This window comes from Heterodontus francisci, chromosome 35 (genome assembly GCF_036365525.1).
Source record: "Heterodontus francisci isolate sHetFra1 chromosome 35, sHetFra1.hap1, whole genome shotgun sequence".
Taxonomy (NCBI): domain Eukaryota; kingdom Metazoa; phylum Chordata; class Chondrichthyes; order Heterodontiformes; family Heterodontidae; genus Heterodontus; species Heterodontus francisci.
The window spans coordinates 42,836,598-42,980,776 of NC_090405.1; the positions used below are offsets into that span (position 1 = coordinate 42,836,598).

The 144,179-nt window shown below is 43.7% G+C and overlaps 1 protein-coding gene across 1 annotated transcript; it reads right to left on the minus strand.

The window, feature by feature from the left end:
* Nucleotides 1-29,367: 29,367 nt before the first annotated feature.
* Nucleotides 29,368-100,889, minus strand: loxl1 (lysyl oxidase-like 1). Its single transcript, XM_068015433.1, has 7 exons — nt 99,375-100,889; nt 70,158-70,266; nt 65,763-65,900; nt 51,501-51,657; nt 45,698-45,793; nt 45,495-45,610; nt 29,368-34,410 (listed from the first exon to the last, which is right to left on the minus strand). The coding sequence occupies exons 1-7, from the start codon at nt 100,600-100,602 to the stop codon at nt 34,404-34,406; spliced, it is 1,851 nt and encodes a 616-aa protein (XP_067871534.1). The 5' UTR covers nt 100,603-100,889; the 3' UTR covers nt 29,368-34,403.
* Nucleotides 100,890-144,179: the final 43,290 nt, after the last annotated feature.

Genomic DNA, 144,179 nt, shown 5'->3' on the forward strand with positions numbered 1-144,179 from the left:
TAGTACCACTCTCCTGCTCCTTCCCCATGAAGACTTTGTCTTCTCACCACAGCTGCTACCATATAATGAGTTCTTTATGTGCCTGATGTAACATAAATGAGATGCGTGGAGTCCAGTTAGTTGAAGATCTCAATCTGGTTTATTAACAGCTGAGCTATTCTGTACAGTACAGAGCAAACTGTTTACAGAACCTTCCTCCAGGTGTTACAGTTGCAGAGTGACACTGGCTTCCAGTCACATGACTATGACAACTTAGCTCATTAGCATACTAAGATCTAAAATGGATATCACTCTTAAAGGCAATCATGCAACACCCCATAGCTCTGCTAATATTTTTTCCCCCCTGTATATCCAATTTCCTTTTGAAAATTATTATTGAATCCGCTTCCACCGCTCTTTCAGGCATCATTAACAACTCGCTGCATAAAAAAAAAAATTCTCCTTATCTCCCATCTGGCTCTTTTGCCAATTAACTTGTGGAGAGCCAAACAGGAGTCTTGCTGTAGGCATTTACCCTTTGTCACTCTGTTCAATGCAAATGTTTGAACCAAAGAATGGCTACAACACAGAAGCAGGCCATTCGGACCGTCGTGTTCGTGCCAGCTGTCTTGTGAGTGCAACACAGCTAGTCCCACTCCTCTGACTTTTCCCCACAGCCCTGCAAATCATTTCTGTTTAATTATCCAATTCCCTTTTGAATCCCTCGATTGAACCTGCCTCCACCACACTCTCAGGCAGTACATTCCAGACCCTAACCATGTCGCCTCTGGTTCAATCAACCAATCACCTTAAATCGACGTCGTCTGGTTCTCGACCCTTCCACCAATGGGAACAGTTTGGCCTACGCCTGCTCCTAATTCGTACGTTCGTATGTACTCTGTCCAGACCCCTCATGATTTTGAACACCTCTACCAAATCTCCTCTCAACCTTCTCTTCTCAAAGGAAAACAACCCCAGCTTCTACGATCTCTCCTTTTCCCCAGAACCATTCTCGTACATCTTTTCTGCACCCTCTCCGATGTCTTCACATCCTTCCTAAAGCATGGTGCCTGACATGTATGTTCAATATTGGTTCATATCCCCCATGCAGCTACCCAAAACATAACCTGCTCTTTTGGCCTGTGCGAAATTTACAGAAACAGGTTTGATTAATTGAAATTGCTGATGGCTCTGTAAAAATATAATTTCCCCACTAAAAAGCTGGTTAGGTGGGGTGAGTGGTGTGAGCACCACCTAGTGGAAATAAGGTTCTTACTCCGTGACTTACGCTTTACATGAATATGCTTAAATCCTATCTGTTAAAGACAGTCTCCAAAGGGAATTCTCCTACCTCGAAACAAAAGACATCCTGATAATTCAGCAATTTTGTTTTCATCAATTTTCTATTTACCATATCTGCACGTGTGAAGTAACTGTGAGAATTCGCGCAGAGAAACTCTTGTATTTTCTTTAAAAACAATAAAGTTTGCATCGACAATATATTTGGAAGGTGTACTGTTAGCATCTCACTGATCTTTCTGATTATGAGTATAATTTACCAACAAATCTGAATAAGTACTTGAGTGTGCTAGCATTGATCGTGCAGTGTTGTGTTTTTCCATCTTCTGAATTTGACAGGAAAATCTAGTCAACACTCCATGTATCCCACATTAATTACTGCAATTGAAGGTTAATTGGTAGACCTATATTAAGCTACAGTAGGATATGGTACTGGACTAGAGGTTAATGTTGTCATGACAGACAAGATGTTGTGTGGACAGTAGTCATTAAGCCCACTGACATAGCAAACTGATATTCATAAATGCAAATAGGGAATGGTAGCAGTGTGGTGCGAGAAGAAGGCTGAAAGATGAATGCAAAATTCACAATGAACTCTGGAATGCAACACAAAGCACAACAAAGACAGACTTCAGTATAAAGTAAAGCTTGCATTTCTATGACATCAGCCTATCTTCGGAACTTACATACTCCTGCGACATCATCACTTCCTTTGCGGTGACCTTTGAATAATACCCTACACGTATGAATGCTTAAAGAATTCTCACGCAATTTCTCCATTTGCTATCCCAAGGCATTGGCCGCCATTAACATGGCAGCTAAAGTATTAGATAAAAGGGAATGTTTGTGTAATAATATAGCACATTGCCGTTTACACTCAGGCTTTTCTTTATTTGATGGATAGTGGGATTTTAAAACTCCAGCTTGTGCAAAAATCATTCTAATTGCACAAAATAAAATCCATTTTCTGCCAAGACTCCCCATTAATCCTGGAGTCGGTCCCACAAAATGTCCACACTTCAGGTTATTTTCAAAATCATAAATGATTGCTTTCAGGGAAACTGCGAGTACCAGTTTTAACTCCTTGTACACTTGTAGAAAATAAATCACAAAGCTACTTTGTTTTTGCAAATGACAAAGTTTTAAGAGAGACCAGTGCACAAGAAATCAATGATTTTCCTGAATGAGTGATAATTCTGTTAGTGATGCTTGTTTAAAAGTATTCGACTTTCTATTTGTGTTTCAATCAGATAAAGTAATATCATTTATAACATTCTGATTGATCAATTGTCACAGTGATGACCTCTAAAATTCACACATAACCAAACTCACTTTATTAAACTTCCTCTCAGTTTATGCTGCAGCCAATTTGTGCTGAGCAACATCACACACACAGCAATGAGATGAGTGACCAGCCAATCTGTTTTGGTGATGCTGGTTGATGGATCAATGTTGTCCAGGACATTAGGAGAACTCACTGCTCTTCAGAAAGAAAATTAGATTTTTAAAGTAGCATTTCAGATTAACCTGTTTCATACTATTGTTATGAAAATGCTTCTGTTTTTGTTAAATATATGTTTTGAGGAATTCAAAGTCAAACTGAAAAAATGTTGGATGAGTTTTTTTCCCCCAAGAGGGTCATCAGGAGGACACTGAAAGGACATGTTTGACAACAACATTTACTGGTTGTCACATAACTCAATGGCAGCTTCACATGGAGGGATACACAGGGGTCTAACTCTGCATTCTGAAAGGGAGGGGGTCTGGGATTACTGGAGGGAAAGCTGTGCTGGCATGAAGGGAGGTTCCGTGTACCAGCCTTCCGTTAACAGTGTACACTCTGTGATTGTTTGAGGGGGCAATGGCACACTAAGCACCCTGTGTGTGGGGAGGGTGCCAGAAAGGGCAGCTGCATTGAGGTTTTATGGATGGTGGGGGCAATCAATTCAGCTGGTAGGATCTTGATGTGGTCATACTGTGCCACTCTGAGTGTTGGCCAAGATGGGCAATGCCATGGCACGCTTCATTGTAGTTCCAGGAAAGCAGCTGACGTACCCGTCAACACCAATCCCTGCCCTGTTAGGAACCTTCGAATACATGAAGGGTTCAACTTTATTGATCACATGGAAATAGCTCTGGCTCATCCTACATTGTGTGATCCTCTGCACATGAGGATCCGTATGCGCCAGAGGCAATATCAACAGGCAGGTGTCATCCACGTAGGGGCCCCTGGTCATGAACAGCAGCCCCCAAGGGGAGCTCACCATTACGGTTGCCGTGCATCTACAGGCCCACAGGACATGCCATCAGCTGTCAAAGCACCAGTGTCAGAGGAGATTGCGCATATAGGGAGGGTGGTGACACGTCTCCATGCCCTGCTCAAGGATGACCTGCAGCCCATAGGCTCCGGTGGACATCCCATGCCTTTGTTCCTCATAGTGGCAGCGGTTCTCAAGCCTGATGCCTCTGCAGCCTTTCAGGAGCCCACCAGAGACCTTTGTGGGGGTCACACAGTCAGCAGTGCACCGCTGCATCAGGGAAGTCACCAATGCCCTGCACCCGAGGGCCAGTGAGGATGTCCACTTCAGGACGGACTCTCACAACCAGGCCCAGAGGGCCATTGGTTCTGGCACCATTGCCAGAGAACCATAGGTTGTAATGTTCATAGATTGCAGTCGTGGCCATCAGGCCTCCCGCCAAGCTACCACCCGCAGACATCACCATTGAAGGAACCCTCTCAATCTAGGTAAAGCAGGTATGTGATCACCAGAGATGCTTGCTGCGAATGTGTGACCGTTTCTCAGGTAGCTGCCATGACACCTGGGTCTTGCGCCAGTCCCGGCTGCCACCGCTGTTCACTGAACTGGCTCAGATGGAGGGGTGGCTTCTTGGAGATAAGGGCTATCCTTTACAGACATGGCTCCCGACACCAGTGAGAGATCCCATCACTGCTGCAGAGGAGAGATACAACGCCCGCCACTGAGCTACATGAGCCACCATTGAGCAGGAGATCGGCATGCTGAAAGAGCACCTCCAATGCCTGTATGGATAGGGTGATGCCCTGTACTGCGGGCTGAAAAGGCCAGCTCCTTTCTTTGCTGCTCTGCACAACTACGCACCCAATAGACCTGGCATGATGAGGAGAGACATCAACAAGATTCCTCCTCACACTATGAGGAAGCTGAGGACCTACAGTATGAAAGACACATGGGAGGGCAGATGGCATCCAGGCTCTGCATGCAGGGCGAGCAGTGAACTAGGGATGTATGGAAATGGCTTGACAAAGGCTGTCTGCTCCTTAGGAAACGACATGAGCTCTGCAAGCCACACATCACCCTCGCTCACCAGCTGTGCACCAGTCCACATCTGCAGCATCCCTGTGTAAACCATTAGAGGCAGCGTCTGACTGAGCCAATGTCCATGTCACTGCATCCATGGAGATGCTCATGAGTAATGGTGGCATGGCAATGATGTTATTGCATATGTTGGCTCTTCTGAAGGGCCAACGGTACAAAGGGATGTGACATTGGCGCTACATGCTGGCACACATCATTCGCATAGAGAAAAGGACACACATGTTGGTGAGGAACATTTAGTGAAAGACGTATTTACATTGCTGTGACACCCGTGCATTCCCGTTTGTGCCAGTGTGTTCTCTGTAAACCTATGTAAAACCTTTTATGGCCTATTTAAGTCTCACGACCTGGAATGTGCAAATTTAAGATTATTCACCCAGGTGTGGCACACCTACAAGAAGGAATGATACACTTGAGTGGGAGAGGAGGATCGCAAATTCACAGGACACTGGGACACAACAGGGTAAGTATGTGGCAGCAAAGCGGAAAGTGCTGGGGTCACTCAGCAGGTCAGGCAGCATCTGTGGAGAGAGAAGCAGAGTTAACTTGCTGTGAACTTGGACAAGTTAACTCTGCTTCTCTCTCCACAGATGCTGCCTGACCTGCTGAGTGACCCCAGCACTTTCCGCTTTGCTGCCTGATTGACAGCAGCCCCACTCTTCAGCAGTCAGTTAAGTATTTCTTTGACAGCCGTCAGGAAGCAGGTGCTGGGGCGCTTAAAATAGGGCCACAGCACCTTCTGCACAACTGTCAAAGGGTTCCTCACTGCGCCGAATGTCCCGCCTCTCCCTATGTAATATGGGGGGGGAGGTTCGGCGCAGTGATGCTAATGAGCCCCGGCGCGTAATATCGCGGGGGCCCTGCGACGTCAGCTAAATGTGGGTGCCACACTGTTCAAAGGGCACCACTGCAGATGACGGTGCCCAATAAAATTCAGCCCCTTGTTACTTTTGGGCAAAGCAGTGCTCTTTACATCGCCTCCTGTTCCTCCTATGGCAGTAAACAGTAAGGAAAGGCATAATCCATAATGTTTTAAACTGTAGGAGAAAGATAAAGGGGAAAAAGCTCACACTAGTAAACAGTAACTTCAGGGCTGATACCACGATGATATTGTCTCCATGCAGAGAATGATCACTATTTAGAATGGTGGGGTCAAAAAACCCTGGATTTATTTAAGAAGAAACGAGATGCAGCAATGATGGGTGTGTAGGGGCCTGGATGGGTGAACAAAGATGCATTGAATCTTCTTTCTCAACCATAGGTATTTAATGGTCTTGTGAATTCTAGGCTTTGATGAAAAGGCAGTGCCCTAAACAAACATGCCCCCCCCCCCCCCTCCAGATCTCCACTACTTCCGTTTCAACATTTTAACATATGCCAGCATATCAACAGCACTACAACTTGCTAGAGTTAAAAAATATAAAATATTAGCAGAATATGTGAATATTCCTTCATCAATTTATGTTTTCCCCTCCCACACATCCTTAAACAGGAACACAGATCGATAGGGGACAGTCATCTAAACAGGTTGACAATCTGGAAATCATTGCCAGAATTTTACAGCTCCGCCCCCTCCGCGTAAAATTAAGAGGGAGGCGGGGGCTGTTCTGAATGCCTTCACACCCCAGCTGCAATTTTACGCCGGGTGCTGACGACGGTGGGAAATGGCCCACCCACCCCTGGCCAATCAAGGCCACTTAAGTGCCCCCTCCCTCCGCCGCGGATATTTTACCAATTGCGGGTGGGCAGCAAAGACCCCCAAGAACACCGCCTGGTAAAACCTGGTGGCCTTCTTGCGGGCTGGGGAGTGTGCCCTCCTGATCGGGCACCGTGTGCCCCACAGAAGGCTGCCCCTGAAGCCCCACATGCTCCCACCACACAACACTGCCACCCACCCCCACCAACCAACCACCCCTTGCCTCGCTGAGGCTCAGCCGATTGTCCCCAGTGAGGCACCAAAAACCTACTGTTGGTCCAGGGCTGTCCTTCCTCTATCTTCCGATGGCTGGGTGTAGTCCCAGCAGTGGCAGAGCTCCCAGTGGTGCTGCCGGGACTAAGAGCTGCCGACCCTCTGATTGGCTGGCAGCTCCATTAGGTGGGACTTCCTGCCTCAAGGAGGTGATAGTCCTGCCCAAATCCAATTAAGGGCCTGGGGAGTAAAAAAACCCAGCCTGGCTCCCCAGGCCAGGCAAAGGCAGGCCTGCCACCAACTTGTCGGCCCGTGGGCACGGTATCCCGCCCAATGTAAAATTCCAGCCCATGAATGGCAATATTAGATTAGAACTAAGAATAAATGTTTTGGTCGAGCAGTTTCTTTTTTTAAAAAAAGCATCTTCCTTCAGTTTATCATTTATTCACAGCTATTTTCTGAAGATTTATTATCTCCAAACATAACGGCTACTTCATCTTTAGTTCGAAGAAGTGCCACTAACAAGAATGCAGCGATGGTTTTAATTCCTCAGTAACAATCTGACAACAGAGAAAGCATCTTAAAGCACCTCTCATCAAAGCCATTAGTTCATCTGTATTCACAGCCTCAATGACTTGTGATGAAGCCAGGCATCAGATTACTATCATTTAAAAATGCTTTGATGAAGAAGGAGGCGCATGACTGAATAAGGGCCTCAAAGATACAGATTAATATCTTCATATTTCCTCTTGGCTTTTTTCTTCTGAGCTCTGCTGTTGACGGCTCACCATTATAAAGTCAGCTTCCCCTAGCTGACACAAAGCAGTCTCAAGCAGCAAGCTTGTCTTAATACTTTTAAACCGGCAATTATAAGCTGACTTCAAACAGATCTCATTCCAGAACATTATCCATCTTATTGCAAATCACAATATCCATCATACCCTCCATTAAATGGATATCAAATGTGTTTGTGTTGTGAAAGAGAAGTTTTGTAGGGAGCACAGATACTGATATAGACCAAATTGGACCAAATGGCCGGTTGGTGTGTGGTAAGCGCCATTGCATAGCAAAGGTCGCCTTTACCCGATAAAACATTTTCTATTATCCATTTCAAGACTCAATACCTCACCGCATCAGCAGTATTTTGTTCCACACAAAATGCACTAGACGGCAATAATGCTGAAGAGCAGAACCAACTTAAAGAATGATCCACTTACTATTAAGTTGCAAAGCAATTGGATTATTGGGCTGTTAGTTATCTATGGCAGCTAAGATTAAGTTCCCGCATCACCAATTCTTTTTAATATAAGTAGTTTGTTATTACTTCTGCAGTTGGCTGGATTGTGGTTTTAAGTTTGAGTGCCACATTCGTGCAAGAAAGTGTTTCTTAAAAGGTCCGTCTCCCTTCAGGCCACTGCCGCACTCTTCTACTGATAGATGAGGTGCATGACCTGGGGAGCAGAAAAGGTGTATCTTTATGCAAAGAGAAAAAGTAGCCATTTGTACACATTATATAAAGATACTTTCAATTCACTTAATTCTCTCCTTCCTATTCATTTTCCAATATGCATCCTCGAGAAAAATTGGTACAAGCCTACATCACTTCAAACATAAAGTAAATAAAAGCATATAAAAAGGTGTATTAGTGTAGCCATTGTGAACGAATCTGTACTTTCCGACTATGTGAAATGGAAAAAAACTACTGAACTAGTACAATTTTAAAGGGGGTGCAGGAGCAGAGGGCTCTGGGGGGCTTAGCTCATCTACTGCTGAAAAACACATCCATGCCTTCATTACCTCTAGACTTGACTATTCCATTACGCTCCTGGCCAGCGTTCCACATTCTACTCTCCACAAATTTGAGGTCATCCAAAACTCTGCTGCCCATGTCTTTACTCACACTAAGTCCCATTCACCTATCACCCCTGTGCCCGCTGACCTAAATTGGCTCCTGGTCAAGCAACACCTCAATTATAAAATTCTCAACCCTGTTTACATGTCCCTCCATGGCCTCACCCCTCCCTACATCTGTAACCTCCTCCAGCCTCACAACCCTCCGAGATATCTGTGCTTCTCCAATTCTGGCCCGTTGAACAACCCCGATTAATTGCTTCACTACTGGCGGCCGTGCCTTCAGCTGCCTCGGCCCTAAGCTCTTGTATACCTCTTCACCTCTTTATCTCTCTTTCTGCCTTTAGGACACTCCTTAAAATCTACCTCTTTGACCAGGCTTTTGACCATCTCCCCTAATATTGCCCTATTTGGCTTGGTATCAAATTTTGCTTTAAAACGCGCCTTGGGATGTTTTATTACATTAAAGGCGCTCTACAAATAAAGGTTGTTGTTGTTTACATACCCAAATCTTTGAAAGTGGCAGGACAAAATGAGAAAGGCATTAAAAAAGCATACAAATTCTTGACTTTATTAATAGAGTCATAAAGTATTGTCACAAGAGTGACACAAGCAAGCGAAACCTTTATAGAATCACTGGTGCAGCCTCCACTGGAGTATTGCGTGCAAATCTGGGCACCACACTTCAGGAAGGGTGCCAAGGCTGAGGGAAGGGTGCAGAGGAGATTTACTAGAATGAGAAACTTCAGTTAAATAGAAAGGCTAAAGAAGCTGGGCTTGTTCCCTTTGGAGCAGAAAAGGTTAAGAGAGAGTTAAAAAAGGTGCTCAATATTGTGAGGGATTTTGACAGAATAGAGAGCTTGAAACTGTTTCCACTGGCAGGAAGGTTGGTAACTGAAGGATACAGATTTAAGATAATTGTCAAAAGAACTGGGTGGTGGGAGACAGTTGTAGAGATGAGGAGAAATATTTTTACACAGCAAGTTATGATGATTGAGAATGCTCTGCCTCAAAGGGTGGTAGGGGTAGATTCAACAGTAACTTTCAAAAGTGAATGCCCCTATTCAAACTTTGAGCTTAAAAAGGTGCAGGATAGCTAGCTTTGATACTTTTCAGAGCGTCTTGACTGTTAGCTTTCAGTAATAGCAGGATGTCACTGTAATAGTTTCCCTATATTTTACCACTTTATAGAACACTAATGCTCTGTTGCACAGGAGTCAGTTAATAAAGAGAAAAGGAAGACTGCAATTATATAGCACCTTTCATGACCTCAGGACGTCCCAAAGCGCTTTACAGCCTATTAAGTACTTTATTTTTAAAGTGCAGTCATTGTTGTAATGTAGGGAGCGCGTCAGCCAATTTGCACACAGCAAGGTTCCTCAAGCAGCAATGTCATAATGACCAAAAATCTGTTTTCGTGACAGGCAGTTGAAGGATAAATATTGGCCAAGAACTCCCCTGCTCTTCTTCTAAATAGTCCCATGGGCTCTTTTACATCTCATGTGAGAGATGGCACCTCCAACAGTGCAGCACTGCACTGGAGAGTCAGCCTCGGTTCTATCCTTAAACCACACTCCTCATGCAGTTAACATATATGTATTTTTGTGAGCACTGGGTGGTGGTGCCACTGCAGCTGGTTGAAATTGGAACAAAGACAGATATCTCACAAACTTAGCCTTGGTGCTTCCAGAGAACAGAGAAAACAAACTGTGCTAGAGTAGTAGCAGAGTCCAGTCATCTTTTATCCTTTGTGCTCGATGTTGGAGCTGTCTATTTATGGTAGGACCAGGGCTGAACAAGTCTTCGTATAGTCATAAACAGCTCTTTCTTATAAGCATACACAATATATCGTGATAAAACATTTTAAAAATTCAATATGTAAAAACGTCACATTTAGTGAAAGAATCTTGTTGCACAGCATAGGTTCTGACTGATAGTTCATTCACATTAGTTGAAAGATATTCTTTTATACCAAGGGCACACAGTAAACCAGAAATGTTTTGATATACTGTTACCAAAAAAAAGAGCTTGTGCGTCATATCTGGTTTACGATCATGTATAATCACAAACTCCTTTTAAATATTCCTGGAGGCCTATAAACGAGCACTATTAACCGAAACTCTCAATGGTGTGGCCAGTGTTGTGGGCAGGGCCTACTTCAGGCACACTGTGCTTTAAACTAGTGCAAAACAATTGTGGAAACTTGCTTTGTGCTGATCGCAATTTGCACTTAACATTGAGCAATCCTTTGCCTGGGTTAGGCCAATTTCAGGTGAAATGCGTCAAAAGAAAGCATAACTAAGCAAAAACTCCCCCATTTTTTAAATCTTTCTTCCTTCATCTTTGGAATCAGTTGACTTAATGTTGTCACTAAGATCTACAATACCTCAAATCAAAAGTATTCCGCCAAACTTTGCTTCTCCTGAAGTGAGCGATGTCTGTATAGTGTCCACTTGAACTGTGAAAAAAACCTGAAATATTCCACTCAAAATGTGGCTTGCAGCTGAAAAGAACTATATGACATTATAGGTTTTTTCATCAACCATATTAACTAGGGTCAGAGGTAAGTAAGGCCTCAACACTCAAGTCTAGCAAGGCTGCATGCCAGAATAAGTGCTTCACCTTACCTTAAATTTATCTTCTGTGATAATCATTTCTTTGTATACTAGCTCTCAGTTTCATCTAAAAACTAACTGCTAATGGCTAAATGGAAGGTTTTGTTCAAGTCTGTAGCTTTTATAAGGAAACTGCTGGGATGTGCTGATACCATAAACATTTCTAAGACAGAACCAGGGACACCTGTGTCATCTGTTTACCAACTCTCCTACCAGTGGAAAGTTCATCCCCGTCTATTCTATCAAAACCCCTCATAATTTTGAACACCCCTATTGAGTCCTGTATTCATCTCTGCTCTGAGGAGAACAACCCCAACTCTCCCCATAAATGTAGTCCCTCATTCCTGGTATCACTCTATTAAATCTCCTCTGCTCCCTCTCCAAGGCCTTCAATCTTCATGGATAGCAATCCAAAGGTAATCAGCAGTGATGTAAAGGCCAAAATACAAGCTCAGTGGTGAGATGACTGTAATAAAACACTTAAAGGAAATGTGTTCTTCCATAATGTGACAATCCTAAATGTTACCAAGGGATCATATCTACACACTTACTGGTGCCTGCCAGTCTCCTGTGGGTTAAAACTGCCTTATCAGTAACATCACAAATTTGGAGACCTGCTTGTTGCCTTCTTAATAGCAATCAGAATATTTTTGGACTGGAATTTTGGATCACGGAAGAACTCTGTACAAATGCTTGTTCATCGACTAACTCTTGACTATTTCAAAGGACAAATTACAGCATTAAAGGAAAATTAAGATAGACTAGTAGGAGATGAAATTCTCTCTCTGATTAGGAAAATACAGCAACTGAAATGAATAACTCTCTTTAATGAATTTTTAATCAGCCACATTTTCTTAAAGGGGAACAGTCTTCACAGAAAAAACCTGGCCATTTTATGCTTGGTGAGGGAAAGAGTCATTAGGTCCCTGGCTTCCTTTTTTTATTTACTTTTTTATTTTATTTTATTTAGAGATACAGCACTGAAACAGGCCCTTCGGCCCACCGAGCCTGTGCCGACCAACAACCACCCATTTATACTAATCCTACATTAACCCCATATTCTCTATCACATCACCACCATTCTCCTACCACCTACCTACACTAGGGACAATTTACAATGGCCAATTTACCTATCAACCTGCAAGTCTTTGGAGGTGGGAGGAAACCAGAGCACCCGGCGGAAACCCACGCAGACACAGGGAGAACTTGCAAACTCCACACAGGCAGTACCCAGAACTGAACCCGAGTCGCTGGAGCTGTGAGGCTGCGGTGCTAACCACTGCGCCACTGTATACTGATACTGATATACTTTGCAAAAGAAATGACATGCTTCATTACAACTTACATTATGTTTGCCAAACACAAAAGACACGGTATGCCTTTAAATTGGATACCGACTGTTAAATGACCAGAATTTGAAATAATTAACAGTTCAGTGGCACCAGTAAATCACTAGCATTAACCATGATTCCTTCAAAGTTTTCACATCTAATTGTAAGACAACCATCAACCCATCATTAACCTACCTGGAATGTGGAGTTCCAAATTCAGCTCCAGCATTTCAAATAAAGGCAGTGGCTACAGGGACATGTGCATCCACGATAAAAACTGAAATAGTGCATTATTCATTTATCACAATAAAAATACTTGCAATAGTAAAAAGTTATACAGAACATTCCCCTACAATTCAGACAAACATTGAAGAGGAAATTTCAGCTGCGAGCAGATCCCCATTCTGTACAGCACATTTATGCCTTCACAACAATGGACACTCTGCCAATAACTTTCAGGGGGTGAAATTCAACTTCAGAAGACACCTATATCAGGCAGTACTGTACCTGCTGCTAGTTATTCAGTTCATTTGGACCCTCAACATCGGGATCCGTGATGGCCGGTCTGAAGATGGCCCCGGATGAGGTGTGCCACAGACCCCGACACCAGCAGGGCCCGGCCAGATCATCCCAGCAGCAGCGGGCACCATGGTGGACCACCCCATCAACTCCCTCCCCTCCACTCAGCGATGGGAGCACAATCACCATATGCAAATAAAATAAATTAATGGATTTGCATGTATGCCGTTAATCTTGATGTCCCACTGCGATCTTCGGCCCAGCGGCCGTCACCCTCGCGCCTTCGGATCCCCATCCAGGGAAACGAGGCGCAACACTGGTGGGGAGGGGGAAGGAGGTAAGTTTCTCAGTGCGGGAGGGGTCACATTAACGTCGTGGGTGTAGGTGATGGTGGGAAGGGTTGGAGTTCACAGTTTGTGCAGTTTGGGAGGGGAAGTTCAGATGGTAAAGGTAAGTATTTTCTTGGGGGGCGGGGGGGGTGGTGAAGGGCAAATAATTAATTTAATTGTTACGGGGGGGGGGCGGTGGAAGAGGGGCAAAAGAAATGTATTTATTTATTTTTATTCACTTCACCTTTAAATGTTTAAATATGCCGGTAGGGCTGACAGCCTGTTAAGAATGGCTTCAGGCAGCTGACGCCATTGCCGGGGATGGACAACCCGCCCCCCCTCCGCGTGATCGGGGGGGGGGGTCAGTTTAAATTATTCCGCGCTTAGAATCAGAGTGGCACTTTGGCATGAGGCCTGCATGGGCAGGCTGCCATTTTTTTCGCCCGCTGCCAAAATCGGCAGCAGAGTTATAAAATTCAGTTCAATGGAACTGAATATCGACTGGACATGTAACTGGAGATCGTCTTACATCAAGCCCAAGTCAAATTTCACCCCCTTAGTGTTCAGTGCATTGGATCCCAGGGAATTGGAAGGTATCCGGGAAAGCTTCCCAGTACAAGTGGGCAGAGGCAACAGAGCACAAGTGCAAGAAGTATTGCCCCCTCATACATCAGCCATACCAGCAAAAGTTTAATGACTTCAGAAGGATAGATAAGGTAAGCTTCCTAATTGCATATGTCTTATTTTGCTTAGTCATGCAGTTGCCCCTGCACTCATACCCCTTTCTGCGCTCCCCCACAATTACTTGCACTCTTCTCCAATCGCTGCAACACACTTTGCTGCACCTTCGTCTGCTCCTACTGTAGAAATCTGCACCTGCTACTGTCCTCAATAATACTTTCTTCACCCCCTCAAAATTCTGACTCTTTTTGATCCAATCAGAAGTTTGCCAATAAAGAGGAACTAAGTGTCCCTTTGGAAAGGGGCACCATTGATACACTGTAACAAAACCTAAAAACACGAAAACAAACTTAGCCAATCAAATTAAGGTGACAATGTTGAGGGGGGGTGCGGGGATAATGGTGCACTCCAGTCCCCCCCACCCACTGGTGCCCACTAGCTGCAGAAGGCTTCAAGAGTACCGGCGAACACTGTGTCTTCCCTCTCCAGGGACAGCCAGGTGCGGACGTAGCCATAGCAGAGAGGCAGGCCATCGAGCTAAATGACTCCCTCAACTGCCCACTGCCTGGACTTGTTGATGGCCATCTTGGCCAGGCCCAGGAGCAGACCCACAAGGAATTCTTCTGAACTTCTCGCTCCCCTCTGCACTGAGTGGCCAAAGATCAGGAGTTTGGGACTGAAGTACAGCCAGAAATTGAGGAGCAGCCCCCTCAGCTAATGAAGAAGGGCTACAACCTCACACATCCTATGTAGATGTGAAACACGGACTCCTCCAGGCCATAGAAATTACAGCTCCCTCACATTCTGCAATCTTTCAAATGCCACCAATACTATTCTCCCTTATACACATGCCCGCAGAACCTAACGCTGCTCTGACACTGACATACTCCTGTCTTTCTTGCAAGTCAAGTTCTTGGAGCAGGAAGCTACAGAATGAAGGCCAGTGCTCAATCCATGTTCTTTCCCCACTTGAAGAGCAGGTAATGGGCATCACAGACAGGATGTGTGGCAGGAGAGTGACGTCTAACGAGACTGAAGGAGAAGATAGTTTAGTTTAGTTTAGTTTAGAGATACAGCACTGAAACAGGCCCTTCAGCCCACCGAGTCTGTGCCGACCATCAACCACCCATTTATACTAATCCTACACTAATCCCATATTCCTACCACATCCCCACCTGTCCCTATATTTCCCTACCACCTACCTATACTAGGGGCAATTTATAATGGCCAATTAACCTACCAACCTGCAAGTCTTTTGGCATGTGGGAGGAAACCGGAGCACCCGGAGAAAACCCACGCAGACACAGGGAGAACTTGCAAACTCCACACAGGCAGTTCGCAGAATTGAACCCGGGTCACTGGAGCTGTGAGGCTGCGGTGCTAACCACTGCGCCACTGTGCCGCCCAGTGAAACATTTTAATTCTCGTCATTGACACCCATTTTGACAAAAAGCTTAGAAATTACCCAAAACAAATGAAAATGAAAACCTTGTTTTTTCTGTTGTTTTCTGCCTCATTAAGTGAACATATTTTCTGTCCAACATATGACACATTTGTTAACCGTTGTCTGGTACAAAAAATTCATTTGCCTAAGAGCTTGTCCAACAGCATTTATTACTTCTCTAATGATCGCAACACCTGTCTTCTGTTAAATGATATTGAACACAAACCAACAGTTAACTGAGAACCATGAGCAATATGCTACACAGTAAAACAACTTCAGAAAGAACTGAGTCTAAACAATAACCGATTGATCATCTTATGTCTATGCATATCCTTGAGGTGTTGACTATGTCACAGTGATAGCTCTCTTGCTTTGAAGTTAGAAGGCTGTGGGTTTAAGTCCCACTCCAGACACTTGAGCCCATAATCTAGCTAATCTAGCTTGATGCTCCAGTGCAGTACTGAGGGAGCTCTACTCTGGTGCTCATACTGTCTTTCAGCTGAGATGTTAAACTGAGGCCCCGTCTTTCCTCTCAGGTATAAAAGATTTCATGGCACTTTTTGTAGAAGACCAGGGGTGGTGACTCTGGTGTCTTGGCCAATACTTACCCTCAATCAACATCAATTAATCATGTTATCACTTTGCTGTTTGTGGGAACTGGCTGTGCACAAACTGGCTGCTGAGTACTGCAGAGATATTCACATTGCTCATCTAACTTTTACCTTCACTGTTTGCCAAATTGGAGAACATTTTGTTATTCACTTACAAATAATAATACTAATAGATGAGAATAAGGACAGAATGTATGGCTTTATAAAGGAGGACAGAAATTGAGATGGACCATCTTTGTCAAACCATTATTTGTCTCTGACTGCGCTGTACCATAAGACTGTACTTGGGTTTGACTTCCTGTGTACAATACCACAGGAGTTCGCCTAGAATTATGATAACCCTTTAATGATTAAAGCTCGTCTAAAATTGCAAATTGCTAATTTGTTAATTGAAAATTAGTGTATAGAAGACAAATCCCCTTGTACCTTCTGTTCACATCTATATGCATAAAGGTTTTGAGGTATGTCTGTTATACACTAATTTTCAATCATCACACAACAATACAAACATATGAACATACGAATTAGGAGCAGGAGTAGTCCATTTGGCCCCTCGAGCCTGCTCCGGAATTTAATACGGTTATGGCTGATCTGAATGTGGCCTCAACTCCACTTTCCTGCCTGCCTCCCTTGCCTATCAAGAATCTGTCTAACTCTGCTTTGAATATATTCAATGACTCAACCTCTATTGCTCTCTGACAAAGTGAATTCCACGGACTAATGACCCTCTGAGAGAAAAAATTTCTCCTCAACTTCGTCTTAAGTGGGAGACCCATTATTTTTAAACTGTGTCTCCTAGTTCTAGTCGCGCCCATAAGTTGAAAAATCGGGCTGGATTTTACCTTAGGTGGACAGGAATTCGCACTTTACAGATCCCCGGGCTTTAATTGTCCCGAGGCAGGACTTCCACCAGCTTGAGGGATGAAGTCCCGGCTCATTGAGCTGCCGGCCAATCAGTGGGCCGGCAGCTCTTAGTCCCAGCAGTGCCACTGGGAGTGGTGGCCATTGCTGGGACTGCAGCCCAGCCGAAAAGAGCCATGAGTGAAGGTAAGTTGGGCATGCCTCACCAGGGAGATCGGTCCTTCCTTGGTGAGGCTGGAGTGGTCATTTGGGGGGAGAGGGGGTATCTTGGGTCCCGGGGGTGGGTTGGGAGGCGGGAGCAGCCCTTAATCAGGCACCCTATGCCCGACTGCCATGGCACCCCGCCCCGTCCCTAGCACGCCCGCTTGCCACGAGTAAAATACCCGTGGAGGTGGGCGAAGGCTCTTAAGTGACTGTTAAGGGCCTTCATTGGCCTGGGGCGGGCAGGCCGTTTTTCGCCGCCACTGCCCTGCATAAAGTGGCGGCAGAGGAGGGTGTGGGTTGGAAGAGCTCCCGGAGCCTCCCGCTCCATTTTACGCCACCCCCGCCACAATCCCGTTCTTTGGGATGGCGTAAAATTCAGCCCCTTATGTCCTCTTGTCAACTTACCTTCCTACCTATCTTTGTGTCATCTGCAAATTTAGCAACCATACATTCGGTCCTTTCATCCAAGTCATTGATGTAGATTGTAAATAGTTAAGGCCCCGGCACTGATCCCTGTGGCACTCCACTAGTCACATCCTGCCAATCCGAAAACGACCCATTTATCCCTACTCTGCTTCCTGTTAGCTAACCAATCCTCTATCCTTGCGAATGAACTCTTATTTTGTGTAGTAGCCTTTGATGTAGCAGAGGCGCAAGGGGAGAGCCAACTGTGCAACAGCCCCAACAAACAAATTTCTCTGCAGCACCTGTGGAAGAGCCTGTCACTCCAGAATTGGCCTTTATAGCCACTCCAGGCGCTGCTTCACAAACCACTGACCACCTCCAGGCGCGTATCCATTGTCTCTCGAGATAAGGAGGCCCAAAAAGAAAGCCTTTGATGTAGCACCTTATCAAATGCCTTTTGGAAATCCAAGTACACCACATCGTTAGGTTTATCCACATTGCTTGTTACTTCCTCAAAGAACTCTAATAAATTAGTCAAACACAATTTCCCTTTCACAAAATCATGTTGACTCTGCCTGATTGCAATATGATTTTCTAAATGTCCTGCTGTAAACTTTGTTCATAATGGACTCTAGCATTTTCCCTATGACAGATGTTAGGCTAACTTGCCTATAGTTTCCTGCTTTCTGTCACCCTCCTTTCTTGAATAGAGGTGTTACATTAGCTATTTTCTAATCCTCTGGGACCTTTTCAGAATCTAGAGAATTTTGGAAGATCACAACTAATGCATCTACTCTCTCTGCAGCCACTTTTAAGACTTGTCAGCCTTTAACTCAATAGTTTTCCCAGTATCTCTTCCCTGGTGATTATGATTGTTTTAAGTTCTTCCCTCCATTTTACATCTTGTTTTTCAAGTAGCTTTGGGATTTTTTTGTGTCTTTTACAGTGAAGACCGATACAAAATACCTTTTCAACCCTTCCACTATTTCCTTGTTACCCATTGTTAATTCCCCAGACTCAGTCTCTAGAGGACTAATGCTCACTTGTGATACTCTTTTTCTTTTTAAATACTTGTAGAAACTCCTACTACCTGTTTTTTTCATATTTCTAGCTTTCTCTCCTACTCTAATTTCTACCTTTTTTTAGTCACTTTTTTGCTGGTTTTTAAAATTTGTCCAATCTTCTGATCTACCACTAATCTTCACAGAATTGTACGCTTTTCTTTCAATTTGATGCTATCATTAATTTCCTTAGTTAACCACAGATGGTGCATCCTTCTCCTAGAGTCTTTCCTTCTCGCTGGAATATATCTTTGCTCCTTAAATGTCTGCCACGGCTTATCTACTGTCCTATCTTTTAACCTAATTTCCCAGTTTACTTTGGGCAACTCTGACTTCATACCCTTGTAATTGCCTTCATTTAAGTTGAAAACACTAGTCTTAGACCCACACTTCTCCCCTTCAAACCTAATGTGAAATTCTATCATTTTTTGATCCTTTACTGTGAGGTCATTAACTAATCCTGTCTCATTGCATGTTACCAGGTCTAGAATGGTCTGCTCCTTGGTTGGCATAAGGACATACTGCTCTAAGAAATTGTCATGAATACACTCTATGAACTCAGCCTCCAGACTACCTTTGCCAATCTGATCTGTCAAATCTATATGTAGATTAAAATCACCCATGCTTATTGCTGTACCTTTCTTACAAGCCCCATTATTTCTTCCTGTATACTCTGTCCTACAGTGTAGCTACTGTTAGAGGACCTATAAACTACTCCCACCAATGACTTCTTTCCTTTGCTATTTGTTATGAAAGTGCTTCCGTTTTTAATATTTTTGAGGACTTGGGTTTAAAAATTGTGGAAATTGATTCATTTGAAAAACTGAAGAGATTCCATAGGTGCTGGGCTTTGTTTTTTTTTTAAAAAAAGGTCACTGGGAAGGACTTGGGACTTAATGTAAAAACAAGCCCTTACTGGAAATCACACGTCTTAAGCTAAGTAAACAGCAGGAGTCTTGGTGACTAGGAGAGTTGTTTACTGAGAAGTGACATGTCAAGATTTATGGTGACCAAGAGTTGGTTTCATTTTTGGATATTGTTTTGGTTCAGCTGGGAGTAAGCCTGCTAAGAGAGAGGCCACCAGTTCATCCTTTGCCACCTCTTTGAGAAACTCTGAGAATCCAGTGTGATAGCTGAAACCCCTGATGCAATGATTCTCCTGAAAAGCCTGCCAGACTAATCTGTGACATCGCCTGAAAAGAACTGCTCCAAAAAGATTCCAGTGACAGCTGTCTACATGTATTGGGACACCAGACAAAAGGGCATTCCATATATTATCTTTTTCTCTTTGAGAATTAACAAGTATTTGGCCAAAGCATTTTTTTGTTGTTGTCTTTTTTGTAAAGAGATCTCTGCAGAGAAAACCTTTTTTTTCTTTAACCTATGTGTGTGTGTGCGTGTGTGCGCGCACGTGTGTGTGTTGGGTTAATTTTGTAGGGAACTTTCATATTTCAACCTGTGTGTTAATAAGCTTTGCATCTTAATTGAATAAGTCTTGTTTTATAATAAATTTATAATTTTGTTGTTTATTAAAGAAACCTGGTTAGTGGATTTTATTATGGAACTAAAATGGATAATCTATATAATTGGCCTTATCGGTAACTGGGTAAAACATTTAAATGTATGTTGTGACTCTGGAGAAGTGGAACTAGAGAAAGACAGTGCACTCCTCCAGCTGCGGTCATAACATATTTCTTATCTCTACCCAAACTGATTCTACATCTTGATCTTTTGAACTAAGGTCATCTCTCACTACTGTACTATGTCACCCTTAATTAATAGAGCTACCCCACCACATTTTCCTGGCTTCCTGTTCTTCTGAAATGTCAAATACTCTTGAATATTCAGGTCCCAGCCACGGTTACCTTGTAACCATGTCTTTGTAATAGCTATCAGGTGATACGTTTCTACTTGTGCTAACAATTTATCTGTTTTGTTATGGATGCTGCATGCATTCAGATATAGAGCCTTTAATTCTGTCCTTTTAGCATTTCTGCAAACTCTGGTCTTATCTGCTGATGCACTGTTAAGTTTGTACACTCTGTCCCTTCATGCCACACTCTGGTTATCATTACCCATGTCACTACTCTGCACTATTGCCTTGTCCTATTCCTTTCCCTTTAATCTACCACATCTCCCCTCACTTGATCCCTCCCCCTCACTATTAAGTTTAAAGCCCTCTCTACTGCCCTAGTTATACAACTTGCCAGAACACTGATCCCAGCATGTTTCATGTGAAGGCTGTCCCAATGGTACAGCTCCCACTTTCTCCAGTACTGAATGAATCAAAACCGATTTCTCCCACACCAGTCTTTGAGCCATGTATTTAACTCTCTACTCTTATTTACCTGACACCAATTTGCTTGTAGCTCAGGTAGTAATCCAGAGATTATTACCTTTGTGGTTCTGCTTTTTAATTTAGCCCCTAGCTGCTCATAATCCCTAACAGAACCTGTCTCCTAGTCCTATCTATATCATTGGTACCCACATGGACCACAACGACTGGATCCTTCCCCTCCCACTGCAAGTTCCTCTTCAACCCCAGAGCAGATGTCCCGAATCCTGGCACCAAGCAGGCAACATATGGACTCTTGCTCTCAGCTACAGAGAACTGTGTCTATCCCCTTGACTATACTGTCCCCTATTACCAGTACATTCCCATTTACTCCCCCCCACTTGAATAGCTTCCTGCACCATGGTGCCATGGTCAGTTTGCTCATCCACACTACAGCCCCCGCTCTCATCCATACAAGCTGCAAGAACCTCGACCCTGTTGGACAATTGCAAGGGCTGAGGCTCCTCCACCTGTACCTTCTCAATGCCCTTACCTGGCTCACTTGCAGTCACAACCTCCCTGTCCCTGACCACGGATCAAATCAGAAGTGTGAACGCCTTCTTGGACAAAGCATTCAGGTAACTTTCCCCCTCCCTGATGCATCGCAGTGTCTGTAGCTCAGCCTCCAGCTCATCAACTCTGAGCTGAAGCTCCTCGAGCTGCAGATGCTACTGTAGATGTGGTTGCCTTGGTTCACACTCCACACACCAGCTCCCACATAATACAGCTGCAACACATCCCCTGCCCTGCCCTGCCATCCTTAATGTATTTTACTTAACAGCACTTCAGGTGCATGTCCAGGTACCTTTTAAATGAGTTGAGGGTTTCTGCCTCCACCACCATTCCTGGCAGTGAATTCCAAACACCCACTACCCTCTGGGTGAACAAGTTTTCCCCCATGTCCTCTCTAATCCTTCCACCAATCACCTTAAATCTGAGCCCCCTTGTAATTGACCTCTCTGCTAGGGGAAACAGGTCCTTCCTGTCTATTCTATCTAGGCCCCTCATAATTTTGTACAATTAACTCACCCCTCAGCCTCCTCTGTTCTAAGGAAAACAACCCTAGCCAACCAATCTTTCCTCATAGCTACAACTTTCAAGCCCTGGCAACATTCTTGTACTTTCCTTTTACTGGTGTTCCTTTAATAATTATAAGGAAGCTAATTCAGTACTTAAACCTTATTTAACATGTTCATTTTTTTTTACATCTTTCGAATATCCACCTCTTTACACACATTCCCTAATGGCAGTATACTCACCAACTCTTTACACACATACCCTAACAGCAGGTACTCACCAACTAATCAACTTTCGGCTTTCCAGTGATGTTATTGTTCACTTTTTTTTCAAACTCAGGGCATGCCAGTCCTCCTACACTGCTCTCTTGGAAGGTTGGTGGGAAAGGCCGTGATCCTCGGGCTTTATTTATCTGCCTCCCGGTTTTTCCTCATGTGTTCTGTGTTCCTCCCGCAGGTCCACTCCTCTCCCAGGAGGTAAAGTGCTTTTATATTGAAACTTTAATGTAAAAGCTTGGCCACATCAGTAGCTTTTAAGGAGGATCTTAAAGGAGGAGAGGTAGAGAAGCAGAGAGGTTTAGGGAGGGAATTCCAGAGCTTAGGACCTAGACAGCTGAAGGCATGGCCACCAATGATGCAGCAAAGGAAAGTGGGGATGTACAAGAGGCCAGAATTGAAGGACATGGTTCCATTGGCATTACCTGCCCCTCATTGCCTCAGCTAATCTCAATTCCTTATGCATAACCTAAACAACAAGTGTCAGCAGCCCTATGAGATCACAGGGGACAAATCACTATCTTGGAGATGCAGATGGAAGGTCTCAGAGATAAATAAGCAATAGCTCCATTTACCTTACTAACACTGAGCGCTCAATCCAATGAAAGTAAGATGAATAGCTAAGTCTAATTGTGACAAGAAAGTAATGGTTTACTTGACAGCGAGTGCATGTATTTGTAAAACTTTTAACATATTACTAGTCAATCACCTGTTGCACACAATCAAGACTAAGTGTAATCTTCAGAAGATGTGTCGTTAGAGGAGAGAAGAGAAGGGATAATTGGACCGGAGCAGTCAGACATATTTCATCTCCATTTTAAAGTATTACAGTGTGTCCTTATTTTTATCTTTCCCTTCCAAATTTATATGCCTACATTTATAATGGAACTTGACTCTATAAACCTGTCACAGTTGAATTATATGCTTCCATTCGGGCTACTGCCACAGCTTCTTCACTGGAGGGTATTGTAATTATGGTGTAATACCTAGTCAGAGTGTTAGCTATCGCTCAGTGGGTAGCATGCTTGCCTGTGAGTCAGAAAGATGTGGGTTCAAATCCTACTCTAGGATGTGTGTGCAACAATGTAAGGTGATACTCCAGTGCAGTACTGAAGGGGCATAGCACCTGTGGAGGTGCTGCCTTCTGGATAAAATGTTAAATTGAGGCCCTGCCTGTCCTCTGAAGTGAATATAAAAGATCCTCTGGCACTATTTTAAAGGAAGAGCAGAGGAGATTGCTCCAGTGTCCTGGCCAATATTTATCCCTCTTTTCAGCATCACAAAGACAGATTATCTGGTCATTATCACATTGCTGTTTGTGGGAGCTTACTGTGCACAAATTGGCTGGTGCATTTCCTGCATTACAACAGTGACTACACTTCAAAAAGTACTTCATTGGCTGTAAAGCGCTTTCAGACATCCAATATTAATGAAAGGCGCTATATAAATGCAAGTCTTTCTTTCTCTTTGAGAACATAAGAATTTTCAATGGAAAAAATGACAGGAATTGTACATAAACATACCATTTTAAATATATGGACATCATTCCCATGTAGAACTTTACAATTCTTCATAACAGGAAAACATTAACTTGAAAGTTTTAACCTGTAATTATCTTTCATTTTACCTTAAGATGATACAGCACTTTAATAATAATTGAAAATCATTTTGTAATTATTTTTTAAATTGTCTTTTTCCATTCAGATATGAAGAACTTATCAAATGGTGCATTTCTGCTCTAATTAATTTGCAAGTCACAGTTTATTCTAACCTGAGGTGCTAAAGTCTAGATCCTTTAGGACCAAAGTAGTTAATTCAACCACTCGTTCTGAGAAACAAAAAAATTACTTGAGCAATATTTATGAGAGGGCTGTGATTGACAGTGACCGATTGCAAGACTATATCACAGCACAAAGCTCAATATTGGCAAGCTGAAGTACTACAATCTTAAGGTAAAGAGCTCCTTTAACTTGGACTCCACTGGATGCCTATCATTTATGCTTTAGGAACAATAAATCAATGAGCTCAATGTTAAACAAGGGACAAGTGGCTCAAGTCCAGTGTTTACTATCACAAATGGTAAAAGGACAGTGACATGACAGGAGTAATTTTCAGGACTTTCCACTCCTGACTGGGACCATCACTTTCCAAGAGGACATATCAGAAATTTTACATAGTATATACAGCACAGAAATAGGCCATTCGGTTCAACCAGTCCATGCTGGTATTTATGCTCCACCTGAGTCTTCCTCCCATCTTTCCTCATCTAAATCTATCATTGTAATCCTCTATTCCCTTCTCCCTCATACACTTGTCTAGCTTTCCCTTAAATGCATCTATACTGTTCACTTCAACCACTCCCTGTGGTAGTGAGTTCTGCATTCTCACCACTCTCTGGGTTAAGAAGTTTCTTCTGAATTCCCTATTGGATTTATTGGTGATGATCTTATAATCATGGCCTCTAGTTATGTTCTTTCCCAAAATGAAAACACTCTCTCAGTATCCACTCTATTACCTCTCAGCCTTTGTTTTTCAAGAGGAAAGAGACCCAACTCTATATATCATTTCAAGTATCGGTCCTTGTAAATCTTCTCTGCACCCGCTCCGGTGCCTCGATTAATTTTTTTATAATATGGCAAACAGAACTGTACACAGTACTCTTAAGTATAGACTAACCAAGGTTCGATACAGGTAGAGTATAAATTCCCTACTTTTCAATTCTATCCCTAAGTCAATGAGGCTTCCTACCCACAAAGAAGTATATATACCAGGGCACACAGGAAGATGGTTTTAAATGTTGGAAACCAATCATCTTAACGACACGGCTTTGCTGCAGGAATTCCTCAGGGCAGTTCACTAGGCCCAACCATCTTCATCAGCTTCATCAATGACCTTCCTTCCATCGTAAGGTCAGAAGTGGTGCTGTTTGCTGATGATTCCACCATATTCAGCGCCATTCACAATACCTCAGATAATGAATGCCAGCTGCAGCAAGATCTGGACAATATCAAGGATTAAGTTGATAAGAGACAAGTTATATCCGTGCTACCAAACATCCAGGCAATGACCATCTCCAACAGGAGAGACCCTAACCACCACCCCTAGCATTTCATAGCATTACCCATCACTGAATTAATTCCCCACTATTAATGTTTGTAGATCACTACTGACCAGAAACTCAACTATATTGGGAGATCTTGTTGGAAGCATCATAGACAAGGTTGATTGAAACTTGGTAACTCTGTACAATACCTTCCATACAAGACTGTGCTGCAACTGGCACAAATTTGGCATGGAAATGAGAGTATATTGTGGACTTGGGACTTCTCTCGCTGTGTGATGAGCTAATGGTGGGGGGGTGGAAATGATCAATTTTTGCCCAAAATGGGTGTGATGTCAGTAGAATGTCCACACTATCTAATCAAAGCCAGTGTCGGGGGCACGGACAGGTCAGAACTGTTTTCAGGTTGTGGCCTCAGCTGCTGAGAACTCAGCAAGTGCTAGTGGGTGCTCACTACATTGGGGGTGGGAACAGACAACTCCGAAGTAATTACCTAAAGGGATGGTGCTCCAAAGAAAAGCGGCCCAATTAACAGCCGGCAACAGCTGTCCTGGTCCTTGCGGGCACATAAATATATCCCCCCATCCCAGGCCTTGGGTATCCAAGGGGCAGAAGAGGTGACCCCCGCACCCCGCCCACCAACCCTGATTTTTTTCAACAGCATCGCTGTACATTTTTCAAACAAGGAATGGACAAAGTGGGGGGGGGGGGGGGGGCAGTTGAAAATCATTGCCAATGTTTCATTTTCTCCACAACCTTGTAAATCATCAGAAAGAGGGTTGTGCTTACCACCAAAATGCTGGAATAGTTGGGGATGCACATGAGCGAACAGTTTGTGAACTTCAAAGCTCTACAACCTAGTCTTAATGTCCGCGGCAGCGAAAAGGTCAGTCTTTCGAGAAAGATTTACAACTTGCCTCTTTGACTCTGGCAACTGAAATCTCCAAAGCTCCATCTGAAAATTGCAGCTGCGTGTTAAATACTCTTGATGATTTGTTGCTCGGATGTGGAATTGGCATTAGTTAACTTGGTTTGCCACTTTCGCTCTCGTCCTAGAGTTGTCTGGTTGTCTGGGTTACGAACATATGAATTAGGAGCAGGAGTAGGCCACTCAGCCCTTCGAGCCTGCTCCGCCATTCAATAAGTTCATGGTTGAAGTGATTACTCCACATTTCCACCTACCCCCGATAATCTTCCCCCCCCACCCCACCCCAGCGCTTGCTTATCAAGAATCTATCTACCTCTGCCTTAAAAATATTCAAAGATTCTGCTTGCACCGCCTCTTGAGGAAGAGAGTTCCAAAGACTCACAACCCTCAGAGAAAAAAATTCTCATCATCTCTGTCTTAAATGGGGAACCCCTTATTTTTAAACAGTGACCCCTAGTTCCAGATTCTCCCACAAGGAGAAACATCCTTTCCACAGCCAGCCTGTCAAGACCCCTCAGGATCTTATACGTTTCAATAAAGTCGCCTCTTACTCTTCCAAATTCCAGCAGATACAAGCCTAGCCTGTCCAATCTTTCCTCGTAAGACAGCCCACCCATTCCAGTTATTAGTCTAGTAAACCTTCTCTGTACTGCCTCCAACACACTGTACAGAGCTGAAAGTCTCCAGTGTTTGACTTCCTAAAGGTTAGCAAGTCATGTAATAGTACTACTGTTAGAAATTCCAAATAAATTTTAGCCTAGATGTTAAAAGTACAGAAGCTTTGAAGCGTTAATCTTTTCAAGAATTGTCAAGTAAATTTATATTAATAATTTATACACATAGTATATGCCAAGACATAATGTTTGTAATATATGTCTTATGTGCTTTCAAAACTTTCAACTGAGAGTCTGAAGTTATTGAGCTCCATTATACCATATGGTGTTATTTGCTGGACATTTAGTTGCACATGGCATTTTAACATATGAAAATTCCACATCCTCCTACTAACTGGAAATCTTCATATGGGAGACAAATGTATGTTAAGGCAAGTTCTGAATGATCCAAATCCAGATTGTAATCTCTACCATCAAGAAGGACAAAAGCAGCAATTTAATGGGCACACCATCAACTCCACTTTCCCCACCAAGGAGCACACTATCCTAACTTGGACATACATCGCTGTTGTCCCTTCATGGTCACTGGATCAAACTCCTGCCATCATTATGGGAGCACTATCAGCACAATAAAGCAGCGTTTCCAAGGACAAGGCCCATTATCATTGTCTCAGGTCATCTAGGGATGGGCAGTAAATATGAACTTGCCATATTGCCCACATCCTGTGTACAAATTTTAAAAACTCCAAAAGCCCAAATCCTGATTAAAATTAGTTTAATTTAGGTCCTTACAGCAACTTGAGATGGATAATGAAATTTATATCCCTTTTTTGAATACAGATTTATTTAATGCTTCACAGTAATATCTAATCTGTACATTTCCTACAAAGATGTGCAGCTTCTCTCTCCTGCTAGTTGGTTTCGCATATCTCCTGTGTCTTGAAGGGCATGAGGGGCTCCCCACCAAGATATGCATAAGGGAACACTCTCGAGCCAACTTTTTCTCTTCCCAGCAAGTAGAAGAATTTCCTTTAGGAATATGCCCATTTTCAGGCAATCCCAGAACTTTGCAGGATGAAGTGGTGGGGTAGTTGGCAGAGTGGCCTATAACAGAGTTTCTGGTCCTAAAACTGGCCACAAACACTTGTTTCCCTCCCGCACCCAGAAGGAGGGAGATGGTAGTCATAGGAAGCGGTTCTAAGTTACAAGATGGCCATTTCTCCCAGCCCTTGCTTTGTACTGTGGATACTGGGCACACTCAGAGCCAGATCAAAATATGGCTTAAGCACAATTAAGGAACTATTGGCCCCATCCATTTCAAAGTCATCCAATGCAGCACCAATTCGCTGTCCTCAGTTGTGATGGACTGCCTGTGGAGAGCAGAGCTACTGCTGGGAGCCAGCTTCGAATATATAATTGACTCCACCGCAGGGGAACGGGTCAGGGTCAGGGTCCGGGTCGGACTAAAGAGCACAAGTCCTGACAGGCCCATTTTTGGCTTTGATGCTGTCCTTAAGGAAAAGTCCCTCTCTCCAATCTCTCTCAATCTTCATGTGGTTAAAATCCACATTTCACATCCATTAATCTTTATTTTGTAGAAAAACCTACTTTACTCTCTTCCATCCTGTGACTATCCTACATGCTGTACTTTTGTCCCATGTCCTTGTTATTAATAACTGTGTAACAAATGGTAATCCCAATGATAACTACGACACTGGATTCCAAAAATATTTTTTTTCGTATTAGATTTATTTTATACTCGGAGTAATAATAATTTGGTCGCGATTTGGTGCTAACCCTTTCTTTTCCCTAAAGCATTTACAACTTGTTGAGTGACCCATTCCTTCTTGGAATGAGAGCATCCTAAAGAATTTCTAACATTTGTTGTCCCAGCAGCCATTCAACAGGATGATGACTTGAGGGAGTAAGAATGTTTTTCTACCTACAAATGACATTCTAGAAATGTTTAAAAGCTCGCACACTGCTGCTGCTTTGATGCAGGTGTTGTCTTTCAGCTAAGGGGTTAAGCCAAGGCCTTTCAACCTGTTGAGGTGGATTGGAAAGATCCCATGGAAGAGTAGGGATTTCTCCAGGGATCCTAACAACCAATATTTATCGCTCAGTCAACACCTCCAATACATTAGATCATCTGGTCATTTATTTCATCGCAGTTTGTGGGGCTTTGCTGTGCACAAATTGGCAGCTGTATATTATTTTTAAATTAATTCTCAGGATGTGGGCATAGCTGGCAAGGCCAGAATTTATTGCCCATCTCTAATTTCCCTTAAGAAGGTCCTGATGGGCCGCCTTCTTCCTTGTAGTTGTTTATTTAAATAAGTAAATTTGCCGTGAAGCGAATTGGCGTCACACAGAGGTCCTGCCCCATGCACAACCTTTAGCCATTATTTTTATTGCACAGATAATATGTCCTCACTATAGTGTAGCACGCAGCATAGAATAGCAGCAACATCTCCATGCGTAGATTAAAAATAAACAACATTGACCTAACAGATACACCCTTGAAACATGCTCTGACTTCTGCTGCGCTATCTGATAGTCCATTACAAGGTATAATATACAAGAGTGTTCCCTTTTTCTAGCTTGTCACTCTAATAAGTGAAAGTGAGCACAAAAACAGAGATCGTCTGGTGGTGGAAAGCACACAATGAAATGACAGGCTGGTTTCAAATCAAAGCTTCCACGGAATTTTCTTTATTTTTTTTTTAATAGTGTAACTATACATCCAGCCCACAGAAGTTCAGCAAAATTAACCATTTGTAACGAAATATTTCTGATATTTATTTGGTCCCTACACACGGTTACCAGGCAGAGCCTTTGAGTGCATTGTCATATATCTCAATTGCTTTGGTTCAGTTAAAAGGCAAATCAGTCAGTAGGGTTAAGTTTGTTGTCAGGTTTTCCAGTTTTCGATTCCTGAGTATTTGGAATAAAAGCACAAATCAATCCCATGCACAAATTGTGTCCAGCCGATTGGTTTGTGCTATTATTCTGGAAAAAACAAATGCTTCAACAGCTCCCTACAAACATTATTTCATTCAGTTACTTTTGGTACACAGTAAATCATTATTTTCCTTTGTCAGTAGTAAAGATTTTCTTTTTACTACAGATGAGAGTTATTTACAGAAACGTACACAATGCTTAAAATATTCAATTGAAAGCAAAAAAAAAAATCTCACAATTCATTGTGCAGGTTTTGATGCCAAGAGCAGGCAAGAACACGAGAGAACTTTACAAAGTAGTTCCTCAAACATTTGCTGCCTGTGGTTAAAATATAATCAGAAGTTAGGGAGGTTGCCCTTAGCTGTTCAACATCCTTAGCCATAAGTACCCCGCTATCCATGAAAAATGACAGAAATGCTTGGACTTTCATAGAGGGAGGGATTAGGGTGACATTAAGACTATCAAAGCTTCATTCACTTTGCCCTTAAGGACCCATGTGAAGCTTTCCATTAAATTGAAATTTAGATATTCGCAAAAGGTTCATTGTGTCCCCATTACATTACTTATAAATCTGTTGCTGGTTTATTCTGAGGCCCGAGATGAGACTTTCCCATCTCCATTGCTATTTAGTGTAGCAACAGACTTGGGGACATTTTCTATCTCTCAATCATATGCTTTTTGGATGAGACATTAAACGAATTTTAAGTCCGCCCTCCCAGGTGGATGTAAAAGATCCCATGCCACGATTGGAAGAAGAGCAGATTATTCTCTCTGGTGTCCTAGACAATATTTATCCATCAATCAACATTACAAAAACAGATAATCATTATCACTTGTTGCCTGGGGTTAAAACATAGTAAGAAGTTCAGGAAGTTGCCCATAGCTGTTCAACATCCTTAGCTTGTGGGATCATGCTATGCTCAAATTGGCTGTTGTATTTTCTACTTTACAAGAGTACGTGACAAAAGTACTTAATTGACTGTAAAGCACTTTGGATTGTCCTGAGGTCATGAAAGGTGCTATATGAATGCAATTCTCTCTCTTTCTACTCTTAATTCAAAGTTGCTTGAAATATTAGATAATTCAGTATTTTTTAAATGCATAAGGAAAACTTCAAATCATCAGGAATACATTGTAGATTAGCAGTCTTTAAAAGTATAATTGTTCTAACCCTAAAGTGGCCTAACTTAGAGCTACATTTTAAAAAAATAATGAGTAGAAAACATGATTGTTCTAAAAATGGTAAAGCAGATTTTAATGCAGACCATGGATTGATATCAAATATTATAAGGTTGACAGGGTATGTTTCATTGAACGGCACCTCAAATCTCTCTGGAGAAATGTAAAGTCATATATTTCCCTATAATGACCTTGTCAGTTCCAGTTCAGTCTCAGAAATCAGCCACCACCACGTTTCTGGAATGATTGACAAAGAACCTTCCCTCGGCAGATTGCTATAAAATTGGCTTAACTTTAAAAAAAAAAATTTGATCACGCCAAAAGTTGGTGTTGGATTAGAACAGGAAACATTGTGCAGCCATATAGAGACAAAAACATATTACATTGTTGATTCAAACTCTGCATGGAGACAATGTTAAAAAGCCTTGGTAGGTTACATGACATTGAGAATGAACTTGAAAGTGTTCATTTGGTAAGTACTTCACTTAATTTTATCCTCTGATCAGAGTGATGGAACTCTTCTTTTAAAAAAAAAAGTCTGGAGAAATTTAGGTGACTGGCCAAGATCAATAATCCAATGAGGAGGAGATTATTCGAAGTTGCTTGAAATTTTAAGCAATCTAGTTCCTTAAATGTAAAAAGCAACTTCATATCATCAGGAATACATTACAGGTTAGTTTAAAAACGTGCTTTCAACTGCCTAGGTTCCAAGTTGTAGATTCCACCACCCCCCCCCCCCCCCGCCTGACTAAACCTCTCCGCCTCTCCCATCTCTCTCCCCTCCTTAAAACCTACCTCTTTGACCAAGCTTTGGTCATCTGCCCCAGTATCTCCTTTGTGTAGTTCGGTGTGAAATTTTTTCTTATAATTTGCTCTCGTGAAGCACCTCAGGACATTTTAATGCGTTAATGGTGCTATGGAGATGCAAGTTGTTGGTGTACAAGATGAAAGTTTCAAGAGTGTTATGTGAGTGCTTTTATTTTTCTTTGCAAAAAGTGCTTTAAGAGCTGATATTTGAATTGTGGACAGAGTGAAGTGTGCACAGACTGCAGGGCACCTGTTTCCAAGCAACTCAACAGGGAAATGACAGGAAGATTTATGACTGCCACATGACTTGATTGTGGGTTTTAGTTTCACTTTGCATTGAGAGACCAGTCGGCTGGACCAGCAGCATGCAGTGACAGCTAGCTGGGATCTTTTATTTTGCAGACCAGAAAAAAGACCTACGCTCTGTAAAGAAGACTTGCATCTCTTGGAAAAAGATATCCTACATTTGAGGTGGGGCTGTGGTCTGCCTGGAGAGAGGAAGAGAAGAGTTGCTACTCTCTGGGGAGGAGGACTACTTTGCAGAAAGCCCCTGCAATTTGAAAGATAACAAATACTTATTGCCTCCAATTTCCAGAAAATCCCTACCTCAGGAGTGATTCCCGTTGCCTCTTGTGTTTTGGGAGATCCTGAAATCTCAAGAAAGCTTCTATTGCTAGACTGCTCCTTCAAAACCCAGGTAGACCTGTTGCTACACTCTTCGCTGAAAGATGTGTGATGCCTACTGCAGACAAATTGCCTTGAATGCCTACCCATCACAGACTGTTCATCAACCTTGCCTGGAGAGACTTAGAGTGGCATCTGCCTATTCTACTCTGGGACACCTCACTGAGCCAGAAATATCCTACCAGATTGTGACAACCAATTACTTTATTATTCCTAAGAAACAGCTGTAAAGGAAATAACCTTGTTCCCCGGTTAACCTTTTTTTAATGTGTGCGCGCATGAGGACTGGGAAGAATAAGGAGTTATAAATCTTTTCATATATAGATTTATCTAATTATTGGTTAAGATTTTATTTATTAATAAATAGTTAATTTTGTTGTTTAAAGAAACCTGGTTTGGTGTGCTTTATTCTGGGGGGGGGTTAAATGAAGTGTTTAATTTGGCTATTTTCCAGTAAGTCGAAAACTTTATTTGATATACTATGACCTGTGGAGTAGTGGGACTGAATTAACAGTGCATTACTCCAACCTTGGTCGTAACAAGAAGTAATGGTCAGGTCACAGCAAACACAAAAGAAAATTTCAGTTCCAGAATTTCTGCATCCAGTGAACGAGTGAGTTACAGTAAGGGACACGGAGATGAATTTTGACTGAAACACTAAGAAGGTCAAGGAGGAAGAATGTACATGTTGGCACATAAGCAACTTACGAGGAACAAGGATAAGGTTCAGAATAACAGTGATTAGACATGAGATCTGTGATTGACATATTGTTTAATTCTCTAAACCCCGACCCCCATCCCCTTTTCTCTTTGACAAATTTTATCTTATTATAATTGCAGTTCTGATGAAGTGGCTACACATGCGAAACATCATGAACTTTCTCTTCTCTCTACAGATTTTCGCTGACTTGATGCAGATTTCCAGCAATTTGGGACTTTTATTTTGGATTTCCAGCAATTGCAGTCCTTTCCCCCTTTTTTTTTGTTCTTCTTTCATTAAAAAGTACAAATAAAAAGAACGGAGAACTGAAATAGAAACTGCAAAAGCTTGAAATATAGAGCAGGTCAGTGAGCATCTGTGAAAAGGTAGGTAAGTGTTCTGAGTGTGGAAACCCCGTGTGCAGAAGGACACTGGACATAGGGAAAGGCCATTCAGCCATTCAAACTTGTTCTGCCATTAAAGGCTAGGAGGTAACAGATGAATCCCATTAACTAAGCATGGTCAATTATTACTATATATTACAGAAATTTGCTTTGTCCACAACAGCAACAGATCAAGGACAAAGGCAGGATCTTATGATGGACGGGTCCCTTATTGAGTACCAGTAATGAAAAGTAGAGACGCATATTGAGTAGAATATGCCTATACTCTCTGGAGTTTAGAAGAATGAGAGGTGATCTCACAAAAGTATATAAATTCTTAAGAGGGTTTGACAGAGTAGATGTGGAGAGGCTGATCCCCCTGGCTGAAGAGTCTCGAAGTAGGAGTCATGACCTCAGGATAAGGGGTCGGCCATTTAGGACTGAGATGAGGAGAGACTTCTTCATTCAGATGGTCATGAGTCTTTCGAATTCTCTGCCACAGAAGGCTGTGGATTTTCAGTCGTTGTGTATATTCAGGACTGACGATAGATTTTCGGACACTAAGGGAATCAAGAGATAAGGCAAGAAAGTGGAGTTGATGTGGAAAGTCAGCCATGATCTTACTGAATGGTGGAGCAGGCTGGAGAGGCTTTATGGCCTACTCCTGCTCCTATTTCTTATGTTCTTAAAAAGTGAAACTGAAGGGATTCTTTTGTTAAACAGACACGCCTAATTCACACCAGAACTGCTAATTATAATAGCACCTTTTTCAGATGCCCACACAACCTCGCTGACAATCTGGAGACTGGTCCATGTATAGGTTTATTTGTAGTTGTTGGCTCACATCCCACAGCTCTCCTTGCATCACTGGTTGATTCTTTGGTTATGACTGAACTCCTGTTAACTCCCAATTACCAAACATCACAGCTGCTGTACGATCAAGTTCCGCACACACCAGACGTTTGCTTAGGATATGCAGTGTTTTGAAATTCAAAACTTGTAGATCATGATCTGTAAAAAAACAAAAAGGGCAAGTCACAAGAAATCTCACAGACTTTAATTGGTCTCAGCTCGAGCACAAGTCAGCACTAACTGAACATTGTTCTTTAAATCCACAGGCAAGACTTATGTATTGCTCAAGAGTGCAAAAAATCCATCTATTTATTTATTTATTTAGAGATACAGCACTGAAACAGGCCCTTTGGCCCACCGAGTCTGTGCCGACCAACCACCCACTTATACTAACCCTACAGTAATCCCATATTCCCTATCACCTCCCTACACTAGGGGCAATTTACAACGGCCAATTTACTTATCACCTGCAAGACTTTGGATGTGGTAGGAAACCGGAGCACCCAGCGAAAACCCACGCAGACACACGGAGATCTTGCAAACTCCGCACAGGCAGTACCCAGAATCGAACCCGGGTCCCTGGAGCTGTGAGGCCGCGGTGCTAACCACTGCGCCACTGTGCCGCCTAGATAAGACGTTTGGCTGTTTCAAATCTCAGAAACATTACAGTACAGGCTAAAAATGGTAATGTAAAAAGATCATTATTGTCAAAATAGCATTGAGGTATTCCCAGTGTGTTAGTGGGTTTAGCCCATGAATAGCTGAGGCATATGGACTATATACTCTGTGCTAGGACTAGCCATGTTGGGAATTATCAGACTTCACATAGATTCAGTTCAGATGTGGAGCTCATGTGGGCTTTCAGCCCACTTCAAAATGCAGAGATTGCTCGTTTAAAAAAAAAAATCATGTTAATGATATTCAGTGATGAACAGTCGCAAATCAGCCTACCTTATTGTAAACGTGGCCCATTCTGAGCTCTCTTGTGTGTTTGTGCTGCATTGAGAAATGTGGCCAGGAAAGTCCTGGGTTTGACTGCAACAGATGCTTTGTTGGAGAGAGAGAGGGACAGAGAGAGAGCTGCAGAACAAGTGAACTCAAGGTTGTTTAGCATATCGACTGGGGTTCCCATTCCGGAGTGCGTACTGTAACCTTCGACAGCACTTCCACCACCTAGAAGGACAAGGTCAGCAGGCACATGGCAACACCACCACCTGAAAGTCCCCTCTAAGCCCCACACCATCCTGACTTGGAACTATATCACTGTTGCTTCACTGTCACTGGATCAAAATCCTGGAACTCCCTTCCTAACAGCACTGTTGGTGTACCTACCCCACATGGACTGCAGCAGTTCAAGAAGGCAGCTCACCAACACCTTCTCAAGGGCAATTAGAGACAGGCAATTATTGTGGACCTTGAAAATCCCATGAATGAATAAAAGAAAATTAAAAAACCTCTGATGGAAGTGACACCAGGATGGAGTTCAGCTGTGGCACCAGATGACATACCAAGCCTGCGTAAGCTCACTGCCAAGGTTCACACACCAATAATAAACATTTGAGTCTAGCCTCACAGAGATGTAGCCAAGACAAAAGTGAACACCCTCAGGAGAGGAGGGGAGATAATTACAGGATGATAATGGGGTCATTTGCAGTCTTGAAGAGGAACTCTCACTAGGAATTTAGAGGCCAGTGTGCTTGGCTCGATACCCACGCAATTATCCATTCATCTCAACAGGAACGCATATCGGGAATTTGGACAGAGAGTTCAATGCACTCTGTGAGCAGTTGGATGGGAAGTCTCAAGTCACCAGCAGGGCCTTACCTGCACTTTAAAAAAAAAATTCTTTCATGGGAATTGAGCATCGCTGGCAAGGCCGGAATTTGTTGCCGAACCCTAATTGTCCTTGTGAAGGTGGCGGTGAGCTGCCTTCTTGAACTGCTGCAGTACATCTGATGTAGATACACACAGTGCTGATAGGAAGGGAGTTCCAGGATTTTGATCCAGTGACAGTAAAGGAACGGCGATATAATTCCAAGTCAGGATGGTCTGTGGCCCGGAGGGGAACTTGCAGGTGGTGGTGTTCCCTGCATTTGCTGCCTTTGTCCATCTAGGTGGTAGAGGTTGTGGGTTTGGAAGGTGCTGTCTAAGGAGCCTTGGTGAGTTGCTGCAGTGCATCTTGTAGATGGTACACACTGCTGCCACTGTGCGTCGGTGGTAAAGGGAGTGAATGTTTAAGGTGGTGGATGGGGTGCCAATCAAGTGGGCTGCTTTGCCCTGGATGGTATCGAGCTTCTTGAGTGCTGTTGGAGCTGCACCCATCCAGGCAAGTGGAGAGTATTCCATCACACTCCTGACTTGCTCCTTGTAGATGGTGGACAGGCTATGGTGAGTTAGGAGGTGCGTTACTCGCTGCAGACTTCCTAGCCTCTGACCTGCTCCTGCTCTTGTATTTATATGGCTGGTCCAGTTAAGTTTCATGTCAACGATAACCTCCCCCCACCCCCCCCCAGGATGTTGATAGTGGGGGATTCAGCGATGGTAATGCCATTGAATGTCAAGGGCAGATGGTTAGATTCTCTCTTGTTGGAGATGGTTATTGCCTGGCACTTGTGTGCACAAGGGACAGACAGGCAGGCATCCACAACCCTAATAGGGTAGTCCTAGCAACGTAGGCAAGAACGTCAAATGCTGCAACATGTAGACATAAGCAGATACTTCACAGGCCTTTCACTAAAACTGCCCACCTACTCTTTCCAGCTTCAGACATGCCTCAGTTGGTAACGTTCTCACCTCCGAGTCAAAAGGTTTTGATTTCAAGTTCCACTCCTGAACACAAAATCAAGGCTAACGCTCCTCAGTACTGCAAGATTAGAGGTGCCGTCTTTCAGATGAGATGTTGAAGCAAAACCTCATCTGCCCTCTCAGTTGGACGTTAAAAGGTCCCATGGAATAATACAAAGAAAAACAGGGGGTGTTCGCCCTGGAGTCCTGACCAACATTTATCCCTCAACCAACAGCTCAAACAGATGATCTGGTCATTTATTCGATTACTCTTTATGGGAGCTTGCTCTGCGCAAATTAGCAGCTGTGCTTCCTACATTACAACAGTGACTACACTTCCCTGATTGTAAAGCGCTTTGGGATGTTTTGAGGTCATAAAAAAAGGCACTATATAAATACAAATCTTTCTTTCTATTATGTCACATGCAACACACAACAATCATTCTGCCAACACTCTCTTGAGGCATTTTGCAAGTCTTTAGTCATTCGGTCTAAATTTGCTAGAATTAATAACACTACACCATCTACTTGACTCAAAATATGGATTAATCAACCAGTCTCAAGTACTGGCACTCATTGTCACCATTTCTGTAGCACATTTCCTCATTTACTCTGTGCTGGGACTCGCGACGTTGGGAGTATTGGACTTCACATAGATTCAGTTCAGAGGTGAAGCTATGCTTTCACCTCACTACAAATTGCAGAGATTGCTCATCGAGAATTCATGTTGATAATATTCAGTGATGCACTGGAGGTGAAATACCTTTCACAATAAGCCTACTTTCTCGTGACTGTGGCCCATTCTGAGCCCTCTTGTGTGTTTGTGCTGCATTGAGAAATGCAGCCCATTCTGACCACATCCCATGCCCCTGTTGGGTAATCCGCACAGGGGCAGACAATCAGAGTGGAGCACATTGTCCTATGTATGAATACAGTACACGTGTATGGTATTTACTCAGGAGAATGCTGCAATACACATCGGGTCTGTCAGCATCCAAAAGAGAAATAACTGATGCATTTTTTTGTTGCAGTCTCTCTCTCACAGCCTTACCAATTGCAGCATCTCCACTCGAGAATGTTTTCTCTATCAGATAGTGAGGACCGCTAAATATTTTCACAATATTCTATTTTTACTTCCACCATTCACTTTTTTTGTAGACAAACAGGAATAGATGGGATAAACGGTGCAGAAATTGGCTAGTCAGCCCAACCAGTGCATGTCACTGATTTTGCTCCACTTGAGCTTTCTCATCTAACTCGATCAGCATAACCTTCTATTCTTCTCTCCCTTAGATACTTATCTAACCTCCCCTTAAATGCATCTATACTACGCCTCAACTACTCCCTGTGGTTGCGAATTCCACATTCTCACCACTCTCCGACTAAAAAAGTTAGTTCTGAATTCCCTATTGGATTTCTTAGTGACTATCTTTTATTGATGGCCTCTGTTTTGCTCTTACCTACAATTGCAAACATACACTTTGTCTACTCTTGCACTTATATAGCACCTTTTACAATATTCGATGTCCCAAAGCACTTTACAGCCACTGATGTATATTTTTTGAAGTGTAGTCACTGCTGTACTGTCAGAAGCAGGATTGCCAATTTGTGCACAAGTAATGATAATGACCAGCTGATCTGTTGAAGTTGTTTGAGGGATAAATATTGACTATGACACTGGGCGAACTCTCTGCTCTTCTTCAAAATAGTGCCGTGAGATCTTTAACATTCACCTAAGAGGGTCCTGTCTTTTTATCTTCTGCACACTGATGTTTGAAGCACCTGGCATAAACACGCACATGGTAATGTGCTCCAAATTGACTGCATGCTCCCCATGATATACTCCACTCTGTAGTCATACTGCATGCACTGAGCCGCCCAGGCATTGACCATGGCCAGGGTTTTGTCTTGGCGATGGGGGTCTCAACCATCAGCGAAAGCGCCAGCGAGAGCCTCCTCTGGGGAAGGCCAGCTGGCTCAAGTGCCAATTAGGCACTTGAGGGGGCAGCAGCGGACCTTTCCTGGGATCAAGGACCCCGGCGACAGAAGTCCCACCTGCTGTGAGCTGCTGGCTAATCAGAGGCCGGCAGCTCTTGAACTGAGCAGCACCACCGTGGAGGCGGTGGCTGCTGCCGGTACAGGAGTCACCCGAGGCCCTGGAACCAGGTCACAGGTAAGTCACAACGGAAGGGGTTTCATGGGCGAAGGGTGGGTAGGGGGGTTGGCAGCAAGAGCAGGGGACTGCTCTCAGTGGGCCTCCCCTTCCCGCTGTTAGGTGCCTTGTTCAGGCACAAGTATCTTTTAACGAGAGACCGCGCCCACCCCTCACCACCCTGGAGCCAGCGAGAAACCCGCACAGGTTTGCTTGGTATGCTCCCCATGCAGCGACAGGGCTCATTCCAGCGGCAGCGGGATGAGGCTCTTAATTGGGCATTAATTGCCCACTTAAGGGCCTCAACTGGGAGTGTGGCAGGAAGGCCATTCACAGGACTTCCCGTGGCGGACTTAATTTGGGTAGAGGCGGGAAAGTGGCGGGGTATCCAACACCCACCCCCCCCACCCCAATTATGCTCTCCCCACCTCCAAACCTGCTTTGGGGGAAGAGCATAAAATTCCCCGCACGTGTGAATCCAAACTGAATCGCTTAACTGGCCAGCAACCTGAATCCTGCTGTGACAGCTGACGATTCTCCAATTCATGTTGGAGTCTGAACTGACAATATACAAATTATAAATTATAAACTTCAATTTAAATATCTGCATATCCTTATAGGTCACACTTTGTCAAAGACGTAGCCTGGTCTGAGTATGCCACCTATAGACACAATAGGCAAGATTTTCCCACCGCGGATGTGAAACAGGAGCTGGGACTGTTTCCTGGTCCTAAATGCCCCTACTCCACGGGAGGGGTTGGGGGGGGGGGGGGGGGGGTTAATAGTCACTCAGTGATTCTCCCTTGAGTGACCAATTAAGGGCCAATCAGAGGCCTTCCAGCTTGAAAGGAGCAGCAGGCTGTGATGGCAGGTAAGTAAGAGAGAGGGTGCTTCAAAATGGAGGCACCCTCTCTCCTACTTTCTCAATGTTTTAATTAAAAAATGGGTCTTGCAGCCAGACCACCACTGGGGGTGGTGGTAGTGGGGGGGGGATCCCCTCTACAGGCAGCCTGTGGCTGCTCATCCACCCAGGCAGGCAGCGAGGGCCTCCAGTCCTGCCTGGAGCACTGCTCCGCCCAGCCCCGATCTGCCGGTGGAAGGCAGCCTTCAGGCCCCTAAATTGGCCCCAGTACCTGCGGGAACTCGGAGGCCGACAGGAAAATACCACCTGCCTCCTTTAATTGGCCTCTTAATGAGCTGTGTTGGCTACCCGGCACGTGCAGGCAGGTCGCCCCTGCTGCCCCCTCCCCATCCCACCTCCAGAAAATGGCCCACGGATGGGATGGAGCCGCGGAACTGGCACACCGGCCGGTGGGGCTATTTTTAGCTCCTGCCCGCCTTTGATCCTGGTCCAGGCATGGCGTAAAAATCCTGCCTAAGGGTTTGACACCAGCAGACCAAAGTGTCATCTCTTATCCTCAACATCAGCAAGCAGGCCCTGGTTCTCTTGAATAGAAAGAGCTTCACACAGTTAACACATTACTAGTTTGGAACTAGCGCGTCTGGAGGAGGATTTTCTGCTCAAAGTAGAGATGTCAATGCTATGTGATGACGCCCTTGCGCTTTGGTCACCCAGTGTCTGTATCGAACACTGCCAGATCAGATTCAGCACAGCAAGCTGGCGTATCAAGCTCCCTTTACTCTACCTCAATAACATGTTACCTTTACTGTATCACTGCAAATTCTTTCCTCTTTCCACACCAGTAATCCTTACCAATTAAGTCGCAAAATTAGGGACATTTTTGTGGCTTCACCCATGCCAACTTGGAAGTCGGTTTCGACGGTCCAAACTCACTTCAGCCATATCACAACTACCAGAGCACATTTTCATCCCTTCAAATTGGCCTTGTTCAAAGCTAGGCCCCAAGAGGTGGAAGGGCAGCAACTAAACCCACTGCACTGCCTGCTGTTGATCAGTAACTATTTTAATTCAAGCTCTCTGCTGTCGGTTCCGATAAATGAGCTGAGCTCCTGCACAATGTCGATCATGCCTTCTGGAATTGTAACTTTGAGGGAACCTTGTGCAATTTGTGCCGCCTTCTACTTACAGTGTATATAAAAAGGTCTCTTTTAAAGCCTAGAGATAAATTACTACAACTAAACTTGTTCAGAATCATAGAAAGTTTACGGCACAGAAAGAGGCCACTTGGCCCATCATGTCTGTGCTGGCCGAAAAACGATCCACCTATTCTAATCCCACCTTCCAGCAATTAGTCCGTAGCCCTGCAGATTACGGCACTTGAGCTGCATATCCAGACTCCTTTTGAATGAGTTGAGGGTTTCTGCCTCAACTACCCTTTCAGGCAGTGAGTTCCAGACCCCCACCACGCTCAGGGTGAAAACGATTGTTCTCATCTCCCCTCTAATCTTTATACCAATCACTTTAAATCTATGCCCTCTAGTCACTGACCTCTCTGCTAAGGTAAATAGGCCCTTCACCTCCACCCTATCCAGGCCCCTCACAATGGTGTACATTTCAATCAGATCTCCCCTCAGCCTTCTCTGTTCCAAGCAGAACAACCCCAGCCTATCCAATCTTTCCTCATAGCTGCATTTTTCCAGTCCTGGCAACATCCTCGTAAATCTCCTCTGTACCCTCTCTAGTGCAATTACATCCTTAATATTAACTCGTGGTTGGTTGGAGAAATTATCTAGTAAGGAACGACCTGATTATTAAAAATGGAAGGAGGGGCAAAAGCCACGATCAGAGCATCTGAAATGTTGTATTTCGAGAGCTGTGTAGTGTAATGGTCCAAAGCTGTTGAGCAGCGAGTGGGCCTGAAGAGAGGAGAAGAGGCCAGAATTGCTGTGAAAAACCAAAGGTTCAGTTGGTAGCAGTCTAGCCTCTGAGACAGAACGTTGCGGGTTCAAGTTTCACTGCCATCTTTCAGATGAAAGGTTAAACTGAAAACCTGTCTGCCCCCTCAAATAGGCATAAAAGATCCCGCGGCACGATTTCGAAGTAGAGCAGGGGCGTTCTCCCCGGTGTCCTGGCCAATATTTATCGCTCAACCAACAGCTAAAAACGGATTATCTGGTCATTATCGCATTGCTGTTTGTGGGAGCTTGCGGTGCGCAAATTGATTGCCGTATTTGCTACATTACAACAGTGACTACAGTTCAAAAGCGCTGCATTGGAAGTAAGGCACTTTGGGACATCCTGAGATGATGAAAGGTGCTATATAAATGCAAGTCTTTATTTCCTTTCTCTATCTCAAACAAAAACAAGAAATGCTGGATTCACTCAGCAGGTCTGGCAGCATCTGTGGAAAGAGAAGTAGAGTTAACGTTTCGGGTCGGTGACCCTTCTATCTCAAACTGCTTCAGAGATGCCCATTATCATTCCAGGCCCACACTACGGGAGGAATTTTATGCCGGCGGGGGAGCGGTCTCAATATCAGTGGGGGGGCGGGGGGAGACAGACGCCGAGATCCCCGCGTTGTCTCTTCCCTGGAAGGCTCGCTGAATTTAGTGCCAATCAGGCACTTAACTGGACAGCGGTGGGCCTTCCATTGGACTTAGGACCTCTTCGCTGGAAGTCCCGGCCTTGCAAAGTTGCCGGCCAATCAGAGGGCCGGCAGCTGCAGCGTCACCATGGAGGCTGTGGCTGCTGCTGTAGCTGCAATGACCAGAGACCGAGGAGCGACGCTGGAACCAGGCCTCGGGTAGGTCAGGGTGGGAGGGGTCTCACAGGGTGGGGGTCATGGGGGAGGGGAGGGGGGTCAGCATCACGGGCATGGGTTGGCCCTCAGCGGGGCCGCCCCTTCCCAATGCCGTGTCCCTTGTTCAGGCACTAAGTGCCTTTGAACGAGGGAAACCCCCCCCCCCCACCACTGTAGCCAGGAAGGAGCCAGCACGGTTTTTCATGCTGTGCTTCCTGTGTGGCGACAGGGCCGCCCGCCGCGTGGGTTAATTGCAGCTGCAGTGGAGAAAGGCCCTTAGTTAGGGTTTAATTACCCACTTAAGGGCCACAATTGGCAGTGGCAGTTGGCACCCTGGACTAAATTTTGGCCGAAGCGAAATAGTAGCAGGGTGCCCGCCCCTGCCACCATACCACCTGGTTTTATGCTATCCTCGCCTCCAAACCCGCCATGGGGGAGAACATAAAATTCCATCCTATGTCTGCTCACTCTTAAAATCTCCTAAGTTTGCCCAGAAAACCACTCATGCCCACAACACCTCCTCAGGGTGACTAGGAAATGGCCAAATAATGCAGCCTTACTGACGTCACCTACGTCCTGAGAACAAATAGAACCATAGAAATGTTACAGCACAGACAGAGACCATTCCGCCCATCATGTTTGTGCCAGCTGAAAAAAGTAGCCGCCCAATCTAATCTCACCTTCCATCGCCTGGTCCATAGCCTTGCAGGCTACAGCACTCTAAATCCTTCTATTAATCACCTTAAATCTGTGCCCCTTGGTAATTGACCTCTCCACTAGGGGAAACAGGTTCTTCCTGTCTACTCTATCTAGGCCTCTCATAATTTTGTACACCTCAATCAAGTCACCCCTCAGCCTCCTCTGTTCTATGGAAAACAACCCTAGCCTGTCCAATCTTTCCTCCTAGCTGCAACTTTCAAACCGTGGCAACATTCTTGCAAATCTCCTCTGTACTCTCTCCAGAGCAATTATGTTCTTCCTGTAATGTGGTGACCAGAATTTTACGCAGTACTCCAGCTGTGGCCGAACCAGCATTTTATACAGTTCCAGCGTTACATCCCTCCTTTTGTATTCTATACCTCGGCTAAAAAAGGAAAGCATTCCATATGCTGCCTTCACCACTTTATCTACCCGTCCTGCCACCTTCAGGGGCCTGTGGACATACACTGGTTGGCCCCATACGATACGCAGGGTGATGAAAAACACCAATTGGGTTTAAGAGGTGGATGTAAAGAGGGAAATGATGGGTAGAATGATCAAGTCAAAAATGTAGCATTTTGGCCATGCAGTGTGAGAGAGATAATAGGAAGCTGACACATATCTCTGTGAATGGAACATATTGTCCATGGAACTTGTGGGTTAACAACATAAAGCAGTGGCTTGATGGAACAGTTTTAACTTTTTCACCCTAACTGCATACACTGGAGAGTAGTGCAACTGCATTTGGGTCCGTGCAGCCACAGTTACCAGCCTTGATGGAGAACAGATTAATAGATAGACAATCAAATTGCTGGTCTTCACAGTGGGCTTGCTAAGGTAAGCAGTAAGACAATGATAGAGAGATCCACTTCTGCGAGTTATAGTCAACTTTACAAGCAGAGTTAATGATCATTCATCACCTCTGGCCATGATCTATTCTCTTTATACTAATGAGTGGGTGGGAAGAGGCGGAGGAGACAATTATATGTTTCATTCACTTCTATTTCGGACTAACAAAGTCACATGTAACCTCCCAGCAAGGAACATCGTCCCAGGCCTCCAGTAATAGCATTCAATGATCAGCCACTTGATGCCGCATAGGGACAACCCATGGCTATGCACCTGATCATTTGGCCTCTTGGTGTAACACTGCTACTCAACAGCACAGCAGATTGTAATCTAGTTGTGTGGAAAGTCATGGGTGTGACTTATCACATTGTGGCACAGCACGGCAGCCATTCAACTAATGTTCGAGCATTTCAAACAGGAATTTTAATTATACTAGTAATGAGGAAATGTGAAACCACGTACTTAAACCACATGTGGATGCAAAAACATATTTCACTAGGAGCTATATACTATGTTAACAACAACTAATACTTATATAGAACCTTTAAACGTAGAAAAGAACCCCCCCCCCCCCACCCCCACCTCCAACCTCCCATCCAAAAGGACTTCACAGAGAAGAAACAGATGCTAAGCAGTAGGGCAAGAGTTGAGGGAAATAATTTTGCTACCATGTCTACAGTTAAGTTTCAAGGAGACCTCCAAAGGTGAGAAGCAGCAAAACAGAAGGGCTTATGACATATGGTCAAAAGCTCAAGGTCGAGGCAGCTGAAGGTTCTGCCACCAACTGTGGAAATAGCAGGAAGGGGTGAACATACAGGAAGCCAGAGTTGGAGTTTAATGTGGCGTGGGTTGGGACACTGGTCTGACGAAGGTAATAGAGGCAGAGGGCTCAGTGGTGGAAGACATCTAAATATGAATGAGGACTTTGAATTGTCTGTGTTGGAGGAGCAGAGCCAATGGAGATTCAAGGGAATGGAGGTGATGGCTTGAGTGTAGGATAGGAAAGGACTTTCAGAGTCTTGGGACAAATGTATAGCATGGAGCTCGGCAGGCTGAAGGCAAGTCATAAATCAAAGCAAAAGACTTGCAATACTTACTGTGTTATTTTACAATTTGTAGCAGAAACATATCGCCCTGTGTAGTGAATGTTGCATCTGATAACGTTGTTTGTGAAATCTGATTCTTGTATCAGATAGTTAGGGTTTACTTGAAGCTATAACACAGAAATACAAGGATAAAAATATGTAGCATTGTAATAGGTCAGTTCTGTGTGCAGCAACAACAGTGATAGTCCCTGTACCTTCAGTATGTATTTCCCAGGTTGGACATCCGTGATATCAATCCACTGGCAATCAATATCTGCATTGTAGGTGTCATAGCAGCCAGGACTCAGACCCTGAAAGAATAAAAAGGGAAGCCATGTTTATAATTATCATTCTATGGTATACTTTACCAAAGGCATTGTTGAAGTTTCAAAATGTGTATGTGTATAGAATAATAAAGCACAGAACGAGGCCATTTGGTCTATCATTCACGTACTGGCTCTTTGAAAAAGCTATCCAATTATCCCAGTCTCCTTCCCCACAGCCCTGCATTTTTTTTCCTTTTTTAGAATATATGCAATTCCCCTTTTTGAAAGTTACTATTGAATCCATTTCCACCACTCTTCCAAGTAGTGCAATCCAGATCATAACACATTTGTTTTTGATACAATGCCCTCATCTCCCCCCAATTATCTTAAATGTGGGTCCTCTGGTTACTGATGCTCCTGCCAATGGAAACAGTTTCTCCTTATTTACTCTCATCAAAACCCCTCCTAATTCTGAACACCTGAATAATGAGGGAGATCAGCAGATAGCCCAGGACAATGGGGCTGATCGCTGTAGATTCATTACCAGAGATTCCCTGCAGGGCACGTTGTCAGTATTGGCCCAGGTTATGACAGCAAGGTGATAAACCCATGTTTACTCCACGGGGGAAAAGGGTATGAAAGGCAAGTGACTGAACCAGAGGCTCAGGTCTTTCATGCAACAATCAGTGTTCAGTCACAGAGCAGCAGAGATCTGAGAGCAGCTTCTCTTTTCTTGACACCTCCTGTGAGAAACGGTATATGACTCTGAGGTTGAGTAAGAAAAACAAGCCAAGTAAGTAAGGGAGGAAACTGTGCAGCACAGTGGATAATAACTTTGCATCCTTGCACCTGAGGCTTGGGTCCAAATATTCACAGATTGACAGTGAAAGTGGCACTGAAATTTGCTGAAATTTCATCCGGTTTTGTGACTCGGAGGTTGGGCTGTTAGCCTCTCATTTTGACAACTGGGCCTACACTAGCAGAGTGCAGTTTACTTTTAGTTCAGTTTCCTACAGGCAAACTGCAGCAATGTAGTTACACTGGGTAGAAGTAGCTTCTAGTTTTCTACATTAACAAAGTTAAAGAGCCTCTAGTGGTCTATAACTAAATTCAGTCCAGAGAAAACATCTGTTGGTCAGTGTTGCTGGATCTACCAGAGACTTGAGCACAAAATTCTAGGCCGACACTTCAGTGCAGTACTGAGGGGGTGCTGCGCTCTCGGAGGTGTTGCCCTTCGGATGAGGCGTTAAATCAAGGCCCTATTTGCTCTCTCAGGTGGGTGTAAAAGAAGCCCCTTGGCAATATTTTGAAGAAGAGCTGGGGAGTACTCCCAAGTGTCCTGGCCAATATTTATTCCCTCAATCAAAATCACTAAAAAACAGATTATCTGGTTATTATCTCACCTCGGTTTGTGGGAGCCTGCTGTGCACAAATTGGCTGCCATGTTTCCTACATTACAACAGTGACTACACTTCAAAAGTGCTTTGGGATGTCTTGATGGTGTGAAAGGCATTATATAAATGCAAGTCTTTCTTTTTACCAAAGAGCCAGCACAGGCACGATGGGCCGAACATCCTCATTCTGTGCGGTTTCCTCTCTCAATATGTTGCCTGGTCCTGTTTGACATGAGTTTGAGCAGAGTGACCATGATTCATAATAGACAAGGGTCCCCAGTACAAAAATGCCTTTAACCTGGTACTAAATGGTAATCGCAGACAGGGAAGCTGTAAGGACAGCTGGTGTGGGAAATGGAAATGTAATTCTAGTGCCGAAACAACCCTTTGAAGATGACACTTTGCTACATTGCTGGCAGAGAGTAGAGGGTGTCTCCCTCTTCAGCTGGCTGTGCTACATCTGACCTGGGAGTGCTTTGTGCTGACGTACTGGCATCTGAAATGGGAATATTTGTTTATAATTTGTTGGAGCTGGTGGAATGAGGAAGAGAGAGAGATATAGAATAGGAAGAAAAGAGTAAAACCAGGAAAGCCATCATTTACCAACTTTGATCAAAGCTCACCAACCAGTCAAGAAAGTAAACGCAAAAGAATTCTTGCGTGCGGGAGCTTTCTATGCTCCTGTAAGTTAAAAGTCGAAGAGTTGAAAAAGTTACTGCTTCTACCACTGAGTTGCAATTAGTAAGGTTGAACTATTTACTAAGGAATCAGAGCTACAAGTTGCACAGTGGCTGAGTTGGGGCAAAGCCATCAACAGCACAAACTGCTCCAGAAATCAAAGCTTGCCAACCAAGAAACTAAAGTAACTGGTCACAGACCTTATAATAAATAAATAAAACATTTAATTCAAAGCTAAGATTTGCTTACAGTCAGTATATAAAATAAGGGAGTTTAAAAAGCTCATAATGGCTGAGCAGCTACTTAAACAGAAGAATGTCCAGACTCGTGCCAATTACTGCATGACTGTACATCGGCAGAAAACGCCCTGAACACACAAGAGACTGAGTTGATAAGTGAAGACTTCTGGCTTGTAACAGTCAAAACTTACTGGGTGTAAAACAGGATGTGGCCAAAGAGCTATTACAAGGCAAAAGAAATCATAACAAGGGCTGCTGTTAAGGTCACTGTTGATTAATTGCTGCAGTTGTACATTGAAAGTCTAGACTCAATTGCAAAAATATTAAAGCAACAAATAAAGCAAAGCTGAGAAGGGTGGATTTAAAGTAAAAAGCAGAGTCACACAAATACAGGCAGCTTGTGCAGATGGAATACAAAGTCATAATTAACAAAAACAATTTTCATTTCTATAGCACCTCTGATAGTAAAATGGTCCAAGGCATTTCACAAGAGCATGATCAGATAAAATTTGATGCTGAGCCACATTGAGATACCAGGACAGGTGGTGAAAAGCTTGGACAAACAGGTAGGTCTTAAGGAGCAACGTAGAGGAAAGAGAGGCAGAATGGTTTAGAGAGGGAGTTCCAGAGTTTCCAGGCCTAGGTAGCTGAAAGCACAGCCACCAATGTTGGAGCAAAGGACATCGTGGATGTACAAGAGGCCAGAGTTGGAGGAATGCAGAGATCTTGGAGGGCTGTAGGGCTAGAGGAGATCAAAATAATGAGGGGCAAAGTCATGGTGGGATTCAAAAGAAAGGTGAGTATTTTAAAACTGAGGTGTTGCTGGAATAAAAACCAATGTAGGTTGACGATCACCAGAATGATGGTTCAGTGGGAATTAATGCACGTTAGGATATGGGCAGCAGAATTTTTGGATGAGCTTGAGTTTAGAGAGGGTAATAGGTGGGAGGCTGGACAGGAGAGCATTGAAATAGACGGGTCTGGAGGTAGCAAGGGCATGGATGAGAGCTGGTCTGAGACGTGGGTAATGTTACGGAGGTGGAAGTAGGTGGTCTCAGTGATGGGGAGGATATGGGGTCAGAAGTTTAGCTTAGGGTCCAATCGGATGCCAAGGCTGTGAACAGGCTCTGCCTCCGACAGCTGCCAAAGAGAGGGATGGAGTCGGTGGCTGGGGAACAGGATTGTTGCAGGGATCAAAGAAAATAGCTTCCAACTTACCAATATTTAATGGGGGGATTTTCTGCTCATCCAGCACTGCAGGTCAGACAAGCAGTGGAGGGGTCAAAAGAAGAGATGGTGAGATAGAGCTGGATGCCATCCGAAAGGGATCAGGAAGAGATAGACATGTTGATGTGGTCCAAAGGTTCCACCAGAAAGAGATTTAGTGACTAGTAGTGACTAGTGCTCAGGACACATGCAACCAATGCCTGTGACCTTAAATGACAAAAGTTTTCTTTTTATTAAGGAAGGAAGGAAGACTTTAGTTTTGTAGACACTGCCAGAGGCTGCTTGTAGCTTGCTTTGAGAAATGAAAGGAACTGAACTCAGTTGAGAGAGAAAGTTATGATTTAGTATCTAAGCTAAAAAGGCTCTCAAGAGACAGAAAAGATGACATCAATTGCCCCAACCTTGAGCTGATTATACTATCGCAGGAAGACAGGACAATTGTGAAGGACTCTCACACTACATAACCAACACAACACTTGGGGACATAACCAGCACATTGCAGAGAGACAGAAATAGCTTGCTGCAGAGAAAGATATTTGGAGCAAAAAGGTCGTTAACCCTTCTACAAGTACAATAGATTTAAATAGAGACATATGATTATCGTACTTATTCTTCCATTGCTGAAAACAGAGACACGTTGTCGAAGCTTTTCGTCTTGCACTCATCAGGACAATCACTAGAATAACCAATGTAAGGGAAAACAACAGCTTATACTGCATGAGAGTGCTGATTGGTTGGCAAGTGAACTCTGGTAGAGGTGTTGCCATGGCAAATGCACCAGTTTACGGGGACTGACAGTTAACTGCCAAGTTTTGTTTAAAATTTAAACCAGGCAGCTTGACTTTGATTGGTCAAGGCATTGCCCTGAGGAATGAACCAGCGAATGGCTGTCACTTATTTTGTTCAGCTGAAACAGGCGCAATGTTTGTACATATTCGTTCTGTCTGCAAAGAACAGGGTCCTGTGTATTAATATATGCAGCTTCCAGTATGCGCAACTGCACCACACTGCGAGCCCTACTGACAATCTTAAATTGGTTGTCAGCGTCATTCTTCGCACACTGTGGATTATTTAGCAAGTGTTGTCCAATCGCGGAATCACATCTAATGTTGGACATTGTGTTTTGAGTTTTGCAAGCATGGGCTGGTTGGGTACAGCCTGTACCTTACCCGTTGCGAACAGTAGAAGGGACAGGTTGTTTGATACGATTCGCCAGTCTTTGTAACGTATGGCCTACATACCTAGCATCACACTGGTATTGAAATTCATATATCACATTACTAATTTGTGTGATAGGCAGAACGTCTTTTTGGCTTGACGCCAGCACTCTCTTCTCATGCAGTATAAGTTGCTCTTTTCCCTTACATTAGTTATTCTTGTGGATTGTCCTGATGAGTGCAAGATGAAAAGCTTCGACAACATGTCTCTATTTTCAGCAATACTCAAGTTCTGTACTACTAAACGACTATTTATTCTTATACTGATATGCAAATTGAAAAGACTACCTACAACGTAATTCTCAAAAACCAATGTAGAACGAAGATGTTAAATTGAACCCAACTAAGTCTGTACTGCTATCATGGTGTAGTGAATTTTGCCATTGCTTGTCTTACAACTATTGCTCCTGTAGTGATTATCACCATGATAATCAGGTTACCTTCACGTGCTGTGTGTCAAGAGATTCAACTCTGTGTCAGGATTCATTTCTCGATAGCTCTGGCATTCCAAGCGTTAACTGGTTCCCAACCAATTTTAAATTACATTTATTTGGGTTGACTTAATGAAGGCCAACTCAAGCCAACTAAATACAGCTTCACACCTTAACCCAAGACATCACATTCAACATTCCAAAATAGAGTCATCACTGTTTTGCAGACTCCAAGATAAGTTAATCAATATTAGAAATATGAACTGTAATTCTTCTTAATTGACCTGAATGGTAAAGCAACATGCCTCGGAATGTGAAAAAAACTGCTGCTATTTTTTAAAGTAATGCCCTGCCTTTCCCCCAGAATACCTTTCCCTAAAGGTACAGTCCAATAACACTCCGCACGATATTATTTCTTTCTACAGCACGTAAGTCAAAGACTATTTCTGACATACACTGAGGCAACACACTCACCATTATACAGCACGTAGGAAAGTGATTAATGTTTAATTGAACGTCCCCAGAGTGAATGAACAAAGTTACTTTGCCTGCATTGCACCTCCTACCTGAGTGTGTGCTGTACAAGCATAACGCTTCAGGTGGCCAAAGTCACACGTAGTGTCCTCCAGACAGAAGCTGGCTTTGTGCCCCTCAGCCACCTTTCTCCCAGTAGCTGCATCCAACAAGTCATAGTGACTGAACTCATCCATGCTGTGATAGTGCCTGGGAAAGCAAGATATGCGCAAATTAATATCTTGATTTAAAAAAAAAAATCATTTCTATTCAGCTGAAATATTATTCAAAATTGTCTGAATTCTGGAGGGTGGGAGGGGGGTTGGGTGCAGGGGTGTGCTGGTGCCACGGTGAGTTGCACTGTCACTTCTGGTACTTTGTTCAACCCCATCCCAGATAATTGAGATGGAAGTCACCTCTGACTGTATATGAAGTGAATCTGAACAGCCTTAACCAGTTCTCAATGGAAATGGGCAGGCAGCACAAAGCTGCCCTTAACTTGGCACTAATGGGCTTAACAAGAGAGCTTATATGTACTGCTGTCCCAAGGAAGAACCTAAAACACATGATTAGAGTGAGGCATCGGGAGGATGTAACTGTGCTACACTTAGCCTGGGAGTGCTTGGTGCTGCCATTAGGTACCAGGAATGGGAAATAACCCGTCATCTTAATGAGTAGAACATTTTAATCTCAAAAAAGCCACAATGATGAAAACTTCTGACTTATTCTAAAGAGCTGAAACTGAAATGCCAGCTTGTTGGTTACCACCTGTGCCAAGGTCACCAATACTAAATGTTGAACACACTCCAATTTACCTCCATTAAATAGGATAGGGAGGACTTAATGAATAACTATTGCTGAATATGGATTCAGCTCATGTTCATTCCAATGCAAGTAATTCTGCTTTCAGATAACTGTTATTGTACTTGTATCAGGAGTTATTTCTAAATGATAGTCCAGTTGACGCAAGTTTAAACATCCACCTGGTACCAGTAAGACCAATAAAATCATTACCATTTATACTGCTGCTCGCTCCACTACTATTGATAACCACACCCCAGCCATATTTTGATTTTGATAGATATGTGATAAACCCGATGAGTTGCAAAATGCATATAGTTTTAGGATACATTAACTTGGAACATTTTGTGCAACAAATAATAGATAAACTTGCCATACTTTACACCCTCAGCAACAACAACTTGCATTGGTGCCTTTAGTATTCTGAGGTGCACTGAGGCACAATCTCACAAAAAATGAGTGCTGAGACAAAGGAGAAGACGTTAGGAGCAACGATCGAAAGTTTGATTCAAGAGCTGGGTTTTGAGAACTGTGTCTTAAAAGAGGAAAGAGAGGGGGACTGGCAAAGGGGTTTAGGGAGGGAAATCTCACGGCCTAGATGGCTGAAGGCATGGCCGCCAATGGTGGAATGAAGGGGGAATGCACAGATGGCTAGCATCAAAGGAAGAGAGAGTTGGGGGTTGGGGGCATTGTATGGCTGGATGAGATCAGAGATAGTGAGGAACCACATCATGAAGGCATTTATATACAAGGAGCAGAATTTTACATTTGAAGTGTTGGGGATCCAAAAAGCCAATAAAGTCCAGCAAGGATCAAGAGTGCCAGATGAGCAAGACTTTGTACAAAATAGGATATAAGCAGCATGCTTTGGATGAGCTGAGGTTTACGGAGGGTGGAGAATGTGATGCTGGCTAGACAGCATTAGAATAGTCGAGATAACAAAGACATGGATGAGGGTTTCAGCAGTAGAAGGTCTGAGGCAGGGACCGAAGCAGGCAATTTTACAAATGTGGAAGAAGGTGTTATTTGTGATGGAGAGGCTATAATTGCAAAAAACTGAGCTCAGCAAGAAATAGGACATCAAGCTTATGAACAATCTAGTTCAGCCTGGGACACTGGCCCTGCAGGGAGGGGAATGGGATGAGTGCCAAGAGCTCGGGTACCAGTCATCACTCAATGGTAGTACTCTTGTTTCTGAGTCAGAACGTTCTGGCGTCAAGCCCCAGGCCAGAAAATTGGGCACATAATTTAAGCTGACACTTCACTCCAGCACAGAGGGGCTGCCTCACTATCAGAGGTGCTGCCTTTCAGATGGGATGTTAAACGGAGGCTGTGTCTGCCCTCTTGGGGTTGCAAAATCCATCCAGGTACAACTTGAAAAAGATGTGGAGTGTTTTGGCCTACATTTATCCCTCAGCCAACATCAGAAAAAAATTTGGTCACTTATCTCATTCGTGTTTATAGGACCTTTCCAATTGTGCCTATTGACTGATGCATCTTAACATTGCAACAGTAATTACACTTCAAAAATACCTCATTAGTTGAAAAGCATTTTAGGACATCCTAAAGTTGAGAAATGCACTATATAAATGCCAGTTCTTTCTTTCTTTATATCACTATTGTTTGTTTAGACAGTAATACAATGTATGGCATTTTCCAATTGGCATCAGATTAGCACTCGGAAAATAGAGGCCATAATTCCTTCTGCAATTGGATTAGAGATATAATACGGGAGTTTTAACCTGGATCGAACTTGAACAAGGTCACTTGTCGCAATGTTCATTTCTGACACAGATGCAATGGAAAATGAAAAGCAGTCTGTCCTCCAGCATTCCTCGCCTTAATAAACACAAACATTTATTATAAATATATATTCTTAAAGAAAGTGTGCACTCCTCCAACCCTGAAAAACAGTGAAAGCTGGCTGCCGATAGTAACATCACAATTCCTGATCCGAATGGAGATCATTAGGTAATGCCTGTCAATCACCCCTGGAAACCACTCTGTAATTGACTGGGATTGAATTTATGCATAGAACTTGTAAAAAGCAAACTATCCTCCACTCACTGTACTCTGCTGGAGAAATAACTGTGCTTTTATTGGGAGATTTTGCTGTAGTTTCAGTCATGAGTTCTGTTCACTGTAGTTTGTGGAGACTGGTTTTTAAAATAGACTGCTGAATAAATAAATGGACTGGTGTAGTGCATTGTTCAAATAGACTGTGTTTGCTGAGTAAATAAAAACAGTGACATAGTGGCAACGTCACTGGACTAGTAATCCAGAGGCCCAGGCTAATGTCTTGAAGACAAGGGTTCAAATTCCACACGGCAGCTGGTGGAATTTAAATTCAATTAATTAACAAACGCAATTAAGCAAAGGCTTGGAATTGAAAGGTATGAAACAATCAATGATTGTCATAAATCATCTACAAGGCACAAGTCAGGAGTATGCCGGAATACTTTCAACTTGCCTGGATGTATGTAGCTCCAACACTCAAGGAGCTCAACACCACCCAGGACAAAGCCACTTCTTGACTGACATCCCATTCACCACCTTCAAAATTCACTCCCTCCACCACCGACGCACAGCGGCAGCAGTGTGTACCATTTACAAGATGCAATGCAGCAACTCACCAAGGCTCCTTTGACAGCACCTTCCAAATCCATGATCTCTACCACCGAGAAGGACAAGGGCAGCAGGATGCATGGGAACACCACCACCTGCTAGTTCCCTTCCAAGCCGCACACTATTCTGACGTGGAACTATATCCTTCACTGTCGCTGGGTCAAAATCCTGGCACTACCTTCCTAACAGCACTATGCGTGTACCTACACCAGAGGTACTGCGGCAGTTCACCACCACCTTCTCAAGAGCAATTAGGGATGGGCAATAAAGGTTGGCCTAGCCAGCGACGCCCATATCCCATGAAAGAATTTAAAAAATCATCTGGTTCACTGATGTCCTTTAGGGAAGGAATCTGCTGTCCTTATCTGGTGTGGCCTACATGTAACTCCAGACCCACAGCAATGTGGCTGACTCTTAACTGCCCTCTAAAATGGCTTAGCAAGCAACTCGGTTGTCAAGGGCAGTTAGGGATGGGCAACAAATGCTGGCCTGCTAGTGACGCCCACATCCCATGAAAGAATCAACATCCTGTTGTGGGTTGACCTCACCTCCAACTCATTGGTTGACGTGGTGGTGTCAATAACACCTTGATAAAAGTTGGGGAATCAAAGAGATGTCTCATTGCATGAAGCTCAAAGTGGTTACTAATGTGAGCGGTAAGTAGAGATGAGAGCAATGACTTAGGCGAGCACAAAGTAGTGCATGATCTGGTCCTCAATACAATGGAAAAAAATTCCAACAAGAGAATACTCAGTGAATACTGATCCTTTTTTTTTTAATGTTTCCTTAAGTTCTTTGAAGATGGAAAGTAATAGCGAATGCCAATGAAAGGAAACCATGTTTCATACACTGGCAGATTCAAAGATGGCTGGCAGCATAGACTGTGGCAAAAAGCGCTCTGTTTGTGTGTCGCATGCCAGAGCAAGCTAGATAATGCATCCTAGCAGGTGATGTCGTTGAGTTTGATCAAAAGACTGCAGCTGCTATATCTAGCCCACTTGGGCACTGGATTATAACAAACACATGGAGGATGCGGATAGAAATGTTTAGTTTGGAAAACAGTATCACTTGGCACACATGTTGAAAGCCTGAGAGGAACTTTTCTTCCACTTCAGTAACATTATGACTCATGACAGAGTTGATCATGCACAAGATGTTTTCCTCAACGAGGCTGATACAGCACCAGTTCCATATGAAGTTGGAAAGAGAAGTAAAGTCTTCCTGCCAACATACTCCACCTCCTAATGATCTCATAATGATCTGCCGAAGGAAGTTAGCAAGCTACATGGTTCTGAGGAGAGCATTTCTGAGTGCCATTCAAAAAAAGAACATTTTTCAGGTAACACAGCCACACATTGCCCAGAGACTGCACATCATGTGACCATTGCTCCTTGCATCGTACGTGCTGTACTCTGGGGAGTGGGACTAATTCTTTCAGAGTCGACACAGGTACAGTGGGTCAAATGGCTTCCTTCTGTGCTGTTTGATTCTGAGTTATGAAGGTGTCAAAAGCTCTTTCCACCATCAAGGGTCCTAAGTATCCAGTCAAACTTTGTAAATACAAGTCCATTTTTAAAGATTAAAAGTACAATCAAAAACAGCTTCTAAAAGATGATTTACTTCGTCAACTCTTGATTGCATTTTGTGTCTGTCATCATTGTTCTCTACTGTAGATTTCTTGCTGCTATTTGCTACTGTTTTGAACGGACTTCCAGAGCAGTTAAAGTAGGTTCGTTTCCATTTTCCCCACTCAGTAATTTTCCCCTCCACTTGCCTCCTCTCTGGAAGTTGTCAACCCCTTGCTGGGGTGTAGTTCCAAGAGTCCTGCTGATCATTTTGTATCTTGTTCAAAGTTCAAGCCTTATCAGGTGATTTTCAACAGATTATTCAGCTACAGGGAGAAAACGATCTGAGCCCAATTCTCCCGTGAAATTCGAACCCAAGCATTTCCAATGGTAAATCAAGAGCACAATCCCCAGCTTACCACCCTCCAGCAGTCAACAAAACTGAATATTGGATGCTGTGTATAACAGGCGGCTGATCTGATACCATACATTTTGCGCCACCGCCCAAGACAAATTTCTATCCCTCCGAGTCCTACCCAACATTTTTCCCTTAAGGTCAGAAGTGGGATGTTCACTGATGATTGCACAATGTTAAGGACCATTCACAACTCTGCTGATACTGAAGCAGTCCGTGCCTGCATGCAGCAAGATCTGGACAATATTCAGGCTTGGGTTAAGACATTTGTGCTACACAAGTGCCAGGCAATGACCATCTCCAACAAGAAAGAATCTATCCATTTACCCTTGATGTTCAACAGCATTACCATCACTGAATCCCACACCATCAACATCCTGGGAGTTGCCACTGACCAGAAACTTAACTGGATCAGCCATATAAACACTGTGGCTGCAAGATCAAGTCAGAGGCTAGGAATTCTGTGTCAAGTAACTCACCTCCTGTCTCCCCAATGCCCTTCCTCCATCTACAAGGGGTAAGTCAGGAGTGTGATGGAATACTCTCCAATTGCTGGATGGGTGCAGCTCCAACAACATTCAAGAAGCTCAACACCATCCAGGACAAAGCAGTCCGCTGGATTGGCACCCCATCTACCACCTTCAACATTCACTCCCTTCGCCACTGACAGAGTGGTAGCAATGTGTACCATCGACAAGATACCAAGCAACTCACCAAGGCTCCTTAGACAGCACCTTCTAAACCTGCTACACCCAGAAGGACAAGAGCAATAAACGCACGGGAACACCACCACCTGCAAATTCCCCTCCAAGCCACACACCATCCTGACTTGGAACAATATCGTCGTTCCTTCACTGTCGCTGGGTCAAAATCCTGTAACTCCCTTCCTAACAGCACTGTGGGTGTACGTATACCTCATGGACTGCAGCGGTTCAAGAAGGTGGCTCACCATCACCTTCCCAAAGGCAATTAGGAATGGGAAATAAATGTTGGCAGAGCAACAACACCCACAAAACATGAACGAATAAAATAAAAGTATACCATCAAAAATTGATTAACTGATCATTTATCTTAGTGTTGTTTGTGGGACCTTACTATATGCAAATTAGCTGACATTTGATAAACAACAGTGACTACACTTCAAAAGAAAGCAAGTCATTGCTGTATAAATGACAATTCTTTCTTCCTTTTATTCACATGTAAGCTTCCCTGCTGCTTGATAACCAAACAGGGCGAAAGTTTTGCTGGTAAACAGTCTCTGAAACAACAAGGAATAGTGCCCACCACAAAGCATCAAAAAGTAGATCTTACATCTTCGTAGAGCTATTAAAATACCATTTTACCACCTATTATGTTAGCTCAGTTTCTCATTTTACCAGATGTAAAATCTTCTCTAGTCTCTAGTAAACAAAATGTGTCCTGATGTGATTGCCATCAATGCATTAGTGATTGTCCCTTAGCCAAAAATATGAATTAAAGTTGAATTATTATAATAACTCATACTGCACCTCATATTGTTCTCACTGCCCAATATGCTGAAATGTACTGATTGTTCCAGGTCCAGAACCTGCTTGAAAATTCCCTATAGGGCTGATGAGATCCTTTTAATAAACAACCTTTGATCTTCTGTTTCAAAATCAGACCACCATGTCCACTATGCTAATCACAATGTCCTCCACTTGAACCCTAGGCAGCAAAAAAAAAATATTGGTCTGGATTTTATGATAGGAATAATGGTAAAGCTATTGGTGCCCCCCATCATTATGGAATAAATCAGGCAGCCACTTCTGGAGTCTGCCTATATGCAGTGAAACACGGAAATGAGGAAGTGGTCATCAGAGTTGTGTTGTTCCTTCATAAGCTTCGCTCTGCATCTCATTGACGGACTTGGCATTAAAATACAAGCAGGCCGAGAAGTTGCGGTACTCCCCCACTAGTTACCCACTAAACGCACCAGAAAAGTTAGGGCTGTTGCATTCAGGTGTAAGTGCATTTTAGTGGCATGATAAGTCTGAATTACTGTGGCCCAGGAAATTTACTTTTACAAATGTAGAGTCTCATTCCTTCAGAATTTAATTATTGTTAGAGATTTTTAAAAATGTAACTTGTTTTACTTTTTCTTTCTGTCTTATTTATCCTGCTCTCTTAATCCCATCCTTCTTTATTCTGCTTTCTCTACATGATTTTACATTGAATCAAATATTCTAATTTATACCTTCATGCTTTATAGCTGTATGTCAGCCGTGGTTCAGTTGGTAGCACTCTCGCCTTTGAATCAAAAGTTCTGGGTTCAAGTCCCACTCCAGAGGCTTGAGCACAAAAATCAAGGCTGATGTTCCCAGTGTAATACTGCGGGAGGTGCCATCTTTCAGATGAGACATTAAATTGAGACCCAGTCTGCCCTCTCAGATGAATGTAAAAGATCCCATAGTGCTGTTGTAAAGAACAGCAAGGGAGTTACCCCAGTGCTCTGGTCAATATTTATCCCTCAATCAACATACAAAAACAGATTGATCATTATCACATTGCTGTACGTGGGAGGTTGCTCTGCACAAATTGTCTGCCGTTCCTACATTACAACAGTGACTCCACTTCAAAACTCTTTGGCTGTAAAGCACTTTGAGATGTCCAATGGTCATGAAAGATGCTATATAAATGCAAATATTCTTTTATTTTTCCTGGATTAGACTGTGCGTGCCTGGATGAGCATTCTTCAATAAGCTTGCCCTGCTCACAAAATGGCACAGATCCTCTGTGGAAGGTGCCGCGGCGAAAAGGATCTGTAGGAGCTGTAAGTTGCCACTCAAAAGCCCATAAAAAGCATGTGGACAGCTGTAAGCATAATGAACAGCAAGCATTATTTCTTCACCACTGACTGCAAAACCAAGGCTGTTGAGAGAGAGAGAGAAACAGCTTTCAGTGAGGGACTAGAGACTGGAGAAGATTTTACATCTGGTAAAAATGAGAAACTGAGCAAACATATAATAAACTCAGCTCAGAATATTTGCTACTATGCTAGAGGTAATTCCTGTGCTTCAGTACTTTGAAAGTACATTTTAAAAAATATTTTCCCCACTGTTTGTTCCAGAGAATAGAAATTGGCTTTTTAGCACTAAAACTAAGTGGAATGCATGCACTCCATCCGGTTTTGAGTTGGAACTACTTTAACAGAGTCCTTTTAAAATCTCTCATAAAAGATAGTTCAGGTGGGGTAATGCCTCACACACCAGCTTTGAATCCCAGCTTCTGCCAGCCAGCACTTGGATCGAATCCAGAGCCCTTCCGCCAGGTTTGGCTGGATGAATGAATGCTTGGTGACGACACTTCAAAAGTGCGCCATTGGCTGTAATGTACTTTAGGTTCTCCTGAGAACCTGTAAGGTGCTACAGAAGATTTTCTTGACATAGGAATGACTATGTAGTCTTTGGGAGAGAGGAAATACCGAAAGAGGCTACAACTTCCATAGCATTTCAGGACACCCCAGTGGCTGCCATGAGATCACAACAGGTGACATCTGGGAAGGCCATTTGCTTGTCAGTCAGCCAGAATTCACTCTATCTCAGGAGGCCAGGAAAGGGAGCAATGTATTACTGTTGCCTAAAGATTGAACAGAAACATTAAAACAAAACACCTAAGTAAACTTTATACCAAAATGACCATTATATTTGATATAAAACTGATATGAACTCATTTTTAAATTCTCAAGACCAGCTCAGCTTCACGAAGAGATACTCACTTGACCGATTCAACTGAGAATTGGCAGGTTAACAGCATTTTTCAGCCCTCGAAGGGATCTGCTCTGCCTGTTTTGTCTAGATTCTGCTTTAATGCATACAGTTCCATCAACAATTATATAAAAAAAAGCAGAGTAACTCAAATTCAGGAATAAGGAGTTGCAGAAAAGTCCTCCGTTGACCCCATGTCACCTCATGTGCACACAATGGGGTAGAAAAATAGGAAATTGGCCATTATAAGCCCCCCCTCCCACCAATGTTCAGCTCCATTTTTATCTTCTTCAATACTACCTGTTTCATGCTGCAGTGCAAAGTGAATTTCTGTCCCATTGTGGATGTTTGTGAACAGTTTCCACTTTTCTTAAATCACCATTTATTTTCAGCCACCCTCTCTGCTGCTGGTCCTCCCACAGTAGCTAGTTTAAGTGAGGGGAAATACTGCACTGGGAAGCAAAGATGGTTGAGCGAGTCATGAATTTCTTTTGAAATTCTAAATTTAGGTTTTAGAAATTTTAAAATCTTAAATCTTGATCCTCCATCCATTTTCTCTTCAAGATAACACACTGGTCGGAGTCTCTAATCAAGGATTAAGCAGGTTTTAGCTCAATTCGGAGCGCGTGGAAGCTCACCCTGGTTAACTTACAAAACAAGCAATGGATTGCTCGGAATTTAAATGCCTATCCACCATCTATTGGAAGGTGAGCAGGGTAAGAAAGCAAGTCACAGGCTGGCGTGACTGCTTGTGTGGATTTATAGAAGGTTCTGTTCCAATAAACCCACTTAAGGAGCTTAGCGAGATGGTCGTACATCCAATCTGGTTCCTGGCGATGCATTCAAATGTGTGGATTTTAAGTGGAAATCCTTAATTTATCATTTGTGTCTGATAACATTTAATTTATAAAAATCACAAAGTCCTAGTTTCAGGGCCTGAAGATTTGCTCTGCATCTTAAATGGAAGCTTACGTATGAATGGGAAATATTACTTGAAGGGACTACTTTCAATTGGAAAAGTACACACCCAAGTGAAGAATAGTAACAAGAATGCTTGGCTTCAAGACCTCCCTGCTAAAGTCAACCACAGATTCCAGTGATAATATAACATATTGCACCACCCTCTTACAAGGCCAGAAGCATTTGTCTCTATTCAGCTAATACAATGTATAATCCAGTTCCCAAAAATTCAACATTTTCAACTATACACAATTCTGTCCGTCTTCTCTTCAGTGGCTCTTTTGTTATTGCTGCCGAGAATTTCTCCCCCCTTGCTTGCAGTTATTTCCTGATGCCTTCTAAACGATTTCTTGCCTCACGCCAACAATGCAAAGTCCAGGAGCCGCTTAGGCCCGTCTCTGAGGCTGACAGTGTACAAGACAAATTTACGTGACCTGCAGCTCTCTAGAGAGAGAGTTGAATAAATTCAGTCTTAAATTGGAAGTCCATAGCATTTGTATTGAGGTCTCTGGAGACTTCACCACTCAGTCCCAAATGATAGTCACGTGAGCCAGCTCTGTACAGTTCAATAGCTCAGGTAATCCTTTCAAGAGATTCAAGAGTTACATGGGTGTCAGTCAAGGTAAGCTCAGTGAAATCCTTTATATAAACAGTTATATCTTTTTTTCTTCCTGCAACAACCAATCTCAAAATATACAGGCAACTACCGAAGGATTTAAAATTGCCGCAGGGGATATATGCATGTTCTGAAACCACACTTATTCAAACTTAACAATGAGGGTTATTTTAACGGAATTGACCAGTTGTAAGCCCCATGGGATCGGGTCTTGCATCCTGCCCAATATTACTTCAGTGAAAATGCGATGGTTAGTTAAAATAATAGCCTACAGGGACCAACATACAGCGAAAATACAAAAACGTTCACAATTTCTGGCATTAGATACATTGGCAAAAAAAAAAGCGCTCTGTTTTCCCATTTTGACGTTTGATTAATTATGTTTGCTGTTCCTACTTCACTCTCTCCATTTCAACGGCTAACAATTCAATTACTGGAACTTCTATTGCCTTTTTGCTGTCATGACATTTCAGCAAAAGGGCAAAGCATTACGGCGGACTTGCACAAACTTGAAGATCATTTATCCACATTGGTACAGTCGGGCCTTTGTAGTCACGAACTTCGGACTTGTTTGTTAGGAATATTTCACATAGTTTGCAAAGCTTGCTGTTGTGCAATTATGGTCGGCCGGCAAATCTCCAGCCAAGAGGAAAAAGCTCATTAACATGATTAAGGGCTTGATGGACAATATTGCTTAGAAAACTGAAAAGAAACAGGGTGTAACATAGAAACATTTACAGCGCAGAGGGAGGCCATTCAGCCCAGCATGCTCGTACCGAAAGAAGAGCTATCCAGCATAATCCCATCTTGCAGCTCTTGGTCCATAGCCAATGTTCCCTCTAATTTCCTTGTGCTCTGTGCAGCCTGTTTATTGTCATGCATGGTGCCTTTAAGATTGCTGCGAAGCAGCTTGCACGTCGATCTTGAAAGGGACTGCTTCTTGCGCACATCCTGTTTGACTCCTGCACGGTGTTCTGGACTGCTGCTCAGCTTAGAGGGAACATTGTCCATAGGTTACGGCACTGCAAGTGCACATCAAAGTATTTTTTAAATGAAGTCGGGGTTTCTGCCTCTACCACCCTTATGGGCAGCGAGTTCCAGACCCCCTCACCCTCGGTGAAAGAATTACTCTTCAACTCCCTTCCAATCCTTCTCCCAATTACTTTAAATCCACCTCTCTGCTTAGGGAAATAAGTCCTTCCTATCCAGTCTATCTCGGCCCCTCAAAATTTTATACACCTCAATTAAATCTCCCATCAATCTCCCGCGAGAAAGGAGGTTTACTCATCTGGACTTCATTAGAATCCTAAGCCCACAAGTGATAGGATATTGTTCAAACCCAATTATTTCCAATGACTTAAGGGAAAGGGCGAGGCGGGGAACTTTTTACAGGTTTCACCCACTCTATAAGCCACAAGATCTTTCAACATAGAGGTTAGCATAGCAAGATCAAGATAAAACAGGTTGGATCAAATCCCACTTAATGTTCACAGTATCACAGATCACTTACTGCATCTGGATGCAATTGAGCTGCTGGCATAATGAACTAGCTGGCCTATCCAGCTTTGACAATTTATAGGCATATCCAAGGTTGGCCTGGGTGTGCCTATGATGTAATCATATCAAACTTTAGTATTCTGGCACTCAGTTGGTTGAAAAATTGGTCTTAGGAGGGCAGGCAAAGGCCAAGTTTCCATATGGGCCTTACTTCCATGATTGCTAATGCGATTCAAGAGGCAGAGGGGACATTTACATAAAATGTTTAGGTTTAAAAAAAGGAATAAATCACCAGTCAGACCTCAGCTGAAAAGACTGCCCGTGGTGTTGGCTTCCTGTCACAGATCTGCCCAATAGCGCACGCAAACGCACGTGTGCACTCACTTAACATTCCCACATTCAACTACCAAAAGCAGTTAATTCATGGAGCATCTTAACGAGATTTACAAAGAGGTCATGGGGTAGCAATGCATCTTGGACAGGAGCACTAAGCGGGCAGTACTGCATTAATCGCTTGTTATAACCCCCGCTCCATACTTAGTTACAGAAACTTCAACAGAATAGAGCACCAAGTCGGCTGTATAATAGGTGGTCGAGCAAACACCACTTGTTTTGTGCTTTCACCCAAGACAAATTTCTACCGCCACCACGTTGTAGATCTAATAGTGGCTCAATCAACACCTCAATTCCTAGAAAGTGAAAAGGAAGAAAGATTTAACAGTCTCTTTGGTACAGCCAAGATTGTACAGTAGGAGGTACAGAATCCTACACAGTGTAAATGCCAATTAGTGCTAGATAGCAGAATATTTTAGCAAACTGAGTGTTTTCACTGGATGATTTTGTTTAGTAAATGTTTAAATAACCAACACTAAATCAAAAGTTAAAGAATTAATGTCATCTAATACGCATTACAGTCAATCTTATAACCTGGTTTTAGTAGTATGCTTGTTGGACAGTAGGGTACTGTGCTATTCAAATATTTACAAAAGGAAAACCAAGATTTGATGTTTTATCCAATTATCAGATGATAATATAAAGATGCAAGTCCATATCTAGACTGTATAGGATGCTGTAGAATCTACTGTAGGCCATTTTATATTAGTTTCTTCTTAAAAATATGTAGCATTTGAAAATTAATAAATTTGTATAAAAGATGATATTTCCATAGGACAAAGCTGATGATTGGCCACACTTCTTTCTTTTGGCACACACAACTCGAGGCTCAAAGCACAATGAATATAAATTATATAAATACAATAAAATATTTGCAACCACCACTAATTCAGTAGAACTGGCCCCAAATTTGACTCCTCTTTCTTAATAAAAAGTTTATGAAGTAGCATAGTAAAGGTTTAATTCATTTTATTAACATTGAGATTTAGACGGTTCTGCTCAATCTGCCTCTCATGCCAAGTCGTCTCTTACTGACAGTTTCTCTGCTCCTTCTATAATTATTTAAGAAGCTACACTGTCTGCACATAGATCAAGAGAAAAGGAAATAGTGTTGATACCAAGCAGAGAAATGTAGATCTTAATACTGACTAGCCATTGACTTCAATTGTAATAATAAAATGGTCAGCTGATTACCTGTCACCCATTTTATACTATCACTCAAAGTCAAGCTCTAACCCAAAATGTGAGTGCTTTGAAAGAAAGACATAGATTCATTACTTGACACCAATCCACTAGATGCAATTTCAAGCACAGCTAGGGTGCAAATGTAACCACCATGTAAATGGAATCTGAAATGGAAACCAATAGATGATGCATCTGAAACAAAGTCGATGACAAAAAAGATCCTCGATATTAATGACTGCTATTTAACTATAAAAGACACATCAATTGCCATTATTTATTCAATTTTACAGTCACTATCTTAACCTTTTCGCTTGACATTTTAAATGAGCTGTAATCTTTCCAACAAAGTTCTCAAGTCATTTTCATTATACAGAAATAATTACTATCGTGTAGGCGTAATTTTATCTTAATTGAATCCCTGGGCCAATAGTGCTTGCATAGGTTTTGTGCAAATGAAAATTCTAATTTGCCCCTTTTCCAAAGGGTTGTTCAACTCCCAACACCCACACACAATGTCATTCCGGCAGACTTACTGGTGACAGCTGTGCCACTCCCAAGAGTGTCGAGGTCTGTTCGGGAGGAAGTCAGCGACCCCCTGGTTCTTTACTCTCTGGGGAAACCGCAGCAGAACCCTGATGTCATAATCTGTGGCTTCAGACGTATAAGCAGAGCTGAAAGAGACAAAAAAAAAAGCTTGGTCTGAGCCTGTGCAGATAGAATACACTGCAGAGCCTGTGAATGAACAGCACGGAGGTAATTCAAAAACTATGCCACAACTGGTTCCGAGCACTCTGTGAGGGACGGAGGGAGGGAGGAGGGGAGAACCCCTATCTTAAACAGACCATACGCATTTTTCACTGTTTACAGTGTTTGGGAAATCTCTAAATACATAGAATTTTCTACATTACAACAGTGGGTACTTCACTGACTGTAGATCTAACTGGGATGTCCCGCAGCCAGTATGCAAGTCTTTTAGATTAATATTTGAATTGGGGTTATCTAGCGCATGTATGATTTTCTATTTTGTTAATGGGCACATTGCATATTCTGAGTGCTCAAGACAGATGTTACTCTGAGAAAATAAACAGGACAGTTTCTTGTCAACACATCTGGAAGACCACACAGCAGGATGTTTTTCATGACAGTGAGACTGGAGATAAATCTCACTGGTCCACTCTGATATTATTTAGAAGGAAAAATAAATGGCTCCCGCTTCTCAAAGAAAAGGGAGGCTGGTTCATGTTTATGGGGCTGTTCTTCCCCCTTTAACACTCCTGCTGCTGTCTCCAGTCATCACACCCCATGGTTCAGACATCAGTGTTGGCTCACTTTTGTAATCAAGTTCTTAGCTGGAGCTGTTTTCACAGCAGGTCCAGGATTCCACTGCCTTGCGTCCAGCGTACCCAGTCAAAAGCTGGAAAAATTCGAACCAAAGACCAAGCTCGCAATGTTAATTGTGACTGAAGTTTAAGCTCATGTGCTCCTCAAACGGATTAAAACTTGAAAAAAAAAGTGTCTTTCCGGATGCTCCACAGCTGATGAATTAAAACAGGAATGCAATCACTGTTGTTTTTTAGTCAAAGGTAGCAGGCAATTTGCACAATGCACGATCCCACAAAACAGCAGATTAGATAACTGACTGGTTAATTTGTAATCTGGTAGTGTTGATTGACGGAGGAATGTGGCCAGAACACTAGGAGAATTCCCTACTCTTCTTTGAATATTGCTGTTGGATCTTTCACGGCCACCTGAACAGACAGATGGGGCTTCAGACACAGCCGGAAGAACTCCCCGACATTCCAGCATTCCCTCAGTACTGCATGGAACTGTCCATCTAGATTATGTGCTCCAGACATGGAGTGAGCCTTAAACTAACTTTCTGACTTAAAAGGGAGACTGCTTCCACTGGGACAAGTCAGTAAGCACGTTACCCCGAAACTGCTGTCCTTTCTTAGCAACATAGGAACAGGAGAAGGTCGTTCATCTCCTCATTCATCTCCTCCAGCCTGTTCTACCATTCAATTAGATCAATGCCCGATCTTAAAAACTTCATCTGCCCGTCTTGGTTCCATATCCCTTATTACCTTTACCTAACAAAAATCTATCAACCTCAGTTTTGAGATTTTCAACTGACACACAGCCTCAACAGCGTTTCGGGGGACAGAGTTCCAGATGTTCACCCCCTTTGCGCGTAGAAGTGCTTCCCAATCTCGCCCAAGGACAGCCTAGTTCCAATTTTAAGGTTATGCCCTATTCTGGACTCGCCCTATCACAGAAAATAGTTTCTCGCTATTTCCCCAATTAAATCCTTTTACAATTTCAAACAGCTTGAGTAGACCACTCTTTTACCTTCCATACAGAAGGGAAACAAGCCACCTTTACGCCACTGGTGTTCATAATTTAATCCTTTCAGCCCTGGGATCATTCTGGCAAACCGGCGCAGGCTTGGAGGGCCGAATGGCCTGTTCCTGTGCTGTACTGTTCTTTATTCTATTCCCTTCAATGCCCAGAACTGAACACAGTACTCCAGATGCATTCTAAGCTTTATACAACGACAGCATAATTTCCACCCCCTTGTATTCTCATCCAATTCTGTGCCCAAAGGAGCATTATCTACATGAAAAATGTTTACCAAACCTTATTGGCCTACAGAGCAAGAGACAGATATCACTCTTATCATAACAAAGCCTTGCAAAAGTGATGCAAGTTATATCATCCTATTGTCTGGTAGCAAACAATTGAGAAGATTTGCTGAAGAGTTTCTCAAAGAGTTGGGCCCCTTTAATAAAATATTCTATCAGTGCAGTTTAGTTAATGAAGAAGTGGTTGAACACAGAATTCAGTAAAAGTCGCATCAATCAGAAAGCAGGCGATTAAAACATGACCTCCCTAATACGCTTTGCTGGAGTGGAGGCTTTCTACAGAAACGCTGAGAGCTGTTGAGAGTTTAATTAATCACCAATGTTACTGTCACCACTGAATTAATTTGATCTCAGAGGTAACCCACATAATAAGTTGTTTGGTTCATTAAGGTTTCCTTGTGAGCTTTACCAGTCTTAAGAAACTGCCTCCTGAGTATAGGCGTCAGCTGTGGCTCAGTGGTTAACACTCCTGTTTCTCAGTCGGTAGATTGTGGGTTCAAGTCCCACTCTAGTGGCTCGAACATCATGCTCCATGCAGTGCTGCAGTGTTGGAGGTGCTGTCTCTCAGATGAGATATCAAGCCTAGACAGTTCTCTCAGATGGACATAAAATATCCAACAGTACTATTTTGAAGAACAGCAGGGGAGTTCTCCCCAGTGTCTTGGCCTTTATTTATCCCTCAACCAGCATCACAAAAACAGATTATCTGCTCATTATCATATTGTCGTTGTGGGAGCTGGCTGTGTGCAAATTGGCACCACGCTTCTTACATTATAACAGTAACTACACTTCAAAATTACTTTGTGGCTGTAAAGCACTTTTGGGGCATAGAGGTTGTAAAGGTGCTATATAAATGCAAGTCTTCCTTGCAATGTAAAAACATCAGTGGCCCAGTATTCAGCAGCAGCTGAGTAACAAACAACTGCACATCCTATGCAAAGCAGCAGAGCGGAAGAGAGTCCTGTTGCTCAGTTCCCAGTCTCAAATCTCATTTACTTTAAACAGTTCTCTCTGATGACAAGACACTGTAAAAAAGCGGCATGTTAATGCGAACAACGTGACTCTGGTGCCATCATTTGCCCCTCAAGAGGGGTATTGTCTGATGCTTCCAATCCTGGGTGACAGCCAGTAGTAAATATAAACACCAGGTAGAAATGAAAGCAGAGAATCTGGTCAGGCAGAATAGACGGCAGTGAACCAGAAGCCTAGGAGAGGAGAAAAAGGTTAACAGTAAGGATGCAGACTGTCCGCTGAAGGTGTTGAAGGCCCTCTTTAATGCAAGTTCTTCCTTTAATTTCTGACCTTCAACTCCCTGCACTCCAGGCAACCTGAAGTAATTGGCAGCCGGGCAAGAGCTGATTATAAAGTGAAATTTCACTCAATTTACACTCCATTTCCAATTGACTTGGAAGTACATTGCCGTTCCTTCATTGACACTGGGTCAAAATCCTGCAACTCTCTACTGAACAACATTGTGGGATTACCATCATCACATGGACTGCAGCAGTTCAAGAACGTGGCTCACCACCTTCTCAAGGCAATGAGGGATGCGCAAAAAAATGCTGGGCTTCCCATATATGAATTTTTTAAAAACACATAGACCAGATTTCCTTTGAATTTCAGGTCTATAATATTCCAAATTTTTGTTTTCTTCCAAACCCAGGGGTCAAGTTTGTCTACATGCCCATTTTCAATTGGCATTCTACTCCTGAAGGAGCCTGCAGGTTAAACAAGGAGGTAGTTGTAATGTCATATGAAGGGAAGCCAAGAAGGAATTGCATTCACACAGACCATTCAGCTCTCAAACGCGAGTATGGGCCATCCACTGAACTGCCAACTTGCCTTTATAGTTAGACCCAGACAGCATGAGGGAAAATTTTAGGGCTTTTTTTTTTCTGCTGTGTTTGGACAGCACTGTTTAATAATATTTTGTTGCACTATTTAAAGGCTTGCCTGAACCAAAGCGGACCTATAAATCGAGTGACATCCCTCTTAATAATCAGTTTTTGGCCTTCTGCCAGTTTGACTGGAGGGCAAGGACCTGCATGCCAGGAATTATAGAAAAACCCCACTCCATTGAAGACTCCAAGAGAGAACCTGTGACTTTAACTGAAAGATCCAAATCCAGGATCTGCGACAAAAGACTGCAATTGAGACTCTCTCTGTCTTAAGTACCTTTGGAAAGATCTTCGCAATTCAGATTCGTGACCACAGAACTCCTAATTTCGAGAAGCAAATTAAAAAACCTGCTCGGTAGATGAAGCAGGTCCAAACGATGGCCCATACCTTGCCAGACACTTCTCTTCCGCTGCACACCGTAGTGAATACAAGTGGGATCTCTGCACGTAAGTAGAGGCTTGGACATAGTACGGGTCTGGCACCAAGTCAGGCAAACCTAAATGAAAAAAGGTGGGTGGGTGGTGGAGGGAGAAAAGAGAAAACTGTCATGATTATCTGAACAGAGAACAAAGTTAACCTCAGGAATCACACACAGCTTTGCACAATTGCAGGCCAAGAGCACAAGTTTTCAACCTGGGGTCTTCAGCCCAAAGGGAACTACAATGAGATCACAATATCTGATTTCTGTCCGTTAACTTACCAACGTGTTATTTCTGTTTTTTTTCCCTATACTAATAAATGTTTTCTCCATATATCAGTGCACAGTTATCCTTTCAGGTAGCTACTATGGGCTTCCTGGAGTCAGGAAATGGAGGTCCTGAAGAATGTGTCAATATTTACACACAGTCCCAGGATTGTGCCAAAATATTAGCGAGGCGAACTCCCTAGGATTGTGCCAACATATGCCAGAGGGGGTGAATCCTCAAGAATGTGCCAATATATACAAAAGGGACCCACAGGAGCGTGCCAAATTATGCAGGGTGTCCCCAGGAATGGGCCAATATTTGCCGGGGGGAGCCAGAATTTGCCAAACTTTACACCGAGGAATCTCCCCCGCCACCAACAGAAAGATTTGAAGACTACTGGCTGAAACAGTGACCTCCTATTGCAAATATTTCCACATTGCTTATTTCTATAACCTGCAAAGAGAAAAACAGTGCTGGTTCTATCAAATGGTGCTGGAAAGCTTTAACTCTAACTACTTCTATTAACTTTCCATCACCTGTACACTTCAATCACCCTCAGCCTGCCATCTGTATTAACAGTTAAAAACCACCTTCTCCTTCCTTCTCTCTTGTCTCATGTCGAGATATCTCATGGGCACCAGTGGTGTCACCCTTGACTTCCGAACATTTTATATCACCCCTGAATTCAAGTCAACCTCATCAGGTCAATGATCCTCATCGGCAGTGGGGGCAGGTGCTGAACGCAAAAGGGAACTGGGCTAAATTTTAAAGATTTGCTTTGATTCAGGTGAGCCTCCTGCTTTAAATATCATCACTTAATTGTCTTGTTCCAGCCATAGTCCCAAAGGACCACAGGCATCTTTCCATTAGAGAGACATTTGGTGATGTATAGCTTGAGGGTCACCACTCCTCAAGCATGGGGCAAGGCGAGGAGGCAGGCATCCATGAACTATCACAGCCGATATGGGGATTGAACCCGCGCTGTTGATATCTTTCTGCATCATACACTAGCCGTCTAGCCAACTAAGCTAACCAACCCCCCACTATCAAATAATATTGGTAGCCCAAATGCAGCCATCACAAAAAGCATCAGCTGCATTGCCTCAGACTGCCGGTTGCTGGGAGCAGCGGTCAAAATAGACTGGTGGCTTTATGGACAAGCACCCATTTGGTCTGTAGACCAGTTGGAGGCTAGTTAGTCAGGGGGAGGCTCTTCCCCATTGAGATGCCAATATAGGTTACATAGCATATGCAGCACAGAAACAGGCCATTCGGCCCAGCAGGTCCATGCCGGTATTTATGCTCCCCACAGGTTCTCTCCCACCCCTCTTTATCTTTCTAATACATCATATCCTCAATTCATTCCATCTTCGCTGCCTCCGGAGAATACTTGGCATCAGGTGGCAGGACCGTATCTCCAACACAGAAGTCCTCGAGGCGGCCAACATCCCCAGCTTATACACACTACTGAGTCAGCGGCGCTGGAGATGGCTTGGCCATGTGAGCCGCATGGAAGATGGCAGGATCCCCAAAGACACATTGTACAGCGAGCTCGCCACTGGTATCAGACCCACCGGCCGTCCATGTCTCCGCTTTAAAGACGTCTGCAAGCGCGACATGAAGTCCTGTGACATTGATCACAAGTCGTGGGAGTCAGTGGCCAGCGTTCGCCAGAGCTGGCGGGCAGTCATAAAGGCGGGGCTAAAGTGTGGCGAGTCGAAGAGACTTAGCAGTTGGCAGGAAAAAAGACAAAAGCGCAAGGGGAGAGCCAACTGTGTAACAGCCCCGACAAACAAATTTTTCTGCAGCACCTGTGGAAGAGCCTGTCACTCTAGAATTGGCCTTTATAGCCACTCCAGGCGCTGCTCCACACACCACTGACCACCTCCAGGCGCTTACCCATTGTCTCTCGAGATAAGGAGGCCAAAGAAGACATCATATCCTTCTAATTCTTTCTCCCTTATGTGTTTATCTAGCTGCCGCTTAAAAGCATCCATGCTATTCACCTCAGCTACTCCTTGTGGTAGTGAGTATCACCACTCTCTGGGTGAAGGTGTTTCTCTTGAATTCTCTATTGGATCTATTGATGACTATCCTGAATTTATAGCCTCTAGTTTTGGTCTCCACCACAAGTGGAACCATCTTTTCTATGTCTAAGATTTGAACTTCGGGCTTTAGCAAAAGATACAGAAACTATCAAAACAAGCTATTTTCAAATTAAGGCCACCATGATTTTTTCTAAATGTTCATTAGTGCTAGGAGCAAACTCTGGTTAACCGCACTAAGTGGTTTTAACCAAGTTTCACGCCCTCATTCTGTTGCGCCCCCTCACTGACTCTCTTCTAACCTATGCTAAGTAATAAGGTCATGGCTCATACTGTTTGGAAGCCAAAAGCTCCTTCCTTTCACATCTTTTAACAAAATATTCTGTCCTTGTTTTTGCCTCCTTCTTGAAGGAGCTGTGGTACTGGTAAATCTCTGGTTCATCATAGGTGAGCAATCATATGTGAAGCTGAACATCAAAACTGGCATCCTATTCAACATGAGGAATATCACAGCATAGCCTTATTGGATCTCTGTAATATATAAGGCTAAAGGGTAATTTGAGGAGATTTTTTAGGATTTTGAAAGGAATTGATAAGAGTCGATAGAGAGAAAATTTTGTCCCTGGTGGAGGAGTTTCAGACATGGGAACAACCTTAAAATCAGGACAGAATTTGGGAAAACGTCTTTATGCAAAGGGTGATAGAAGTACGGTACTCTCTCCCAGAAAAAGCAATTGATGCTCGCTCAGTTAATAACTTGAAATCGGAGGCCAATAGATTTTTGCTAACCTAAGGTAGAAAAGGATATAGCGCCAAGGCAGGTAAAATGGAGCGAAGATACAGATCAGCCATGATCTCATTGAATGGCAGCACAGGTTCGTGGGGCTGAATGGGCTAATACCATTCCTGTGTTGTCCTGTGCTCGGTCGATATCCCCCATTTAGACACTTTGCAGAAGGAATTCTTGAGTAGCCATGCGAAAGGGAACCTTCGGCTGATATTGCCCTCTCACCATCTGTGTGGGGCAAGGACACAGTGGCATTGGTAAACGAGGTGAGGATTTTCAAATCAATGCATCAGGGATGATGGATCCAATCGGTGAGGAGAGGGGCAGCAGGAGCACAGAACTCTATACAGGATGCAGCAGTGAGTTTTTGGACAAGTTGCAGGTTGTGAAAATGGAGCCCAGGGGGAAGAGTGTTGAAGTAGTCAAGCCGGGGTGTGATAAAGGCCTGGATGGCTTTCAACTGCAGCAGAGGTGAAGTAACAGGGCAGAGGCAAGCAGTGACACAGCGGTGGAAATGGATTGTTTTTGATAAAGTGGAAGCTGTGAAGTTCGGGGTTGACAACCCCGGTTGAAGGTTTCCCCCTCCTACTGCTCCACCTACGTGCCCCGGAAATTGGCCGCCACACACAACCATCCTTGCGGACTGACCTTGCCCGTCAACTGGAAAATGAATAGTCTCTCCATTACCGGATTGAATGATCCCTGACTGTTGGCCATTTTTCCACCTATTTCTTAATATTTTACAATTAACAAACAAAAGCGTTCAAAGAAAACCTGCAATTTCTTTTTAAAAAGCTCTTGGTTTCTATCCAAGGATTACTGGAAGCAGTGTCCAGGAGATTAATCTTTAATTCCTGTAAACTTCAGGATAATCCTGGAGGGTTGGTACCCCTAATGGGGTTTGAAGTTCAGCTCAGGGTCAAACAGGGCACCGAGGTTGCACCCTATTGAGTACGCAGGCAGGGGGGGGGGCTGAAGGAGTTGATAGGATTGAAGACTGAAAAGTGACGTTTCCAGCAGGAGTCAGACAGGGTGACTCTGATTTTGCCAGGTCTGAAAGATCCATGATGCGATGTCAGACAAGCAACACAACAATCCAGTTACATCCATGGACTCAAGGATGCTGGTGGAGAGGCAGAGCTGGGCTACATTTTGCTTACAATGAAAAGGGATATTCGAACAAAATTTCCCATCTGTTCAGATCCTACTCTCAATGGTATCATACAGTCAAGGGAGGGAGAAGGGAAAGCCCAAACCAGAGGCTCAGCCACTTACTTAAAGAGGCACAGCAGCACTCACTCATAGAAACATAGAAAATAGGAGCAGGAGTAGGCCATTCGGCCCTTCGTGCCTGCTCCATCATTCATTATGATCATGGCTGATCATCCAACTCAGTAGCCTGTTCCCACTTTTGCCCCATACCCTTTGATCCCTTTAGACCCAAGAGCTATATCTAACTCCTTCTTGAAAACATACAATGTTTTGGCCTCAACTGCTTTCTGTGGTAGCGAATTCCACAGGCTCACCACTCTCTGGGTGAAGAAATTTCTCCTCATCTCAGTCCTGAAAGGTTTACCCCGTATCCTTAGATTATGACCCCTGGTTCTGGACTCCCCCACCATCGGGAACATCCTTTCTGCATCTACCCCGTCAAGTCCTGTCAGAATTTTATAGATTTCTATGAGATCCCCCCCTCACTCTTCTGAACTCCAGCGAATATAATCCTAACCGACTCAATCTCTCCTCATACGTCAGTCCCACCATCCCAGGAATCAGTCTGGTAAACCTTCGCTGCACTCCCTCTATAGCAAGAACATCCTTCTTCAGATAAGGAGAACAAAACTGCGCACAATATTCCAGGTATGGCCTCACCAAGGCCCTGCATAATTGCAGCAAGACATCCCTGCTCCTGTACTCAAATCCTCTCGCTATGAAGGCCAACATACCATTTGCCCTTTTTACCGCCTGTTGCACCTGCATGCTTACCTTCAGTCACATCATAGCTACTAGTGAGAGGCTCCTGGGAGCATGTCATCTCTCAGCCAGAATCTGAAAGGCACCAGAATAACCCTCCATTTATTTAATCCGACCAATCTCAGTCTCAATCACTAATCATCGTTAACTTATTCTACAAATTAGCTATGTTGAATTAGTTCAACTGAAAAGGAAAAAGTCTGCATTTACAGATCAATTTCATCACCCCGCAAACAGCTCGGAACACCTCACATACAATCAGTTGCCTTTAAATTCGTTATGTAGACAAGCTTGGCAGCCATTTTGGACATAGCAAGATCCCACACAGAACAGTCTGGAAATGTTTGCAGGAGAAAAGTAGGCAAGACCAGCGGGAAAAGTCTCTGCTCTTCTTCAAATAATGCCATGAGGTCTTTAGCATTCATCTCAGCCATCATAACGGGATTAGAGGGTGGGGGTTGGTGAGGTTTTGGTTCAACATCTCACCCTGAGGGCAGTAGCTCCCACACTACAGTACTTGCTGAGCACTGCCATGAAGTATCAGCTTAGATTGTGAGCTGAAGTCAGAGTGTGGGGCTCAAGTTCGGATTTAAATGGGAAACTCAGCAAGCCTGGGTTCTCAGAGCAGAGCGGAGCTAGACAGGAATTAGAGACAGACCAAGGGGATAAAAAGCCATTTCTCCAGTCCTTCACTTGTGCTCCCATCTAATGAGCTCAACCCATGTACTTTTTTTTTCAGATTCTGAAATGAATGCCCAGTGCTCATGAAAACAAGAAGTAAACAAGCGTTCATGTTTAAATGTATGAATGGCTTAAATATTTACATATCATTCAAAGTATTTATACTACGAGGAAGAAAGCAAGCAAGAAGGATGTAATCTTTGTCATTTTGTTAATCTTTCAGGGTGCCAGCTGCAAATATTTTCTCCTTAAACAGTTTGACCAGGAAATATATTTAAAAAGGTCTAAACACTTAAGTTAAAAATTTACAAACAGAATTCCTTTACTAACCTGTAGCAATAAAATGTCTTTGCCCAAGTTTACAATGTGGAACAGCACAGTACAATGTAGCACCACGGCCATTGGCATGATGGAAAAATGCACCATTGTGCAGGGCAGTTGCGGTTTTCACTGTGAGTCGAGATCCCTATCTCAGTTGGGCACCAGGAGGAGGGGCGGCGATGGCATTGTGGGAATGTCACTAGACTAGTAATCCAGAGCCCAGGCTAATGCTCCAGGGTCATGGGTTCAAATCTCACCAAGGTAGATGGTGAAATTTGAATTCAATTAATAAAAAAAATCTGGAGTTAGTCTAATGGTGACTCCAGACCCCCAGTAATGTGGTTGACTCTTAAAATGCCCTCTGAAAAGGACTAACAAGCGCAATTAGGGATGGGTAGTAAATGCTGGCCTTGCCAGCAACCACCACATCTCACAAACGGCGGCACAGTGGCGCAGTGGTTAGCACTGCAGCCTCACAGCTACAGGGACCCGGGTTCGATTCTGGGTACTGCCTGTGCAGAGTTTGCAAGTTCTCTCTGTGTCTGCGTGGGTTTCCGCCGGGTGCTCCGGTTTCCTCCCACAGCCAAAGACTTGCAGGTGATAGGTAAATTGGCCATTGTAAATTGCCCCTAGTGTAGGTAGGTGGTAGGGAATATGGAATTAGTGTATGATTAGTATAAATGGGTGGTTGTTGGTCGGCACAGACTCGGTGGGCCGAAGGGGCTGTTTCAGTGCTGTATCTCTAAATAAAATAAACGAACAATTTAAAAAAAAGCAGAGAGTTAAGGTAAGATGTTCTGGTTGATTATACATTTTTTCCAGAGTCCTGGGTCAGCTTTCCTCTCTCCTCCCCTCTCAAAGAGGGCGCAGGGGTGAGTAGATGGTCCTGAGGAGGTGCCACAGGAATACTTTTTCTCCAATTTTCTCTCCTGAGAGCTCAATCACAATACCCACAACTCCACTGGTGCACTATTCACATGCCAGCCTTGACCACGAGTGCCGGCAGGCTGCCCATCTGCAGTAACTGACACTGGGCCCCAACTGGCATCCAAGAATCTGCATCTTCCTGGGCTGCTCTGCAGTGATCGGGAAAGGAGAATTTGGCTCATTTTCTTCCCCTAAGCTAGGGTGAGGTGTCTAATTGTAGTGGTCCCAAACACTGACCTGGTCAGGGAAAGCTAACACAGCAAAGACTTGAGATGGAATTTGGGACCTTTTGGCCTAGATTTTCCCCAATCGGTTGTAAGCCTGAATAGAAATTTTGTCAGTCCTGAGGTTCTGCAGCACATCAAGAGGCCAAGCATCATGTTTTATTTGCTCAAAGTAGCAAGTTCCAGAGCCGAGAAGGATGGTTACAAATAGTCCAGCCTCCTCCTCTGATGAGGTTATAGATTCAAGAAATTGAGGCAGAGGAAGGAAGTTCTCTTCTGCAGAAAGTGTCAGAGGCCACCAGATGAGCAAGGAGTGGTTGGGATAGCAGGAGCACCCGTGTCAACCCCATAAAACCATTCAGGCCAACCACAGTACAACACCCATATAAGGCCTTATATCGATGACTTTATTTTATTATTCATTCATGGGATGCAGGCATCACTGGCAAAGCCAGCAATTACTGCCTATCCCTAATTGCCCGAGAGAAGTTGATAGTGAGTCACCTTCTTGAACCCAACTCAGTGGCTTGCTAGAACATTTCAGAGGGCAGTTAAGAGTCCATCACATCGCTGTGACTCTGGAGTCATATGTAGGCCAGACTGGGTAAGGACCAGCAGATTTCCTTCCCTAAAGGGCATGAGTGAACCAGACGGGTATTTGATGACAATCAGAGATTCATGGTCACCAGTTGATACTAGCTTTTTATTCCAGATTCACTTAGTTAATTGAATCTAAATTCCCCAGCTGCCATGTAGGATTTGAACTCATGCTCATGGATCATTAGTCCAGGCCTTGGGAATGACTAGTCTCAAAACATAACCACGATGCTACCACCTTCCTTCACCTTGCACATTGTTAATGCACCTACCAACTTTGTAAAAAAAAAAGCCCACGTGCTCTTTATACCCCTATCCTTCACCTAAAAAGGTTCTTTTACTCTCATCCTTGCATGGTTCAGTTCAAAAGAATCCTCTCATCTAACATAGCACGTCATCACATTCATTGACTGTTAGGTATTATTGCACATCATCGTAACAATTGGATGTTCTCACTTTCACTTTTCTTGTAGACGAAGACAGTCCATTAAAACAGTGAGAAAACAATTACAGAAGAAGGGCCCCCTAACTTCAGGCCTCTTAATGGTCAGAAAGGAGACCATGGAGGGTGAAGAAGATAGGGAAGGAAAAGGAGAACCACCATTTCAGGGCTCATTACCAATTTCTGTTCTTCTTCTTTTTCCCTTATTTAGTAACTACTAGCAAAAGTTAGCCCTCTACCAAGTCAGGTACACATTAGAACATCAGCATAACCTGTTATCCTCTTCTCTTTCCCTGCACGTGCTCAAAAGTGGCGAGGCAGGCATTTCACAACACAATGCATCACTCAGGTCATACGGCCAATGGTTATGGTAGTGGACAGTAAGCCCGGTCACGAGTTCAAAGCTCACATGGCAAGTTATGACACTGAATCCAATATATCTGGTAACGTCACCGGAAAATGGTTAAAACTGCCAGATTCACTAATGAGAAGAGAAAGTTGAGAGGAGATTTGATTGAGGTTTTGAAAATCACAAGGGGTCTGGACACAGTAGATTGGGAGAAACTGTTCCCACTAGCATGAGGGTCAGGAAGCAGGGGACACTTATTTAAGTTGATTGGCAAATGATCCGAGGAACAACATTTTTATGCAGCGAGTGGTTAGGATCTGGAATGCACTGCCTAAGGGTGTGGTGGAGGCAGATTCAATTGAGGCCTTCAAAAGGGAATTTGATAATCACTTGAAGAGAAAAATTTGAGGAGCTATGGGGAAAAGGAGGGAAAATGGGAATAGCTGAGTTGCTCTTCGAGAGCCAGCATGGACACAAGGGCTGAAGGGCCTCCTTCTGTGTTGTAATTGTTCTATGATTCAATGTTCTTAAGTGAAGGGAATCTGCGTCTGCCTCTCGTTCCACACGTGATTAACCGTTAATTTCTTCAGGGTAACCAGAGATGGAGCAGCAAGTATTGCCTTGACAGCATCACCAAGAACTTACCAGAGTCAAATGTTTGATCCAACTAGTTTCCAGTTTGGGATAATAATTTATCAACAAAACAGTTATAGGTCAATTAAAATTCCTAACTTGCCCTTCAAATCTGCTAGAAAGTGTTGCGAGATTCAACAGAGGAAAGTTGTTCACAGTTTAATCATGAACTTCTCTTTAATTTGAACAAATAGGGTGATTTATAGGATAAACTAAAGGGGATGAATTGGGTGAGTCATGGGTTAAATTTCCATGGGGATTCTCCTCAACTTTGGTGGCAATGCACCAGGAAAATAGTGCAGGTTTTCTGCAGCCATAAGGTATAGTGGATGAATGGGAGAAGTCCTGTGGAAATTTCTCCCCACATCTACAGATGAGTAGGATTAGTTTGAGGTGACACAGAAAGAAAGAAAGCTCGATTTATATTATGCCCTTCATGACCTCGGAATGCCCCCAAGCACTTCACAGCCAATTAAGTACTTTTCAATTGTCGTTACTGTTATGATCGAGGTGGGAGGAGTGCACTGTTACTTTCTAGTTCCACTTCTCCACAGGTCACAACATATATTTAAATGTTTATCCAGTTACCAATACAGTCAATCATAGGCTCTATTTTTATCCCAGAATAAAATACACCAAGCAGGTTTCTTTAATATGCAAAATTACCTGTTTATTACAAAACAAGACATAACCAGTAACGAAGCAAAGCATTAACACAGAGTAAAATATGAAAGTTCCCTTTTATCTTAGCCCCTTACAAACCGGTTAACTGAAAAAAGAGATTTTCTTTTTAGAGCCTGTTACAAAAAAAGACAAAAAAAATACTTTGACCAAATACTTGCTAATTCTTGAAGAAAAAAAAAGTAAGATATGGGAAGATGTCAGTTATCCCTTTTTTGGTTTGACGTCCCAAATACACATAGACGACTGTCACTGGGATCTCTCTCTGGAGCGATTCATTTAGGCGGCGTCAAGGATTTATCCAATAGGCTCTTCCAGGGTCTCAGGAGAAATGCGGCTACAGAGTTTTCAAGCAGGCGTTTCGGGATGAATGTAGCATCAATTTCTCGATTTCATACACTTGTTTCTAAGAACTTCTCAAAGAGATGGAAAAGGCGGAGCTGAGGTGACTGCTCTCTTGGCTTTTTTTTTTAAAACTCCAAATGACTGTTCAAAGCAAAACAAAAAACAAAATCTCAAGAGTCAAGCCTCCTGACCCCAATATATCGTGACCTGTCACTTCTCTGTAAACATCTCTCCCAAGGCAACAAAGCCCCTGCTGGGTATTTATCTGAGGACAGGTGACTAACTCGGCAGTGTGCCCGCATTCAGCGGCCACCACTGAATCCCCGCGATATTATGTGTGGGGGCTCATTAGGATCACTGAGACGAGCTGCACCCCCCCACACCCCACATAATACATGGGAAGAGGCAGGACATCTGGCACAGTGAGGAACCTACTTAAAGTGCCCAAGCACTGCTTCCTGACCGCTATCAAAGAAATACTTACCTTACTGTTGAAGAGTAGGGCTGCTGGCAATCTGGCAGCAAAGCAGGAAGTGCTGGAGAAACTCAGCAGGTCAAGCAGCATCTGTGGAGAGAGAAGCAGAGTTAACTTGACCAAGTTCACAGACCTGAAAGTTAACCCTGCTTCTCTCTCCATAGATGCTGCCTGACCTGCTGAGTTTCCCCAGCATTTTCTGCTTTGCTGACGCCTACTTACCCTGCTGTGTCCCGGTGTCCTGTGAAGTTACGATGTTCTTTTTCCACTCAAGTGTTAAATTGCTTCATGTAGGCACCTTGGTGCATAATCTTAATTTTGCACATTCCAGGAAGCGAGACTTAAATGTACCAAGGCGAATACACAACAGAAATAAAACCATAATTGAAGAATATTTACATACTATGGAGTTCTAGTCATCTGACTGTAAAAAGCCACAGACTAATATGCATTTGGAATCTGTATTCACTTCTCTGCTGCTAGGTGAAAATACATGTAACAGCAATTAAAGGATCTTTGTTAAAAAACAGGAAAATATGTTCATATTCTATAACACTAATAACTATGATCAGCTGCTGCAGAAGCAAAGTGTTCCTGAACATACGTCAATGTGCAACAGATGAAAACCATGACAACAGCATAGATTTCCTCACTAGTCCTACATTGGTTTGCAAACACGTGCAAGACAAACCTTGCAGCCAGATGTTAGGGCAGTTACACGGGGGAGTCACCTTTGCATTTAAAAGGACCAAACCAAAAACCGAGGATGGCAGAGGGGTGCTCCAGGGTGGCTCCACAGTGCAGCAAAGCCTCCCTGCTGACTCTCCTCCAGGCTGTGCAGGCAAGGCGGGAGGTCCTTTTACCCAGCGACAGTAAGAAGAGGCCCCTCCCGCCTGAACAAGGCAGTCTGGCTGGAGAGGGCAGAGGAGGTGAGTAGCTGTGGGGCCATTTGGCATCAAAGAGTCCAATGCCGGAAGGGGATGAATGAGCACTCCCCCAGCCAGCTGGGGCTCCCTAGGCCTCGTGTGCATAGGGCACGAGCGCCAAAGTCATCCACAGTCAAAGGGCAATCAGATCATCAGCCTTCCTCCAGTCAGGCTGCTAGCACAGAGGTTGCACCGAGAAGGGGCACTTGCAAGCGTTTACAGGGAACACAGTGGCACAAATGGGAATGTACGGGTGTCACAGCAATGTAAGTACATCTTTCACTAAATGTGTGCCCTTTTCTCTGTGTGAATGATGTGTGCCATCATGTCGCGCCAATGTCACATCCCTTTGCACCGTTGGCCCTTCAGGAGAGCCAATGTATGCAATATCATTGCCATGCCACCATTACCCGTGAGCGTTGGATGCAGTGACATGGACTTTGCTCAGTCAACTGCTGCCTCTAATGGTTTACACAGGGATGCTGCAGATGTGGACTGGTGCACAGCAGGTGAGCGAGGGTGGTGTGTGGCTTGCAGAGCTCATGTCAGTTCCTATGAAGCAGACAGCCTTTGTCTGATGAGCCACTTCCATACATCCCTCGCTCACTACTAGCCCTGCCAGCAGAACCTGGGTGCCATCTGCCCTCCCATGCGTCTTTCCTGTTGTAGGTCCTCAGTGTCCTTATAGTCCAAGGATGAATCCTGTTGACATCTCTCCAGATCATTCCAGACCTGGCCCCTATTGGGTGCGTAGTTGTGCAGAGCACAGTGAGCAGGAAAGAAAGGAGCTGGCCTTTTTGGCCCGTAGTACAGGGCATCACCTTACCAGGCATTGGAAGCGCTCTTTCAGCATGCCGATCGCCTGCTCAATGGTGGCTCATGTAGCTCAGTGGCGGGCGATTTACCTCCCCTCTGCAGCAGTGGTGGAGTCTCTCACTGGTGTCAGCAGCAATGTCTGCAAGGAATAGCCCTTGTCCCCAAGACACCACCCCTCCATCTGAGCCAGTTTAGTGAACAGCGGTAGCAGTTGGGACTGGCGCAGGACCCAGGTGGCATGGCAGCTGCCTGAGAAGCAGGCATGAAGCATCTCCAGTGATCACATACCAGATTGAGAGGATTCCTTTAATGGTGACGTCTGCAGGTGGTAGCCTGGCGGGAGGCCTGATGGCCACACAAGTGCAGACTATGAACACAGTGGCGCAGTGGTTAGCACTGCAGCCTCACAGCTGCAGGGACCCGGGTTCGATTCTGGGTACTGCCTGTGTGGAGTTTGCAAGTTCTCCCTGTGTCTGCGTGGGTTTTCTCCGGGTGCTCCGGTTTCCTCCCACAAGCCAAAAGACTTGCAGGTTGGTAGGTAAATTGGCCATTATAAATTGTCACTAGTATAGGTAGGTGGTAGGGAAATATAGGGACAGGTGGGGATGTTTGGTAGGAATATGGGATTAGTGTAGGATTAGTATAAATGGGTGGTTGATGGTCGGCACAGACTCGGTGGGCCGAAGGGCCTGTTTCAGTGCTGTATCTCTAATCTAAAAAAATCTAATCTAATCTAATCTCATTAAAACCTATGGTTCTCCAACAAAGGTGCCAAAACTGATGGCCCTCTGGGCCTGGCTGTGGGAGGCCATCCTGAGGCAGACATACTCACTGGCCCTCTGGTGCAGGACATCGGTGACTTCCCTGATGCAGTGGTGCACTACTGACTGTTTGGCCCCACAAAGGTCTCCGGTGGGCCCCTGGAAAGGTGCATCTGCATCAAGCTTGAGAAACGTTGCCACTAGGAGGACTGCCCACCAAAGCACATGGGCTGCAGGTCATCTTTGAACAGGGCACAGTGTCACCACCTTCTCTATATGCACAATCGCCTCTGACACTGGTGCTCTTGACATTCGATGGCATGTCATGTGGGGACTATAGATGCACAGCAACAATAATGGCGAGCTCCCCTTGGGAGCTGCTGCTCACAGCCGGGGGCCTCTACGTGGACCACACCTGCCTGTTAATTTTGCCTCCGGCGCCGATGGATCCTCAGGAGCAGAGGATCACACAATGTAGGATAATCCATATCTATTCCCATGTGATAAATAAAGTTGAACCCTTCATTTATTTGAAGGTTCCTAACAGGGCAGGGATTGGTGTTGATGGGTACATCAGGTGCTTTCATGTGGCGTGGCATTGCCCATCTTGGCCAATACTCAGTGGCACAGCATGACCACATCAAGATCCTACCAGCTGAATCAATTGCTCCCATCATCCAGATAACCTTAACACTCCTACCCTTTCTGGCACCCTCCCCACATATAGGGTGACTAGAGTGCTATTACTCTTTCATAAACACAAACGCAGAGCGTGCACTGTTTATGGAGGGAGGGTACACAGTACCTCCCTTCATGCCAGCAGAGCTTTCCCCCCAGCAATCCCAGACCCCCCTCCCTCCTCTCTTCCAGAATTCAGAGTGAGACCTCTGAATATCTGAACTTACCTTCAGTAGAGAAAACCTCTGCCTCTGATGACCCACCGGCTTTACTGTTCAGGAACGGGACGGCACGTGACAGCCGCCCGTTCAAAATAAAATCTGTAAGTGTGCGTCGAGAGTCGGCGGGCTGCATAATCTGCAGTGGTAAGTACCGTTTTGAATATGGTAATTTGGGTGCTGCCACTGAGTGGCGGGCAGGGGGGGGCCACACCGGGGTCCTTCCTGACGTCGGGAGTCGAGGCAGAATTTTACTGGCCCCCACACCACGACCCATGGCATCGAGAGCCCGGTAAAATTCAGCCCATGATGTTTGCAAACATGACCTCCCAGTGTCCTTTCAATGACCCCAGTGGAAAAAACATCCATGGAATCCTTTTCAGTTTTCCCAAATAAAACACAAGTCCTCAAAATTTAACAAAAAATGGAAGTACTTTCCTAACATTACTCTTGTTGATGCAGGAAACGCAGCAGTCAATTGTTGCACAGCAAGCTCCCATAAACAGCAATGAGATAAATGACCAGATAATCCGTTTTAGTGCTGCTGATTGAGGGATAAAGGATCAGGACACTGGCAGAAAATCCCTAATCTTTAAAATGACACTATGAGTTATTTTACCTCCACCCATGGGCAGACAGGGCCTAGCAGGATGAGAGCCCTACTTCCAGAGGACCAGCTTTATGTCCTGACACAGCTGACAAGCCAGAATGTTTGGAACTCGTATATCTAGATTTTAAAAGGATGTTTTCTGAGCATTAAGCTTTGATGGCAATATTTAATTAGAAGTACAGCACTCAACAACAACTTGCATTTACCTAGCACCTTTTAACATAGTAAAATGTCCTAAAGGTGCTTCTGGAGGTTACTTAGTTTGAACGGACAGGAAATGGTGCGCCCTGCATATCAGCCCTGAATTCCCAAAATGCATTCCCATCATTGAAATTTACCCCATAATCTTTTTTGATTGTAAAATGCGAGACTAGAGATTAAAATAGTAGATCAGACTTTCCGCAAAGGTTAATGTCATGTTGATTAACTCAACTTTTAAAAACAGCTGCAAAAATATCTGATTGAAAATGTAACTGAAGGTTACATGGTTAAGTGCAGACAGATGATTAAATACTCCAGGGACTGCAACAATCCCCATACTTCTACAACTATGTAAATGCCATCTGTGGAAAGCAACCAGCCAGTGTTGAATAATGGAGGTTGGAAGGTTAAATAGATACCCTGGCATATTGCCCAATTACCTTCAGGGATCGGAGAGGAACTTTCCCTCCTAAGATTAGGCAAGTTGGGTAGGTTCACCAAAGGGCAAATTGTGCACAGTCTGTGAAAGGAGGTCGAAGGATAAAAGGCCTTTCCTAGTTTCCTGCTTAAAAGGTTCTTAATACAGTTTTCACACAAAGGGTATGGTGTGGAAATAAAAGTTGACTGCTTCTACTCCTTTGTGATGGTTACTACATAGGTCACTGAAAGTGTAGACCTGCAACAGCTGTACATAGAAATAATTCTCTATGTCAGTACCAAATGTTCAATAGATCTACAGTGAGGTAATGACATAACACTATCCAGACACCTTCAGGCAATGAGCAGTACGGTATGTTTTCCCTAAACATCTCCTTGTCTCCTGCTGAGAAACAGTCCAGAATACCACACTAAACTGCTAAAACAATGTGTTTAATATCATTAAACCAGGATGATTCACTCATTTCTTTTTTCCCCCCCGTCGAGAGCCACTATCTCTTTCCCATTCTGAGTGGTTAAGCTGTGAATGGAGATTGAGACACTGGGTATTGAGGGCCATAGTTTGAGAGCAAGGGAGGCAGCATTCCTGGCTCGCAAAATGATGTCGGAATTGTGGAATCAAGCGTGCCAGCTGCCAAGTCAGCAGGCAACAGCAGTTCTGCCCAACAGGCCAGTTACTCATCGAGAAGAGGGCAACCTTTAGGAGAAGGGGCCCAAATGCCCGCATGCATGTTATTAATAGTGTCTTAGAATTTGGAGAGCCCAGGCAGACACAACATGTGCAGGGTTGCCTGGGGTTAATCTGTGCCGATCATGGGCAAGCAGACACAAATAACATAGCCTGAAGCTTGCAGGATCCAAAATCATTCAGAAAGAATTGAAAAGTGCAGATCAACTTTAAGAGTAAAGGGAAGAGAACTCCTGTGCAACAGGCTTTTTAATGTAGGTGCTGATCCAAGTGCTCAAAATACATTATAGGGATTTGCCCACATTCAAACCCTTTCCAGCGTCATAACGAGCTGAGTATACGACAGACACAGGGTTCAAGGGCCACAGGGCACATTACGGCATGCTACATGTATGGGCACTGAGCATGTTTCAATGCCCTACAAAGGACATAGGCACTGTTCACAATGCAATCTGCACAAAACAAAAATTTGATATCACATCGAGCAAATCCTGTATGTGAATTTGGCCCTGTTTAAATGTTGGCTTCAATGTTGGCACTGAAAGGTGCGTTTTCTCCCCCAGTTCTTTTATGTCCCTGGAAAGCAATAGCTGCTATATTTTAGATATAATATAATTTATATTCTGTGCCTGGCTCACCATTTCAGGGAAAGGAATCCAGAGTAAGGAAAAGGTGTAAAGAGCCATCAGTTTAAATACGGGAACATAGGAAAAGAAGGACGCTATTGAGCCCCAAGACTGGCCTGTTATTGAATGAGATCATGACTGATCTGTGACAGAACTACATATACCCACCTTTCCCAGATACTTTATTAACTTTGGTTCACAAATATCTAGCAATCTCAGATGTAAGATTAATAACTGACCTTGCTTCAACTGACATTTGCGGGAGATAGTTCCAAACTTCCACCACCTTTTGTAGAAGTGTTTCTGCCTTTCACTCCTACAAGGTTTGGTTAAATTTTTAACCTCTGACCCTCTAGTCCTACACTCACCAACCAGCAGAAGTAGTTTCTCTCCATCTACCCTATCAGTTCCCCTTAATATCTTAAAAACATTGATCAAATTGCCCCTTAAACTTCTAAATTCGAGCGAGTAAAATCCAAGTTTGTGTAATCTCCCCTCGTAACTTAACCCTTAGAGTCCAGGTATCATTCTGGTAAATCTACACTGCACTATGATCAGGCCAATATACCTTTTCTAAGGTGTGGTGCTCAGAATGAAACATAATACTCCAAGTGTAATCGAACTAGGGCTTTGTAGAGTGATGGCATAAATTCTATCACATTCTATTTTAGTGCTCTAGATATAAAGGCCAAAATTCCTTTAATCTGTTGATTATTTTCTGTACCTGATAATGGCATTTTAACGATCTATGCGCATGGACCTCAAGTTTCTTTGGACCTCCACTGTTTTGAGCTTTTCACCATTTAGGAAATAATCTGATCTGTCCTTTTTTAGGTCTTAAATAGATGGCCTCACGCTTGCATATGAGATAGGAATATGAAAATTTATAGATGCTACTTTCACATCAGTAAGTGTTAATCTTTTAATTTAAGCAGAACATATAGATGTTCCTTCAGTATCAGTTGTGGCTCAGTTGGTAACACTCTCACCTCTGAGCCAGATGGTTGTGGGTGAGAGTCCCACTCAGCGACCTGAGTGCAAAACCCACCAAGGAAGTGCTGCACTGTCAGAAGTGCCATCTTTCAGGTGAGACATTAAACTGAGGCCCTGGCTGCCCTCTCAGGTAATGAAAAAGATCCTATGGCACTATTCAAAGAAGAGGAGAGGAGTTCGTCACAGTATCCTGACCAATATTAATCTCTCAACCAACATGAGAAGGAGCTTGCCTTTTTGCAAATTGCCTGCCGTGTTTCCTCTATTAAAACAGTGATTACACTTCAAAAGTGCTTCATTGGCTGTAAAGCACTTTGGGATATCCTGAGGTCATGAAAGGAGATATATAAATGCAGGGGTTTTTTTTCCCCTTTTTTTAAGTCAGTTAAGCACACTGGTTAGAACCAGGCTGAAGAAATCTGCAAGATGGAAGTTGCAAGCAGAGGTTAAGTTGCTGAATGCTGCTTTAATGTAAACTTGACTCCCTCCATATAACTCTACTTAATAGTCCTTTCTCATTTAATATTGAAATATTAGACTCCTTAACAAGATAAACAAACTCTTGGTCAACGTCCCATAAACACAAAAAGTATGTCCTCTGATAATTTGTCGAACACAATTGTTCCCTGAATGCCAAGTAAATGAGTGTTGCCCCATTTACTGGTCATGCTGCCCAAAGTATAGTAATATGATATTAACTTGGGGAGGGTTGGAAGAGGACAATCATTTTTTTATAACATATTAAAAATCTTACAACTGCATGCAGTTTCTATATAGGAAACCTTATTTCATGTTGTCACATATTTCACACTTTTACGCCAACATTTGCTATTTAAAAATGTCCATGTCTACATTTGTAATGGAAACTGCCTATGTAAACTTGTCACGTTGTGATTACACCCACTTACCAGTGGTGGTGCTGCAGCACCTCACGTTTACATCATCGAGCTCCTGAGCCTACACTGCAGGGAAACTCCCAAGTGCCAACAAACCCGACTTCTGTGCTTCCCAAATTGCCCTCAGCAGTGTCATATAACTATAATTATTCACATGATCAAAGCGTTACTTAGAAATAAGGACAGAATTATATCTGCACACCTTAGCAGAATTATCCCCTGTCCTTCAATCTCTTTTCAGATTAAGACTATACTTGATATTCACTCACTGGGAAAGACCTTGATATTTTTATTCTTTCATGGGATGTGGGTGTCGCTGGCAATGCCAGCATTTGTTGCCCATCCCTAATTGCCCTTAACAACTGCGGGGCTTGCTAGGCCATTTCAGAGGGCGGTTAAGAGTCAACCACATTGCTATGGGTCTGAAGTCACATGTAGGCCAGACGGTGTATGGATGGCAGATTTCCTTCCCTATAGGACATTAGTGAACCTGACGGGCTTTTACAACAATTGATGACAGTTTCATGACACCATTACTGAGACTAGCTGTCAATTCCAGATTTTTTTTATTAATTAACTGAATTTAAATTTCAGCAGCAGCTGTGGTGGGATTTGAACCCATGTCCCAGGTTTGTGATGAACAGTGTTTTCATTGTTCCAATGAAAGGCATGGAGGAGATCGAGATAAAGTGACTTAGCACTGATCGGAGATTCTGTGCATGGGTGGCATGGAACGTGAAAGAGGGTGATGATGGAAAGTACCAACAGGTGCAGATAAAGGCATGGAGGATGAACATGACTTAACCGAAGCAGGATTTTGACAGTATCTTCATGTGTGACTGCCTGAGGCGCTTATACCAACCATCACAGCTTGACCTGGTGCAGTCATGTTGCAATGTTAATGCCGCTCTAAACGTTTTCTAATAAGTTAAATTGGTCTTCGGAACATAGGCCATTTATCCCCTTGAACCTGTTCCACCGTTCAATGGCATCACGGCTAATTTGTGCCCTATCTCTAGATACCCACCTTGGCCCCAAATCCTTTAACGTCTTTGGATAACAAAAATCTATCACCCTCAGTTTTAAAATTTGCAATTGATCTAGCATCAATTGTCACTTGTGCAAGAGAGTTCTAAACTTCTACCATCCTTTGCATGATGAAGTGTTTCTGAATTTCACTCCTGGAAAGATCTGGCTCTAACTTTCTGACTGACCCCCAAAGTCTGAGACTCCCCAACCAGCAGAAATAGTTTCTCCCAATCTACCATATCTTTTCCTCTTAATATATTGAAAACTTTGACCAAATGGTTTATAAAATCAAAACTAAAAATTGTTTCCTCTGCATTACCAACATCTGGCTGGTTCGCATTTTCAAAATTGGGAGCTGCATTAAATCAGCATTTTTTTTTTTCAAGTCAGTTTGTAAAGCATAGAAATGTAGTTGCTTCTCACATTGGTTTAGCAGTAACAACTCACATTCCTTATTTTGTCTTTAATTGTACAAAGAATATCCCATGCCTCTTCGCAGATCGGAGCCAGGGATGGAGGAGTTAGGAGTGGTGCCTGAATAGCTATGGGTTACAACCATTTATTGTAATTTCAGATCAGTTTATCTTCTTTTTGTTACAATATTTAATTAAAAGTTGAAATATTCAGCCAAGGCTTGCCATTCACTGACAATTTGCTGGGGTAAACAAAACAGCATGCACAATGGAACTTTCCAGCACTGTGGCTCAGTCACAAGATTATATATTAGATCTTTCCATTGTAAGCCACGTGTGGAAAAATCAGTGTTTTTCCTTTCATTCATCTAAATACAGATAAGAATCTACAAGTAATGGGCCAGGATCTCAATATACACCAGTTATTTACTGAAGTATAGAAATGGGGTTTTTGTTTTGCTCAAAAGGTACAATTAATGTCAGTGAGGCCTTTTACTATTAACTCATGCAAGACTAAAGTCTGCCTATGTCCATATAGAATGAGTTTAAAGTGCCGCGTGGCCTAGGTTGGCAGCATGTGACATCTGTATTACATCTGTGCAACCATGTAGAAAGAGTTGGAACTCTGGAGCAGGGAGGAGGAGTGGGAAGAGCGATGGAGATAAAAATTCCTAATGTTCTAAGGTCCTGAGAAATAATGCATCAGTGTAGGAGGCTTTGCAATAAGTCACAATTTTTCCAGAATGAGAACCGCAGAGCAGGGAAAGTACAAGTACAACAGTGAGCTTGGAGCTTAGCAGGAATAAAAGTGGGGCATTCTAACATGAACTGACCTCCTCCTTAGGCTTGGGCTAGTATTAATAAAAGAAAGACTTGGAAGAGAGAGATGGGGGTGGCCAGTCACGGGTGAGAAGGTAATCTATAAGACAACAAAAATAAAATGCGGTAGCTGTCGATTAGAGGTTGCAAGAGGCATGAAAAGGTCTTCAAGATTCGAAACCAACAAAGTTGATGAAGCCATGTACCTATCATCCTCCCCCCCTCCAGAGTGAATGCACCCGTCAGCTATGCAGAATAGAAGACTGGAGAAGCTGGAAGGAAAGCATTGATATTTGATTAAATTTCACTCGAGTATCAGGTTCTACTGCTAGCTCATTAGAAAAACATTAAAGATTTACTGGACATTTTTTACATTTTGAAAACAGACCATAAAAGTGCGGTTTTTTTTACATTCTTTCATGGGATGCGGACGTCACTGGCAAGGCCAGCATTTGTTGCCCAACCCTAATTGCCCTTGACAACCGAGTGGCTTGCTAGGCCATATCAGAGGGCAGTTAAGAACCAATCACATTGCTGTGGATCTGGAGTCACATGTAGGCCAGACCAGGTAAGGATGGCAGATTTCCTTCCCTAGAGGACATTAGTGAACCAGATGGGATTTTATGACAATCAATGATAGTTTCATGAAACTATCATTGAGGCTAGCTTTCAATTCCAGATTTTTTATTAATTAATAAAATTACTCTTACTGTCTGAGGTTCTCTGCTTCTACACACTTCCAGTCTGCAACGTCCTGTCCTCTAAAGTTAATGACTGGAAATCATTTGCTGGTGAAAAGCCCCTGGCCATCATTTTCTGATCTGTTTCCTAGACTTTGCATCTGATTCAACTGAAGAGTGTAGGAACACAAGAAATAGGAGCAGGAGTACGCTTCGCAGCCCCTCGAGCCTGCTCCGCCATTCAATAAAATCATGGCTGATCATCTACCTCAACTCCACTTTCCCACCGCATCCCCTCGATTCCTTCAGTATTCAAAAATCTACTGATCTCAGTTTTGACTGAGCATCCAGAACCCTCTGGGGTAGAGAATTCCAAAGACTCACAACCCTCCGAGTGAAGAAATCGCTGCTCATCTCAATCCTAAATGGTTGACCTCTCATTCTGAGATTGTGACTCCCTTGTTCTAGACTCTCCAGCCAGGGGGAACCAGCCTCTCAGCATCTACCCTGTCAAGCCCTCTAAGAATTATATACATTTCCATGAGACTGAAGGGTAGGAGAGAGCAGCCTTTGTTATATCATCTCCATGCATCAATGACTTTTTTTGGCTGGCCTGTTCGCAGTACAGGGAGACCACTCCCCCTGCCCAGTTTGTATCATTTCCTTTCCATCGATAATCTGCCAGGTTCTTGCCCCATTCATTCCATCAATCTGAAACACTTTTTCAAACTCTTGAAATCCCTCAACATGAAGGTCACAGTTAATGCAAGCCTCAGCCAGTCATGTATCACCCAGTTATCAAACATTAATTCATACTATTAAAAGAATCTCCGATTCCTGAACGAACACCAAACCCTATCTGGTGCGGCAGGAGTCTCATTGTACAAAATTTCAAAAGCACAGGAAATTTCCCAGACATCTGATCCTCCCAAATTGATATGATACCAGGATCAAACAGCAATGGAATGGGAGGAACAGAACTGTGAACTGACGTTAAAGAGATCACTGACAGAAGTAGATACCATAACTGCGAGGATAGGTTTAATCAGGACAATCACTGACTTAGCTCAAATCCTTTACCTTTTGCAACGCACAAATGCTTTGGCTGTGGGTCTGGCCTTCTACCTTTTTTTTGACGCCAAGAAAAGAAAATTATTACCTGTCTTTTTGCAGACCCCCATTAAAAAGGTTTTCCTTTTTGTCGAACTGGCAAAAATGTGCAGGTCTCAAAGTGGACTTTTATCACTAAGTGCTCAGTCATCTACCAGCGGGTGACAGGGTAAGTGAGAGTTGAGATAATATACTGGGCCCTCCAAACATTTAACAGTTCTTTCGGCCCAGATGTTGACCTGCATTAATCGACCACGATCCTTCACCTACATTTTCTCAATTTAAAAATAAACCATTTAAATTGTTCACTTTTTAGATCATTGCAAGAAGAATCACAAATGCTGTAATTCAACAATCATTACTTGACCCAATGAAACCATTCATTTCTTCCTTACAAAGACTTGCATTTATATAGTGCCTTTCATAACCCCCGAACATCCCAAAGCGCTTTATAGCCAATGAAGTACTTTTAAAACATAGTCACTGTTATAATATAGGAAACACGGCAGCCAAATAGCAAGCTCCCACAAACAGCAATGTGATAATGACCAGATAATCTGTTTTTTGTGATGTTGACTGAGAGATAAGTATTGGCCTGGACACCAGGGATAAGTCCACTGCTATTCTTCAAAATAGTGCCATGGGATCTTTTACACTCACCTGAGAGGGCAGACGGGGCCTTGGTTTAATGTCTCATCCAAAAAAATGGCACCTTTGACAGTGTACTTTTGAAAAGAATAAGGTCGAAGCCAAGCTACATTATCATTTTGGACGTGACGCCAATGGGCAGGTTGCAATTGCCACCTAACCCTGATTCTACAACCCTCACTCAGTAGTTAGTGCCAGTGTATGACTCCTGATGCACTTGCTGTGGGAATGCCAGATAACCGCATCTGCTTGCAAGTTCTCCCGAGGTGTAATGGAGGTCAGTACATAGCTTGTCAAATTCAGGCTCCTGATCAGAAGAACCCAAAATGAAATGTCTGGGCTTTACATTTATAACAACTGGCATTGGCTAGATTCTTGGCAGACTTGAGCTTTAATAGATATAAAGGATATTATTTGCTAATGGTTTCTTCATAAATAAACCCAAGAACACAGGAAACAGCACACCCCCTTGCTCTCATCCCCACATCTCTGTCCTGGGATTGCTGCAGTGTTCCAGTGAACATCAGCGCAAGCTCGAGGTACAGCACCTCATTTTCCGATTCGGCACACTACAGCCTACCGGACTGAACAATGAGTTCAATAATTTCACAGCATGACTGGCCCCTTTTTTATTTTTATTTTATTTTGTTCTGTTCTTTTTTTTTTAAACCATGTGCCTGCCTATGCTTGTGCTTTTGGCTCATTATTCCATCAATAACACTCTCTCTGCACTAATGCTTTGTCTTTCACCACTGTCATGAAGACCCCACCTGCCAACAAGGAGGCATACTAATTTTGTCATGAACATTAATTTTAAACTGTTGCTGGAGTGACTAAATGACTTGTTTGAAAAGAGATCACCAGACACTTGGCTGGAGGACATTTGCATACTAACATACAGTGCTTGGAGAGACAAAAGAATTGCTCACTGATTCAATTAACAAAGATTGGGCTGGGCAATGGGGATCCCCATCTTGTCGGGGTAAGAGACAGTACTACACCCCCGCAACCCCCCCCAACTGAGAGCTTTGGTATATACAAACACAGGAGTGGTTAAGCCAGCTGGTCACATGACTAACCGGCTGGTCCAGACTTTTTGAACTCTACACAGGACAGTTTGAATTCAGACTGCAGAGCGCAGCTGAATTTGGAACAAGACAGCCTCTCTCCTGGCTAGCTCTCTCTCGCTTTCTCACCAATCTCTGGACCCAATGAAGTTACTTAAACCTCAAAAGAGAAAAGACTCCTACATGAAACAAGTTGAAGTATGCACTGGGCCCCAACGAACAGCAAAACTTACCGACATCCAAAGACTCCACATTGAACTTAAAGGACCATAAATAACTGCCAGATACAGCCTCAAACTTTTCTCCTTTATTCCTTCTAATTTTTCTGTCTCTATCTGCGTGTGTGTTTGTCACGTATGCATGCTAACGTGGTCATGTTACATATTCGTACTCGCTAACCAAATTAGAGTTTAAGATTAATAAACTTCCACCTTTCTTGTTTAAATCTAAGAAAACCTGTCTGATTTCTTTGCCTTACAATTGGAAATCAGTGAACAAGGATTCACTGAGGTGGAAGCTAAAACACGGTGTTATTAAAATTAAACCCTGTTACAGTTAAACCAGGCAAAGACCGAGGGAGAACCTCTAGACCCCTGTCTCACCTGGTCGTAACACCACACCATTAGCACACTCTCTTTGCCTTTGCCCCTTGACCTCCTTGTCAGTTAATCCCTCTAGCCTTCAGTCCTATCAACATCTTCCCTTTTGTTCTCTTGCCCCCCAACCCCCACTTGACTTGTTTAAAACCTATTACATTTCTAACCATTGCCAGTTCTGATGAAGGGTCACTGACCTGAAACGTTAACTCTGCTTCTCTCTCCACAGATGCTACCAGACCTGCTGAGTATTGCCAGCACTTTAGGTTTTTATTTAACACAGGAACCAATCTATGCCCCATTCTAAATATTGCCTACGCAAAGGGTTATGAAACTGACCTGAAATCGTCAAATTGTAGGAAATATCAAGGATGGCACAATCAGCTATTATAGTGATGTAAACCAGTATATACATGAAATTTTTTTAAAGAATTATGTCCTTCATGCTCCGCTCCTTTCACTGCTGTATGATTAACAGTCAACTGATTCAGAACCTGTGCTCGAAAATGTGGATGTCAGATAAGGATGAAATTAGACTTAAGTACAATGCAGTCCCACAGTGTACTCCCAGCATCTGCCGTTAGCCATGGATCTATCCTCCAGCAGCTCCAGGCAAGGATGCGGGGGGGCGGGGGGAACAATCAGAGGCTCAAAAGGGTGGGGTTTTTTTCCCCCTACACCTACAGATTGGTGAATGGGATACAGCACCTAATGACAATAGAGAACTTAAAGGTAGAAATGAATAGGAGTGCCACTACATCAGAGATTATCTTAGACTTCAGCTTCACCTTTACACCGAAACAATCATCGAAATCAGCGCATCCATCGACAGTTGGGACACCCACACTGGGCAGAGAGAAACAACTTCGCTGAAAGCCCAATGAAACCACTCTCAAGAACTGTGCTATGATGCTATAGAATTCTCAAAACAGATGAAGGCCATTCGGCCCTACTAGTCCATGCTGGTGTTAATGCTCCACACAAGTTTCCTCATCTCACACTATCAGCATATCCTTCTATTCCTTTCTCCCTCATGTGCATATCTGGCTTGCCCTTAAATGCATCTCTGCTATTCATCTTAACTATTGCCAAAGGTAGCTAATTCCATATTCTCACCACCCTCTGCATGAAGAGGTTTCTCCTGAATTACTTATTGGGTTTATTAGTGACGATCCGATGTTGCATTTCAACCAAAAAGCACAGTTAAAACTGTGTCAGACACACGCCTTCCTATTCATTATTTCCCAAATCAGATGTGTGGACCCTGACCACACACTGTAGCTCTTTGTACCTTCATAGATTCCCTCACTGTGTACTGAGCTAACAGAAATTCAGCCAGTACTCTTACTTTGTTTGTTCCTGTTTCACACCATCCAAATTTTTTTTTTAAAGAGACAGAGTCAAGATTTTTTTTAAATGTATGTCAGATGCTCATAATCAGAGCCGGGCCCATTAAATGACAACCACCTGTTTTAAAATGCAGAAGAGCTTGTTGTAATGGTTAGAGTATGGCGACTGAAAAAATGAGCAGCACCCAAAGGCAAACTGAACCGAGTGTGCTCATTTGCATATAAGGGCCCAACATTAAGTGCGCTCTCATCAACTACTCCTCCTCATCCAATTCATGCAGCACTACGGGGACAACCTGAGCGATTCTCATCCTCCCAACTTTATTAACTCCGACCGAATGTGCCAAAATGCCAGGACAGTGTGTTGCAGGAAACTGAAGGCTTCCGTAAAATGGCAGACATTTAGGGGGAAATAGAATTATGCAAGATGATCAATGCACAAGTAGAGAGACCAAATAACAAAATGCCAAAGAGACCAAAAAACTAGAATCCAACATTTCATGAAACAACAGCAACCTTGCTCCAAATAAAGCCAGGGTCATTACTTAACATTCCACTCCAGTATACATTCCATTATCTAGGAGCAAGGCACACACTGGGCGGAAAGCCTCATCCAATGCTTTGAAACTTAGCATGAGACTTGATTGGCTACATATACCATGCAAATGAGGCTTGTAGCACATTTTATAATTATTAACACATATATGAAAGTCAAGAGATAAAAGTTTCTGTTACTTTCAAAATTACTTTTTTTTTTTAAAGAGAGTTAGGATTTTTTTTCCCCCCTCTCAGCTTAATATGCTATCTGAAGTTCAAAAAAGTATAACCCATGTCACAACAAAAACTACACCAGGTATGTAATTAGCAATTTGTCATGTTTGTTCTACTCTCTTGCACACAGTCTCTTTGTTTTGAAAAGGCAATGCAAATTTTACCTGAATAAAGCACTTGAAATATATCCTCTCACTTTTCTTGAAATAATTTTGGAAACCAATGAAATTGATTTTAAGAGAGAGACTTTGAGAAAGGGAGCTATAATCCAACCACTTGGCTCGCCAATGGATCCAGGGAATTACGATTACTGCATATGCTCTGATTGACAGGGTTTGCTTTCAGCTGATGAGAGTCAACACTTTGGTTAAAAATATCAGGCCTGATTTCAACTCTGTACAAGTGGATTTTGAATGAGTTAAAATCTCACCCGATCAAATCCAAGCCTAGAAGCCTTTAAATAAAGACTTAAATGAAGGTATTAAAAGGCATAAAAGCAATTCCATTGATAAATTTAACCATGTTATGTGAAATATGTATTTTTGAAGTATTTTAGCATTTAAGACATTCAAGATTTCTGTGTCATTTTTTGGAAGAAAGCATTCATTGATTTAATTAGTTCATCAACAAACTGGCAATGGATGTTGACAGTGGACATACGAATATACAATGGGAAAAGTTGACATAAAATTGCGACCAAAAAACTTGACACAGGATGTAAAGTTATACAACATACCCACACAGCTTTCAAGGTGTGATTTCAGATGTCACAGTTCCAAGTGTCAAAAGTATATTTTAAAAATTCATGCTGGCTTCTTTTAAACTGGAGCTAAAGATTTAGAAGCAGCTATAAATCTGCCAACACCCTTCACAAAAAACGATTTACCTCTGACTGACCCGAGAGTCCACTTACTCACAAAAAGCAGATTCCAAGACTTTGTAGGTTTAAGCCAGGTTAACCAGAGATTTGTAAAAGTTTAGCACAACTTCCTTGTTTTTGTATTCAGTGCCCCTATGTACAAAGCCAAGTACCCTGTTTGCGTTCTTAACAGACTGAGAAACCTGCCCTGCCACTTTGACAGATTTGTGAATATGCACTTTTCCTTCCCTCTTCTCTTGCACTCCCCTCAAAATAGTATCATTTGGATTATAGTGCATCACCGTGCTTTTTTCCCCCAAAGAGCAGCACTTCACACTTATTACTTAAATTGTAACTGCCATGTGTCTGCCCATTTCACTATTCGCTCTTTGTCCTCCTGATGTCTGCACTATCTTGCTCACTACTAGGTTGCCAAATTTTGTCGCATCCTCAAACTTTGAAATTACGCTCTGTACCCAAGTCCAGGTCATTTATATATATAAGAAAAACAAGGTCATATAAGGTCATTCAACTAAGACTCATTTGTTAAACTGAGGCCCTGCCTGCCCTCTAGCTAGACATAAAAGATTCCACTACACTATTTTGAAAAACAGCAGGGGAGATCATCTCCATGTCCTGATCAATAGTTTACCACAAACAGTATCAAAAACTGATTACCTCAGCATTATCTCATTGCTGTTTGTGGGAGCTTGGTGTGTGCAAATTAGCTGCTGCATTTCCTACAATAAAGCAGTAACCACATTTCAAAAAGTGTAGGATGTCCTGAGGTCATGAAAGTGTTCCAAAAAAATCTAAGTCCTTCTTGCTTTATGAGTGGAAAAAGGAAGTTGATTGCAGTGGGACCAGAATATTGCATCTTCCAATACCTACAACAATGCTCAAAATATGACCATTAATGATGAGAAATAATCTCCAAATATTGGTTTGGTATTAGACTACTGCAAGCCTGAAGACATTAAAGGGGTTTTAATTTTCATCTGCTGATAGGCATTTATTCAGGAAACATGGCACGAAAAATGAACTTCAACGGCTTATAAACTTGTCTCTTTCTAATTAGCGTGTGCGATGGGGGAACTGCACTGAGCAACAAGACAGATGTGACATGCAAACATTTTAAGAATTTCAATCATGCTTGAAGAAAACAATAATTTTGTGTTGGATTCTGTTCCAACAGCAAAACCAAGTATCTGTTTGACAACCTGTTACACATTTTAAAAACAGTACCTCTGCTGGCTTGGTCTGGTCTATATACACTCCCCAGGGCCATACGTGGTGGAGAAACATGGCGTCTTAGTTGTTCAGTCCCACTGTTGGGATCCACTCTCCGAAGTGCATATTGTTCCAAATTTGTGGCAGGAGCATTTGGATCAACGTAGCGGGATGAAGAGTATGGATCTACTGGGACATTGCGGATAAATGGGTAGAACCCAGCACCTGCACCTTCGGAGTTCACTCTTGGGCTTAAATGGCCAGCCTCGGAGGATGGGCCTGGGACTTGAATTGCAGGGTTTCTGTCAGCGCCAGATGGTGAGAGGGGCGATGGATCCTCCCCTGTCGGAGCCACTTGCCCCCTGCTCTCATCGTACAAACTGTGCATGTATCTTCTATCAAGTCCATCAAAAGCGGAAGGCTGCTGGGGGATGTTGTATCGCTCCTGAACGGGAAATTGATTCTGGGGTCTGTAAGGATAGACATTTTCTCCATACTCATCATATCTCGTCCTGGGCTGATAGGGGTAGCCCCTACCTTCCGGAGGCAAGCTTCCAGGCACTCTGCGATAAGGAATGCTTTCATCCAGGGCATCGAAGCCCCTTGGTGAACCATATTCATAGCTGGGGTCATAAGAGTTGGGATAGGATGGCTGAGCAACTGGAAAACGTGGGTAAGATGGTTGCACAAAAGAGGATTCTGAGAAGCTGGTCTGGTGTTGTCTGGACCTGGTGTCTTGCCTTGGAGAGGACGGTAGGTACCGATGAGTGTTGCTGGGATCTCCAAATGTTCCTTGCCTCCAGTTGTCAGGTACTTGTCCAAAACCAAAAGGGTGCCTCGTTTGACCCCTGACCGTCTCGGAGCCAACCCTGACTGGCTGGGATGGAGCCTGGCGGCGGCCAGTGCCCCCAGGGCGAAGCTGTCGGCTGGGGTTCCTGGTGGAGCCTCCCAGCCAGACCCTGGGGTTGCTCTGAGGGGTGGCCTGGCGGGCGGGGAGGTACTCAGAGCCGCTGCTGAGGAGGCTGTAGACTCGCCCGTTGTCCTCCCATTGGATCATCTGCCCCCAGCGCCCCTCTCCCGGCTCCTGGGTGCCCACCAGCTGAAAGCGCAGGGAAACTAACCAGGGAAGTGGGCAGCCCAGCACAGCCTGCAGCAGCAGGAGCCGCCTCGCCCCTTCCATCCCGAGCCGGGCACCAACTTCTCCAGATGCCTTGAAAACTTTCAGATCTTCTTTCCTCCGCATAAAGGCGACACGCTCAGATTTCCTGGCGGCGCTGCTCCCCGACTGCACACAGCTCCACACTGGACATGTTGGGACAAGGTGATGGTGAAGAGAGGCAAGATTCCCAGCCAACTCTTTGCCTCATATGCTCTCAGTGCTGTGCAGTGACACTTAATGCAGCGACTGACCTTCGCGTCGCCCCTTCTCTCCTGCACCCTCTCTGTTCACATCCTCCCCCGCTGCCTCTTCCCGACTCCAGTAACAAACTGCTCCAAGACTGAAGCAACTCGTCCGCCAATGGACTTTTCTTCCAAGGGGATTCCGCCGGATCCCTGCGCCCGACGCGTTTTATCCCAAAGAATATATAAACCTGAATCTCTGATGAGCCCAAACTGGCTCTCAAGTCCCCCCCCCCCCCCCCCCCAGCTCCTGCCAGGCTTAAAGTTAACTTCTCGAATTGAATTTTTCCAGAAGAGTTAAACATTCTCTCCCATATTCATAGAGTTTGCACGAACTTTTTGAGCAGGGGCAATTTTTCGTCATCATTAAATCACAATACTTACCATTTTCCCCACTTAATGTAAAGGAGGTCCAATTAAAATTGCTGTGCAATTGTCATTTCCCAAGGAGCTTGTTCTGTGGTGGTGCATTCAGACTCCAAAACTGTCCTACAGGGGTTTCACTTCAGAGGGGGCATTGCAACAACAGTGTAAATGCGGTCCAGTTTCAGATCTAACACTGGAATCTAACTGAATGTGCTTCCCTGCAAGCCAATTGAATCCATACCAGTCCTTTGGCGACAGTACAAATCACTTTCCATTTGGCACCGATGTCACACGTACAGAGTGGGAATGAACATCCAATTTGGTTTTTAGTTTCTCAGATACCAAGGAGAGGAACCACTTTTAGAAAAGAAAAGCTTCCATTTACATAGCACCTTTTCGCAACGTCAGGACTTCCCAAAGCGCTTCGCAGTCACTGTTGTAATGTGGGAAATGCAGCTGCCAATTTGTGCACAGCAAGATCCCACAAACTGCAATTCTGTTTTACCGACATTGGTTGAGAGATAAATTTCATCAGGATACCGAGAGAACTCCCCGGCTCTTCTTTGATATTGTGCCCTCGGATGTTTTGCACCCACGTGAGAGGGCAAATGGGGCCTCGGTTTAACATCTTGTCCGCAAGACAGCATGTCTGATCATGCATCACTACCTTAGTACTGCACTGAAGCATCAGCCTAGATTTTTGGGCTCTTATCTCTGGAGTGGGACTTCTACCCTCAAGCTTCTGACTCAAGAATGCTACCAACTGAGCCTTGGCTTCTCATTTTGAGGGGAAACTGGCTCTCGGGTGGGATGGGTAATTAGGAGTAATTAGGATTGAGGGCAATCTCACAATCAGCTCCTAAAGCATCCCTGTGTCAATGTAAGTCAGCAGAAACAGAAACATCAGATTTAACCCATAACCTGTGTTATGACCAGTTGAGACAGGGGTCTAGGGGTTCCATCTCAGCCTTTGCCTAGTTTAACCGTAACAGGGTTTAAATTTTAAAAACACGGTGTTTTAGCTCCCCCTCAGTGAATCCTTGTTCACTGCTTTCCAATTGTAAGGCAAAGAAATCAGACAGGTTTTCTTAGATTTAAACAAGAAAGGTGGAAGTTTATTAATCTTAAACTCTAATCCGGTAATGACTTCAAATATGTGACGTGACCACGCTAGCATGCACACACAATAAACACACACGCAGGTAGAGACAGAAAAATTAGAAGGAATAAAGGAGAAAAGTTTGAGGCAATATCTGTTAGTTATTTACTGTCCTTTGAGTTCAATGTGGAGTCTTTGGTTGCCGGTAAGTTTTGCTATTCGTTGGGGCCCAGTGCACGCTTCAACTTGTTTCGATGTAGGAGACTTTTCTCTCTTGAGGTTTACGTATCTTTCTTGTGTCCAGTGGCTTGGGAGAAAGCGAGAGAGAGACAGAGAGACAGCCAGGAGAGAGGCTTCTGTTCTGAAGAAGGATCACTGACCTGGAACATTAACTCTGCTTCTCTCTCCGCAGATGCTGCCAGACCTGCTGAGTATTTCCAGCATTTCTTGTTTCCATTTCAGGAGAGAGGCTTCCTTGTTCCAGCTTCAGTTACAAACTGCCTTCTGTTCCTTTCTGTGTGGCACAATTTCAAAACCAAGTTGGCCAGCAGGTCAGTCATGTGACTAACCGGCTTATCCACTTCTGCGTTTGTGGATTGTATTTCTTAGCATTCCCTGGAATGTGCTTCCTTACACCTTCAATGTCTGGTCATCAAAATCCATTTGGGTTAATTGGAGCAGGGAATAGTCCTTTGTCTCCACAAGCAGCGTCTCTTAGTACGCAAATGTCCTTCCAGCCCAAATGTCTGGTGATCTCTTTAACAAGTCATTTCTTCACTCCAGCAAAAGTTTAAAATTAATGTTCATTTGACAAAATTAATATGCCTCATTCTTGGCAGGTGGGGGTCTGCATGACACCTGCCTAATCTGACATCTATTTGTCAAATAGAAGAGAGGATTAGATTTCCCAACTCAAGAGAGTTGTGAGGTTTCAGAGGAAATCTTGAAGACTTTCACTGTCTAGAGATTACAATTTCCTGAAGTATGGTGCAGGGAAAATAAATGATGGTCAAAAATATCTTACAGAACATTGGGACTCTCAGTTTATGATGCAATCTGAAACTCGCTCATAACCATGTTCTCCCTCACTTGGCGATTAAGGCTGAGAGAACATTTAGGGAGCAAGGGACAGGCAATTAAAAGGGCCAATTCCCAACTCAGAGTTAGTATGATATTTCTCCTGGTCTTTCTTTCCACTTTACTCACTCATTGATAAAAAAAACATACACTGAAGTACATCACCATGTCACTGAAAGGTACATCTGAAGAATCTCATCAAAACAGCACTCTCACCTAGGTTGCTTTTCACTTTCTTTAGGTGTGCTACAGGAGCTCGAGCCAAAACTTAGTGACAATAAGCAAGGCAGCATCTTAAAGCACACTCACTCTAAGCACCAGCTCAGATACATTTGCTCAGTAATATTTTATAAATGCTGTGGAAGAATAATGCACAGAGGGCAAGCAAGAGGGAGTGGGAATCTGGTACCTCGAGGGCTGGCACTTTTCTGTCCTCAATTGATGAGGCCACAGAACATAATCTCAGGCTACCTGTATTCCAGATGAGACATTAAAACAAGGCCCTATCTTCCCTCTCAGATGGACATAAAAGATCACATAGCACTATTTCCAAGAGCAGTGGAGTTCTCCCAAGTGTCCTGTCCAATGTTTATCCCTTAATCAACATCTAAAACATATACCCAGTCATTATCACATTGCTGTTTGTGCTGTGTGCAAATTAACTGCCGTGTTTCCTACAACAGTGGTTGCACTTCAAAAGTACTTCATTGGCTGTAAAGCACTTTGGGACATCCTGACGAAAGGCGCTACAGAAATGCAAGTCTTTAGTTTAAAGGTGATTTAGGCAGCTTTCAAGATTGTGCCAAGCAAACTTGAAGGGATGATGGCTGCACAGTGTTGATGGGTGAAAGTATAAAGCAGCAATGCACCAGGGAACATTTGACAACTCAAGGGACATCTGCAGTACAGCACCCTATGGAAGAGGCCCCAAGGCTGGTTGTAGCATTGCATTTAAGTCCTCACACTCCTGCCATAAAAGCCTTAGGCTCAAATTTGCAACAGAATCTCCTCTGCTTATAGAGAGCAAATTGATCAGAGAGTCACTCATCTTATTGGTACCATCTGTAAAGCTATTTAAAATTATGAATTGAGCTTAAAAATTATTAATTGAGCGAGCATCTAGCTTTTTGTGGGAGAGAATTCCACCCTTCTATCAGCCTTTGTGTGAAGTAATGTTTCCTTACTTCTATCCTGAGTGGCCTGGAACACCATCACCTCTGAGATTTCCTTCAAGCCTCACACCATCCCAAATTATATCAGCCATTCCTTCATCATTGCTGACTCAAAATCCTGGAACTCCCCACCTAACAGGACTGTGCCAGCACTTCCACCACATAGACTGCAGCAGTTCAAGAAAAAGGTTCAACCCCCACATTCTCAAGAGTGACTAAGGATGGACAGTAAGTGCTGGTCTTGCTAGTGATGTCACATCCCGAGAATGTATTCAGAAAATGCAGGACATCATTGTGACACCAACCTGCTTCTGCTATTCTCTTTCAAGTGATGGAGAGCCTTTTTAAGTTGAACCAAGGCACTAAATGCAACAGTGCAACATAGATTATATTTAGATCAAAAACTTTTGACAATTTATAGCAGCACCAGACGAAACATTTTCACTTGCCTAACTATCATTTTCCATCTATATCTATAATGATCCCATTTTCAAATCTTCCACTTAAAACAACTCTTCCAAAAATAAAAAAAACATACCCACTCAACATTGAATTTCACCGCATGAAGCCAACAGTAAAAATTGGCAAACAGAACAGAACACATCTCTGTGTCAGTACATGTGAAAAGCAAACAGAGCCAGAATGTAAACCATAGCTCAGATTTCTCCAAGGTACATGTATTTTCCATTTTCTAGAAGATGTCTAGCAATTGTGTTTTACCATTGGCAGTCTCATCAAGATTCCACAGAGGTAACATTAGCATGGAAAAAAGAGTACTGTTCTGGCAGTAACTAAACTTTGCCAGGTCCAACCCTAATGTGCTCTGCTCTCTTACAGTGGGTTTCTGGAAAGTTAATGTTTTAACTAGAGCAAATTTACAGTCTCCAAAACCAGGCAAATATTGTCCTTCGAAACCAGTCAGGTAGTTTATGCCCAAAATGAGAAGGCAGGTGATGCTTCAGCAAGTGATTCTAGCAAAAGTGAGATCCCCTTTGGTCCCTTCAGTGCATTAGTGCCAAACACAGGTTCAGTGGATTAAGGCATAATTGGGATGGAATGAGATGGCTGTCCATCTTAAAGATCACAAGGGATGAAACAGGGGACCTCCACCAACAGCAGTGCAGCCTTCTCCAAATGCATATCTCTGACAAAATGGGAAAATCATTTGCTCAGTGGCAACTGCACTTGAAGTTTTTTTTCAAAAAGTATCCTCAAGCAGATGCCTACAAGTGAACGGTAGTAAAGGGTTACACAACTACAATTCTTCGCTTGATATGTTTGTGATCGTGGCTGGGAGGCTCTGAGAAGAAATCAAATGTTTCCCCATAGGCTACCCAGTTTTTATTTGCATGCCCATAATGACCATCTCCGGCCTGACAGGTGTTTAGGAATGGACGTGCTGGTCGTCCTCACACCCGATGAACGGTAAACATCACTGACCCTACGAAGGGGAGGTAAATACTCAAAAATAATGTTCAAGAGCAGAAAGTAATTCATATGCTAAAAAAATACAACTGTGGCCAACTGAAGAAAAATTATAGTACCTTGAAAAAACTTTAGAAATTATGGTTGCCACTTGCATAGGTCTCGTTCAACCAGAGCCTCAATGTGTGGGGAACAGAACTGAATGGAGCATTCCAAGTGTGGACGTACCAGAGTCTTTTATATCATAAGTATAGTTCTCTTCCTTTTGTATGAGTCATGATTTATCTAAATCAGCCTTTACCCTATCAATTTCTTCTGAATTAGTAACTCTTTCTGTATTATCCATGCATCTCCGAACAGTTCCATTTAAGACCTCCTCTCAATCATTAATGAAAATTATGAACAACAATGAATCCATTACAGAGCTCTGAGGAACTCCACTCAGGAGCAGGCTTCAATCAGATCCATTCACATTATATCTTTTGTTTAGATGACTTCAACCAATTTTTCTATCCCATGAGTGTCCTATCATCCTATATGATCCAAATTTTCTGATAGCTGTGAGACTTTGTCAAAAGCTTTTTGGAAGTCAGGGTATGTGACATCCATCATTCTGGTCACTCAGTTAAATGGCTTAATCAAATGTATTTATTTAGCACTTTCAATGTGGAAAAAAGCACAAGGCACTTCACAGGGGCGTATGAAAGAAATGAACTTGAGTCAAAGAAGGGCATATTAGGAGGAGTGGCAAAAAAAGCTAAGTTGAAGAGTTGGGTTTTAAGGAGGGTCTTAAAGGATGAGAGAGAGAGATAAAGAGGAAGGGAGGGAATTCCACAGCCTAGCCAGCTGAAGGCACAGCTGACAATTGTCTGGTGAAGGGAAGGGGTTTGCACATAATGTTTTCCAATAGCTTCCCTCCAACCAGAATTTCCAGGGTCTAATTTCGTAAATAATGAGGTAACCTTAGGCACTTTCCATTTCCAATGGGAACCAATGCAGATCTCAAAGATCTATTGCATTTATGATTCAGGATCCCCTGGCAGCTTACTTTGTAAATGAATACCCAGCTTGCAACCAATCCTTACAGACCAGGAGAGTCCTACTTTTGATCACTGCTCTGTGCCAAGCCAGTCGTATTAGGACAGGGAAGATCAGTGACACTTCCTGTCCTCGATTGCTAATTATTGATCACTGCAAGGCAATGTGCTCAAGTAGACACCAAATGAGGATAGAATCAGGGTTAGCCGTGATGCCTCTGCAGTCAAATAGCCTGCCATTCCTCACTATATGGGCTCACACATGAAAAATGGCAGTTGGGAAAGGTATTGGGGAGTAACTAACACTTGTGATAACTACAGCTAGCATGAGGGAATGCCATCAGGAGACAAGGGAGACAAAATCAAACCTCTCCACTTATAAAAGTGTCATTGGTATGGTTGTGCCTGAAGGCACTAGGACCTGCGAGAATCCTTCATACCCTTGTGGGACTCCTGTGTTGACCAGTTGATGCAGTTCTGTCTTTGCCAGGTTTTTTTCCCCCTAATAATGTGGATAATATTTCAGCAAATCACTGATGGCTTTCCCTGATTTAAATTACTGAGAAAGAACTTTTCTTTGCCTTGACCAGCCCTAACTCGTTGTGACTAGTGAGCAAACGCAAAACAGCTGCAGGCACCAGAATGTGCCAGAAGAAAGAGCGTTAATGTCTTAGACAGAGGCTGTCTAAAAATTAGAAACACTTTAAACGTGTCTGCATACGAATTCTATGAATCTTATCCAAATTTAAAAACCTGGAAATAAAAGGAAAAAGTCTGATAATCAGCAAAAGTGATCAGAAAGCATTTGGATTGTTGTGAAAATCCAGCTGGTTCACTAATGCCCTTACCCGGTCAGACCTATATGTGACTCCAAACTCACACCAACGTGGATGACTCTTAACTGCAATCCAAAGTGGCCTGGTAAGCCACTCAGTTGTATCAAATCGCTAGTAAAGGGAGATGACCCACCTCCTCAGGACAACTAAGGATGAACAATAAACGATGGCCACATCCCATAAATTAAATTTAAAATTACATTTGTGTGGTATCCTAGCAGGTATAGTTTTTATTATTTTTTTCTTGGTAAGATGTAGACATTATTTCTCCCCTTCCCGTCTACACCTCTGACCTTATATAATCTCTGGCTGTCAGTATTGGAAAGCAGCCCACTCCCAGGCATCTGTCATTCTCAGCTGCTGGGAGATTTGCAAGCTGGGCAACTGGAATAACGAGAAAAGTTGATCAACTTCGAAAAAGCTGACCACTTAAAAGTAGCCTTAAATGTAAGCTACATTCAAACTGGAGTAGGATGCAAAGTTGTCATAGCTTATGCTCCAGACACGTCAAACATACCAACACTTATGGAAGCTTGTGATAAAGATTCAGGCAAAAACCTTTCCCCTACTTCTTGCAGAGAAATTATGGATTATTATATGTTTATGTTTGTCTCTCTTCTCCCCCTTTCAATTCACAATGGCACTTTTCTCTCCCCTTCTCATGTTGGCACTGTCCTCCCTCTCTGCAGTTCACCCTCTCCTGTTCCCTTTCAGTGACACGCTGGTACTCATCTTCTGCCAATGTTGTTACTCTTCTCTGTCTTGCCGCTTAGTTCATGTTGGCTCTAATTCCCACCTTCTAACTCCCTCTCAATGCAAGATGGTGCCCTTCATCCTCCATCCCCTTCAGAATATCCTAGTACTTTGTTTTGCCTCTTCCAATTCATCCTGACATCATCTGCAGTTCATGACTGGAACTCTGAACAACAACATCCATTTATATAGAAACAAGAAATGCTGGATTCACTCAGCAGGTCTGGCAGCATCTGTGGAAAGAGAAGCAGAGTTAACGTTTCGGGTCAGTGACCCTTCTTCGGAACTGACAAATATTAGAAAAGTCACAGATTATAAACAAGTGAGGTGGGGGTTGGGCAAGAGATAACAAAGGAGAAGGTGCAGATTGGACCAGGCCACATAGCTGACCAAAAGGTCACGGAGCAAAGGCAAACAATATGTTAATGGTGTGTTGAAAGACAAAGCATTAGTACAGATTAGGTGTGAATATACTGAATATTGAACATCAGCAAGTGCAAACCTGAAGAAAAACAACCTGAAAAAAACAGTGGGTAAGCAAACTGAACAAACTAAGATGAAATGAAATAAATGCAAAAAAAGATTGTAAAAAATGTAAAAAGGAATGCAAATAAAAGGAAGAAAAAATAACTAAAAATGACTAAAAATGAAAGTAAAGTGGGGGGCTGTCATGCTCTGAAATTATTGAACTCAATGTTCAGTCCGGCAGGCTGTAGTGTGCCTAATCGGTAGATGAGATGCTGTTCCTCGAGCTTGCGTTACCTCCTCTCTCCTCACTATCCCAGGCCCCAAACACTCCTTTCAGGTGAAGCAGCGATTTACTTGTACTTCTTTCAATGTAGTATACTGTATTCGCTGCTCACAGTGTGGTCTCCTCTACATTGGGGAGACCAAGCGCAGACTGGGTGACCGCTTTGCGGAACATCTCCGCTCAGTCCGCAAGCAGGACCCTGAGCTTCCGGTTGCTTGCCATTTCAACACTCCCCCCTGCTCTCATGCTCACATCTCTGTCCTGGGATTGCTGCAGTGTTCCAGTGAACATCAACGCAAGCTCATCTGGAAGGCTATAGATACTGGAAAGCAATGCAGACAACTTCTAGAAAGCTGTATGATTGACAGCAAGAATGACCAATTACAAAGCATACCTGCTATTTGTAAGTGACACCCCCTCAAATGGGAAATTATCAAGATCTATTTTAGCGCGGTGAAATTAACTTCAGAATGTAAGAACAGAACAATGTTACAGACAAATTAAAGCACAGAAACAGGTCATTCAGCACATATGGCCTGTGCCGGTGTTTATGCTCGACATGAGCCTCTTCTCACCTGACTTCATTTAACCCCATCAGCATAAGCTTTCCCCCTGATGTCCTTACCTTGTTTCCAGTTAAATGGATTTTTATTCTGCATGAAATATCAAAGAGAAGGCAAAGCATGAATCATTCAACATTTTTCGGAGGCAGTTTTCCTGAACATACACAATTTAGGCTGTTTATATTGACAACGCAGGGTTATATAGCACATGCGACAATTGAAACTGAACAATGCCAAATTTCAAAGTGGAATGTTTATATTTTGTAATGAATTCTAGATGTAGAGAGCAGTTGCTTCTATTTATACTGAAAACCTAAAAATATTCTTTTCCCATCTAAATAGATAGCAACTTATAGAAGCAGCATTATTGACTCAGTGTAGGACTCTCCAGGCTGACGCAAGAGGGACAGGATCACTCTGTTGTGAAGGTCTATCTGCTTGGATTGAAGGGTTAATTGTACTAGTATTATTTAACAATGATGGCTGTAGCTCAGTGATACTCTTCATTCTGAGTCAAGAGGTCGTGAGTTCAAGTCCCATGCAAGAGGCTTGAGCCCAAAATCCAGTCTGACTGCTCCTGTGGGAGTGTGGCACTATTAGAGGTGCCACCCTTCAGATGAGCTATCTTGGGTGGATATAAACAATACCATGGCACTATTTTGAACAAAAGCAGTGGAGTTCTCCTCGGTGTCCTGGCCAATATTCATTCCTCAACCAGTAAAACAGATTGTCTGCTCACTATCTCATTGCTGTTTGTGGGACTTTGATGTATGCAAATTGCACTGCTGTGCTTCCTCCAGTGACTGTGCTTCAAAAAAGTACTTCAATGACTGTAAAGACTTTTGCAACATCCTGAGGTGTTAAATAAGTCAGCAGCAAGGAACCCGATGGATAATTAGTGATCCACTAAACTCCAAATCCAATAACTTGGCTAATCCAGACTCCCACTCCATTTTGCTCTGGAAATGAATTCTGGGAAAGGAGGCTATCAAAACGTTTTGACATACTTTGATTAGCATCATGCAGCAATGGCTATGTGGAGTGGACACTCAGGGAAATCATGAAAGTGAAACCAGGGCACTAGAAGTCCCCTTTATGATTCAAGTTTGTATAGTTCAATATCTTATGCACCCTTTAACTATAATTAAGGTATTTAATGAATTTTTTTCAGCAGGAAGGAAAAGACAATGCACAACTCAAGCTGAACTTCCATCCTCTCTCCCTCTGCTATTCTGCTCTCTGACCAGTTGGAGACTTCTTTTATAACTTGTTCATGGGATGTGGGCACCAATGGCAATGCCAGCATTATTGCCCATCCCTCATTGTCCTTGATAAAGTGGTGGCATGCTGCCTTCTTTAACCACTGCAGTCTGTGTGGTGGAAGGTAGGGTGTTCCAGGGTTTTAACCCAACGACGATGAAGGAACAGCGATATATTTCCAAGTCAAGATGGTGTGTGACTTGGAGGGGAACTTGCAGGTGGTGGTGTTCCCATGTGCTTGCTGCCTTTGTTCTTCCAGGCGGTAGAGGTCACTGGTTTGGAAGATGCTGTCGAACTTGACTAAGGGTAGCAACACTATATACAACTGAAACGGTGTTGGAAAGCTCTCTTTCTTTCAGGTGTATCTTGATACAAGGCTGACTAATGCATGTCTCGCAGCTTTATGAGTAATAATTTGCCTGCCAAATGCTTGTGGATGCAATGCAAGTGTTGATTTGGTCCTAGTTTGCAGGGTAGAGTCTGTTGAGACAAGCCTAATGATATTTATTATCAAGGATAATCCCACCATGGCATGCAGGTTGCTGTTCTGATTGATAACCTATTTTCTCTGACTCAACAAACTGCTTTTATTATACCTTCCTTTGCCCAATGCTCCATTCAACCTTAGAGATGGAAAAGACAATTGGGTCCTGTCCAGAAGAGGGAAGCAGAAGAGCCTCAGAAATGCCCCTGGCCTTTACAAAAGGAGACTGTTCTTACCCACTGTACCATTCAGCCTCCTGGCTCCAGATCTTCCGATCAGTTGCATCAGGTGTTATCTGCTGTTGAACTTGCCTTACAACAAATTTAACGTAACACAAAATCTGACTGAACTAAACTGAGTAATTTGGCATAAAGTAGAAGAGGACTGATTTTGCATCGTATGGAGGTCCCATTGTACACCAGATCATCAGATGTTGAGGCACAGAAAAAGGGGCAGAGACCCCTAATACACCCAGTCTAGGCAGTTCTTCTGCAAAACATATTTTCCAAGCTGTATCCTAGAGTGATATCTTCAGTGAAAGAACTGAAGAAGTTTTGAATCCATTGGTTAACTCCTAAAATTAGAATCCATCGAGGAAGTCAGATGATAAAAATTATCTCATCAAAATATCCAAAAGTGCTTCACACAACAGGACAGAATTTTCTGGCACCATAACAGCAAGATTGTCATTATTAGTGTGTAAAAAATCCAGCAATTTGTGGCAAGAAAGAGGTACGTTGTCAGTTGCGAATTGCCACAAATTGCTGGATAATTTACCATTAGCCTCATGAAAACAGCAACTCATTCTCAATCTTCCTCTGTGCTTCGAGCTATTGCAGGATTTCCACAGTAACTAAGAATTAAACTCACCATGGAAAGTTAGGGCTGGTACTTAACAGCGTGAGGACCCTCTAAATGACTAATTTATGTTCCTGCGATGCCACTCAACCTTTCCGGTCAGAAAGGGAACAACTGAAACTATGGAGTCTCTCATTCCTACACATATTAAATTGTTCCTCAAGGATTTTTTAATTTAAAATGTCTTCCTTTTCATTTCTGTCTCTTTTTTTCCCCCCTCTCTCTTATTACAGTCTTTCTTTCTCTCTTTAAATTTCTCTTTCTGAGTCGAATTTTACTCTAATTCACCCTATTTCCTTCTCCATCATTACTTGGTTTCTTTCTCAAACCTTCAATCTCATTGGTTCAGGAGATGGACTGTTTGTCCTCTCAATCACTAAGATCCCAAATGTCCCCTTGGCCCCGTTATCAGCTCACATTTCCAGCAATTTGCAGGGTAACAGATTTTTGAGCTAAAGCATGAGGAAAATAATCCAGATGAGGGGGAATGCTACGAATAATTTTTGAAGTGCAGTTATTGTTTATATGTGTGAAACTGTGTTATATGTTGCATTGAGCTCAATTAGAAGTCAATTGGTGTTCCCATTGGACGTTTCTCTCTACATGAGCAGATGTTTGAGAACCTCCTCCCCATGGGGACAATGCAGATTATCAAGTCCATGACAAATCAACCGGAAATGACAATCTTTCTTTTTCTTGTACTTTGTAAAAGACTATTATAATCTGTTGTTTTCTACGAATATGCTTTTGAACCAATGAGCTGCAAGCATGACCATAGAACCATAGACAAATTATGGCACAGAAGGAGGCCATTCAGCCCATCGTGTCCGTGCAGGCTGAAAAAAACTAGCCGCCCAATCTAATCCCACCTTCCAGCACCTGGTCCATAGCCTTGCAGGTTACAGCTCTTCAAGTGCAGGTCCAGGTTGCTTTTGCATGACATGCCTTTTGCATGACCTTTTGAATGACATGCATTCTGTGGCAATGTCAAGTGTGATAGATGCACTGGATGCAAAACATTGTGTTCAGATTTTGCAGCGTGTCTTCTCGCTTAAAGAGGAACTGTTGCTTTATTGGATATTTGGGTGGATCCTCAGATCCACAATCATAAGGTGAATGGCCAGTTAATTTGTTTTTGGTGGGGGTAGGAAGGTTGGGCATTAGTTTAACACCTCATCCAATGCAGTATGGTGCTCAAAACCACAACTTCATGATGTAAAGGTCAGACTAGATGAGCCCATTTAAATAACCAACAACAACTTGCATTTATATAGTACCTGTAGTGTAATAATTTGCCCCAAGGTGCTTCACCAGAGCATTAGTAAACAAAATTTGACACTGAGCCACATAAGTAGATAGTGGAGCAGTTGACCAAAAGCTTGGTCAAAGAGGTAGGTTTTAAGGAATATCTTTTATGCGGAGAGAAAGGTAGAGAGGTGGAATGGTTTTGGGAGGGTATTCCAGAGCTTAGGGCCTAGACAGCTGATGGCACAGCTTCCAAATCGGAAATGCGCAAGAGGCCAGAATTGAAGGGGCACGGAGATCACAAAGGGTTATAGGGCTGGAGGAAGATTCAGACATAGGGAGGGGCAAGGTCTTGGAGGGATTTGAAACAAAGTGCCAGCACAGGCACATAGGCTGAATGGTCTTCATTTGTGTTGTCAGATTCCATGATCATCATTGCAAGCTTGGTTTAACACTAGCCTGCAGGTGTGGACCTCAGCATGGATTGACTTCTTAAAACCAGTGGCCATGAACTGATGGTTTAAAATATCCTATGTACTGTACTTTAAATATATTTTACATGGACGATAAAAGTCAGTTCTTATCCAGATTTGTTGCTTTACTTTGCAAAGCACATTCCTTCTTGTAATATGGTTACGTGCCAGTGAAAGAATCAATATGGTTCAAACTAATTTTATACAAGGATGAAACCTAGTTCTTACGTGTCAGGATCTGTGTATGTTGTCATGCAGACCCCCACCTACCAAGAATGAGGCATATTAATTTTGCCATATGAACATTCATTTTAAACTGTTGCTGGAGTGAAGAAATGACTTGTTTGAAGATCACCAGACACTTGGCTGGAAGAACATTTGCATACTAAGAGACAGGGCTTGGAGAGACAAAAGAATTGCTCACTGAATCAATTAACAGAGATTGGTCTGGGCAATGGATCCACATCTTGTCGGGGTAAGAGACAGTACTACATTGCCCCCGCCCCCCCGTCACACCGAGAGCTTTGAAAATCAACAAAGGCGGGACTGGTTAATTCAACTGGTCACATGACTGACCGGCTGATCCAGGCTTTTGAATGAGACACAGGACAATTTGAATTCAGAAGGCAGTTTGCAACTGAAGCTAGAACAAGGAAGCCTCTCTCTCTCTCTATCTCTGTCTCTTGCTTTCTCCCAAGCCACCGGACCCACAGAAGATACATAAACCTCAAGAGAGAAGAGACTCCGACATCAAAACAAGTTGAAGCACGCACTGGGCCCCAACAAATTGCAGGACTTACCAGCAACCAAAGCCTTCACATTGAACTTTAAAGGACCTCAATTATAATCCCGATATTGCCTCAAACGTTTCCCCTTTATTCTTTTCTACTTTTTCTGTCTCTATCTGTATTTGTGTTTATCGCGTATGCATGCTAGCGTGGGCGCGTCACATATTTGTAGTTGTTAACTGGATTCGAGTTTAAGATTAATAAACTTCTACCTTTCTTGTTTAAATCTAAGGAAAACTGCCAACGTCTTTGCCTTACAATTGGAGCATTGAGCAAGGATTCACTAAGGGGGAACTAAAAACATGGTGTTTCTAAAATTAAACCCTGTTCCAGTTAAACCAGGCAAAGGCTGAGAGGGAACCGCTAGACCCCTTCTCACCTGGTCTAACATAGTCTATGTAGCTACATCACTAATTTATAGATCAAATTTTTTGACAGCCTCAACACGAAGCTTTTATATATCTTAATTTCAGATATTAGAGCTCATTCTGTAAATCGATGTCTTTGAAATGCTTGTCCGAACGCCAAACAACGCACAATGTGTACAATCACACTGATCACTACAAATGAGCCATTGTATGTGCCATGTGAGTCATAGGGTGGAGTTTTATGCTCCCTCCATGGCGTGTTTAGAGGCAGGGAGAGCATAAAATCAGGTGGATTGGTGCCCGGTGGCGGGGGTGGGGGGGTGCGGGGTGGGTTGTGGTCCTACTACCATCCTGCCTCTGCCAAAATTTAGTCCAGGATGGGAAGGCCTGTGAACGGCCTTCCCACCCTGTCGCCAATCGAGGCCTTTAACTGGGCAATTAAACCCCCATTTAGGGGCCTCTTCCTGCCGCAACCACATTTACCCGTGTGGCGAGTGGTCCTACTGCCGCTGCACGGGAAGCACGGCATGAAAGCCATACATGCTGCTTCCCGGCTCCGGATGGCGGGGAGAGGTACGGGGAAAGGCGCTTAGTGCCTGAATGAGGGACCTGGCATTGGGAATGGGGGGGAGGTGGCTGCTGAGGGCCGCCCCCCTGGCCTTGCTGCTGACCCCTCTCCCCCACCCCCCCCCCCACCCACCACGAGACCCCTCCCGCCCTGACCTACCTGAGGTCTGGGTCTAGCGATGATCCTCAGCCTCCAGGATGGTCATATCCAGCAGCAGCCACCACCTCTGCGGTGGCGCTGCAGCTGCCTGGCAGGGAAAGAAACCATGATCAGTGACCTTTGATCCTGTTCCAGGTGGGTTTTGAGTAAAATGACTGTAACCAATCCTAGAGCTTCAGGCCAGGGAGTGCGTAACACCGTTCGGGTGGTGGTGAAGGATAAGGAAGGAGATGCACCAGTTGACTGTATCTTCTTCATTCAGAAAATCCTCATCGATTGCTGTGGATTCCAAGCTGCGGGCATCTTCTGCCTGCAGGACTTCCCCAGCAATGGATATTTCGAAGTGACGTTCAAGAATGTGGCGGGATGCATCAAGTTCCTGAAGGTGTTCAAGGAGAAAGGGAAACTAGGCACCGCTGTCGATCCTCACAATGGAGCCACTCTTCACACTGCCATCGCAACATGACCGGGTGGTGACCATTCACCTCTACAACCCCCATGTTCCTGTCGTGGATGTACTTTCCTCGCCAGGTACGTCCAGGTGGCCGGCAGCAGCACTGATGTCAAGGACCCATTTGGGATTTGGACCAGCAAGCGGCAGATCAAGGTGACCTTGAAGGTCGATGCCAACGGAGCCATCATCCACCCTCCCTCCAGCTTCGCTATCGGGGGAAGTCAAGGCTTCTCAATCTATGCAAGGCAGCCCAGAGTTTGTCGCACCTGTGGCAAATCTGATCACGTGGCAGCCAACTGCAGCACAGCCGTCTACAGTGATGTCTTAGAGGAGGAACAAGCGGAAAGACACCAACAGCAGAGGACAGCCCAATCCTTGCTGCCTACAAGACCTCCCCGAGGTCACCCCAGCGGAACAAACCCCCCATGAGAAACCAGGAGGGGTTTCTAAGCCCAAAGAATGTGAAACAGCTTGCATACACTATGGGTATGCAGGAACATACCCAACGGCTGGGACTAGCAAGAACAACTGGTGTGGGAAGCAACAACTAGCTTAAAAATGGGTATAAAGATTGCTTCAATTGACGTGTGTAGCATTAAATCCACTATGCGATGTGTTTCAATCTTGGATTACCTCGCCAAGGTCAAAGCCAACCTACTGTTTCTGCAGGAGTGTGGAATGCCACACCTCAGCACCTACAGGCAATGGTTGCGATGGTGGTCCCACAGGCCATCGATCTGATCAGGGGGTAATGATTCCCATTCCTCCGGCCTAGGTATTCTGCTGCGGGGAGGACTCTTCACCATCTTCGAAGTTAAGGAGGTGGTGGGCGGTCGCCTCCTCGTAGCAGATATAATGTACAACAACGCTCTGCTCCGGTTGATCAACGTGTACGCCCCGGTTCAATGCAGCGAGCAGCTGACCGTCTTCCAGCAGCTCCCACTGCTGCTGGTGACGTCCAGGCCGGTCATCCTAGGCAGTGACTTCAACTGCATCATCGATGAAGCTGGACGATCTGGCAGTGACGACAGCAAACTGGACGCTACGTCCAGATTCCTAACGGAAACAGTAAAAGATGCCAAACTGCACGACGTCTTCAGCAAACCTGCAGACGGAGCGCGGCGTAGATACACCTGGTCAAGATCGGACAGGTCTGCCCGTTCCAGGATTGACTTCCTGTTTGTGTCCCGTGCTGTCACGGTCAGATCCACCGACGTCAAGCCGGTGTTCTTCTCCGACCACTGCCTCTTACTGGCCGACTGTCACTTACAGGACAACCAGCGGGTTGGCAGGGGGACATGGATGCTCAATGCTACACTGCTAACCCCAGAGAACATTGAGGAACTCAAAAGGGATTACAAAGGTTAGAGAACCGTGAAACCCCTCTTTGAGTCTCCAGTTCACTGGTGGGAGGCGATTAAGGAGAACATCAAGAGATCTTTATCTTCAAAGGTGTTCAGAGGGCGAGAGAGAGGCAGAGGGAAATGTCCCAACTCCAGAAAAGAATGCAAAATCTGCTCCGGCTGCAGTCGATGGTGGTCGAGGTTAAGGAGGATCTCCATGAGGTGAAGAGCCAGCAGGCCTCGCTCTTTGCCACGGAGGCCTGCCAGATCATCTTCTGGTCCACAGTCCGCTCCGTTGAGCAGGATGAGACGGGCTCGCATTACTTCTTCCAAAAGGTACACAGAGAGAGATCTGTGATCAACAGCCTGAAGGAAGAGGATAGCTCGGTAACGTCTTTGCTGTCCGACATACTAAGGATCAGCAAATCCTTTTGTGCTGGGCTGTACGACGTGAAGCCCACGGACAGCATGGCTTCCCAGTCCTTGCTGTCATCTATCATGGACGTCTTAGGTGACAGCATGAGGGAGAGACTGGACAAACCGCTAACTCTGGACGAGCTGACAAAGGCCGTCAGGTCCTTCGAGACGAGTAAAACTCCCGGAAGCGACGGCTTAACGGTTGAGTTGTATTCGGCTCTGTGGGACTGGGTCAGCCCGGACCTGCTGGAAGTGTACGAGAGTATGCTTCTGGCCGGCAGCATGTCAGAATCCATGAGGAAAGGCATCATCACCCTCATCTACAAGCGGAAGGGGGAGAGGGCGGAAATCAGAAATTGGCGGTCCATCTCACTGCTTAATGTTGACTACAAGATTCTGTCCAAAGCCATCGCCAGTCGGGTCAAGTCTGCTCTGGAGTTGGTGATTCACCCTGATCAGACCTGTACTATACCCGGCAGGAAGATCTCTGATAGTCTCGCGCTACTCAGGGATACGATCGCCTATGTACGGGACAGGAGGGTGGACACCTGCCTCAGCTTGAATCAGGAGAAGGCTTTTGACAGGATATCACACACCTACAGGATGGACGTGCTCTCAAAAATGAGGTTTGGGAAGGGAATCTGCGATTGGATCAAACTGCTCTACACAAATATCAGTAGCACAATCTCAATCAATGGGTGGGAATCAGAAAGTTTCCCGATCCAATCTGGAGTCAGACAGGCCTGTCCTCTCTCCCCAGTCTTGTTTGTTTGCTGTATCAAACCTTTTGCTGAGTCCATTAGGAAGGATGTGGGCATAAGAGGGGTGACAATCCCAGGCCGCGGAGGCACTCAGGTAAAAATCTGCCTATACACAGACGACTTCGCCGTCTTCTGCTCGGATTCGCCGTCCGTTTGCAGACTGATGAGCATCTGCGACCAATTCGAACTGGCCTTGGGAGTCAAAGTCAATCACGGCAAGAGTGAGGCCATGTTCTTTGGGAACTGGGCCAATCAATCCTTTGTTCCCTTCACCGTCAGGTCAGACTACCTGAAGGTGCTGGGGATATGGTTCAGAAGGGCCGGGGTGTGCGCCAAAATCTGGAAGGAGCGAGTAGCCAGGGTACACCATAAACTGAGCATGTGGGAGCAGCGATCTCTCTCCATTGTGGATAAGAACCTGGTCATCAGGTGCGAGGCGCTCACTTTGTTGCTGTATGTGGCGCAGGTCTGGCCCATACCCCACTCCTGCGCCGTGGTGGTCACCGGAGCCATTTTCCGCCTAATCTGGAGATTCAAATTGGACCGGGTCCAGAGGGACACAATGTTCAAACCTCTGGATAAGGGCAGGAAAATTGTATCCAACGTCATCCTCATCCTGATGACCACCTTCATGTGCAGCTGCATCAAGCTGTGCGTAGAACCCCTGTACGCAAACTCCAAGTGTCACTACGTGCTGAGGTTCTATCTGTCCCTGGTGTTGCGAAGGATGTGTCGGGTCACCTTGCCACGGAACGCTCCATCCAGTTGGACCGTGCCGTACCACCTATCCTTCATGGGAAAGTTTCTGCGGGAAAACACCTTTGACTACCAATCCATCGGGCAGTGGTTTGCACGGAATGTCCTCAAGGCCCTATGGAAAAGGAGATGGTGGATCCGCTTGGATGGTTCCGTGAGCAGACTGCCAAAATCATTTGGCTGAATGCCTCATCACCAGAACTTTCAGACAAGCACCAAGACGTAGCTTGGCTGGCGGTGAGATCCTTCCTACACGCCCGGAGTCTCGCCCCCTCCACAAGCTGCCCTCGAGGTGGCTGCGGTGGGGAAGAGACTGTTGCCCACCTCTTTCTGGAATGTGTCTCTGCAAAGCAGGTGTGGAAAGAGATGCAGTGGTTTTTGTCGAGGTTCATCCCAAGCAGCTCTGTAACACAGGAGTCTGTGCTCTACGGGCTGTTCCCAGGGACGCACACCGATATAAACATCAACTGCTGCTGGAGGACCATCAATTCAGTGAAAGACGCTCTTTGGTCTGCCCGAAACTTGCTGGTCTTCCAGCGCAAAGATTTGTCCACGACCGAGTGTTGCAGATTGGTACATTCCAAGATCCAGGACTACGTGCTGAGGGACGCAGTAAAGCTTGGGGCAGCCACAACAAAGGCTCAACAGGGAAAGACCACTGTGTAAGGTCCTCCCACCAAAGTGAACTGAGGGGCTGGAACCATGGAAAACCCCTCGGGCTGTATACACCAAATATGGGTTTGCTGTAAAACGTACATGGCATGTAAAATGGAATGGAAGAGTTGTGAGGCAACTCACTCCTGTATTGAAGAAAATTGGTTTCCTTTGCACTTTTTGGAATGTCAATTTGGTGCTGTTTTGAACTCTTGTAATGTATTTTTTTAACAGATTTTTTATGAATAAAGTATATTTTGGGGAAAAAAAAGCAGCCTGCCTCTGATTGCCTGCAGCTCTTCAAGGGCAGGTCTTCCATCAACATGGTCCTAAATCCGATGGAGGGCCCACCACTGTCCACATAAGTGCCTGGTAGGCACTAAATTCAGCTTGCCTTCCGGAAAAGAGGTGATGCAAGGATCTCCGTGAAGTCGAGACCCCTGCCGCCAACATAAAATTCCCACTTTACAGCATAGAAGGAGGCCATTCAGCCCACCAGGTCCATGTTGTCTCTCCGTGGAGCATCCAGTCAGTCCCACCACCCCCCCACCCCCAAACCCTGCAGGTCTGCAAGTTTATTTCCTTCAACTGGTTATCCAATTTCCTTTTGAAATCTTTGATTGTATTTGCTTCCATAACCCTGATGGCCAGCAAGTTCCAATGACTTTAGAAAATACATATTTCTTTAAAAAAAAAAATGCTTGTTACTTTAAGTTAGTGCTGAAGGATTTTCGTGTACTTCTGGTTCTGCACGGGTTGTCTGTGTGGCGTGCCTGAGAAAGCATTCCTTCCACAACCCCATCAGTCTTCAATCTCTCTTTAGCCAATCTGGCATTCCAGTGACCAGTCAAGCAGGGTTTAATGCCTCCTGGAGTTGGAAGAATGACAGCTTTAACTACGCAATGGAAAATGCACGAACCTAAAGTTTCACAACATTTCTTGTGAAGTGGGGAAAATCAATATTCACTGTTCATCCGATCAGTACAAATTTTTTAAATAAGTATATGACAATCAACAGTGTTGAAAAACTAGCTTAATGAGTGATCCCATCTTACTTAGATGAGAATGGCTGGTCTTGACCATAGCACACCGTAAAATCTCTTGACCGTGTTCAACGGTATGGATGATATATTTGTAAGGCAATCAGAAACATAAGTGCAAAGTTCTCAAAGGATGTTGATTCTTATTTCAGAACTGGCTACAAAACCATGTGTGTATGTATGGTATGTTCATGTGTGTGTGTGCGTGCACCTGTAGTGTGTGCATGTTTGTACATGTGTGTTGTGTTTGTTGCAGGGGGCCACAAGTGGACATTTTTGTGTGAAAACTGCCACAAGTCATTCCCAAAAGAAGGGCATTTATCAGTTTCATTGCTTCAAAATCTAATCTCTGCGCTTAAGCATCCAGGATCTGCTGATTGCACAATTAAATTACAAAAATTAAAGTCGGTTCATTAAGCACAGTCCCAGCAAAATCTTTTACAATTAAAGAATTCTCCCTGGCCGTACATAGTGTTGTACTGTTCCAGAAGTGCCAACATCTGTGCTCAATGTCTTTTTGTTACATAACATGAGCTGATCTCCCTTGATGTTGCTCGTGGATACTCTACAGAATAGCTGTGAGACTTAATTACTAACCCAGCTTGTCCCTTTAAGGCCACTTTGCTCTGGGGAAACTCGTCTAAATAGGTCCTCAGGTGAAGTGGATGTAATTATTGCACTCGGAACTTCATTTTGATGGGCAGCTTTAGAAGCTAATTAGCGTTGGTGTTGGAAATGACTTCAGATTGCAGCTAATCACATAAAGAGAAGCCGAGCTATCTCGTGGCCAGAAATCAACTGCATGAAGCCACTGGTTTGAGTTCTCTTTTTTAATACCTTTTTCAAAATTGTACAGTTGCGATTTGCTGGTGCTTTATACATAGTGTGAAAACTGGTGTGTGTGTGTGAATGTGTCTGCAGAGTGTGCACGTGTGTGTGTTTGTACATGTGTGTATGTTTGTACCTGTACATGTGATTGTGTGCATGCGTATGTGGTGTCTTTGAATGTGTACATGCTTGATTGTGTGTGTGCATATGTGGCCTCTGGTGTGCAGCGTCTGGAGTTTAGCATATGGAGAGTGTCGTCTGGAGTATTTTCCTGGAGTGTGATGTCTGGCGTGTGACTTCAACTAGCTTAATGAGTGATTCCATCTTATTTAGATGAAAATGGCTGGCCTTGACCATAGCAGACCTTAAAATCTCTTGACATATTCAATGATATATTTGTAAGGCAATCAGAAACATTAGTACAAAATTCTCAAAGGATGTGGATTTTTGTTTCAGAACTGGCTACAAAACCATGTGTGTATGCGTGGTATGTTCATGTGTGTGTGCATACGCCTGTGGTGTGCGCATGTTTGTGTGTGTGAACACATATATCTGTGTCTGTTGCGTCTAGTATGTGGCATCTGGTGTGTGAAGTCTGGAGCGCGGTAATTTGAGTGTGGTGTCTGGTGTACAGAATCAGTCCTGCAGTGTCTGGAGAGGCATCTGTCGTGCAGCGTCAGGAGTGTTTTATCTTAGAAATACGTTGCACCAACATTCCGAATCATCAGCTTGTTCCTTTCTCTGTAATCTGTACTTCAGATCTACTCTTTCAGCAGCCCGGGGCAATTAGGAGGCTGCCATTTTATGATTGACAAAACCACATCAGCCTCTGCCGCTGGAAAGATGAAGCAATAAAGCCGGAGAGTTCACCCAGTCTGAATTCAACCGCTCATTTCTAAAATCTCTGCCTCCAAAAGAAATAAAGCCGGGCTTCGGACTTGCACGGAAGAGAAAGAAGATAACGGGATGAAAAGTCAGACACCAACAGAGTTATGGGCAGCACACTGAGAACTGTCCCCAAGAAACATGCAGAGAAAAAGAGGCAGTGAGAGGGACACAGAAAATAATTGCCGAGCAGGAAAGAGGCAAAGAAACAGTTGCAAAAAAAGAAGTCTTACATGGGAGAGTAGTCTTGCAATATGTGCCCCTCAAGGTTGCTACCATCTTCAGTAGATTGTGAATATCTTTGATACGTTAGAATAACTATTACAGGCTTATATTAAAATCTTAATCTTGCATTTTATCTTGACTGTAATAGATTTTCCATTGGTGTGGAAATTTGTTGGAAGTCCATGAAAATTCGTATGGCACATACTCGACTTAACACTACTATTTAGACATGCAGCCACTTCAATGCATTACTGTCTACTGCCTCTTTGTTATTGAGGATAAGACTCCTGCAATATAATTTTTTGTATTTTTTTGAAGAAGTATTTTATCTCAACCATTTAGCTGAGTCTCCATACATCATCCTCACTCCCTGGCCTAGAGGGTTGGTTGCAAAGCTCCTTTAAGGCTCTTAGTAATGGGATCCTGAAACAAACTTCCATGAGTCTGGGGTACTTCTGGAGTTTAATTTGGCACTGTCCCTTAGTGGCATGGCTACGTCTGGACTTCAGTGAGTGGAGAGTGGCAAGTGCAAATCTGACCCCTTTCGTTCCATGTTGTGCATTTAGAGTCTAGCACGTTGCATTGCGACCAATTTCTCTTGAGATAAATCAAATGCAATGTTCAGATCATGATGAAGATTGTGGCCATCATCAAACCTTTCCCCTGGTACAATTTGAACGGTCCAGCTGCAAAATTTACTCTCAACTTTACTTTGGTCTTGATGACATTTGTTTTTTATCCAAAATAGTTCACAAATGGAATTATCTGTTAGCTCTTTGGCAAGATCCACTAATAGTGTTTAACTGCACCAGTATCCTTTCATCATGGAGCAAGAATGAAGTAACATGCCTTCAGGCAAGTCAACTTCACAAATAATTCCTTACTAAATCATTGTTTGATGGACAAGGGCACTGAAACATACGCCAGGCTGCATCTTATCATTAAAGAAATGCTCAAAGCAATTCAAAACGTTCTCTTTTAATGAGTTTTTTTCCCCCAGTGTTTGTCATACACTTAATATAAGCATTCAATTCATGCTCAGCTGTATTTTCTTTGTCACGGAAACCCTGCCACAAATAAAATGAGGTGTAGCAGTTCTGTCTGTTATTGGAACATCGAAATATTAGGAACAGGAGTGAAGAAAGAACTTTCATTTATATAGCACCTTTCACAACCTCAGACATCCCTTTTCGTTGTGCAGCTTTTCCAGGAGCACAGGCATTGCGAGCGAGGAGTGAACAGCTGGGAAGTCAATTTCAACGGGAGTTTCGGTGGAGTGGACACTACTCTTGTAGTGTCTCCCACCCGCCCTCCTCCTCTTACCAAAAAAAAGGACTTTGGTGATAGTGATCACAATTCGGTTAGGTTTACCTTAGCGATGGGCAGGGACAGGCATATACAGCAGGGCAGGAATTATAGCTGGGGGAAAGGAAATTATGATGCGATTAGGCAAGATTTAGGATGCGTAGGATGGGGAAGGAAACTGCAGGGGATGGGCACAATCGAAATGTGGAGCTTATTCAAGGAGCAGCTACTGCGTGTCCTTGATAAGTATGTACCTGTCAGGCAGGGAGGAAGTTGTCGAGCGAGGGAGCCGTGGTTTACTAAAGAAGTTGAAGAGCTTGTCAAGAGGAAGAAGAAGGCTTATGTTAGGATGAGACGTGAAAGCTCAGTTAGGGCGCTTGAGAGTTACAAGCTAGCCAGGAAGGATCTAAAGGGAGAGATAAGAAGAGCAAGGAGAGGACACGAGAAGTCATTGGCGGATAGGATCAAAGAAAACCCTAAGGCTTTCTATAGGTATATCAGGAATAAAAGAATGACTCGAGATAGGTTAGGGTCAATCAAGGATAGTAGTGGGAAGTTGTGTGTGGAATCGGAGGAGATAGGGGAAGTGTTAAATGAATATTTTTCGTCAGTATTTACAGTGGAGAAAGAAAATGTTGTCGAGGAGAATACTGAGATACAGACTACTAGGCTAGATGGGATTGAGGTTCACAAGGAGGAGGTGTTAGCAATTTTGGAAAGTGTGAAAATAGATAAGTCCCCTGGGCCAGATGGGATTTATCCTAGGATTCTCTGGGAAACCAGGGAGGAGATTGCAGAGCCTTTGTCCTTGATTTTTATGTCGTCATTATCGACAGGAATAGTGCCGGAAGACTGGAGGATAGCAAATGTTGTCCCCTTGTTCAAGAAGGGGAGTAGAGACAGCCCTGGTAATTATAGACCTGTGAGCCTTACTTCGGTTGTGGGTAAAATGTTGGAAAAGGTTATAAGAGATAGGATTTATAATCATCTTGAAAAGAATAAGTTCATTAGAGATAGTCAGCACGGTTTTGTGAAGGGTAGGTCGTGCCTCACAAACCTTATTGAGTTTTTTGACAAGGTGACCAAACAGGTGGATGAGGGTAAAGCCGTGGATGTGGTGTATATGGATTTCAGTAAGGCGTTTGGTAGGCTATTGCAGAAAATACGGAAGTATGGGATTGAAGGTGAATTAGTGCTTTGGATCAGAAATTGGCTAGCTGAAAGAAGGCAGAGGGTGGTGGTTGATGGTAAATGTTCATCCTGGAGTATAGTTTCTAGTGGTGTACCGCAAGGATCTGTTTTGGGGCCACTGCTGTTTGTCATTTTTATAAATGACCTGGATGAGGGTGTAGAAGGGTGGGTTAGTAAATTTGCGGATGACACGAAGGTCGGTGGAGTTGTGGATAGTGCCGAAGGATGTTGTAGGTTACAGAGGGACATAGATAGGCTGCAGAGCTGGGCTGAGAGATGGCAAATGGAGTTTAATGCGGAAAAGTGTGAGGTGATTCACTTTGGAAGGAGTAACAGGATTGCAGAATACTGGGCTAATGGGAAGATTCTTGGTAGTGTAGATGAGCAGAGAGATCTTGGTGTCCAGGTACATCAATCCCTGAAAGTTGCCACCCAGGTTAATAGAGCTGTTAAGAAGGCATATGGTGTGTTAGCTTTTATTAGTAGGGGGATCGAGTTTAGGAGCCACGAGGTCATGCTGCAGCTGTACAGAACTCTGGTGCGGCCGCACCTGGAGTATTGCGAGCAGTTCTGGTCACCGCATTATAGGAAGGATGTGGAAGCTTTGGAAAAGGTGCAGAGGAGATTTACTAGGATGTTGCCTGATATGGAGGGAAGGTCTTACGAGGAAAGGCTGAGGGACTTGAGGTTGTTTTCGTTAGAGAGAAGGAGGAGAAGAGGTGACTTAATTGAGACATATAAGATAATCAGAGGGTTGGACAGGGTGCATAGTGAGAGCCTTTTTCCTCGGATGGTGATGGCAAACACGAGGGGACATAGCTTTAAGTTGAGGGGTGATAGATATAGGACAGATGTCAGAGGTAGTTTCTTTACACAGAGAGTAGTAGGGGCGTGGAACGCCCTGCCTGCAACAGTAGTAGACTCGCCAACTTTAAGGGCATTTAAGTGGTCATTGGATAGACATATGGATGAAAATGGAATAGTGTAGGTCAGATGGTTTCACAGGTCGGCGCAACATCGAGGGCTGAAGGGCCTGTACTGCGCTGTAATGTTCTATTCTATTCTAAAGTGCTTCACAGTCAATGAAGTACTTTTGAAATGTAGTCACTGTTGCAATGTAGAAAACACAGCAGCCAATTTGTGCACAGCAAGCTCCCATAAACAGAAAAGTGATTATGACCAGATATTCTATTTTAGTGATGATGGTTGAGGAATAAATATTAGTCAGGACACCTAGAGAACAGTCCTGCTCTGCATGGGATCTTTTATATCCAACTGAGAGCGCAGGCGGGGCCTCGGTTTAAGTTCTCATCTAAAAGATAGTACCTCTGACAGTGCAGCATTCCCTTAGTACTGTGCTGGAATATCAGCTTAGATTATGAGCACAGGTCTCTGGAGTGGGACTTGAACCCACAACCTGTTTCAGAGGAATGAGTGCACCCTCCTACTCATTATATGAATACTAAAATATACATAATTCACATACCCCATGTTAAAATGTACCGTGAGGAACCAAACTCTCCCTGTGCAGTGTTGCCTCTAAATGGCATCCCAAAGCGCTATCAAGTGAGAATTAAGCCTTTGATGTGATGGTTTAAGATGGTAGCAAGCGCCCGCAATGGTAACACCATGAAGTGTGAAGTTCTCCGACAATATACGTGAAGTAATCAGTTAATAAAGCAGACCATTTGTACTAGGCAAACAATCATGTAGGACCTATGAGGAAGGACAGTTGAAATGATTGGCTGGCCACAGGGAGCTTTCATCTCCTATGCAAAAGCAATGCCCTTGTCAGCTGACTCTCTCATGAAAGACAGACCTCTTCCAGAATTAGAATCACTCAACAAAAAGGTGGCAATGTGAAATTATTCCCTGAGTGTGAATTATTTATTTCTATTTATGGTGAATCCATCTTAGTCTGAGATTATCATTTAATTATTTAAAGGTATTTCATTCATTATTTAACTTGGCCAATAAAGAATTTGTCTGAAACTTGTTTTTAACCATTAGGTGCTCTTTCTTGAAAATCGATCTCAGCATAAATTTATGCAGGAATATCTCATAAATAAATTGTTGACTTCTCTGATGACTTGCTTCTTAGATCAAGAAGTCACTTTATGCAAAGGCAAAGCGTGTGTTAATGCTTGTGAAAGACAAAGCATTAGGCCAGAGAGAGTGTTAATAGCAGAATAATGAGCAGCTACATGACTACATCCTGGTCCACTCCTCCATTACCCCTGACACCTCGTCCCCTTCCCATGGCGCCTTCCAATGCAACCTCAGGAGATGTAATACCTGCCCTTTTACCTCCTCTCTCCTCACCATCCAAGGCCCCAAACACTACTTTCAAGTGAAGCAGCAATTTACTTGTACTTCTTTCAATTTAGTATACTGTATTCGCTGCTCACAATGCGGTCACCTCTACATTGGGGAGACCAAACGAAGATTGAGTGACGGCTTTGCGGAACACCTTCACTCAGTCCGAAAGCATGATCCCGAGCTTCAAGTTGCTTGCAATTTCAACACTCCCCCCTGCCCTCCAGCCAACATTTCTGTCTTTGGCCTGCTCCAGTGTTCCAGTGAACATCAAAGCAAGCTCGAGGAGCAGCAACTGATCTTTAGATTAGGCACTCTACAGCCTTGCGGACTGAACAATGAGTTCAATAATTTCAGAGCATGACTGGCCTTTTTTAAATATTTTATTTTTTAACCACGTGCCTACTTTTCATGTCGTCAGAGCTGCTCATTATTCTGCTATTAACACTCTCTCTGGACTAATGCTTTGTCTTTCACCACAAGTATTAACACATGCTTTGCCTTTGTCCCAGGACAGCTTTGTTATTTAATCTGCCTCTGCTCTATCAAACACCTTCCCCTTTGTTCTCTCCTCCACCTCCCTCCCCTACACTTGCTTCAAACCTAATTCTTTTCTAACCTTTGCCAGTTCTGACGAAAGGTCACAGACCTGAAACGTTAATTTTGCTTCTCTCTCCACAGATGCTGCTAGACCTGCTGAGTATTTCCAGCACTTTTTGTTTTTAGTTCAGATTTCCAGCATCTGCAGTATTTTGATTTTATCTTAGTCACTTTATGTACCTGTCAATTGTCCACCTTGTCACAGATCCAGAGTCTCTAGTACTCAACTCTTGTTTTCTATGCTACGCATTCTGGATTTTAGTTTTCAATTATCTTCCCTCCTGTGAGACACAACCTTGAGTACCTTACTCTGTGACTTCATATTTTTTGCAGGATGATGTGCAGAGCCTTAAATAATGATGGGGCTGATTGGGTGCAGAAACCATTGCATAATTCTTCAGTTTCCAATTAAGACTCATGATGCATGCTTGTATAAACAAGAAGCCCTCATTTTAGTTCATTTGCTTGCCGATTGGATAATTTGTGATGATGTAGTGAAAATTGTATTCAAATCTACTGATATAGGGAAGATTAAACTGCTGAAATAGAGATACAGCACTGAAACAGGCCCTTCAGCCCACCAAGTCTGTGCTGACCATCAACGACCCATTTATACTAATTCTACATTAATCCCATATTCCTACCACATCCCCACCTTCCCTCAATTCCCCTACCACCTACCTATACTAGGGGCAAATTACAATGGCCAATTTACCTATCAACCTGCAAGTCTTTGGTGTGGGAGGAAACCGGAGCACCCAGCGAAAACCCACGCGATCACAGGGAGAACTTGCAAACTCCGCACAGGCAGTACCCAGAATTGAACCTGGGTTGCTGGAACTGTGAGGCTGCGGTGCTAACCACTGCGCCACTGTTTTTTGGGAGATATCATTGTCCATCTAACGTACTATCAGAAGACAAGGTCTAAAAAAACCCTGACTATAATGCGTTCTGTTTGACCAGCCAGATATTAAATAGAAATTGTCGCAATAAATACAGGAAGCTGTCACTGATTTGGAGTAAGTCTTTTGCATTCCAAGCAGACTCTCTGAACTCAATTCCACCTGGCTCACCTCAGGCACATAATCCCTCAACAGATGTGGATTTGAATAACTGAGAGTGAGATTCAAAAGTAACTTGCAGCCGTGCAAACAGCTGGTTGTTTCAATGTGGGCTGCTTTCTCCTCTAAAGTCGAATATTCGAAATCCAGATTGGACTCACTTCACAAAATTCATACTGACCAAGGTTGGAGCATGGAATTTAACTTCATCAGACTTTTAAACTCCTTATGTATTGTGAGTGGATTGAAAGGGGGAGCCACCAACCCCAAATTAGGCAAAAATACATACTTTGATCATAATTAGATCCAACCCTGGGGACTCATCCAGATTGTCATGTATCTCTTAGATGTGTGCAAAACACATGATTCAACATTCGACCAACACCCACAAACACGGCAGAAAACCCACCCCATCATATCTAAATCCAGTGTCGCAAATGAAACATAGGAGAGAACTTACATATGAACAGGAAAAGACCCTTTTGTCCATCCAGCCCATCCCACACAATTATGGTGCCTTGCGTATCACAATTACATATACTCCCCACCCGTCCCAAAACCAGATGACCTACTGGGAAAGGTAAGAAAGCCAGATAAAAACCCAAGCCAATTTAGGGACAAAAATCTGAGACGTTCCTCTCTGACCTCTCTAGGCAGCTGAAACTCGTCCATGAGCTCACTAGTTCAGAAAGATACCAAATTTGGGGTTAATTTGGCTTAGCTATGTTTCTTTTCAGTTCCATGAAAGAGGTATTTTGTGAGCACCCTATGCAAAGGCAAATCCAAAATCACAGCGAGTAAAGACTGCTTCTGTTTAAGTATATATCTAGGACACAAGCTATACTAATTTTGTGGGTGGATATTTTAAGCACCACAATCTGTAGGAAGTAGTTTAACCCAAGATTACCCAGGTAATATGTGGGTGGCTACAACATTATTTGGTGGTTTGGAAAGAAAACAGTAGGTTTTTCTGATCTTAATGTCAACATATTGCTAAAGACAAACAGGTGATAGCAACATGTCTGTTTTAGCCCTCATTTTAAAATGAAGACAACTGTATGAGCTATTTTTCATAGAATCGCAGAAAAATATAGTGCAGAAGGAAGCCATTCGGCCCATCATGCCCATGCCAGCTCTTTGATAGAGCTATCCAATCATTCCCACATCCCTACTTTTTCCCCATAACCCTGATTTTTTTTTCCTTTCAAGTATTTATCCAATTCTTTTTTGAAAGTTACTATTGAATCTGCTTTCATCACCTTTTCAGGCAGTGCATTCCAGATCACAACAACTCGCTGCATAAAAAAAAGGTTTCCTCGCGTCATTTCATTTTTAATTTTACCCAATATTGCAAGGCAAAGCCAGGCAACAACCATTTTGAATGCAATCACCTCAAATCATCGACTCACTTGCACCCAGTCACAGGGTCATCAACTGGCCCAAAATGCTCAGCCAGTTCGGTGGTCAAAGTTCAGTGCTTCATGAAACAGGATTGTGCGTGACCTTGGACTAATTTTCACAGTTTGGCAGAGAATAATGTCATAATGGTCCACTGGATCTTGATATTCAGTTCTGACTGGTTATTCAAGGACATAAAAATCCCTCAAGTTAGTCTCGGATGTCCCTCAAACATAACACCAACAAGATCAACAACAATTCAAAAGCAAAACATTGCGGATGCTGGAAATTTGAAATAAAAACAGAAAATACTGGAAATACTCAGGAGGTCTGGCAGCATCTGTGGAGAAAGAAACAGTTAACATTTCAGGTCTGTGATCTTTTATCAGAACAACAACAACTTGCCTTTAATGCCTTAAACATAATTAAACAGCCAAGATCACATCACAGGAGCAATACTCAGATAAAATGTGGCACCAAGCTATGTAAAGAAGTATTAGGAGAGAAGAGGTAGGTCTTAATGAGCCTCTTAAAGCTAGAAAAGAGAGCCAAAGATGTTTAGTGAGGGAATTCCAGAGCTTACAGCCTAGGCAGCTGAAAGTACAGTAAACAATGGTGGGGCAATGAAATTGGGGATGGACAAAAGGCTCAGAATGTAGTGTTCTCGGAGGTATGTTGGACTGGAGGAGGTTACAGAGATAGGGAGGTGGCAAGGCTATGGAGTGATTTGAACACAAGGATGAGATTTAAAATTTGAGGCATTACTGGACCAGATCCAATGTATGTCAGCGAGCACAAGGGTGATAGGTCAGCTGAATTGTTGCACACTGGCAAGTCTACATCCAATATTACTTCATGGATGTACTGTAGGAAGCAAACCTTTGTATCATAGATAACTGGGGAGGAGGTTTTCTGTTTCTACTTAATTCACGAATTGTGTCAAAGTCAATATGTAGTGTATTCCAAAGGTACTGGGAAGAGCGTCCCATTTGAATATAAAGTTATCAGGATATATTGAGCCAACCTGCAGTCCAAGAGAGTATGAGACAAAGACAGGGCAATGCACCAAGTCTCTTTAGACAGCACCTTCCAAACCTGCGACCTCTACCAACTAGAAGGACAAGGGCAGCAAATGCATGGGAACACCACCACCTGCATGTTCCCCTCCAAGTCACAGATCATCCTGACTAGGAACTATAATCGCCATTCCTTCATTGTCGCTGGGTCAAAATCCTGGAACTCCCTTCCTAACAGCACTGGGGTGTACCTACCCCATATGGACTGCAGCGGTTCAAGAAGACAGCTCACCACCTCCTTCTCAAGAGCAATTAGGGATGGTCAATAAATGCTGGCCTAGCCAGCGACACCCACATCCCATGAATGAATTAAAAAAAAAACATTGGTAATGTTGATTCTCGGACACACACTCCCTTTGAGTACTGAATCCCAATGGGAGCACAGGATTGTTTTTTTTTTAGCCTGCAATCACATAGCAAATTTCATTCTAGAAAAGGGCAACTCAGCTTGGAGTCTTGCTTTGCCTACCACAAGACTGAGGACAGAAACAAAGAACAAGAAAAATCTGAAATGTAAAAATAATTATGTGACAAGAGCCTAAGCAAGTAAACAAGTGTCATACACTCGCTTCTGAGTCAGACATTTGGACACTTAAATCAGATGTTCATTTTATCTGAAGAAAATGACATAAAATTAAAATATGCAGCTATGGTAGAAGCTGAATGCCTGCATGCGCCATGGAAAAATATAATTATGTTGGGGAGATTGCAGTCTTGATTAATAACAGCCTCGATGGCTATGCTAAAATGGATATTTACTCTTGCAGGAAGGATTGCGGTCACAGCTGTCTGCAAACAGAAATGTTTGAGTTATTTAGTGCCAGTTGTTATTGCACTATAGTGTACACAGCAGGAGTAATTGTTTTGATGGTATGTTCCGTGTGTAGAAGCACACATTGGGAATTGGAGTTCTCACTGCACATGATGTTATGACCATTTAGAGTAACAGCATTGTCCACAGGACGTCAGAAATGCTCCATCCATCAATATTGGCGACCACGCTCTGGAAGTGGTTCAAGAGTTCACCTACCTAGGCTCAACTATCACCAGTAACCTGTCTCTAGATGCAGAAATCAACAAGCGCATGGGAAAAGCTTCCACTGCTATGCCCAGACTGGCCAAGAGAGTGTGGGAAAATGGCGCACTGACACGGATCACAAAAGTCCGAGTGTATCAGGCCTGTGTCCTCAGTACCTTGCTCTATGGCAGCGAGGCCTGGACAACGTATGTCAGCCAAGAGCGACGTCTCAATTCATTCCATCTTTGCTGCCTCCGGAGAATACTTGGCATCAGGTGGCAGGACCGTATCTCCAACACAGAAATCCTCGAGGCGGCCAACATCCCCAGCTTATACACACTACTGAGTCAGCGGCACTTGAGATGGCTTGGCCATGTGAGCCGCATGGAAGATGGCAGGATCCCCAAAGACACATTGTACAGCGAGCTCGCCACTGGTATCAGACCCACCGGCCGTCCATGTCTCCGCTTTAAAGACATCTGCAAACGCGACATGAAGTCCTGTGACATTGATCACAAGTCGTGGGAGTCAGTTACCAGCGATCGCCAGAGCTGGCGGGCAGCCATAAAGGCGGCACTAAAGTGTGGTGAGTCGAAGAGACTTAGCAGTTGGCAGGAAAAAAGACAGAGGCGCAAGGGGAGAGCCAACTGTGTAACAGCCCCGACAAACAAATTTTTCTGCAGCACCTGTGGAAGAGCCTGTCACTCTAGAATTGGCCTTTATAGCCACTCCAGGCGCTGCTCCACACACCACTGACCACCTCCAGGCGCTTACCCATTGTCTCCCGAGATAAGGAGGCCAAAGAAGAAAAAGAATTGTCCACAGTGCACAGTTGAAATTCTGCTGAGCCTCTGACCAAGAGTTCAATCTTGCAAAATTAACCCTAATATTATTATTGACCCAATTTTATGATTCTGTGTTGCAGAATGAAGACCCTGTTATATTCTACATTGACATCTTAAGATGCAATGATATCCATATTATAATGTGCAGGATTCAATGAGGTGTTGAAGAGAAAGAGAAAAAAATTGCATTTAGTATGCCTTTTGTTCTATTCATTCTTGGGATGTGAGCATCACTGGCAAGGGCAGCATTTATTGCCCATCCTTAGTTGCCTTTGAGAAGGTAGTGGTGAGCCGCCTTCTTGAACCGCTGTGATCCATTTGGAGTGGGTACATACACAGTGCTGTTAGGAAGGGAATTCCAGGATTTTGACCCAGCAATGATGAAGTTCCCAAGGTCAGGATGGTGTGTTACTTGGAAAAGCAAGTGCCGAACCTGCACCGTACATCCCTTCTTTAAATATGAAAATTAAAAGTTGTAACGCACCCAACCTGTTCTAATCCGGAAAACTAGTTAGTGAAGTATGATACTGGAGCCAATCTTTACTCAGTCTTACATTTAATTACAGTGTGAAACATTTCAAGCATACACTTCCAAAATCAACTGCACCACAGTTTCAATAAGTGTCTCTTTATATGTGCTCAAGTGAATCCCTAGTTAATGCCCACCACCTGCATTCAATTAAATACAATTAATATGCAATTTGCATAACTATCATTCAAGCATATCAGACACAGAATGTTTATAAAGCAGAAATCAGGGAATATTTTCAAGTTTTAACTTACAGTTATGCCATAATAATGCATTTAAAGAAACAGAAAATACAGTACAGGGCTCAGTGAAGATAAATACTTTCAAAAACATTTAAACAATTTCAATTGAACACCAAAAAATTGTCTTTGGTTCCTGCTGCACCTGAAAATCTGACAGTAATTTGAAAGAGAGCCACCGACCAAGTGAAAATGCAGAAAGTCGGTAAATAAGACTCTGTAACTTGTGGGTGGGGCCAGCATTATGGGCAGAGTTGCATTTAGGAAAAGAGGTAGACATTTGTAAAGAACACAGAGAGCTGAATTTTATTCGGGGGCTGTGCTGTGCGGCGGCGCCCTTTAAACTCGGTGGGGTGCCCGCATTCACGGTGTCCGCAGAGCCCCCACAATATTTTGGGCGGGGGCTCATCAGCATCACTGCGCCGAGCCGCCCCCGCCCCCGCACCCCCCCCCCCCCATATTACGTGGGGAGAGGCAGGACAGTCGGCGCAGTGGGCGACCTTTTGATAGTTATGCAGCAGGTGCTGGGGTCCTATTTAAAGCACCCCAGCACCTGCTTCCTGACAGCTGTCAAAGAAATACTTACCTCACTGTTGAAGAGTGAGGCTGCTGTCAAGCAGGCAGCAAAGCAGAAAGTGCTGGAGAAACTCAGCAGGTCAGCTAGCATCTGTGGAGAGAGAAGCAGAGTTAATGTTTCAGGTCTGTGACCAAGTTTGCTTTGCTGCCACATACTTACCCTGCTGTGTCCCAGTGTCCTGTGATCCTCTTCTTCCACTCAAGTGTTAGAACATTAGAACATTACAGCGCAGTACAGGCCCTTCGGCCCTCGATGTTGCGCCGATCATCTGACCTACACTATTCCATTTTCATCCATATGTCTATCCATTGACCACTTAAATGCCCTTAAAGTTGGCGAGTCTACTACTGTTGCAGGCAGTTACATTGCTTCTTGGAGGCGTGCCACACCTGGGTGAATAATCTTAATTTTGCACATTCCAAAACGTGAGACTTAAATGTACCGTAAAATGCAAATACACAACAGAAATAAAACCATAATTGAAGAATATTTACATTCTAAGGGGTTCTAATTATCTGACTGTAAAAAGCCGCAGACTAATATGCATTTGCAATCTGCATTCATTTCTCTACCAACTGTTATGTAAAAATACATGTAACCGCGATTAAACGATCTTTGTTAAAATAAAACTGGAAAATATGTTCATATTCTAGCTGCATTGCCAACTAGAAATATTACACTAATAACTATGATCAGCTGCTGCGGAAGCAAAGTGTTCGTGAACATACGTCGATGTGTAACAGATGAAAAACCATGACAACAACACAGATTTCCTCACTAGTCCTACATTGGTTTTCAAACATGTGCAAGACAAACCTTGCAGCCAGAAGTTAGAGCAGTTACACGGTGGAGTAACCTTTGCATTTAAAGGACTAAACCAAAAGCCCAGGATGGCAGAGGGGTGCTCTAGGGTGGCCTCACAGTGCAGTGAAACCACCCTGCTCACTCTCCTCCAGGCTGTACGGGCAAGGCGGGAGGTCCTTTTCACCAGCGATGGTAAGAAGAGGCCCTCCCGCCTGAACAAGGCAGTCTGGCTGGAGAGGGCAGAGGAGGTGAGTAGCCATGGGGCCATTTGGCATCAAAGGGTCCAATGCCGGAAGGGGATGAACGAACACTCCCCCAGCCAGCTGGGGCTCCCTAGGCCTCGTGCACATATGGTACGGGCACCAAAGTCATCCACAGCCAAAGGACAATCAGATCAGCAGCCTTCCTCCAGTCAGGCTGCTAGCACAGAGGTTGCACCGAGAAGGGGCACTTGCAAGTGTTTACAGAGAACGCACTAACACAAATGGGAATGTACGGGTGTCACAGCAATGTAAATAATCGTTGCACTACATCTTATTCACATGTGTGTCCTGTTTAGTTGTGTGTGTGATGTGTGCCAGCATGTAGTGCCCATGTTGCATCCCTTTCTCTGTCGGCCCTCCCGGAACGCTAACGTATGCAATCGACTCATTGCCATGCCACCATAACTCGTGAACCTCTCACTGGATGCAGTGACATGGAAACTGGCATTAGAGCTGCTGCCTCTAATGGTTTACACTGACATGCAGCAGATGTGGACTGTTGCACAGCAGGTGAGCGAGGCCGATGTGTGGCTTCCAGAGCTCATGTCGGCTCATATGGAGCAGAGAGCCTTTGTCTGCGAAGGCACTGCCGTTCGTCCCTAGATCCCTGCTAGCCCTGCATGTGGAGCCTGGGTGGCAGCTGCCCTCCCATGCACCCTCCTGTTATAGGTCCTCATTGTCCTCATAGGCTGAGGATGAATGCAGTTGATGCCTCTCCTCATAATTCCATACGTGTCCCCTATTGGGTGCCTATTTGTGCAGACCACCGCGAGCAGGAAAGAAAGGTCATGCCATTTTTGACCCGTTGTACAGGAAACCACCCTATCTATCCAGGCATCGGAAGCGCACTTAGAACATGCAGATCGCCTGCTCAATGGCAGATCTTTCAGTTCAGTGGCTGGCATTGTATCTCTCCTCTGCAGCAGTGGTGGGGTCTCTCAATGGTGTCAGGAACTATGTCCGCAAGGGATAGCCCTTGTCTCCAAGAAGCCACCCCTCCATCTGAGCCAGTTCAGTGAACAGCAGTGACAGCTGGGACTGGCACAGGATCCAGGTGTCATGGCAGCTGCCTGAGAAGCAGGCACAGATTTGCATGAAGCATCTCCAGTGATGAAATACCAACTTCACCTAGATTGAGAGGATTCCTTAAATTACAATGCCTGCAGGTGGTAGCCTGGCCGAAGGCCTGATGGCCACATGGGTGCAGTCTATGGACTCTGAGGACTATGGTTTTCCGGCAATGGCGCCGAAACCGCTGGTCCTCTGGGCCTGGCTGTGAGGGTCTGTCCTGAAGCGGACATACTCACTAGCCCTCCAGTGCAGGGCAACAGTGTGCTCCCTAAAGCAGCGGTGCACTGCTGACTGTGTGATCCCACTATAGTCTCTTGTGGGCCCCTCAAATGCTGCGTAGGCGTCAAGCATAAGAAACGCTGCGACAATGAGAACCGCAGGCATAGGATGTCGACCGAAGCCCTTGGGCTGCAGGTCATTGTCTAGCAGGGAACAGAGACGTGTCACCACCCTCTCCACATTTGCAATTGTCTCTGAAACTGGTGCTCTGATATCCAAGCCGGGGGCCTCTACGTGGACCACACCTGCCTGTTGATCTTGATCCGGCGCATATGGATCCTCAGGAGCAGAGGATCACACAATGTAGGATGAGCCAAACCCATTTCCATGTGATAAATGAAGTTGTATCCTTCATTAATGCGAAGATTCCTATCAAGCGGGATTGGTGTTGACGGGTACATCAGGTGCTAACATGGATCAAATATGTGGCGTGGCATCGCATTGCCCATCTTGGCCAGATGGTATGGATGATTTGTTAAGAAAATAACTAAAGTACTTGCCATTCTTACTATTCACAGCACTTATCCCCTTTAAGAATATGTCTCTTCACGAACAGCAAATGTAATAAAACTATATCAATATACAAAGAAACAAAGTTTCTGAAGACAGTTGACAATTTTAGACTGAATTTTACACCTGGTGGTTCTGTTTGAAATATTTTACTGCTTTGTCATAAATGTAACTAAAGACACTCCTTTTAGGAGAGAATTTACGGTGGTGTATAAAATATCCACTGCCTGAAATAGTAGTGGTAGCAGATTCAATAGCAACTTTCAAAAGAGACTTGGATATATACTCAAAAAGGAGAAATTTGCAGGGCTATGGGGAAAGAGCAGGGCAGTGGAACTCATTGGGCAACTTTTTCATAAAAGACCACCAGAGACACAATGGGCCAAATGGACTCCTTGCGTGCTATATCATTCTATGGAATATGAGCAGGGAGTCACAGTGATGCTTAGTCCCCATCTCGGAACACTTGCTGGCAGAAACAGCTGATCAACCAGGATGAGGTGAGGGGAGTGGGGTGGAGGAGGGATACATTGATCACTCTGTGATCAGATGATAGTTTGAAGGGACTCTAAAGAACTGCATCGCAGAAGGACTTTAATGTTAATCATCATAGCAATTCTAAAATGCATTAACAGCAGGAAGATGGATAACTGCTCATGTACAAGTGTGAGGTTTGAAAACCCCAGTTTGGATATTCTCATGTGCTGATTCTTTTACTGTAATTCATTACCAGCCCTGTACAAGTTTTGTTATGAGAAACTTGTTAACCTATTATATGTACTCTGGGTATAATTCTCGATACAAGTTCTGTTTCCAAGCTGAGTTGGCTCTCTGCAAAATTGATGATGATTCTCTTGAATTATAGCCATTGGTACATTCATGGACATAAGCCAACCAGTTTTCCCATGTTTGTGGGTGGTATCCCAATGGCAGTCACAACATTGCGTACTCCTATCTGAGGACTACAATCAAAAGGTCCCGTGGTACTATTTCGAAGAGGTGCAGTGGAGTTCTTCCTGGTGTCATGGCCATTAGGCATCACTGGAACAGATGATCGGGTCATTATCACATTGCTGTTTGCGGGAGCTTACTGTGAGAAAATTGGCTGCTGCGTTTTCTACATCATGACAGTGACTACACTTCAAAAAGTATATCATTGGTGCTTTTGGGACATACTGAGGTTGTGAAGCGTGCTTCATAAATGCAAGATTTTTTTTTTATCTGCCTATATGCAATGTTCCCCATGTTCTTTGCTTCCTGTCACAACCTCCATACAGCTTCAGTATTGAGTTTTCACCTGTCCTATGAAGCTGGGTTGAGCTTATTCCCACTGCAGGCTTTTGCATTCTCCTGCTGTGGCAAAATTAAACAGCCAAAGGTCCCACCGGCAGTGGCGGGTCTCCGTGAAAGACAATGGAAGAAATAAAAGATAAGGGACAGAGGATGAGAAAAGGAAGAGAAAAGATGTAGCTGGTCGCTGCAGCCCACACGGCAGCCATCTATCCAACGTGGGCTTTCCTTTTTCTACCCCCTCTATGCATGAAAACCTTGCACAATCTGACATCAGTTGAGGTCCCTGAGGATTTGCCTGCCTTTGTTTAAAAATAACACATAAATCTGCCTGTTAGCTGTCAGTGAATTCCACACGTCTGCAGGGTGCGTCCAAACGTGCAATCTATCAGCTCACCTGAAGCTGCTGAAGTCGATCTTCCTGTCCAGCTCACAGACTCATTCATTCGGCAGCTGGGTCCAATTAAGTGTAATTTGACAGATGCCTGAGGAATGAAACATTTATTAGGCTCTTACACCTGTTCGAGGTACTGCTCAAAAAGTGAGGCGCTAAACTTTCCACCAACTCTTTTTATTCCCAGCAGTGACATGCCCAGTGAAGTAGCTGACCTCCCGGCAACAGCAGAGAGCTGAACAGACATGTTTTTGAGTCGATCACAAATAACAGAAAATGCTGGAATGGCACTGGCAGCCATATTGACATCTGTAAACAGACCAGAAAATAGGGACGGTGTCAATTTGTATCCTTTCTCTTTACAGAATCTGATGTGTCCCATTGCGCGTTTCCAGTATCTATCCCCTACGTTCGTCCGGGATCTCAGTGCTCCTCCAGTTCTGGCCTCTTGCACATACCCCATTTTCATTGTTGCACCATTGGCGGCCACACCTTCAGCTGTTTAGACCCTAAACTCTAGAATTCTCTCCCTAAACCTCTCACCTCTCTACCTCCTCCTTTAAAATGGTCTTTAAAACCCACTGGTCAAAGGAACAGAAGGGCCCCATGCAAACGTTTCAAGGAATCCCTGAAGAAGTCCCTCTCTGTGTGCCATATCGACCATCGCCAGTGGGAAGCACAGGCCATAGATCGTGATGCCTGGAGATGCTACATCAGGAGGGCTACAGACACCTTTGAGACTGAGCGAAGAACCAGCATGAAAGAGAAAAGGAGGAGAAGGATAGATCCAATTGCCCCCAGCAGCGACCACACCTTCACTTGTACCCGCTGTGGGAGAATCTGCCGGTCACCGATAGGCCTGACTAGCCAGCAGTGGGCCTGCAGCCAATGAGTACAACCTTCCCAAAATCTTTGTCTGCGAAGAAATGCCAAGAGAGAGTGAAAAGCATCATCCGGCCTAATTATCTACCTTAAGTGGCTCAGTGTCAAATTTTGTTTGATGATCACTCCCGTGACACGCCTTTGGATGTTTTATTACTTCAAAAGGTGCTATAGAAAAAGCAACTTGTTGTTGTTGATTTCCAGTAATATTTTTTTTTTATGTCGGTGTCTGTTATTGTGGGATCAACATGATTATGAAGATTCATGAATATTGACTCAGTCATCTATTGACAAGATGATAAAAGGTGAAGTGTGGGAAGAATGTTAAAGCAGTCCTCAGGTCATTCTGTAAATCAACAGTAGTTGATTTATTATCCCATGTAATTGTCATTTAGAACTGCTAATGCATTTTGACAAAGTGCCTTGAAAAGCTTGATAGGAAGAAGGGGTGGCGGCAGACACAAAGCATCTCTGGTCTTTTAACAAAAGTGTGAGGCCCCCAAACATCCATAAGCACCATAAGGGGAATTTCTGTATGTGATATACACATTACATTTCTACAGCACTCGTTATGCACAAAGAGATGTCTCACGGTGTTTATGAGAGCAGTGGTTACAAATAGACACCAGGACTGGGGTTGGAGCTAGGAGGATGATGAAGGTCTTGTGGGGGGAGGTGGCGGAAAAAGCATGGAAATAATCAAGTAATTCATGATGCTGGTAAAGATTTTATTGATTTTACATCTCTTCTGGCTAAAGCATGAAATCAAATCGCAGAAAATTACGCTCGAAAGGTTTACTAGTGCAGCACCACAGGCATCAGTGCTTGGGCCCCAGCTAGTCACAATACATTTTAAAGACTTGGGTGAGAGAACTAAATGTAGCATTTCCAAGTTTACAGATGACACAAAGCTGGGGGGTGGGGGGGGACTGTGAGCTGTGAGGAAGATGCAAAGAGGCTCCAATGTGATTTGGACAAGTTGGGTGAGTGGGCAAATGCATGGCAGATGCAGTATAACATGGATAAATGTGAGGTTATCCACTTTGGTTGTAAAAACAGAAAGGCAGATTATTATCTGAATGGTGATAGATTGGGAAAGGGGGAGGTGCAATGAGACCTGGGTGCAGCAAGCAGTTAGGAAGGCGAATGGTACGTTGGTCTTCATTGCAAGAGGATTTGAGTACAAGAGCAAGGATGTCTTACTGCAGTTATACAGGGCCTTGGTGAGACCACATCTGGAGTATTGTGTGTCGTTTTGGTCTCCTTATCTGAGGAAGGATGTTCTTGCCATGGAGGGAGTGCAAAGAAGATTTACTAGGCTGATTCCTGGGATGGCAGGATTGACGTATGAGGAGAGATTGGGTTGACTAGGCCTATATTCACAAGAGTTTAGAAGAATGAGAAGGGATTTCATAGAAACCTATAAAATTCAAACAGGACTAGACAGGCTAGATGTAGGGAGGATGTTCCCAATGGCTGGGGAGACTAGAACCAGGGGTCACAGTCTCAGGATACGGGGTATGCCATTTAGAACCGAGATGAGGAGAAATTTCTTCACTCAGAGGTTGGTGAACCTGTGAAATTCTCTACCGCAGAAGACAGTGGAGACCACGTCATTAAATATATTCAAGAAGGAGATAGATATATTTCTTAATGCCAAAAGGTTCAAGGGATATGGGGAGAAAGCAGGAACAGGGTACTGAATTAGACGATCAGCCATGATCTTTTTTGAATGGCGGAGCAGGCCTGAAGGGCCAAATGGCCTACTCCTGCTCCTACTTTCTATGTTTCTATGTTAACGTACAGGCTGGGGCCGTTCTCTCTAGAAAAGAGAAGCTTGAGAAGTGACCTGATAGAGGTCTGTAAAATTATGAAGGCGTTGATAGGGTAGATCTGCAGAAAATGTTTCCATTAGAGGGCATAAATATAGAGAGTGCTGAGAATGTGGAACTCGCTGCAACGTGGGCTGGTTGAGTTGAATAGTATAGACGCATTTAATAGGAAGCTGGATAGGTATATGAGGGAGAAAGGAATAGAAGGATATATTGATAGAGTTAGATGAAGTAAGGTGGGAGCAGTCTCCTGTATCCAAATAGCCTGTGTCTGTGCTGTAAAATTCAATGTAGTATTTATTTTAGCGATATTTATCATTGTATAATTCATTGCAATCCAGCAGACACAACATGAATAACATGGGTCAGGTCATTGGTATTGTGCTATTTTGCAAATCCATTCATGAGTTTGGCCAGATGCTAAATGTATGGGGGTACAATTATTAACTCTGAATGTCAGTTTGAAAACTAGCAGTAGCGGATCAGCTTCAGGCCCTCTCCCCTGTTACATATCCCACTCGATCTTTTCCACTGTGGAATGGAAAATTTGAAATGCCGACTTTACTGCCCTGTGTGCTTTTAAGCATGGTACCTAATGGCTGCAACTCTAAAACTCTGCACTCTAAGCGCTGAGGCTCCTTGACGGAGGCACAAAAACCTGCCTCCAGTATGGTGACAACCCTAGAATCAGAAATTGGACAGAGTCGTACTGCAAGTCTGCCGTGCAGTGTTTATTACTGCACAGTATTATTTGGCAGAAAAAAAATCTAATCAATATAATGCTTTTCAAGAGGCCAATGTTTCAGTTCTTAAAGGATTAAAAACAAGAAAATCACACTTATTTGTGCAAGAATTTGCTTGTGTCTGGCACATTTCAAATATAATAAACAGTCTATTATTCCCTGTGTCTCTTTGTAGGCCAATGCAAAGCCTTTTTCTCACATGTGACAGCTAACACATAGAATTACATTTCTTGCATAGCACAGAAACAGGCTATTCGACCCGAATGGTCCATGGCGGTGTTAATATCCGCACAAGCCTCCTCCCACCCTTCTTCAAATAACCCTATCAATATATCCTTCCATTCCTTTCTCCCTCATGCATTTATCCAGCTTCCTCTTAAATGCATCAATGCTATTCGCCTCAACTATGCCCTGTGGTAGCAAGTTCCACATTCTCACCACTCTTTGGGTAAAGAAATTTCTCCTGGATACCTGATTGGATTTATTAGTGACTCTCTTATAGTCATGGCTCCTTGTTTTGGGCTTCCTTTCAAGTGCAAACATCTTCTCCA

Excerpts from the sequence above, each read along its gene's own strand:
- loxl1 (XM_068015433.1), bottom strand. The coding sequence starts at position 100,602 with ATGCGGAGGAAAGAAGATCTGAAAGTTTTCAAGGCATCTGGAGAAGTT. Across the intron at positions 70,267-99,374 it reads ACCAGACCAAGCCAGCAGAG|GTTTGCCTGACTTGGTGCCA; the intron begins GTACTGTTTTTA and ends TTTTTCATTTAG. Across the intron at positions 45,611-45,697 it reads CTGGGAAATACATACTGAAG|CTTCAAGTAAACCCTAACTA; the intron begins GTACAGGGACTA and ends TCTGTGTTATAG.